The sequence below is a fragment of the Haemorhous mexicanus genome, chromosome 29, assembly GCF_027477595.1.
Source record: "Haemorhous mexicanus isolate bHaeMex1 chromosome 29, bHaeMex1.pri, whole genome shotgun sequence".
NCBI lineage: Eukaryota > Metazoa > Chordata > Aves > Passeriformes > Fringillidae > Haemorhous > Haemorhous mexicanus.
In genome coordinates, this window is record NC_082369.1 from 1,416,290 (window position 1) to 1,551,895 (window position 135,606).

At 43.4% G+C, this 135,606-nt stretch overlaps 3 protein-coding genes and 1 long non-coding RNA gene across 5 annotated transcripts; all 4 read right to left on the bottom strand.

Annotated features, from left to right (window-relative positions):
• Positions 1-5,883: 5,883 nt before the first annotated feature.
• KLHL33 (kelch like family member 33) lies at positions 5,884-10,811 on the bottom strand. Its single transcript, XM_059869929.1, has 4 exons — positions 9,086-10,811; positions 7,925-8,858; positions 7,332-7,502; positions 5,884-6,761 (listed from the first exon to the last, which is right to left on the bottom strand). Exons 1-4 carry the CDS (start codon positions 9,606-9,608, stop codon positions 6,185-6,187), a joined length of 2,205 nt encoding a protein of 734 aa, XP_059725912.1. The 5' UTR covers positions 9,609-10,811; the 3' UTR covers positions 5,884-6,184.
• A 1,161-nt stretch (positions 10,812-11,972) lies between these two features.
• Positions 11,973-15,356, bottom strand: NDUFA11 (NADH:ubiquinone oxidoreductase subunit A11). Its single transcript, XM_059869930.1, has 4 exons — positions 15,197-15,356; positions 15,019-15,111; positions 13,036-13,158; positions 11,973-12,177 (listed from the first exon to the last, which is right to left on the bottom strand). Exons 1-4 carry the CDS (start codon positions 15,276-15,278, stop codon positions 12,065-12,067), a joined length of 411 nt encoding a protein of 136 aa, XP_059725913.1. The 5' UTR covers positions 15,279-15,356; the 3' UTR covers positions 11,973-12,064.
• Positions 14,235-15,012, bottom strand: LOC132339591 (uncharacterized). The gene is made up of 2 exons (XR_009489690.1): positions 14,810-15,012; positions 14,235-14,587 (listed from the first exon to the last, which is right to left on the bottom strand). It is a non-coding gene; the product is annotated as an uncharacterized LOC132339591 (long non-coding RNA).
• Positions 15,357-31,960: 16,604 nt separating the features above from the next.
• On the bottom strand, positions 31,961-93,149 carry RANBP3 (RAN binding protein 3). 2 transcript variants are annotated; one of them, XM_059870183.1, is made up of 18 exons: positions 93,010-93,149; positions 77,885-77,940; positions 69,192-69,395; positions 63,805-63,841; positions 63,634-63,720; positions 61,062-61,133; positions 59,831-59,896; positions 58,387-58,479; positions 57,169-57,272; positions 44,972-45,091; positions 44,358-44,461; positions 42,006-42,084; positions 41,024-41,126; positions 40,031-40,155; positions 37,679-37,799; positions 35,974-36,116; positions 34,268-34,451; positions 31,961-33,398 (listed from the first exon to the last, which is right to left on the bottom strand). In XM_059870183.1, exons 1-18 carry the CDS (start codon positions 93,029-93,031, stop codon positions 33,352-33,354), a joined length of 1,767 nt encoding a protein of 588 aa, XP_059726166.1. In that variant the 5' UTR covers positions 93,032-93,149; the 3' UTR covers positions 31,961-33,351. The 2 variants fall into 2 exon arrangements, with proteins under 2 accessions (XP_059726166.1, XP_059726167.1); XM_059870184.1 differs by lacking the exon at positions 69,192-69,395.
• Positions 93,150-135,606: the final 42,457 nt, after the last annotated feature.

Below are 135,606 nucleotides of genomic sequence, written 5' to 3' on the forward strand. Positions count from 1 at the left end.
CTGGGGGGAAAAACTTTTTCCTAATATTGATCCATTTGGATGCCTCCATGAGGGCGGCACATGAGGGTCCTGCCCCAAGTCCCAGAGAGAAGAGATCAAAGCTGGTCTCTGCCTCCCCTCAGGGGAGGTCTCCACGATGAGGTCTCCCCTCGATGTCCTCCAGACTGAATATGTCAAGTGCCCTCAACTAGTACTCATACCCTTCCTCTCTAGACCTTTCCCCATTTCTGTTACCTCCTCTGAATACTCTTTAACATCTTTAGATGTTTTGTGTAATCTGGCATTCAAAACTGCACACTTACACTCCTATTCCTGACTTTGGCCCCAAACATGTGATTCTCCCTGTGGTACTGAATCATACAGTGTCATGGTTTGAGAGGAAATTAGTTTTTTTGGGATGGTGTGGTCACACCAATAGGTGTTCAGATTTTAATATTGGCACCTGGTTTGTCCACTGAGGGCATGGATACGCCTCTGAGAACACGGGGTTAAAAGCTGTGAACTCCCAGGGGAAACTCTCTTTGTGTTCCGGTCTTGGAAGAGAGCAGACCTCCCCCTGCCCGGCTCCGAGCTGGGTGGGGGGAAGGGAGCCATGTGGCCAGAGGGAGGTAGGCTAGGCCTGGGCCGAAGGGTGGAAGAGCACCGCGAGGCTTCGGGCAGCCATCCCCCATTCCCCCACCCCCCCCCCCCCCGGAGGGAGAGACAGAGAGCAGCCTGTGCCTGTTGTGATAGTGCGGCTGGGGTGAAGGAGAAGGGGGGGGGGGTGCCCAGCAGAGCAGCCAGCCGTGGGAGTTCATGAACCAAACCAGCAGAGCCTGGGACTTTTAACCCTTCGTGGGATGATGGAAACCTTGCAAATGCTGATTCCTCCTGAAGTTGATGAGATAGAGTGGGATAGCAGGAAATGGGCAAGTGAAAGACATTGAGAGAAGTTGAGAAGAATCTTAGGTGGGAGGAGATGATGGAGTGTCCTTTGGCTGGACTTTTCTTGTGTAGCCATGACAGAACCCTTGAGTTCCTGTGACACAGAGACTGCATCCTAGGGGGAGGCAAGGGCTCAGAGCCAGGAGAGTGCGGTGATGTGAAAGTGTGTGAACAGAGACGACGGGTGAGGAGGGTGGTGGTGGTGCCCTCCATCTTCGCAGAAGAAGAAGAGGAAGATGATCTCTGTTCAAGAGACCACTCAGCCCCAGGAGGTGAAATTTGGGGGGGACAGGTGTCCCAAAAGGAGAGAGACTGTGCTCTTTTTGGAACTGGACAAAGCATCCTTAAAGGGAAAAACCCTAGAAGCAGCTCTGGTCCATGTGCAGTGGTGAGAGCACTGGACATGGGCAAATGTTCTCCGGGCGGTGCCACATGTGACACGGAAACACGAGAAGTTTCGACTGTTTCCTGGGGAAGTCTGTGGTGCAAGAGGGACTCCTCTCTTCTCGAGGAATTGAGAATTGATTAACTAAAGGGTGGTGATGGACTGAGAGTGGGTGATTTAAGGGGTGGTAATGGAATTGGAAATTTGGTGGAGGGACAAGGAGGAAATTTGGAAGGTTTTCATCCTGTGTTCTGTGGTTTTGTTTTTTCTTTCTTGTAGTTTTAGGTTAATAAAGTTTTTTTTTCTTTCAATCTTAAGTTGGAGCCTGCTCTGCTCTGTCTCTGATCACATCTCAGAGTAGATACCAGGGAAAGAGGTATTCTCATGGGGGCACTGGCATTGGGCCAGGCTCAAACCATGACACACAGGAAAAAGCATTGCACTGGCAAGTAATAAGGAAAGTGCAAGTGTTGATGCTTCTGCATGACCCCTATATGGGATGGCCAGATATGGAGGAGTAGGGTGGGAGGCTTTGAAGGGAAACAAATATGACTTATAAGGGATTATACTGGGACAAAGCACTCTAGAGCTGGCCAAACTTTGTGACCACCTGTCTAGATGTCATTCAAACATTTTGGGAGGTGTGAGAACGAAGCAACAGTCACCATTGGTGGGGGTCGAATGGCTTGCTCCAAAACTCATGCACAAATGCAGCAGCTGGACCCTATGAATTGTTTTTCCAGCCTGAAATGCAGTTCCAGTTCTAATTGCCCCAAATATATTGTCAAACTGCTGTGAGTCAGCGTGGCCTTCTGCTAGATTAACTACTGGAGTGTCCACAGTTGGGAACATGTGCCTGTGCTGGGCCAGCATGAGTAGGTGTGCTAGTAAAGGTCTGGTGGGCAAGTGTGTCCGTGGACATACACATACTATGTTTGTAAGGAGGCACTTGTCTAACTGTTGTGCTGTCCTCTAACAACACCATACTCTCTATACCTGTTTCCTGAGAAAACAATGAGGCAAGCAGCTCCAGTGCTGGCACATTCTGAAGGCCCCAGCGGTGGGGCACAGACATCGGGGGAACAGAGGTGTGGAAAAAAATCTGTGTATCTTGGTGGACAGAAAGGTGAACAACGTCCAGCAGTGCACCTGGCAGCAAAGGGAGGGCAACAAAACTTGAACTGGGTTAACAGAGACAGGGCCAGTAGGCCAAAGGAAGTGATTATCCCCTTGTCACGGTCTGAGCTTGGCAAAATGCCAGTGCTTCTATGAGAAAACTTCTTTTCTTGGTATCTGCTGTGAGATGTGATCAGAGACAGAGAAGAGCAGGCTCTAATTTATGATTGAAAGGAAAAAAACTTTATTAACATAAAACTACAGGGACAAAACACACACAGAACACGGGATGAAAACTTTTTAAATTTCTTCTTCCTCCCCCTACCAAATTTCTTAATTCCGCTGTCACTCTTTGGATAATCAATTCTCAGTTTTTTGAGAAGAGAGGAGTCTCTCTTGCACTACAGACTTCACTCAGGAAACAGTCGAAACTTCTCGTGTCTCTGTGTCACGTGTGGCACCGCCCGGAGAACATTTTGCCATCGTGACTTCTTCTTTCTATGTCCAGTGCTCTCACCACTGCACATGGACCAGAGCTGCTTCTAGGGTTTTTCCCTTTAAGGATGCTTTGTCTAGTTCTAAAAAAAGAGCACAGTCCCTCTCCTTTTGGGACACCTGTCTCCCTCATGTTTCACCTCCTGGGGCTGAGGGTCTCTCAAACAGAGATCATCTTCTTCTTCTTCTTCATCAAAGACGGAGGGCACCACCACAACTCCCCTCCACCCTTCGTCTCTGTTCACACACTTTCACATCACCACACTCTCCTGGCTCTGAGCCATTGCCTCCCCCTAGGATGCAGTCTCTGTGTCACAGGAACTCAAGGGTTCTGTCTATAGCTATCTAAGAAAAGTCCAGCCAAAAGCCACTCTATCATCTCCTCTCACCTAGAAGTCTTCTCAACTTTTTCTCAATCTCACCAACTCCAGGAAGAATCAGCATTTGCAAGGTTTCCATCGTCTCAAGAAGGGTTAAAAGTCCCAGGCTCTGCCGGTTTGGTTCATGAACTCTCACGGCTGGCTGCCCTGCTGGGCACCCCCCCTTTCTCTTTCACTCCAGCCGCGCTATCACAGGCACAGGCTGCTCTCTGTCTCTCTCCCTCCGGGGGGGGAATGGGGAATGGCTGCCCGAAGCTCTCGCAGTGCAATGCTCCTCCACTCTTCGGCCCAGGGCTGGCTTACCTCCCTCCGGCCACATGGCTCCCCTCCCCCCTGCCCAGCTCAGAGCTGGACAGGGGAGAGGTCTCCTTTGGTCCAGAGCCGGAACTCAAAAAAAAAAAGGAACTTCCAGTGGGAGTTCACAGCTTTTAACCCCCTGTGTTCTCAGAGGCGTATCCATGCCCTCAGTGGACAAACCAGGTGTCAATATTAAAATCTGGACACCGATTGGCGTGACTACACCATCCCAAAAAAAACCATTTCCTCTCAAACCACGGCATTCCACCCTTCGCCTCTGAGAACACATATTTCTAAAAATATTATCAAAATTGCAATAAACAAACTTCTACTTAAACAATAAAACTTCTACTAATCTATTTTAACCTAATACAAGCTTTGCTCTTATTCTTCTTGCTCACATCTCACAGTTTACCTTATCACTCGCCCAAAAGTTGATTTCCCGGTCAGGGAACCAAAAAATGTCACGGTCTGAGCTTGGCAAAATGCCAGTGCTTCTATGAGAAAACTTCTTTTCTTGGTATCTGCTGTGAGATGTGATCAGAGACAGAGAAGAGCAGGCTCTAATTTATGATTGAAAGGAAAAAAACTTTATTAACATAAAACTACAGGGACAAAAAACACACAGAACACGGGATGAAAACTTTTTAAATTTCTTCTTCCTCCCCCTACCAAATTTCTTAATTCCGCTGTCACTCTTTGGATAATCAATTCTCAGTTTTTTGAGAAGAGAGGAGTCTCTCTTGCACTACAGACTTCACTCAGGAAACAGTCGAAACTTCTCGTGTCTCTGTGTCACGTGTGGCACCGCCCGGAGAACATTTTGCCATCGTGACTTCTTCTTTCTATGTCCAGTGCTCTCACCACTGCACATGGACCAGAGCTGCTTCTAGGGTTTTTCCCTTTAAGGATGCTTTGTCTAGTTCTAAAAAAAGAGCACAGTCCCTCTCCTTTTGGGACACCTGTCTCCCTCATGTTTCACCTCCTGGGGCTGAGAGTCTCTCAAACAGAGATCATCTTCTTCTTCTTCTTCTTCATCAAAGACGGAGGGCACCACCACAACTCCCCTCCACCCTTCGTCTCTGTTCACACACTTTCACATCACCACACTCTCCTGGCTCTGAGCCATTGCCTCCCCCTAGGATGCAGTCTCTGTGTCACAGGAACTCAAGGGTTCTGTCTATAGCTATCTAAGAAAAGTCCAGCCAAAAGCCACTCTATCATCTCCTCTCACCTAGAAGTCTTCTCAACTTTTTCTCAATCTCACCAACTCCAGGAAGAATCAGCATTTGCAAGGTTTCCATCGTCTCAAGAAGGGTTAAAAGTCCCAGGCTCTGCCGGTTTGGTTCATGAACTCTCACGGCTGGCTGCCCTGCTGGGCACCCCCCCTTTCTCTTTCACTCCAGCCGCGCTATCACAGGCACAAGCTGCTCTCTCTCTCTCTCCCTCGAGGTGGGGAATGGGAGATGGTTGCCGGAAGCTCTCGCAGTGCAATGCTCCTCCACTCTTCAGCCCAGGGCTAGCTTACCTCCCTCCGGCCACATGGCTCCCCTCCCCCCTGCCCAGCTCAGAGCTGGACAGGAGAGAAGTCTCCTTTGGTCCAGAGCCGGAACTCAAAAAAGAACTTCTAGTGAGAGTTCACAGCTTTTAACCCCCTGTGTTCTCAGAAGCGTATCCATGCCCTCAGTAGACAAACCAAGTGTCAATATTAAAATCTAGACACCGATTAGCGTGACTACACCATCCCAAAAAAACCCATTTCCTCTCAAACCACGACACCCCTTTTCCTCAGAACACTTTAGACTACAATTTTTTGTCTTCTACATATCTAAAGCCACCAGTTCTTTCCCCACAGGCACTACTGGTATCCCAGTATTTCTCAGAACCCCATTACCTTTGCCTCTCCTTGCAACTCCTCCCTGGAATTCTCCCACCTCTTCACACAACAAGCACTTCAGGTCACTCCAGGAATCCAAGACTTCTCAAAACCACCTAAGAACCCCAAAGCCCCCAGGACCCCCTATTCTACCCCACCATCAACCCCCACAAATCCTGGCACCCCCAGGACATAATTCCCTCAGGATCCCCTATGCACCCCAAGACCCTTCTCAGTCCTGAGACACACACATACACCCTTGTGGCCGGTGAACACAGGCACACAGAGTCCCAGTGCCCAGCATCACCCACCCAGGACACTCAGGTCACTGGTCTCCTGCTCTCCTCCTGTTCCTTGTGAGAAGCGCCTGGATGTCTGGGCTCCCCACCAGAAACAGCAAGACCCAGACAGACAGTTCAGGAAGCACTTTTATTCAACCCAGGTGTGGGGGGAAATTGAGGGATTCCTAGCTCCCAGTGAAAAGCTCAGACAAGGGGATTAAGTATTCCTGGAGGCAGAGGGCTACATGTGTGAAAGCTTTGGCTCCATGTTCCACAGGTTCACAACAGTCTAGGTCATGTATCCTGAGGGTGAAGGGTTGCTGGAAACCACAGCAGGAACCCACTCTAGGAGAGGGATCTGAACACTTTTGTCCCTTAGAGGTACCCATGGATGCTACCTGCGTAGCCCATGGGGTGCAGAGAGTATATCCTAAGCATTATTGAGAGTTTCAGTTGATCTCAAGGGATCCTTAAGGCAGCTGGGGGCACGCAAGGCAGGGGGTACAGTGAGAACACAGGCTTGTAGGTCAGTATAGGCATGGGGCAAGGTGCCTCGGGTGATCCAGCGACGGGTACCTGGCTGGTAGGCGTGGATCAAGTGTGTGTCCTGGTAGGTCTCATGACTGTACCCTCCCAGTACAAGCAGCTCCCCTCCCAGCACAGCTGCACCCCCAACTACATGGGCACGGGGGAGAGGGCTAAGGAGGACCCAGATGTTCTGCTTGGGGCTATAGACCTCAAAGGTCAGCTGGTCCCTGTAGCCAGTCTGCCCAGCCCGCTGACACAGGCCTCCGGCCACATAGAGCTGCCCACCTGCCTCCTCCATGACATGGCCAGCTCGGTGGCCATTCATGGGGGCCAGGAATGTGACAGGTGCACCTGGGACATAGCGGAGCAAGGATGCCTGACACTGGTATGCTTCATCACACCCACCCGACACGTAGAGCTCACCATCCAGGGCACACGCCGCATGCCCACACAGAGCCATTGGCAGGGGCTGGCACCTCCTGGGCAGGGAGAGAGGGAGAGATGAAGGACAGGTTAAGCAGGGCTGTCCTGCAGCGACTGATTATCTAGGGGTTCCCTGATGAGCCATGGCTTCATTGACCACTCAGCAGGCAACACTTGCCAACACCCAATGAGCCCCACTGCACATCAGCTGACACAGAACGGATGCCCTGCAGATGGGGCAATCACCGTTCAACACTTCGTAGTCGCCACACCATTGGTCAACCACAGTGGGCTCCATTAATGGACAACACTGGCAATCACCCTATGAACATTATGCCTATGAGAGGAATCAAACTAATTTTCTCATTGGCAGATGGCCAACAAGACCTGCAATGAACACACTGCTGGCCAAAAACTCATTTGTCACCCGCTAAACAACACTGGCCGACACCGAGTCCCCAAGGGACATGGCTGTTCAACACCCAGTAGACCTCTCTCAAATACCACTGCAGGTCCATTCTCCAGTGGAGGCTTAGTGACACAAAGCACTCAGTGGGCACCATGGCCAAGACAAGGGGCTTTGAGAGAAAAGGAAAACTAGGCATTGTCTGGAGCAGCAGCCTCACCTCCAGGTGTCATTGGCCAGGTCATAGCACTCCACAGTATCTGTGCAGTAGAGCTCCCCTGAGCTGCCCCCCAGGGCATAGATGAAATTACCAAGTGCCACAGCAGCAAAGTAGCTCCGTCCACATGTCATACTGGCCAGACGCTCCCAGGAATCATCCATTGGCTGGTACCTGGGTTTGAAAGGCAAAGGGGCAAGAGACTACCTGTTACCTACAACACCATGAGCTGATGTTGGCACCACTGAGGGCAACAACCCACCTACAACTTGCCAGTCCCATAATACCTTGGGGTCACATGGTCACCTTGCATGGGAATATCCCCTCCTTCTGGTCAATATCAAACCCATAATGTCCTGGGGCATCTCCAGATAGAAGCCTCCCTCTCCTACTCCCAAAAACCCTGTAACAGCCCAGAGTAGGAGGGCACCTCTGAGTCCTACAACCAACCCTTCCCAGGATGTCTTGGGGCTACTTGACCAGCTGCAATGCCACAATGTCTTGGATCCACGGGGCAGCTCTAACTCTAGCTCTAGCAATACGTCCCACAATGTCTGGGTGCCACATGCCAACTCCAACTCCTCTGTAGCTCTCACCTGTAGACACTGGCTAAGGTGTCATGGGCCCCGTAGTAGTGCTTTCCACCCAGGACGTAGAGGTTGTTGCCCACCACAGTTACAGCATGACGGAAGCGTGGGCCATCAGGAAAGTGTCCCAGTGCCCGCCACTCAACCTGCTTCACCAGCCCCACAGCACTGAGGTAGCGGTCTGCAAACCAGAGGCGCCTGCTGGGCTTCCGAGCAGTCAGGTTGCCCTTTACTTTGTCTCCGCCACAAACCACCAATACCTCTTGCAAGGAACGTACCCGGCACGGCAGCTGGGCCATGGGGGTGAAACTTGCTACCATGAGCTCACGAAGGACCTTTGGGTCAGCTACCCCTGCAGTCACAGATGGGACCTTCTTCAGCTCCAGGGTGGACATGAGGGCAAAGCGAACAGATGACAGGATCTCTTTGGCTAGATCCTCCTGGCCATCTCCATTGGCCATAAGCCACCGAGATGCTGCTTCCAAGGCTTCCAGTTCATGGAGGACGTTGAGACCATCAGAGCGGAGGAGGCGGATGAGAAGGTGTGCAGGAAGATCCAGGAAGGCTGGTGTAACCACCACACAGGGAAAGGTGGCCAAGATGTAGTTCTCTGCTACATGGACCACCTCATCCAACCCATAGGCCACAGCAAAGGCCAGCACATCAGGGACAGTTTCCGGGGTCAGGCCATGGGTGAAAACATCCAGGCAGAGACTGAGGAGCCCCCAGGCCTGGTAGCGCAGGGAGGTCTCAGCTGCCTCCAAGACCATGGGCCATGGCCCTGCTACAGCTCCTGTGTAGGCAAAGGAGAGGAGGAGACGTAGCTCGGCTGGGGACAGCCCCGTGACCAGTGGGTCGACAGGGTCATGGGTGGCTTCTCGCATGGGGCAGGTGAAAAGGGCCCGGAAGAAGTCACAGGAGCAGCTCAAGGCCAGTCGCTGAACTAGGAGGAAGGAGGAATAATGGTGGGAAGCAGCAGGGGAACCTCTGCAGTGTGCAGCCCCCAAAACTCAGGTGTCCTGGTCCCATGCCCATTAAAGTCCTAGCTCTGCCAAAGGGAACAGCCCTGCGGGCACCTCTGGAGCCTGATCCCCACCAGAGGACTTGGCTGTCCCAGAACACCCTGTCCCACTCCTCAACCCCTCATAGGGACCCCCACTTCCTGCCCACCTGGGATGACCTCGTTCCCTGCCTGGAGCTGGAGGTCACAGCCCACACCATTGGCATGGAGCTGCTCCATGGCTCTTAGTGTCTCCCACTGCTCCTCCAGGGGCTTAGGACCTTCTTCCTGATGGTCAATCTCCAGACGCAGGGCACAGGCAGCCACCAACCGGGGGGCACCCAGGGCCTGGGCAGCCTCCTCCACCTCTTTCACCTGGCCATGGGGCACAATTCCCCCATAGGCAAAGGTGAGCACAGCCCGCCAGCCCCACAGTGTGGCCCCAGGTGGCAGGGGGACATGGGGGAGAGGATCTTGGCAGAGTTGTCTGGTCCTGCCCTCCAGGAAACGGTGGAAGAAGGAGCTGATGGAGGCCAGGACCACAGCATGGGCCATGTCACCCTCTGGGCCCACGGCCACATCCACCAGCTGTCCTGTGGTGCGGAGATGGTCAGCCACAGCCAGGAAGTGTCCAGCATGAGCCCCATCCCGCAGGTTCCACTGGTCTGGGGCCGGCCCTTCTGCAACCCACATCTTGCCTGTGGAAACACACGGAGCACAGTGTCAGGAAGCTGTCTCCACAGCTGGAGCCTCCGGCCCATGGTAGGAGTACAGGCTGGGGACATGGGTCTTGCTACTGGCACTGCCACATGGCAAAGCCACTGGATCCACCACCAAAGCCTCCACCCCACTGCCAGGGCCACCATGCTCTGCTACTGTTCCATTACTGAATGTGACGCTTCTTGGCAAAACTGCAGCTCTGTATGTGAGAACAACAGCCACTTTCACTACCCCATAGCTGAGCCTGATCTCACCTGCCTCATCTCTGAACCCTTAGCATGAAGCTACTGACCCACAGCCAGTGCTGCTGCCCCACATAGCTCAGGCCACTGTCACCACTCAGACCTTCAGTCCTATAGTACACCCAACTACGCCCTTCCTCAGCCATTGCCCCATAGCTGAAACTACTGATGGTCCAACACGCAACCAAGCCGCTGACCCCCAGTGAAGCGCCTGACACACCTGCTTGGTGTGTGGCAGTGCCTGCTGTGCACTGCGTGTCATGTGTCACACTGCCTGTCACACATTGTGATGCGTTACCCTGTTAGTTGTCTGCAATGTTACATGTCATGCTCCCCTGCACTGCATACTGTAGAAATGTGCTGACTATCATCATATTACTGCCACCCCTTGCCCCTACGGTGTTGCTTGTCCTCGCTCAGGCCATGCACTGCAGCCCCATGAAGCGCTTGCTGTATCCCATGCCCCTGCACAGAATGTGGCCTGTTATGCTGTGCTGTGCATATGTCCCCCTTACCGTCTGCTGCTGCTGCTCTGCAGAACTTCTGTGACCCTCTAGGAATGTGCCTGGGTAATTATAGACTGGACAGAACACGTGGCCCCAGACAGGAGCTGGGAGAGGCTCAGGCAGAGGGAGGTCCAAGACCACAGAGTCCCCAGGCTGGGACAGTGGTCACTGAATTCTCTGAGGACAGGCAGTAGGGCCAGCTGAAGCTGATAGGAGCTCTGTAAACCCCATGCCACTGCTGGGGATCCCTGGCCCCTCAGGCCCCTCTCTAAACCTTGATCTTCTCCAGAGCACAGGGTGAAACAGAGCCCCCTCCCAAACCCTCAGGTAGGAAACAGACAATTGCCTACTCCCCCACCTCCATCGGGGGTAGATAGGTCCACCACCACTTGCTGTGCTCCTGAGAGCTGTGCTGTGCTACTGACTCCCAAAGAGCTGGGGGGGGGGGGGTCTCAGCTCCAGGATACCAGCCCCTTGGCTCAGCCTCAAGTGCCCCCAGGAGCACCCCACAAACACCCAGGACCCCAGCAGCCCACACAGAGCACATACAAGAGGAACACAGTCTGCCATGGCTGTGACTGTGTCACGGTATCACCATCCCTCCCTCTGCTGTCCTCTGGTGCTCCAATCTCCTCTTGTCCCCTCCCCGCGGACCCCATGTTCCCCTCTCCCACGCACCTGCATCTCCCATGCCCACATAGCCTCTGTAACTCATGCACCCATCCCCTGATGTCCCATCTCTGTACCACACTGCTCCCACATGTCCAGTTGAATTCTGTGTCCCCAAAAATGTTCTCACATCCTCTTGGACAAACAAGTCCATTTTTTGGCACTTACCTATCCTGCTTGTGAATTTTTTTTTTTCTATCTACTCAGAATTTCCCTACCTTGTTATTTCCCATCCTTCCGTGCACACCTGAGCCTCCATTTTCTGTAGCCACTAAGTAGTGAAAAAGTGCTGTCACGTCAAATCTTGACCATTTCACCAGGCAAAATGATCTAGGTCTCACCTTTCTTTGTGCATCCTGTGCCTCCACGCTCTCCATCTCTGTAGTGGGTTTGCAGGACACACTTGTTTGTTCATAGAAAAGTCAACCAGATATAGCTATAAGCAACCTGATCCAGTTCTCAGCTGGCATTCAGGGGTCCCTTCCAGCCTCAAATATTCCTCACTTTCAACCCTTAAGCACTTAGCTCTAGACCTCCTGAAATGCTTTTTGGAGAAAGACCCCAGGCTCCCAAAGACATTGTGAGCAACCCACGACTTCTTCCCTACCCCACCTTCCCTATCTTCAGCTCAGAGCCAAGCACTTCTTCAGAAGCTATGGCTCTGAAGACCCCCACCGATGGGCTCAGTGCAGTGTAATCCCACACCTTGTCAAGAAGCCCCACAGGGCCCACTCAACTACAAGAATCTCACTGAAGCTACAGCGTAGAGCTCACACTTGAGCACACAATATTGAGACATGGAGGCAAAGTAACTTGTGCACAGAAATCACACAACCAGAACATGCTGCTTCCTGTTCAGCAGCTCCAGCTTTCTGCACCTCAGCCCAAATGCCAGGAAACAGCCGCATGACACCACCATGTTGTGGCAATTGCTGATTGGACCAAATCTTTATTACATGACATCCTAAGTACATACAGTGTTTGGAAGCCAGCTCACAGGGAGAAAGGTGATTTACAGCTTGGGAGGTCCTGTCAGCCTCCAGCCCTCCTTGTTACCGATCTTCATGAGAGCTGCAGTGATTCCGAACCCCAGACATGCTGTGGTGCCAGTGAGGTAACTGTGAGCTGAAGAAAACACATCAAACCAGAAAAGATCCATTAAGGTGCAAGTCCTTTGCAATAGATCTTGATAGACTGCCATTTTTTCATAACTCCTTTGACCATCAGCAACATTGTCTGGCCAGAGGAATTGGAAAAGTGACCTTTTTATAAAATTGAGTTCTCATGCTTATGGCTGGCAATTCGAAATAGCAATTTCAGTAATCCACTGGACAATCCCCTTAAGTGGGCAACCTTAACTGGCTCATTTGAGTGACAAAAATAACAATCACTGCTTTGAAATCTCATCAGCTCAGCAACTAGGATAAGTAAAGATTATTACAACTTCAAAATAATTCCCTCACTTCTTTAGGTTCGAGGATGAATGTCTGCAGAAAACAGAGTTGTGTCAGTATCTGCAGGAGTTGTTTAAGCCTTACAAAGGGCTACAGGAGCAACAGCAGCAGGACACAGCTTGTCCCTCAGACTATGCAACGAATTCACAAGGCAGATACTACATTGTACTTGCTGTCTAAAATAAATCACACTTGTTGCCAAGAAAACATGGATTTCCACAACTATATTTTTCCCATCCTGCAATTTTAAGGTATAACTGCAATTTTAAGGTAACTCCAACTGGCAGTACTGAGTGAGCTCTCCTTTCATTCTGTATATCACTTGACGTCCCGTTTGGTATCCTTCCCTCCCGCAGCCATATTTATTTTAGCAGGCCCACACAATGCCAATGAAACTGGTATGAACAGAGGCTAAGATGAATCATTACCAAAGAAGCCTGACATCAACATTCTTTAACATTTTTCCCCAACTGAAAAGTTTCTAAAACCAGAAAGGGCACACTTCAATGCAGGCATTGTCCACAGTTACCTCTCACTCCCAAGACAGCTCCTGCTGCACAGCCGCCTATGAAATAGTTCAAAGGATCCTCTGGTTCTTCCCGGACTTGGGCACTGAGACAAGTACTTAAGCCAAACACAGCTCCCAGTGTAGCTGTAAAGAAGTAAAAACACAAAACCAAAATCCTCAAGGACCAGAGAATTCACACTGAGCATGACTTCAATATTCACAGTGACTACAAATGAAGATCCGTTTCCCATTTCCCAGGGACATCGTATCCCAGCTGCTACAGCGAGACTCAACATTCACTGAGTCCCTCCCAGCTTCCCTGGGTTGCTCCCCCTGCACCACTGTGAGCTGGAGCCTCAGAGCACCCCATACCCACTGCCACCAAATAGCACCGCATGCTGACAGGGTATCACCTAACAGCCCTTCCCGACAAGGCATGGGGCACCCCTGACAGTTGGGGTAGTGGAGAGGAGCAGTGGTGTCTGTGCAGCCACCTCCCCAGCTTTGCCTGGACTCTGCCCTCAAATCCCTGTGAAGCCACCTCACAGCACCAGACAGAGTAACCCCAAGGGCTCTGCTCTCCCTATATACTGCTAGTCCTGGCACTTTCCTCCTCTGCCTGCGTGGGGCTCACAATGATTACCGGATAGCAGGAAAATGAATTGAGTTTGTAAATTATTCTTGTTTGTAAACTGACTTTGAAATGAAAAATTTTGAATTGAACTAAGAAACTGCAAAGTAGAAGCACCCTGTCCACTGAATTACACACTTTGTCCTATTAGACCCTACACTGATATAATTGCAAGCTTTGGCAAAGAGCTGTGTCAAGAAAAGCTGGGTTTGTAACTAATACAAACTATTGATCATGAAACATGAACCTGCCTACCACGCAGCATCTGCAGATTTCAATTCATCTTTCTTGGGAACAACAAAAATGTCCAGGTTAAAAATTTTCAATCCCTATATAAAACCAGCAGCTCCTGTTACAAATCTATGCAAAAAATGAATTATGCTGATGCCAAAATCAACTGAAAAGAGCACTGCAGAAACAAAACCCCCAGACCTAGGACTGCATTTCAACTTTCCTGCTCTCCCTGCTTTGGACCAAGGCATCTTTAGGCAAAATGTACAGCTTGAGGCCATGAGGTGTGGCTCCTGAACAGCAGCCAGGACAAACTCTTCCTCAGGTATGAAACTAGTAAGAGGACCCAATACGCCTGTTTAGGATTAAGGGATTTATTGAAATCTCAGTTGATTACATGATCCAGTGCCTTCATAACAACCTCAGCTCATTAGAGGAGATGCCAAATCCTGGTTTAGAGTCAAATTAAGCAAAAACGCAAACCTGGACTGACTGTGCCCCATCTCAGAGCACCAGCACTTGGGGAGAGGCAGAGGTGGCACAAACCATTGAATTAGACTGAAAAGCAAAAGTCTGCTAAGAAGAAAACTGCACTTGACAAGGGACAGAATGAGTTTCAACCATGCAGCTCCTTCAGCTTCCTGCTCCTCTCTTCAGCATCCGCTTTCTCTTCCAAAGACAATTCAAGACAACTGCATAGTTTCTCCTTATCTATAGAACATGACGGGGAAAACTTCAGGTTTATTTTCCTTTTGCCACCAAAAATATTGCATTGTTCTTGAGCAAATGCACTTTATTAAACACAATGCCTAAATATATTAAGCAAAAACCTAAATTTGCTTATACTATGTTGTTGCCCACAGAGCATTCTAGAAATACAAAAAACCACAACGTACCCTTTTACTGTAGATTGCAAAAAATATGTTACCTCACCTGCAAATCAAGGATATGTCTTTCCATTTCACTGCTCTGTCTCTTGGCTAAACAACGACCCAAGACCGGTGGAAGAGAGAACCACCGAAACCGTGCAGGGGCAGAGGCAAGGGCAAAAGTGAGGGGGCAGCCACACCGGACAAAGGCGAGACTGGCGTCCCTGCGGAGTTCCACCCTACAGTTCCAGTGCTGAGGGGCCCGGCCCTTACCCATCGTGACACTGTCCGCCGCCGCCGTCTGCAGTGCGGCCAGAGCCGAACCGGGCCGCAGCAGGATGATGCGATACGCCGCCCCGACCAGGCCTGCAATACAGCACTGCGCGTCACTGCCCGGGCCCAGGCCCCGACTGGCCGCCCCCCCGTGCGCCTCCCTTCCCCCGGTGCCCACCCGCAGCCGCGCCCACGCGCGTGGCGAGCCAGGTGCGCTGCGGGCACTGCTCGCCCTCGGGCCCGTCCCAGTAGCCCGCCATGGCGGCAAGGGCACGACCGAGCTATCGCTCGAGAGGACGGCGCGGCCCCGCCCCGCGATGAGATCGTCCCGCCTCGCGCGTGTCGAGTGCGGCGGCCCCGCCCCGTCCCGCCCCGCGGCGAGCCGGGACCCCGCCCGGACCGGGACTGTGCGCTCCGCGCCAGCCGCTGCCCGAGCGCACCCGCGGCGTCACTGGTCTAAGGGGTTTCTGCCTCGTGCTCCCGGGTGCCCCACCCGCGGCTCCCGGTCTGTTTGCCTAATCCCGGCGCTGTGACTCTACCGTTTGTCTTTGTTGGCTGCTTGCGGGATGGGGAGATCAGTGTGGTTTTGTTTTATTGTGGGTGTTTTGCATTTTTGTGGGTCAGGGGTTGTTTTTTGTTTGTGGTTCGGTTTTGGTTTTGGTAGGGTCTACAACTCTTACTTACTGGAGCTTGAAATATTTTTAAGGAATTTTCAATGATTCTGATTTAATTCTCTGTCTGTGTCTATACTGCTGTATGGTTCCTATTTCCTTCTGAAATAATAAAGATGCTTTGACACAGGTTATAGAGATGCTGTATATATTAATTTTCTAGTTGTTCATCGTACACTAATAAAAAGACAACTCTCTACTGTGCCTTCTTGGTGATGTATGGAAAATCACGCAATGAAAAGCCAATGTCCATAAAGGAGACTGAGGAGTCCTGCAATTTTATTTGAATAAAGGTGAGAATCCACTGGGACACACGTCCATGGCGTTTTTTCTCTCGAGGTTTCAGAGGACACAGCTTCCTTTTATGACAAATTCCTGGCCCCACGTTGCCCTCTTCCTTTTTCCCATTGGCTGAGGTACTAGGAAGGTAGAGTCTTCCTGAACCTCCTTACCACATATTCTCCCTTGAACCTGTGATTTTACCCCAAAGTTCTGAAGTTCAGGCTTGTCCCCCGCTTGTCTGTTTCAGGAATTGGGCTATCTGGGCTTGATAACAAACCTGCTTGAAGTTAGTAGACACTTTAAGACCCATTTCAAAGACGTTAATACCCAAACCCATAGAATGAGTTTGTAAAGACATTAGCATGCATCTCCTCTGTCAGTGACATGCCTCTAAGCAAAGCTGTTGCAGTTGTTTTCCCGACTCTTGAAATTAGTCCAAGATCTGAGTGAAGTCTACAACTGTATCCTTGTTGTATCAAGCTTTCTCACCACTCTCCCTCTTTTCCCTGTATGTGAAAAGCATATTAAATACTTGATTTCTGCATTTTCCAGTATGCTGAGTCCCCCACAGCATCTCTTTCCGAAGGGAGCTCAAAACAGCTGGAGTGGATGCTACTGCTTAATTATCCAAAGGAATTTTTTGTAGTGCTCTATCCTGCTGGCAGTGAAGTCGGGGCTTCATGAGCCCGGCAGCAGGAAAAGGAGTAGGGGCATGGCCAGGGTTTGGTAGCTGCACTGTGCTGTATCACACTGGAGATGTGCTGGGGTGCACTCACAACGCAGCAGGCAAACCACCTCTGTTCCAGTCTCAGGGTCAGCAGGAGTGGGTGTGGAGTGCATTCACAACACAGGCCCTTCCACTGACCCTTGGCTTGGGCACTGCTTCCTCTGCATGCCGGAGAGCTGGCTGTTATTACACACAGAACCAATGCCACCATCAAGCACTAACTGGTTCTTTAATAAAGGACGCATTTTTTAGAACAGCTTTACCCTTTCTCCAAAGCTCTTCCTAAGCACACCACATAAAGGGCTGTGTGACCCTTCCAGACATCAGAACAGGGAAAACGCCTGCAGGGCATGTTTTTATTGGGGAGAGAACATTTGCAGCATGTTTCACATGCTGCAAATGTTCTCTCCCCAATAAAAACCATACAGAAGCCACTGAATCTTGCACAGGGCAAGACTCTGTACCATTAAGTAACAAATAGTTTTCTGGGATCCAAGCAACTGTTAAAAGGTCTTCTGAGACCATATCTCATGCAGCAGATTAGTAATGTGTCTTCCACTGACAAGGGAGGTGGGACAGAAAATTCACATATCTCCTGCTTTGCAGCAGGTACAATGCCTGTAGCTGCAAGACTTAGCACACTGCTGTCTACAGCTCTCCACTTGCCTCGTGGATAGACTACAGCTCACCTGCTGCACACTGCTGGTAGTGGTTTATTCAGCAGATACATATCCTTGGGCTGCAGACCCTTCCCAGGCAGTCAATGCTGTTAAGAGAGCTACAATAAGAGAGAACAGTTACCTTACTATAAACAGGCAAGTTCCAGGGAAAGCAATGCATGGTTAATGTAACATTACTCCTAAAACACTAACTTGGTTCCAAATGGTTTTACTACTGATAAATAAATTTGCTGATACAGAATATTCATTCCCTTAAACAGGGAGAGGGGGTTCCCATCATACTACAAGCTGCAGATAACTGTGTTATAGATGAGTAATGTGATGGTTGACTCTCACAACTAAAAAGCAAATATGATGTATATGTTAAGAGAAGTTTTGTAGATGTATAGTTATGTTTCTCCCCCCTTGCGTTGTTATCACAGAATGGCCTGGGTAGTTGGGACATTTGGGAGGGTCAGCTTCCTACTATTTGTGAAAAATGTATATTGTAGGATTGGCTCTTCTCAAATATTAAAAGGAATACTATATGTGTTATGTTGGAAAGTTATGTTGTATTAATTTTGTAGTACTGTATTAACCCTTGTTAAGTAGTGTGTTGTCACCGACATGTTCTATGAAAAATCCTTTCCTTAGGATTTTTCCCTCCTGAGAAGCTGAGAGGCCTCAAGAACAAAATGCAAACAATTCTTATCTGCTGCTGTGGAATGCAATAGGTGGATCTGTGATTGGTCTCATGCAGTTGTTTCTAATTAATGGCCAATCACAGTCCACGTGTCCAGACAGTCTCGGTCAGAGACAAGCCTTTGTTATTCATTCCTTTTCTATTCTTAGCTTAGCCTTCTGATGAAATCCTTTCTTCTATTCTTTTAGTATAGTTTTAATATATTACATATCATAAAATAATAAACCAAGCCTTCTGAACATGGAGTCAACTTTCTCGTCTCTTCCCTCATCCTAAGACCCCTGTGAACAATGCATCAGTGTGTAAATATAGTTTTAGGCTATAACATAATATTAAAATAGAAACTATGCGATGTAAGATACTTTTTGTAACTAGCTCAAGGAATGGATAAGATAATCAGGAAATTCTTCACACAGAGATAACAAGACACCAAAATTCTAAAAGAATTATTGCCTCCTTATTAAGAAAAACCAGACTCCTCCCACCTCCTTCCAGACTCTGAGGAGCCAAACTATGATTTACAAGATGAAGGGAGGGGAAGTTGACAATAAACAGAAAAATCCCTAGTTTGAAAGGAATGTTTGCATCATGTATGAGATATATGAATATGCAACAGGCTATTGGTTTTAAGGGTTAATCCTTTGTTAGTGGTTATGCTTTTTGGGAGCTTAATACCCAGGAAGCATCCAAACATCTGTAACTCTTTGCTTTTTTATTGTCCTAACTCTGATTGTCCAAATTCTTATTGCTTTAATTGTTATTATTATTTTTATAACCATTTTATTACTATTAAACTTTTAAAATTTTAAAACAAGTGATTGGTGTTTTTCACACTATGGGAGTACCTGACCTCCAATCAAGATATAAGAAAATGATCTCCACCACTGGACAGTGAAGAAGGAGTTGATTGACAAAACTTTGGGAGCAGCTAAAGGGTTAAAAGATGGAACATCCCTTGTGTGGATGAGCAGATGGTGATAGAATCCTTTGCTCCTGGCGCACTGTATTATTTTCTCTACTCAGTCTTCTGTTGTATTTTTTATTAAGGTTTTAATAAACTTCCTAAATTTTTTGAAAGTATAATTTCCCACAAACAGGGATTGGTCCGGGATATATGCCTTGCCCTGGTGGCCCTAGGACCTTTCAAAAGAGGCACGACCCTGCCACGAGTTTGGCAGATTCTATCAGGCTTTCCCAGGACTACCAGTGGTCACAGGTTGGAACCCCAAAGACAGCAGGAGACTGAATAAAGAAAAAAGGGGAAGGGGAGATGAGTATCATCCTCATAAGTATTTTTGCCCAGATTGTAATTCTGTAATTCCAATGTATAAAAGTCAGCTTCAAACAAGTAATACACGGGACCTGTCCTGGTCTGTTGAAGCTTCAGGATATTGGACAGTCAGAAGGAAAAAACAGTAGGACACATGGGGGGAGGAAAAAACAGCAGGACACATGGGGGGACCCCATGGAGAAGGACCCTGTGGCTGGCGGGACACGAGATTGAAGGTTTTTGGGGACTTGGGAGTGGGGCAGCCACTGAAGGATTTGCAGCGAGGGTTGCCCATCAGGGAAGACTGTGCTCATGTCGGGACAGGGCTGCAGCTGAGTGGAGCCAGACAGGGTAGGGAGCAGAGTGCGACTGTGGGACCAGAGCATTGAACCGAGGAGGAGAGAAAAGGCAGGGACCAATCCGGTGATACAGAAGTCCCTGGATCGTAGGTGTTTTTTTTTTACTTTTTGGAAGAGAGGTTAAGTTTTTTCTCTCTTGCCTTTCCTTCTCTTTCCTCCTTCCCTTGTTTCCTTTTTTTTTTCCTCCTTACCTTTTCCTTTCTTAGGAAGGCAGGCCTTGCTGGGAGGGCCTGTGGTTACCTGTTGAGATGGGATTGGGAACAAGCAGGGAATTCCCCAAGGAGGAAGGAAGAAGTGAGAAAGTACCAATAGGGACACCCCCAGACAGCCCACTGGGAAGGAAACTAGCCCAGTGGAAATATGACCCCAATACCAGAGATAAGGACAAGCTCAGAATGATTCAGTACTGCATGGTAGAATGGACTAAAAGGGAAATTAGGAGCGATCACGCACACTGGCTGGGCTATGGATCAGACAAAGGAAGGATATGTTGAGCATAAAACATCTATGTAAGAGCTAAGAAACCATTCAATCAGGAAGAGAGTGACTACGCTGCCTGCTGGGAGGGGGAGACTTCAACTCAAAGGTAAGCTTGTTTAAGGTATCAGAAAATAATGAATGGGACCCATTAGAAAACTTGCCCTCTCCACCTCCAGTAGCCCCAACTGCACCTCCCTTGCACACTAGGAATAGAATGGCCAATGAGAGGAAAGCAGATCGGGGCATGGGAACAAAGTAATAGTATTATATCCTCTGAGAAAAGTACCACTGGGTGGGGTGCAGGGAAGAATTGGATTTGTAATCATACCTCTCAATTCCTCTGATGTGAGAATGTTCAAGAAAGAATTAAAAGGATTATTAGATGTCCTAGGTTGACTGTATGACGCTTTTATCCCCAATCACCTTGTTCCATTTATGCTGAATAGTAAGTTTTGCACCTTTAAGACTTGCTCCAAGGATTGAGGGGAGGAGAGGAGGCGCGCAGTTTGTTGTCAGACACTGAACTCACTCCTACATATTCCTGCTCCTGGACTGCGTTGTCTGCAGATGAACAGACGGCGGGACAGGGCTCTCTTTTTTTTTTTTTTTTTTTGCTTTTAGTTAGTTTAGCTAGCTGAGGCAAAGAAGTTCCCTGGACTGTGTTGTTTTTTTTTTTTTTTCCTTTTTTCCCCCTTTCTTTGGACCTGTTCACACCTGCTCTGGACTGAACAACCATAAGAGCACCAGCAGCTCGCATTGGTGGCCACCGGGCCGGGCCTGGGCCACGGCATTTCCAGCGCCGGAGGGACTGATAAGGGACTGAGTGAGCTGAACTGGAATCTGGGGAGGGGACTTTCTGGGTTTGTCATCTCTTTTGGAGCAGCAAGGGGTTTTATTGTTTAATATTGTTTAGGGTTTTCTTGTTTAATAAACAGTTTTTTTCCACTTTTCTCCATGGAGGTATTCTCCACGGTTGGGGGAGGGGTGGTAGAATCCGATTTCCTAGAGGAGCCCTTTGGGGGTTCTCTCCCAAATTTGCCCTGAACCAGGACACTAGAGGACCCTATTGGATTAGTGGAACAGTTAGGCCAGTTTCTGCGGCCCAATATTTATACATGGGAAGAGATGCAATCAATAATGACCATTTTATTCACACCAGAGGAAAGACAGATGATCTGGGCGGCTGGGATATGGATATGAGAAAGGGAGCACATGCAAGGACCTCCTGGGGACCTGAAAATGCCTGTAGTGTGCCCCAGTTGGGACAAAAACAGCACTGGGGGAAGACAAGATGTGGAGGAGTACACAGAGCATTAATTATAGGAGGTTTCAAAGAAGTAGCTCCATGAAATCAAAATGCTTGTAAAGCTTTCGATGAGCAGCAAAAGAGGGAAGAAACACCAACAGAGTAGCTAGAAAGACTGAGGGAAAATATGAGGCAAAATTCAGGGGCTGACCTGTGGGAATCCTTAAAATTAGAGGGTTATGGGAAAGCTGCAAAAGACAGGCCTCAGAGATAAGAGATCTGCAATTAGAGCTAAGCAGTAGCCATAAGATTTGTCAGCAGAAAAATTATATAAGTAGTAGAAAAGTAAGGACAAATAGAACAATGGTCTGTGTATTAACACTTGTCTAGAATAACTCCCTAAGCTGCAGAAAAGTATATCTAGCAAGATATTAGGAAGTTCTAAGCTTAATAATAGAGCTCTATGCATTGTGTTTTAAGGCTTACAAGCAGTCATTGTATGCAAAATAAGCAGGCATTGTTTTAACAAAAGGTACGTGTGCTTATAGTGATTGGATAGAACTACTGTCAATATGTTTTTGCTTTGTGCGGTTGGTCAAAAAATTTTGAAGTAAGTTGTAACATTAAGTTCTTTGTCTGCTGCTGGGGACGTGAGCTGTTGGCATCTTCCCATTGTCATAATCATGTAATGAGAGTGATGCTAGAAAATAAACAACTTGAGACACGTTCCCCAGCAGTTCCGTCCCATTCATGATTTGTACACAGACCTCTGGCCAGAAATAGGACCCTGATACAATGGCCAGACAGATCTTACTAAAGATAAATTTTGTCACTCATGCTTGGCCAGATTTACGGAGGAAGTTAGAAAAGTTGGATGGTTGGCAAGAAAGGAGATTAGAAGATCTTTTAAGAGAGACACAGAAGGTGTATGTAAAGAGGGATGAAGAGAAGGCCAAGGCGAAAGCCAAGGTAATGGTAACTGCCATTAGGGAAGGACACCAGCATGTAATGAACAACCCATGTAAGGGAGGGGGACCCCAAATGTGAGAAGACAGATGGAGAGGGGATACAGTGCCTTGGGACTGGACACAAAAAAGAGAATTTGGGAGATGGGGAAATCTAGGACCAGTTTGCTTTTACTGTAAAGAGAATGGGCATATCAGAAAGAATTGCCTCCAAAGGGAAAAGGACCTGAGGGTCTATGAGACTGAGCAAAAAGGAGAAGCAGAAGACTAGGGGTGCCAGGGGCTCTACCTCCTAGGGACAGAATATCATCAGGAACCCTTGATAACTTTAAAAATGGGTTCCCAGGAGGAAGAATTTGAATTCTTAATAGACACAGGGGCTGAAAGAACTTGTGTTTGTAGAATTCCAAAGGGGTGCAAAAAGGGTCAAGATCCCATGCAAGTAGTAGGTGCAAAAGGGGAAGGGTTCCAAGTCTCATTTATAAAGCAAGTAAAGTTTGAAGGGGCAAATAAAATAGGGATTTGGAATGTCCTATTAGTTCCAGAAGCTGGGTGCAATTTATTAGGATGGGATTTACAGGTGCAGTTGGACATTGGAATACTCCCAGAGGAAGCAAAAATGGTAGTTCAGCTTCTCCAACTAAGGGAAGAAGATAAGAAAAAAATTCATAAAATGGTATGTGCAAAACTGAAAAATCGAATTAAATAAGCATGAAACCTACCGTAATAAATATAGTTAATGAAAACCATCCGGTTCAGAAATGACAATATCCACTCTCCCTGGAAGGGAGATGAGGACAACAGCCAGTGATCCAGGGCCTACTCAAGGAGGGGACCTTAGAACCATGTATGTCCCCCCATAATACACCCATATTACCAGTAAAGAAGTCAGATGAGAATTACAGGCTTGTCCAAGACTTAAGAGAAGTGAATATAAGAACAGTGAATCGATACCCAGTAGTGCCTAAACCCTATACTGTGCAAGAGTGGCTACGTGACAAAGGCCACGTAGACATGCTCTGGTTAGCTGACCAAGAATTGGAAAAGTACCGGACCCAGCTAATCTGCAGCCCTGCACCTGCAAGGATGCTGTGGCCTTGAGCATAGCTCTATTATGATAACAAGATGATGTAGTTGAGAAAGAGAGAGATGAGAAAAAAAAAGATGTAAGTCGTAAGGAATGAGGAAGTAAGAGGGGAACGGATATCTATAGTATAACCAATTGATTGCTTAGCTTACAGAATATGTATGACCTTATTAGTTGTTGTGCATAAATGTCTGATGCTCTAATCAATAAACAAAGCTTGCTGATTCTCATATTGAGCATCCTAAGTCTCCCTCACTGCAACACTATACACTACTGACATCACACTAGTGGTTTAGTGTGACAGACCTAAAAAATGTTTTTTGGGCTTGCCCACTAGCAGAAGAAGGTAGAGATAGATACATTTGCCTTTGAATAGAAGGACCCTGATTCAGGGAGGAAGCAATAGCTTTGGTGGACTAGGTTACCCCAAAGGTTTTCCGAATCCTCAAACCTATTCAGTGGTCAAGCACTAGGAGAAGTACTACAACTTTTCTCCATCAAACCTGAGATAAAACTTATCCAATATGTAGATGATTTGTTTCTCTCAGGACAGGCAGAAAAAGAAGTTTGGGAATGCACCATGGCAATTAATTTTCTGGGGGACCAAGGACTTCAGGTATCAAAAGGGAAACTCCAATTTGTAGAATGTGAAGTAAAATACCTAGGACATGTGATTTGTCAAGGGAGCCAGCAACTGAACCCTGAGACAATTATAGGCATAGTCTCATTTCCATGGCCTAAAACTAAGATGGAAGTTAGAAGGTTTCTAGGCTTGTTGGGATATTGTAGGCTATGGCTTGAAAGATACTCACAGACCATCAAGTTCTTGTATGAAAAGTTAGTAGATTAGGTGGGAAAAAGAAGATCAGCAAAAGTTTGAAGCTTTAAAGCAAAAGTTAGTCAGTGCACCAGCACTCAGTCTTTCTGCGTTAGACAAACCCCTTTATCTGTAGATATAGAAAGAAAAGGTAGCTTATGGAGTACTAGCCCAAGACTGGGGAGGATCCAGGAAACCAGTGGCCTATTTATCAAAATTACTAGACCTTGTCAGCTGGGGTTGGCCAACCGGCATTCAGGCAGTGGCAGTGACTGCCCTACTTGTAGAAGAAAGCAAAAAATTAACCTTTGGGGGAAAATTGAAGATATATACCCCACACTCAGTAAAGTGTATCCTGAGCCAAAAGGCTGAGAAATGGTTCACTATTTCCTGAGTGGTAAAGTATGAAGCCATCTTAATAGATAATGATTTAGAGCTAATCGTGAGTCACCAACTCAACCCTGCCCAGTTTTTGTATAGAGAACCAGATGAGGAACTAATACATAATTGCCTAGAGGTTATAAACTATCAAACTAAAGTAAGAGAGGACCTAACAGATCAACCACTCCAAGGAGGGAAATGATTGTACATTATTGGATCTTCAGGGGTAATCCAGGGGCACTGGGTATCGGGGTACAGTAAAGTGGATGAATGTAGGAAAGACATTCTGAGCTGTTCTTGTGAGCCAGCAAAGGCTTCCTGAAGATAAAGGAAAGCCCCATATCTCTCCTGAGGAAGACACCAAGGTTGTCACCATGGCGACGTGATGAAGGAGAGAAAGTTAAGAGATACGGACTCTAGCTGGCTTACAGAATGACATGGCTCCTTGATCACCTACTGAGAACTTTGTTTCTTTCTTATAACCAATGGACAGTGAATGTGTAGGTTAGGTAGATGTAAATATCTTGAAAAAGTATAAAAGCAACATGTTGCTATAATAAATTTCTTTCTTGCACCCTTCTGATGGAGTCATGGTACTTTGTGCTGTGTCACGCTTTATAACGACAGATGAAGGGTTGGCAGCCATAGAAAAGGGAAAGTTACCTTCCAACTAGTGAGCCCAAGCATGTGAGTTATATGCCCTAAAATGAGCTCTAAAAATATTACAACAGAAAAGAGGAACAACATATACAGACTCAAAATACGGTTTTAGAGTAGTGCATACCGTTGTAAAAATTTGGGAAGGGGGCTATTTAATTCAAAGAGAAAGGGACTGATTCACAAGAAACTTATTTAAGAAGCATTAGAAACCTTACAATTACTAGGGGAAGTGGCAGTAGTATATGTTAATAGATGTGGCGTTACATTTTCGTTCAATGGTATGCTCTGTCTCACTCCTTGAAAAGTTTATTCCAAGCCTGTGCTCCTCCCCTGCAGTATCATGGATCTGTAATCCCATTGGCCCAAATCTGATTCCACGCCCACCTTGAATCTCCCTGTTAAGCTGTGGGGAGAGACCACAGAGTCTCTCTTGGCCCTTTTCTCCCTAGGCTCTCCCTCTCTCCGCCTCCCTCCCCCTTGCCCCCTTCTCCCTCAAAAACCATGCTGCTCCTGGGGGTGGGACCCCCAATAAAACCCCTCATCTAATTAGCACTTCAGAAGCCATATGGAGTCTCCTTACCTGCCTGCTGCTACCAGTGATCATACAGCTTAGGGGGCCCCCCAGGGACTCTTGGGGGATCTCCCAAACAAACTGCAACAAAAAGACATCAAAAAGGGGTGACTCAAGAGGCACGAGGGAACAATTTAGCAGATTTAGAAGCTAAAAACGCAGCCGAATCAGGGACAGAAAAACTAATTATGGTATTAGCCCCCATGAGAGAAATGCAAGACCCTGTATTCAGTGGGACAGAAGAGGAAGAACTCCTTAAAATAGGAGCCAAGAAAGATAATGAAGGGAAGTGGAGATTAACAGATGGGAGGCAAATGTTGAATAAACCCCTTGCCAAGAAAATGCTGGAAGGCATACATGGTACAACACATTGGGGTACTCAAGCGCTAAGTGATCAATTTCTCAGGGACTGGGACTGCATAGGAATTTTCAGAATAGCCAAGCAAGGAACTGAACGGTCTGTGATATGTCAACAAGTGAATAAGAAAGTCATGAGGAAAACACCCAGAGGAGGGTGAGAACTAGCCTTACAGTCCTTTCAAAACATCAAAGTAGACTTTACCGAGCTTCCCCAGGTACACCGGTGGAAGCTTTTGCTAGTGATAGTAGGTCACTTGACTCATTGGGTAGAGGCAGTACCAACTGTTAAAGCCAATACCAGAGTTGTGAGTAAAACACTTCTAGAATCAATCATCCCCTGACAGGGGATGCTAAACAGGATTGATTCAGACCAATGAACTCATTTCACATGTAAAATATTGCAGAAAGTTGTTCAAACCTTGGGAGTAAAATGGGAATTACACGCCCCATGGCATCCACAGAGTTCTGGTTGTGTTGAGAGGATGAATCAAACTCTTAAAAGAACTCTGGTTAAGCTGATGTTTGAAACCCAGATGTCATGGATAAAACATCTCCCTTTAGCCTTGTTAAGAATTAGAACCCAGCCCTGGTCAGATCTGGGGGTCTCAGCTGATGAAATGATGTTTGGGTTACCCTTTTTGACCTTCTCCCAGGAGGGTTCCACCTATGAGGAAGGGGAAGCCAATGCCAATAAATTTGTCTATAGCACAAACCTTAGAAGGGCTAAGACACAAAGGGGCAACTCTTCAGAATCCTTAATATTAATCCTGGAGACTGGGAAATGATCAAGTCATGGAGAGATCAGCCCCTAACTCCTCGGTGTATCAGCTGTGCAAACTGCAGAGCAGGGATGAACTCATGCCAACAGAGTTAAAGGCCCAATAGAAGAACCCAAAGAATGGACTTTAACATCCAGACTGGGTGAAATGAGATTGACTTTCAAGCAGAGACCAAGAGATAACCAGAAAAACAACAAGATACCCAAAAAGTAGAGTCAAGTTTCCACCAGCCAGCTTGAGAAATCTTTTCCTGTTTTAATGGGTGAGAATTACAAGGATCTGTTACGGGGAAGAAAACAAGGGACCATAAGAGGTAATGAGACAGCCTCCTTAAGAACCACAAGTAAAGCAAGACAAGGAATGGAGGGCAAGACCAGGTTGGTCCTTTTGTTCACTACCAAGAAGATTCCATAGCCCTGCTGTAAATAGCAATCCCATAGGCATGGTAAGGTAGGGGCAAAAAAGGCCATACTGGACCTCTATTATTCCTCAATTGTCTTTTAATACAAAAGGAATTAGAGGGCAAGACCGTTCTCACCAATAAGATTCACCTACTATGGGTAGGAGCCCCATAGGCAAGGTAGATGGGACTCAAAGCCATACTGGACCTCTGTGATGTCCTTTTGTCCATTCCAAATAAGTGTGCCTAGGGAAAACCTGAATTTTTTCTCTGGTTCCCACTGTCCTTGCCCACATCAACAGATGTTAGTATGACTCATTCAAGGGAGAAAAATTTTTTAAGTTAATTGCTCAAGCCAAATGACTTATAGAAAATGAAAAGAGGGGTTTGTTATAGATGAGTTATGTGACGATTGACTCTCACAATTAAAGAGCAAATATTAAGTACATGTTAAGAGAAGTTTTGTAGATGTATAGTTATGTTTCTGCCCCCTTGAGTTGTTATCACAGAACGACCTGGGTAGTCCAGACACTTGGGAGGACTGACTTGTTACTATGGCAACACCTGACCTCCAATCAAGATGCAAGAAAATTCTCTATGGAAAATTACCACTGGACAGTGAAGGAGTTGATTGACAAAACTTTGGGAGTGGCTAAAGGGTTGAAAGACAGAACATTTATTGTGTGGATGAGCAGATGGTGATAGAATCCTTTGCTCCTGGTGCGCTGTATTATTTTCTCTATTCAGTCTTCTGTTGTACTTTTTGATAAGGTTTTAATAAACCTTCTAAATTTTTAAGTGACTGTCATTTCTCACAATTGGATCTCCTTCTCAAAAAACTTTTCAAAAATGGCAGAACCATCCATCAGCAAATTGTATTCAAAACATTACCCCATCCTTCCCTCTTGGGAGCTTTTTGTAGGGCCTTGTCCAATAGATCTCCTGGCTGCAGCAGAATTTGTGCTCTGAATTCTCTGAAACAGGAATTTATCTTGTCTGCTACATGGACTACAGACAGCAGGCTGCTTTCAGAGGACAGTGTACAGTCAGCACATGGATGTTCAGTTACCACCAGCAGACACCCTGCAGTGGGGCTCAATGATACCTCCTAGTTTCTGGAACAGAGGAAATCAAACATAACATCACCACTTGGCTTTTCCAGTTCCATTAGAAGCTGAAGGTAAGCTACCAGAATTTGATGAGGAGTGGTTCATTTAAAACAACCCCACATTTAATTCACAGATAACTCTGGAAAAAAGACATTCACTGCACACCCATGCAACAAAATTACCAGTGACAAACTCAGCTTTTGTATCTTTACAAAAGGACAAGTTTTGAAAAGGAGTCCTTGAAAGAAGGTAGCCAAAAGGGAGCTCTGAATACTACCTTCAAATGAGACTTTTATTTACAGAAATTATCTGTAAGCATTTCTTAATGAGATACCTGTACTTTCACCTAGCAGAAAAGAATCAAGGCTGTCTGATTTAGCAATTCTCTCTTGCACTGTGTTGGCCTGTGATGATTTCACAGGAGGGAAAAAAAAAGAAATCCTTGAAAAAAAATTAAACCATCTTTGTAACATCCTGTGTGAAAATTTGCTACCCACAGAATGGACCAGAGTTCAATTTAAGCCAGTCAGTGGACAGAAAGACCAAGTAACACCGGGAGAAAAAGCACACAGTGAAAAGTCAGTTTAATAAAATATTGTATGACAAACTATAGCAATTATCATAACTAGGAATTCCTAAATCTAGAGAAGATTATGGGAAACGTGGTAAATTTTGAAATATGTAACATGTTTCTAGAAAGAAAATAAACCATTTTCTACACTCACTGGGAGAGCAAGAGACCAGCTGAACTGCAGAATGGGATGTGTTAGGAGCAGTCATATAATGGCAGTAATACCCAAGCAATGGCATCAATTGATACATCAGGGAACAAAGAGGAGCCATTACAAAGTTGGACGGTTTTTATTTCCGCAGGCTTTTAACAATCTGGTCACCTCCCACCCTAGTTCTAGTGCCGGATGGCTGAGGACTCATTTATTGAGATAATTTCCTGCCCTGTCTTTTCTAAAGCAATGAACTGGGAACTGGACTACAGAAAGATGTTGTAATGACAACATTACCTTAATGGTTGTGTTTCTTGTGGGTGTCTTTTTTTTTTTTCTTTTTTTTTTTCTTCTTTTTTTTTTTTTTTTTGGCCATTTTATGGCTAAGAGGCTTAGTTCTGGTTTCAGTGACATCACCATTCTATCATTTTCATGGAATCACAGAGCACGATGAGTTGGAAGGGACAGATCAGGATCATCAAATTCAGCTCCTGGCCCTGCACAGGGCACCCCACCCTATGACTGAGAGCACTGTCCAAATCCGTCTTGAATTCAGGCTTGGTGCTGTGACCACTGCCCTGAGGAGCCCATTCCACTTCTAAAATCACCCTCTGGGTGAAAAACTTCCTGACATCCAAGCTGAACGTCCCCGGACTCAGCTTCATGCTGTTCCCTCAAGCTCTGTTATTGGTCATCAGTGTACAGACTGGTACCTTCCCCTAACCTCCTCTCATGAGGAGGTTGAAGACTGCATTGAGATCTTCCCTTAGTCTCCCCTTCTGCAAGCTGAACAAACCAAGTGCCCTCAGCAGCTCCTCCTACAGCTTCCCCTCTAGACCCTTCCCCATCCTTGTGGCCCTTCTTTGGACACTTCTCTACTAGCTTAATGTCTTTTTTATACTGTGGTGCCCAAAACTGCCCCCAGAACTCAAGGTGAGGCTGCCCCAGTGCAGAGCTCGCTCAGTTGGTCTGATGCCCCCCATGGACATGGCTGGCCCTCCTGGTTGCCAGAGTAGTTCACTGTTGAGTCATCAGCAAGCTTGTTCAACTTTACTACGGTCTTCAGCATTTTTTTTCCACTTGGAAATCTGAAAGGCTGTACCTGTGTGGGTCAGCAGCCAACAGGCTATACAGGAACTGTCAACACCACAAAAAAGTTAACAAGAGGCCTAAGGGGACAGACAGAGCACAAACATGATCAAGGGGAAGATTGCTGTAAGGCAGCAGAGCTGGTCACTAATCCTTCCCTCGGACAGCCGCTGCTTGGTACAGGAAACACAACGCAGGGCTCAGGGTGTTTTGTTTGCTTGCTTGCTGACACAGGTTTTAATGCAATTCCCATGTACATTTTGATATGACAGTCTTACATAGATCTTTTGAGACATATGGGCATTATCCAGTTTTGCCTGTCACTGGCTTACTAAGGCTTAAAGCAGAGAGTTAAGTCAGGGTTTTACTTTGGCTAACTGTATCTTGCTGGGCAGGGCCTGAACTCAATCCACTGCCAATTCTGTTGGGATGCACAGCAACATTTCTGCCTTCACTATAAACATTTATGCAAAGCTTCTAGCTAAAAATAAAATCTGCATCAGTAAATGGTTGCCGAAATTTTTAGAAAGCTGTAGGTGATTGTGTACCATCAAACCCCAAAGCAAGCATGCTTATTCAATATTTCTGAATCTTCATGCACCATTAATTGCATTTTAGGTAAAACACTTCAATGTAAGACTCAGCATGGACGCCATAGAGCCTGGGACCAGGAAATAATGCCTGTTTTCACAGAAGTAGGCCGTGCGGGTCAAGACACCTTATTAATTTTTCTTAAGAACAAGCTGCTGACAAGAAACAGCTTTACAGTGCAAGGGTTTTTGAAAAGAGTGGTTTAAATCTGAGTACCTCAACAATGTAAAATATCCCAGATCCAAAATGCAGATCACTTACTCTAAAGTCCCCAGACCTTGTGATGCAGAAACAACTGTGTGGTGGGTACTAAGAAATCTGCTATGTTCCTGCTGAAGTATGCCAAGTGTAGGGGGTGCAGCAACAGGTCTGTGCATTGGTAAAAACCCCTATAACCCTAAGGAGGAAAAAAGAAAACCAAAATGCAAGAAAGCATGAGCAGACAATCCAGAGAGCTGAAGATGCAGTGGCACAGCTTATCATTAGCCCTTTTCAATTGCCAGAAAAGTAATCACAGATGTTACTTCAACTGGCTATCAGGAAAAGGGAAACAGCATCAGTCTTCAGTGATGATTAACAACAGAAAACAGGGGAAGAGTTCTTGACTGCCAGTGAAAAGTGTGTTTCATTAAAATAGAGGCAATATGGACTGTTTTGCTTTTTGAATGCTAAATTTCAAAGTTGATTTTGTGCTATAACCTGGGTTTCTGTTTTCAATTCATGCTATATCAAATGCTTCTTTTCCTTTCATTTTCTTTTAGGTGAAGCATTTTAGATTGTTAACCTAAAAAAAGAGCAAGCATGCAAGTCAGAAATTATCTATCAGCAAACTATTTATAAAGGAAATAGAACAATTTGGGGAATTTAAAGTGAAAGTGACCTGGTGACTACCAAATTCCAACCTTGCTGGACAAGAACATACTATAGGTTTCAATAAGAAAATGAAACTCAACTTAAAAAACACCCAAAGAAAAATAAAAAAGGAGTTATTGTTACAGTAGGAGTACTTCAGAATTGGACACAGAAAACCACATTTTTGCTTTTATTTGTGGTGGAACAGAATACAATAACCTTCAGCCCAAACTACTCAAGGCTGGCAGTATTACCTTTTTCTTCATGCTGCAAGACTTCAGGAAATGGGACAGGGACAGGAAGAGTTTAGAAGTTAAATTTTCTATTTAAGGCCATTAATTCAGCAAGATTTTAAAAATGTCCTCAACTTTAAGCATGAAGAGTTGCATTGACTTCAGTAAGATTATTCACATACAGTTAAGTTAGGCAAGTGCTTAAATGGCTTGTTGAATCAAGCCATTAAATGAGAGCTGCTTTATTATACAGATTTATTTTAATGGCTGGCAGAGCTCATTACATGAGCCTATTTTATTCTTCCAAGGGCTAACAGCTGTTTTGTCATTAACTTTTCTGAAGGTGTAACCTGTATGCCTCCTGCACTTTACTATAGCCACAGAAACAAAATTTTCCAAGAAAAATTGTATGCAACATCTATTATATATAGTGGCATAGCTCTCCCTTAAATAGTAACAGAAAAGAACAGTACAAAACAATAGTTTCACTTTTTCAACACACAAGAGCATCTTATTGAAAAACTAAAATAAAAAAGTCTCACCACAATATAAATCCCCAAAAAATAATAATGAAATGGGAAGAAAAAAGGAGTTAGCAAAACGTCCTGCAGACTTTAAAGTCATCGCATTAAAAAAGCTTTTCTGATGAACCACAATGTTTTGTTTCTTTCTGTTTACAAACCCACTAGACAGCAAACAATGGTGTCCACATCCACAACCTATGTTGGGATTAAAAGGTAAAAACATAACCTGCCCCATCTACAGTCCGAAAAAAAAAAAAGGAACCCAAAAGGGCAGCCAGTGAGCATAGGAGTTATTAAGGACCGGGTTTCCCTGCGTAAAGGGGAGTAGGGGTTATAAAAAGCAGAATTCGAGTTGGAACCGTGTCAAAAAGTTCTATCTTGGAGACCTGCAAGACATGAACTATTGAAGAAACAGCCAAAAGGTCCCAATGAAAAGCTGTGACAAGCTGTAATATGCCATTTTAATTACAAGGAAGAGGGGAAATGGTTGGGGGTGGTTGCATTTTGTGTTTTTGTTGTTTTGGGGTTGGATTTTTTTTTTTTTTTTTTTTTTTTGCTCATCAATATGATGAGCTTTCAACATCCCAAACCACATTCAGGTAGTTTCCAAGTCTGCTATTTTTTGTGTGGAATCTACTGATCCAGATCAAAAACCCAAACAAAAAGAACAGAGATGCACAGTTCTTAAGTCCTGGAGCTTTCAAAACTGCCTGAAATAATCGCTGGCCTGGGGTATCCAGAGATGCCTGCAAGATGGTGTTCATAGCAGCCTTGCAAGCAGATCAGCTCACATCTGCTATGTGCTGCCAACGTTCTGCCCATCATCACCTTCATCATTAGGACCTGAAACAATGAAAGTAGTTATTGGTCATAAGAAATATCTTTTGTTTCTTGCCTTGCAGTAAGAGACCCATCCCAAGTAGCCTATATAAGTCTCAGAATCAGGTGTTCAATGAGAGATGAAAACTGTAGAATTCCTCCTCCTCCACCTTGCATATGGCCTTCTCCAGACTAAGATGTGTCTACTGTAGAATTTTATGTTCTTGACTAATCTAGTTCAGGAATCCCAGCAGCACCCCAAAACCTAAAAGCTCAGTTTCCAAGCTCTTCAATCTTCCCACTGCTTTTACTCATACTCATTCCTCCTTTTTTCCCCTTCTGTGAATCAGGATGGAGGACTGTCAAAGGCTGTATGTTCTCAGCCACAAGAAAGCAAAGCACAGATGACTTCCAAGTTGAGACTACAAAAGGAAGCCTTCCTCAAACTGAAGACTAGTATTTTTCTTAAATTATGATCTCCTCATGCACAATAAAAAACATTACACTACTTCTTCTTTGTAAACCTTCTGCTTTCCAAACAGCTCCCTACTGAAAGGTCAGTCTGGATGCTATCTACTGATCCTGAGTCATCTCAGGTTTTATGTGCATCTCCTGGCCATGATGAAGGCAAAAATGAAACTGAGAACCACCCTTAGAAATCCTGTAAATGACAAAAAGCACAGAAAACCTCTGCTAAACTGTGGCATGTAACTCACAGGCAGCACAGGGGCCTTTTACCAGTTTGGAGAAGAAGCAAGGAGTATTTCTGTTCAAAAAGGAAAGCCATGCAATAGTCCTACTCTGCAGACATACACAAAGAGCACAGACTGCTTTAAGAAATGACAAAGAAGAATGCATGGAAAACGGGAAACACCACTGTCTTTCTTACTTACCACTTCCAACTGATCCTGAAGGTACAATGACATCATCATCATCACTGTCTTCCTCATTTGACTGCGTTACCTCTGGCTCAGGTGCTACATTCTTGACTTCTTGCTCTTGTTCCACTCTACTGCGCAAGGCCAAGATCCGATGGTGCAGTGCAGCATACAACTGCCCTGTATCTTTAGAGCTTGCCTGCATTTTTTAATATTCAGAAATAAGAAAAGGTGCATGGAATCATAACACAATAAAACACTGCTGACATAATACACACCAGTCATACCAAATTTCACAATATACTTTTTAGTTTTCTCATAAAGTGTTTTTGAAACCAGTCAGAATGGGCTGTGGTACACACAGTAGGACAGTAGATATACAGAACTCTGGTGGTGAGAGTATATTCCTCTGCTTAGTTCCAACTTTCTCTGGCTAACATACCCAGTATTTGCTGATCTCATATAACCTTCTTCACACAGAAATCACATAGCTTTCCTGACACCTCCCAAAAGCTCATATTAAAAGGACCTTCAATTAAAATCTTGCAGATTTTTGCTGGCCCGTCAGTAATTCAATTTCACACATTAGTTAATCATAATCAAGCCTCAATTTCATGAGGCACTGGCAAAAAATTTCAATATGAGATATAATTAGAAAACTCAATGAACAGACAGGCAATTATTCAAAATTATTTTGAACACTCTCTGTTTCAGAGGGAAGCATTTTTGACAACCTGTCAAATTCTTTCATAAGAAATAGTTTCCCCAAATTCTTTCATAAAAAATAGTTTCCATCCACCCCATCTGACACCTGAATGTGTCAACTCTGTATCTGCAAAATTCCCCTGCAATAAACTGAAATGAAAAATAATTCCAAACAAGATATTTTTATCAATACTAAAATCAAGAGTGAATAACCTGATGACAGATTAACTCAAAACTTTCAAAACTAGAAAAATATGGAGAAAAACTTACCCAATAATTTCACTTATTTTTCTTCATCAATGCATATTTGGTATCATTAAGTTCAATTCTGGGACTCCAGATCCCAGCCCCAGAAACCTAATGTCACAGGGAAAGCTGACCATTTGCTGATGCTCTCAATTTCTGATCCCTAGGAACACTAATTCTTTTGCAAGATGCTTGTTCTTTCGCATCTTGTGTAAATCAGTCTAAATCAAAAGAATGTTCTCAGACCTCTCCAAATCTGTTAGTGCTTTAGCAGGCATTAGAGAATGACCTTTCTCCCTTGCTGACTGTATGATCAGATCCCAAGTGTTTTAGTAATTCTGATTGCGATTGCTGTTCCCCATTTAGTAAGCTCAAAAATCACTATTCATCCTCCCACACTGCAGTTTTCCTGTGCTGAAAGTTCCACTAGATCTAATTTTGGTTAAACTACTGCATAAAATTTATTAAATAATGCCAGGTTTTTTTTTTAAATCAGAAAATAATCTGCATGAAACACTGTAGTTAGAGTCTGTGTGGAACAGATCCCATGACTCCATGGGCAATGCTTTGAACAACGTGGCTTCCTAGGGTGGCATTTATTCACAACTAGCAAGACTTTTTAGACAAGCAAATCTGCCAAGTGTCTTGTCTTTGGGGCAGAGGTGATGTTAAAACAGTGAAGGGTGCAAATAAAAATGGAATGGTACCTCAGCTACAGTTTAAGTATGCACCAACTTTAGTAGGATGGTTAAGACATAAACAGTACTCACTGATATAAGAAAAACTTTAACTCCTTGGTCCTCTGTATCCATGGCAGTGATCCGGATACTCTTCTCACTGGCTTTATCAATCTGCATCTGAGCCCAGAGCTTGGTATTTAAGATTAACCTGAGACTCCCCTGAGTCCTCATCACTAAATCCAAGTTACAAGATCAGTTAGGTGGAAAAAGACACATCAGGAAGCTCAAAACAGTCAAGACACTTGTTACTGTACAAAGTTTTCAGTCCTTTTACAAATAAGCCCTCTTGGGATTTCGTCACAACTGTAAATGAGGAGAATGTAGACTTGTGCGGGTTTTGGCTGGGGTAGAGTTAACTTTCTTCCCAGTCACTGGCATGGAGCTGTATTTTGGGTTTGTGCTGGACATACAGTTGATATAGTATAGAGATGTTTTTGTTATTGCTGAGCAGCGCTTGCACAGAGCGAAGGTCTTTTCTGCTTTTCATTCTACTACACTGATGAGGAGGATGGGAGTATGTAATACATTATGGTCACAGGTTGGAGACAGGTATGACAGAAATTACTGATGATCATTTGACAAACAGCTTGGGTTTGGTGTCCCCTTTTACAGGGGGTTCCCATGCTTGGACAACTGATTGGTTGGGGTCTCTGCACTGCCTAGCTCCCTGACAAATGATATGTTTGCATTCAGGATTGAATGGAATTGGCTGGGGTTCTTTGTTTGAGTTCAAATCTATCCTATCATTGCTCACCTAGGGACTTTACTTCTTTTCTCTAACAAACTACTCAAGCCGAATTGGATCTAGATGGCCAGCTACATACCAGCTGTGCTGTGACAAATATGTGGGAGGTTAGGGGCAGACACAGCTGGGACAGGTGACTCAAACTGACTAAAGGGATATTCCAGACCACAGAACACTATGCTCAGGATATAAAGCAGGGGGAAGAGGAGGAAGGGAGGATATTTGGAGTGATGGCGTTTGTCCTCCCAAGTCACGATTACACATGATGGGGTCCTGCTGTCTTGAAGATGGATGAACACCTGCTTGCCCACAGGAAGCAGTGAATTAATTTGTTTTGCTTTGTTTGCAATTTGCATGCACCGCTTTTGCTTTCTTTATTGAACTGCCTTTATCTCAACCCAGAAGTTTTCTAACTTTTATACACTTCCAATTTTCTCTCCCTAATCCTGCTGGAGGGAGAGCGAGCACAAGCAGCTGCAAGGGGCTTGGCTGCTGACTAGGCTTAAACTGCAACAAGGCTATTGAAGATTATGAGTCATATCTAAAGCTATTTAGTTTGAAGCCTTATATGTTAATTCATTGAAGTTCAGCAGTGGTATCTGAGCAGATAATTTCAGGCTAATGCACACTCCTGCCAGCCTGAACAATTGTGCACTATTCAAACAGACTTCCCTCATCACAAGCAACCCATCCAAAACAGCCAGATCTGAATGATGCTACCATAAATTTCTAGGCAAATATTCTAGTTAATAAACATGGCTTGCTTTTATTGGGGGAAAAAGTAACTGGAACATCTGCTGTAATAGAAGGGTATGAAGATACTCTCTTTGGAGGCACTATTCACTACCTGAAGCAAAACAAAGGTCCAAACTGCTTCTGAGTTGCTGGAGCTAATACAAACTTAAGTGAATGTTGCTGTGTGTCAAGGAAGAACCTTATGAAAATAGCATGACTGTCATCCAGTATCTCATTTCCACTGGTTCCACTTACCCAGTCGAGACTGTAATGTTCCATCATCTGTTGAGGCCATATCATTGAGTCTCAGGAGCCCTCGACCTCTTTCCACCCAAGACTGAGAGCTTTTATCAAATACAAACAGCTTGCACTGAATCTGTAACAGAAAATATCGCTATAGCATAGTGGTTGATTGAAGTAAGAATATATTAGTCACCTACAGTTGACTAAAAAAATACTCAGATTTCATACTGGAATTTTTAATTGTTTATAGCTGTGGAAATCAAAACAGTCATCCTCTCTTTTGCAATAAATTTCTCAAAATATGCTGTCTGTTTTCATCAAGTTTTATTAAAAGAAGCTATATATTCTTAAAGAATAAGAGGGTTTGAGATCAAAACACCAAGTAATTTTCAGGTAAGATATAAATTTTCACAGAGGAAACTTAAATGTCATAAGAGACTGCCTTATATCAGTCAATTCTTTTAAAAGCCTTAGGTATGCACTGCACCACTGAATATGTTATTTGTTGCTGGGAAGACCCAGCAAATATAATGAAGCAAAATTCTTCCTGTAAGGAAGCAAAACATGAATAAACATGCTAGCTCATTATCAATTCATTATCAAAGCCTGAACAACACAAAGTCATTAATAACTCAGGTTATTAACTGAGGGTTCAGAGGTTATAAAATTCAAAAGGCATATGTATTTTTTCCAACAGTAGGAATACTGAAGGATCTTGACCTACAAGCACCCTTTTTCTTCAAGGCCAAACATCTTTATATTGCCCCCTCTAATCCAACTTCACTGTTACTGCTGAGGTTTTATACCTCAAACCATCACCCCTTAAGTTCCCCAAAGATGAGCATGCTCTAAGTGGAAAAGATACTTCCATTTTCATTCCCTCCATTTCTCATCTTCTTCACGCCAAAACATCTAGCTCTGTATGTTTCTGCAGCATTAACATAGTTCTGTCTGTAAAAGTCCCATTTGGAATTTTAATGCATTACATTTTACAAGAAAAAAAGAATTAAAGCTAGGCAAGAGGTCTGTTAAATTACAATATATTCAGGCAAGTTAGTCCTCTATTAAGTATACAACTGCCAAAGTTGTGGTTTTCCTAAGTGAAACAGGACTCTTATCTCTTCAGTGTCTTGTTCAATTATGTGAAGCACCCAGACATTTCTGAATTACATAGAAACAGAGACGTACCAGAAGAACCATTTAAACACCATTTATGTCTGGTAAAAAGAAGTCCAAGAAGATAAACATTATAGAGTATAATTTTGTAAGGTAATACAAAATTACAAAACTTATTTTGTAATAAGTGTAACTGGTAGGCATTGGATACTGATAGTGCAACTGTTTGGTGTCAGGAGAACAGTGCATTGTGTCTGTAAGAATAAAAAAGTTATCCTTGAAAATAACACAATTCAAATGCTGAGAAACAAAATATCTCAAGGAAAAAAACAAACTATAACTGGAGTATAAAGAGAGATGGGAAAAAATGCATACACCACTTCATTTTATATGAAAACCCTGCATACCAGGATACACTGGAGTTAGTAAGTACATTTAAGTTAATGAATAACTACAATGTTAAATATATCACTATTAAAATCAGCAGTCCAAGTCATGACCAAATATCCTTCTACAACATCACTAATTCAATTAAGTATCTCAAACCAAATTCCTGAGTGTTTGTGATACAGTTTTTCTATTTTGCAAGAAACTACACTACTGGCACAAATAGTCCATTCCAAATTTTAGAAAATCTTCAGTAGTACAACAATTAAAGAACTTTAAAATATTTAATTAATTTAAATTTTCTTCAAATAATTGTCTCACAGAAAATAAAAGCTTCCATGTGATGGATTCAGGAAAGTATGCTTAAGATACACCTGGAGGGCTTATACACTAAAATTTATTCAGAAAGAGGAAATTAAAAAACAATGGATAACAAGTTAATAAATAAGGATCTGATATAAATATCTAAAGTTTGTATTTTAACACAAGAAAATACATTAGAGATATAGAGGAAGGCTGAATTGTAGGGAATCAGATGGTGTTCATTCACTGGACATCTGTTATGTGGGCTCAGAGACAGGGACGACACAAACTCTCCGAGATCCAGGCAACAACACCAATGGTTTATTATGGAGGCCTGCTTATATTGGGAGTTTGAAACTTCCTGGTTTAAACAGCTGATTGGTTGGGATCTCTCTTTGCCCAGATCTCTGGCCAGTGGTGTGCTTGCATCTAAGCTTGAACAGGGTTGGCTGAGGATCCCCTGTGTAGATTTAAATCCAACCTATCTGTGCACTTGTTACTGTGACAGACATCCATATGAATCCCCACAAACTCAAAGCTCCTCTATCCGTTTCTTACCTGTAACACGTTACTTTCAGCTTCCTCCCCAGTAATCACTTCTACCTTCGCTAATAAACACTTCCTTGCTGTTGCTTTAGTATAGGCTGCTGCAGACTCTGCCAGTGATTCTGAAATATTATTAGCTGAACAACATTTTGAGAGTCTGAGAATGATTAGCATAAAATTTTCTAAGATATATAAAAGTCTCACACAAGTACACCAGAATTTTGAGGCCTTTTGAAATGTACAGAAAACAGACTTTAATAGAACACATAAAAAAGGACTGAAATTTAAAGCAGAAGTTACAGCTTGTCTTTTAATACTTGTTTTACAATCATAAGGAACAAAATAGATAAATTCTCAAGAAGTTGTGTCCATACACGCAATAGTTCCAAACCTTTGCATGGACACCTGCTTATCTGCAGATGCTCTAGCAGTACTGATACTCTTGCCAGCCATACAGTTGTACCTACACATGGACAGTGCATTTGATTTTCTACTTCCATTTGGGCTTGCAAGCAGTTTACTGAAGAAAAACCATGGTTCCCAGAATTTCTGTAATATCTTGACAATTTGAAGTCATATAATCCAGCAACGAGCTCTGAGTTCAGGCAACATGTGGGGCACCCACTCAATGCAATACACATTTGACTAAGAAATTCAGTCACTTGAAATAAAATAGAATTGCTAAAAAAAAGTTTGTCACATTTCTCCTATGTTCTCTACCAAGTCCTACTACCAGTTCTGTTAATTCCCTCTAATTTTATTCCATTGAAGATACTCCCACAACCACAGACTGACAATGAAAAAGAAAGTGCAGCCTGCACATGTTTACTATTAGAGGATTTACAACATCCAGCAACTTCCACACCCAGCCTGTATCTTTGGTTACAGGAGATGGTAAAGGCTACATAAAAATCTTATGTTTTTGAAAAGTAACACGATATTGAAAAATACAGTAATTTAAAAAAGAATTAACTACCATTCCTAATATAATATTTTTTTTTTCACCTTTTTCTGGCGTGGCCTCCTGAGAAGACGATTCAGACCCAGACTCTGTAGCAGTATTCTCCTTATGACTCTCTGCACTACCTTCATTTGATTTTGGTGGACTCTATCACAGAAATAAGAGGAGGTAAACAGAAGGGAGAAAACATACACTAATTCTGCTAAACAGGACTAGTGACCAAGTACTGAGGGTAGCTCCAGTACTTATAAACCATATGGCAAAAATTAATCTCATGGACAACATGCTTTCACAGTTAAAACTATCCTACTACCTTAGCCAAGGAACTGAATGGAGTGTGACCTAAAAAATAGTTTGAATTATTTTCCCTTGAACTGATACCCAATTTCAATCCTTATTTTGCTCAACACAGCAAGTCAATTTCACCTACATCTACTCATGTCATAATTGACTGCTTGCTAGTTAGACAGGTCTGAACACTCAGCATTAAACATTTCCATTTTGTTGCAGCACAGGAATAAAAAACAACAGCAGGAAACAGTGAGGTACTAGAAGTTATTCCCTAGGTTGGTACATCATAAACAGCATTTCCAGAATCACATCTCAGTCCTGAGGCAGCTGCTTTACTGCTGGGCTTCAAATCCCATCTGGGGGGAGTCACATTCCTGAACTGCTCGCAATTTTGAGGACAAACATAAAAATACCCTCTAATACTTATACTCCAACAGCCATTTAAAGCAACAAGCTGTGCCATAAAATGCTTGGGCACAAGAACCACATACACTACAGAGAGGGCACTGAATCTCCTTACACTGAGAGTTTGAAAGGGAAATCTGGGAAAGTACTGCTGGGCAGACAATAACTTATAATGAACTTCCCATGCTGCTGTAAGTTACCTTCAAAGGAAATGACTGAAGAAACCCCATACTCAAGTGAGAAGTATAATTAAAGGCTCTCAAAATTCCTGAGTGAGAATCCATAACAAACTGCTGGCAAAATTACAACATATACATAGTGGATACTCACTAAGACTCGCTCACTCATGTTCTGTCCAAAAACAAACTTGTTGCTAGACGTATCAGCACTGTTCGTAGAGTTCTCTACACTGAAAAAAACCCAAGAAATAAGCCAGGTTTTTCAAGACAGAAAATAACACCTCTTTTATTTTCTACTAATAAAATTTCTCAGAAAGTGAGTGATTGTCACTGGCTTTAAGACTGGTTGACACAAACCTAGGGAAAAATGAATCCAACTTAACACGAGAGCACATTCTAGTTTTACACAACGAGAATTCTCTCAGAATGACAACCAATTATTTTTTCTCTGTCAAAATATAACTATTAAAATACAAAGCATTGCTGAATGCTGAGGGCTTATTGTCTAATCATATACTTTTTTTTAAACAGTGTTCTACATGTACAGACTTGAATTACTACACATCTTTAGGTCAATTCTCTCAGAAATTGAAAGAATGGAAACAAAAGCACTTGCAAGACTGTAACTGAAGCAAAGGCAGCAGGGATAAGTAATGCCTTTTATTAGGCTAGCTGCAATACCACAGACTCTCCAAGAAGTTTCACAACAGAATATCAGCCTTTACTTCTTCCTTACAGAATAAACATCTTCCTCCCATTAGTATTTTTATTAAGAGATTTTTAATCCTATTTAGGAAGGACAGGAGTTTAATTCTTTTACAGACTCAAAAGACTTAAAAAGTCATTGCTCTTCTCCTTTCCCATCAGGCATACCTTCCTAATACACCAGCTTGCTCACAAAGTGAACATACAAAAGCAGACCATTCTCAATGAAGCCTACGGCATTTCACCAAGTTTGGAAAATGGGGACTCGCATCTACATGAGCCAAGTGAAACCAAACAAACCTTTAAATTGCTCATGTAGAGTTGCTACTTCTGATTAAGGAGATTTCTAGAACAAAGGAGATCCTCAGTGGAAGACAACTTTACCGCCTAAGGGAATTAAATACCACAGTTCTGAGCTCCAAATGTTGACAGGGAATTCAATGTGGCCTACCAATATCTGCCACGCCACCTAGCATATTTACAGTTTTTAAAGAATTAACAGGGTTCCACAAAGCAGTGAGTATCCTTTTACAAGTTGATTACCATAATGCTTTGCCATCTCAGCAGAAAACCAGAGCCAACTCCCCTTAGAGACACTAATTTTTATGACAAGTTCAAACCTAGGTTTCTTGCAATTGACCCACCATGAATAAATCTTCCCAAAGTAAAGACTCAAATAAAATGATAGGTGTCATATGAGTTGAAAAATATGAAAAAATTTTCCAGTATTTGAAGAGCACATGTTAGTAGTTATTGTCTGCCGAATCTGATTGAATAAGACTAACTGTGTCTATTGGAAAGACACTGATCTGGCACCAAGAGGGCAAAGGTGTTCTCTACCTCTCCAGTGCAACATCTGAAAGTTCAGCATCAAAAGTTCATTGACTGCAAAACTGCCTACTGCCTCCTTCATGGTGAACAACAGGATCTTAAAAATGCCAAATATTAAGACAAAGAAAGCATGTATTGGTGCTTTTCCTACAATTATTTTCTTGCCTCAATCTGAATTTCAGCTTATGCCGGGAACAGAGATGTTGCTCTGCTTCATCACTCTTGGTGGGATTTCCCCTCACATTTTTCCATAAATTCACAGCTCTGTATCTCCTGTTTCTTATTTTTTACACTACTTAATTTTTTTGACCACTACTAAGCTAGCATCTTCACAGAGATACAGATTTCATGTATCACTACCTTAGCCTCAAGTGAACACTGTCAGCTCAGAGCTCATTACTACATAAAACAGGATTAGCAGGTCTCTCCTGGCTGCCTCACTTTACATGTACATCACATTTCTTCTAATGTTACTGATGTTATTGTTATTCTTTAGAAGTTCTCTCAAAAACCTCCCACAATTAGGCTCCTACTTATTCATACAGGCCACTATGAAAAGCTTACTATCATGAAAAAATTTTAACTATTCCTTTTATCTTTTTAACTATTCCTTTTATCTTCATTATATATGAATCCTACTGAACAACACAAATACAGTGCAGATCTCCACAAGATTCTACTGGCAGCTCAAATTTAGTCGATCACTGTTTCTGATCATTCCTGAGAAGATGTTATGCTTTTTGGTTTTCGGAAGAGGCTTTGGTGAGGATGTGGTCAAATAAATAGTATCAAATGCATCTCCACTGAAGAGATGATTGAGTATTCCCCCAGATCTGAAGACTGCCATCTCATTCTTCAGAAGTCTGGGTCCCCACTGACCCAGTCTAAGCCCTGGATCCTATAAACAGTAGAATCATAAAGAAAATAAAGAGTAAGAACTGTTATATTGGTTTTCCTGTAGTCTCACCTGGAACTGATGTACTGTAGAAAATAGTTTGTTGCAGAAGGTATATCTGATGTCAGAAGGCCAGCATTCTGCACATCAGCAGTTTCATTGCTTTCATCTCCTAGCTAGAAAAAGAGCAAGTATACATCAATAATTTTAATTACAAAATTTTCACCTCATTCTATCCAAAGACAAAGTTTCATCCATAAATACTTTCTACAATAAAACAAGATATCTCCCAATATTACACTTTCTTAAATCATCCTGGGAAACCTGAGCAAACCTGTCTTCAACAATTCTAACAATCCAACTCAGTTATTCTATGCACAAGTTTAAGCCCAGGCTCAGCCTATTTTTCCATATTTTCTGTGAAGTCTTGGTAGCATGGAAGCAGCTTAGGACCACATTTCAACTTCATTCTAACCCAAAAAGTAAGAGAAAACACTACATTCTACTAAGCTTTAGCTGTAACTCATGATTACAGTAGATGCATTTTTTTTTTAAAAGCTTCTTGTGTTACTTAACAGAATTAATTTATTAAATGTCCAAAAGACTAGTTTTACTAAACAGACAACTCTGCTGTGTTCTTACATATATTCATAAACTCTTAGTCAAGGGAACAAACATGTGTTTACCTTAACTCTATCTCGTAAATTTTGCCCAAAAACAAATGCTTGCTGTGCATTTAGTTCAGCCTTCTCAGAGCTGTCATCATCTGAAGCATTGTTGGACTCCTTTTTCTGACATTCTGCTGCCTAAAGAAATGGAAAAAGGTAGCCGAAGAAGTTGAGTTTCTTTAAATAAAAACACCTTATGATGAGGTGTGTCACACATTCATTTACAATGACAAGCCAATAACACTTTCAGATCTACAAGGCATGTTTTGCATTTAAATAATATCTCTGTTGTAAAGTGTTTTTCTTAGTAAATGACAGAATAGTTAAGGATCAAAGGAATTTCTAACAATCACTTGGTCCAAACTCTGTTCAAAGCAGCACCAACTTCAAACTTATATTAGGCTGCCCAAGATCTCATATCAACTTTCAAAAAAATCCATGTGACAGTTTTACATTTCGGTAGCCTGGTTCTGAATCATGATTTTAAAGGGTTAAGATTTTAGCTGAGGGTTAGAGCCAATTCATATTCAGATACACCAATGATAGGTTAGTGATTATTAGATGCTTAAGCTAATTGTTATATTACAAATAAGCTCACTTGTAGAAGGAAGTGGAGCAAGTGAACCATTATAGGAACACACTGAAACCAGTAGAACAGTGCCTGGGCTCTATGTCAATCCATCATGAAGCAGGGGGCCTTAGATTGTGCCAGAGGGGCACAGAGATCTGACAAAGACCTTCCTGACTTCATGCCTGGGACTACCGACCCACTTCAGTAAAATAACCTCATATGGATACGAAGCGGGGATGGGAGGTGCTGGGGTTATGCATATGTATTATTTTGGGAAATAAACAGAAGGCAAAAATTCTTGTGTGATGTGGTCACACATGTCAGGGACGACCCCCCCCCCGTGCCCCCTGCCGATGTAATAAACGTACTACTTTCTAACTAAAATTAGTTAGAGAGTCTTTGCCCATGATTTTTGGTTTTAACAACTCAGTTGGTGATCCAGCCAGGAGGAGACTCTGCTCGGCTGTGAGACCACCTTGGGACGTGGACCTCCTTGGGGAGCCCTCAATATATTCCTAGAAGCCTGGGCTCTGTTGCCTGGACTGTTCATCCAGCTGCAGACAAGGACCCCTGACTACTAAAAAAACAGTATGTTTAAAACTTGAAACAGTTTTAATAGTGACCTGTAAGGTGTACATATGGTCAAAAAAGCCCATTGGTAAGTCACTCGTGGGAGAGGTCCCATGTGCAACTTGTGCCTATGTGGTATGTTTGCAAGCTGAAGTTGCAGTTGAAATCTGGTTGTCAGCAGAAAGAGTTGTTGAACTGTCATACTAAGCTCAGGCTTTTGTTGCTGACAGAATGGGATTTTTGCCATTTGTTTCACTGTAGAAGGCTCAGTTTGCTACCAAATGGGGCTAGCAGTCATAAGGGCAAATCCTAGTCTAAAGCTGTTATGCCGTTGTGTGAATGTGTCCTGACTGCGAGAATGATTGTGAGAGCATTTTTTGACAGGGGCTGTTAGCACGACAAGTAAGAGTTTGGACCCACAGCTCCATTTCCAGGCGACTGAAACAGCTAGGGAAAAACAAGGCGAACGGGGTGCATGATCCTTAATAAAATCCCCTCCTCACTGTGACTCTATGTGTGTGTTTTGGTTACGGGGGAGGGAATTTACTATAATACCTGGTGTTAACATTAAAAGGGTTCAGACTCTGAGAAATTATAGGGGCAGTGCTTTGCTGTTCAGGTGTTTATGTTTGTGGAATTTGAAATATAGAAGTCTGAGTGCTTTAGTGTAGTGTGTCTGTGTATTGTTAGACTGCACAATGTGTTTCCCATGGGCATAAGATTGTGATGTTGTAATCACGTTTGCAGCTGTGGTGCTTTTTTAGGCAACACTGCCGTCTTGTGTCAAAAGTTCTAACTTTAACACGTTGAGCGTAAAGTAGTAAAACTGGTTTGTTTGAAGCCTTTGATAAGAGTTTACTTGTGGCTTTGGGTGGAGATTTATTGGAACAATTAGAAGCAAGAATAATATTAAAAAATTGAGAGATTACTTTGGAGGTTAAGGACCAACAATATGTGGAATTGTTACGCCTGATGTTAATAACCAATGAGGCTAAAGTTGAAAATGAAGATGAGATTCACTGGAAAATACTGGATCCAGTATTTCCTAGGGTGTGGGTTTCTAACATACCAGAGAGAGCAAAGTATGCACCCCCAGCGCAAATTAGGCTTAAAGAAGGAAAACAACAAGTTAGGGTCAAGCAGTACCCTTTGAGAAAGGAAGACAGAGAAGGGATTAGCCCAGTAATCAAACACTTTTTACAGATAGGGCTATTAAAAGAGTGACAGTCTGAGTTCAATACTCCTATTTAACCTGTTAAAAAGCCTGATGGATCATGCTGAATAGTACAAGAGCTGTTAATAAGATAACTGAGGGTATATACCCCATAGTTGTCAAATCCTAGACTCTGTTAACTCATTTAACATCTGAACTAACATGGTTTACTGTTTTAGAGTTGACAGATGCTTTTTTTTGCCTTCCTCTCCATGAGGCCAGCCAGAAAATTTTTGCATTTGAATGGGAAAACCCCAAAACTGGATGCAAAACCCAGCTCACATGGTCAGCTCTGCCTCAAGGGTTCAAGATATTTGGAGAACAAGTAGCAAAAGATCTAGAACCCTAGGAAGCTCCATCAGAAGACAGCTGTTACAGTATGTGGATGACCTCCTGGTAGCTACCAAAACTCAAGAGGCATGTGTGGAGTGGACAGTAAGCCTCTTAAACTTTTTGGGCCTACAGAGGTATCGAGTAACCCAGAAGAAAGCCCAGATGGTGAAGCAAACAGTTGTTTATTTGGGCTATGAGGTTAGTGCTGGACAAAGAACTTTAGGATGAGATCTCAAGGAAGCAATATACCAGACCCCAAAGCCCCAGACAGTAAAAGAACTGAGAACCTTTTTGAGCATGACTGGGTGGTGCAGGCTGTGGGTTTATAATTACGGACAGTTAGTCAAACCCCTATATGCCTTGATTACAGAAGAGAACAGAGATCTCCAATGGACGAAAGAAGCAACATGAGCCTTCAGCCAACTGAAGAAGGCTCTCATGTCAGCACCAGCCCTGGGACCTCCAGATGTGAGTAAACCATTCTTTTTGTTTTCTCATGAAAAGGAGGGAATTGCTTTGGGAATACTGGTACAAGATCTGGGCCTGTACCGCAGGGCAGTTGCCTACTCTCTAAGCAGCTGGATGCAGCAGCTAAGGGATGGCCAGGGTGCCTCAGAGCGGTTGCGGCAGTGGCAGTGAACATCCAGGAAGCACATAAGTTCACCCTGGGCCAGAAGATGACTGTGCTAGTGGTCCCAACACAGTGTCTGCAGTGTTGGAAGGGGAACACTGGCTCAACCCACAGAGATTCCTGAAATACCAAGCCATAATGGTGGAACAAGATGTAGAAATTGTGGTAACTAACATTGTGAACTCAGCTTCTTTCCTCTGTGGTAGTGTGGGAGAACCAGTGATCCATGACTGCCTGGAGACTATGGAAGCTACCTACTCCAGTCGCCCAGATCTGAAGGACACCCCTCTCGAGGACACTGAGACCTGGTTTACTGATGGAAGCAGCTACATCATCAGCGGAAAAAAGCATGCTGGGAATGCGGTTACCATAAGATGAGAGGTAATAGAGTTTGGATCATTACCAACCAACACTTCAGCACAGAAGGCTGAAATAATTGCCTTGACCCGGGCTTTAGAGCTGGAAAAAGCAAAGAAAATTAATATTTACACAGACTCAAGGTATGCATTTGGGGTAGTCCATGCGCATGGAGCCATCTGGAAGGAAAAAGGACTGCTGAACTCACAAGGAAAAAGCATTTAACACGCACAAGAGATAATGATACTGTTAGAGGCAGTCCAGCTCCCTGAAAAGGTACCTATCATGCACATCAAGGCACACCAAAAAGTGAGCTCTGAATTGCAAGAAGGAAATGAGCTGGCAGACAGAAAGGCAAAAGAAGCAGCTAAAGGTGAGGTAATTGTTGAGACAGTTGAGGCAGCCTTAATCCCAGATGGACAAATTTCTATTGAAGGTAAACCAAAGAACAGTAAAAAAGAAAAAAGGCTTATTGAGAAAGAAAATGGAAGTTATAATCAAGAGGGGTGGGCTGTTACAGATGAAGGGAAAGGAAGGCTTGTGATCCCCTCTTACATGCTATGGTAATTAGTGAAAGATGAACTTGAGAAAACACACTGGGGAATAGACACCTCGTATAATTACTTGAAAGACAGAATCCTAGGCAGAAACTTGCCAAGTACAATGATTCAGGTGACTTGACAATGTAGTTTTTGCCTCCAAACTAATCTCAAAAATATTTCTAAACCAAACTTGGGCTAATTGGAAAAGGATATGGACCTGGGCAACAATGGCAAATTGATTTTTCAGAACTACCCAGGAAAGGGGGGGTACCGATACCTACTGGTGTTAATAGATATCTTTTCAGGGTGGCCAGAAGCTTTCCCTCTGAGAACTGCCAAAGCACGTGAGGTAACCAAAGCATTGTTACAAGAAATAATACCGTATTTTGGAGTCCTAGCCACAATGTCTTCAGATGGAGAGCCAAATTTTATTTCAAAAATTGTGCAGCAAATTAGATAGCATTTAGGCATAGACTGGGAACTTCATACTCCATATCATCCTCAGTCAAGCGATCCAATGGATAAAATGAATCACTTGATTAAGCAGCAAATAATAACACTGGGACAAGGGGTAAAGTTACCTGGGCCTCAGGCTCTTCCATTAGCATTATTACGAATCTGGACCAAACCAAGAGGAAAGGAAAAATTGAGTCCCTTTGAAATACGGTATGGAAGACCATATGGAATTCAAGAAGGGACAACACCCACTCAAGTAGGGGAAGAAACCCTACACAAATATGTGGTGGCCCTAAACAAACAACTTAGAGAAATTGAGAAACATGTGGCTGGGGCTTGAAGCAACTAATTAGATGGACCAGTACAGGACGTACAGCCTGGGGATTATGTATATGTTAAGTCTTTTGCAGAGAAGACTCTGGAACCGCAGTGGGAAGGACCATTCCAAGTGCTCCTCACCACTTTTACTGCAATCAAGTATAAGTAGCAAAGCACTGGATCCATCATTCCCAAGTGAAGAAGGCTCTCAAGGGACTCTGGAAAGTTATACTGGGTGACAACGAACTGAAATTAAAACTTTCTCAGGAAAATAAATAGGGTGTGGGTGAAATGATAAGCATAGTTTAAGAATTAAAGTTTGTAGTTATAATGGATAATCAAGTAGATGTAGCCTGGAGAGTTGCAGCATTTGTGATTATCACTACAGCCACAGCTAATGCAGTACCGCTTGCATATTATGTGACTGGTATATACAAGTGCCAAGGGAAAGCCTACGACTCTGACTCCTGTAAGTCTCTGAATCAGATGCTAAAAGTTACAAATGCAACTGTGTGGGAAAGGAAAGATATTTGGTGATGTGAATATGCATTTGTCCAGGATGAGTTTCATAAATTTCATCAAAAACCCATTAAACCTATTCAAATTGGTCCTGAATGCTGTGACACTTAACCAATTGTCCAGAGTTTAGACTCAAAATAGAAGGTTGTGCAGTCAAAGATTCTAATATTGATTGGAGTATAACTCAATTTTGTACTCATTGCTTCCCGAATGGACAGGGTTAAAATAACTCAAAAAGTACCAACACTGAGAGAAACCACAACTACTCAAATTACTCTAGAATCCATGGTTCCCATAGTTACCAAAATGTATGCTGTTAAGAAGACCAGAATTCAAAAATTGCTAATTAATCCAAAGTGGTCATTAAAACAGGTAGAGATGGCAATGCAAATGAATGCCTCTGCCATTTGGCCCAAGTGTGCTCCATTTTTAAGGACCTCCTTTAGGGACTGGACCACCTGGCTGCAGAAGCATATGCCTTTTATGTCTAGACAGAAGAAAGACCCTACTGAATTATTGGGAATGGGACTAGGGGTTCTAGTCTGGATTCAGAAGTATTAATGAACAAATTGACAGCACTTGGTGGTGATATGGTTAAATTGCAACAACCCTTACAATCTTCCTTATTGCCATTAGGTACCAACCAGTGGAAATTGTCCAAAATATTACAAGAATGGGAAAATATAGAAGAACGAGATCATCAATTGATAATTGATACTTTAGGCACAACTAGTGGGAACATTTCTTTGGGTTGGGGGTGTACACAGGCACAATATGGATGCAATGAGTGGCGGCCTCAATCATTAGGGACAGGGAAGACAGCATATTCCCTGCTGGAATTCGTAAAGTTGTTTGGGATAATGTCTCAGATTTAGAAAAGGAGCTTCAACCCTGGTGGATTTTAGTTAATTATACTTATGATCCCATGATGAGTATGGTAACAGCTTTTGTTTGAACCACATATGATGCATCAGTGAGCTTAATATATGCAGTTGTTCCTTTAGGGCTAAATCATGAGGGGACCATACTATATCCATTTGAACACAGAATCTGGGTACTAAAGGTTGAAGGAATGTAGCGAACTATTAACCAGTATTGCTGAGTGGAGCGTGTCTGGGCTTGTCCGGCCTTAGAGCTCAGAGATAGCAGCTGTGGTTTTTTACCTCAGAGACACCCTTGGCTGGCTGGCAGTTAGGCACTCAGAATGAGTCCAAGCAAAGTAGAAATTCAGTTTACCTCTAGTGGAAAAAGTTCAGGTGATGGTGAAAAGAGCGGATTATGCCGGAGGGTTAAATCCAGAGTTTATTCACAAGAGTTCTGAATCTTTGCAAAAGCTCCAACAGAATTCCAACCGCATGGTTCCAGTGCCTTTTAAACGCACAGGGAGGGGGGAGGGAGAGGATAGGTGAGCCACCAACCAGGTGGGAGGGGGAAGTCTCAGGGGACAATGACACCTGGACAGGCCAATGACCCCAAGTCACTGAGAAGCATCTTTTGAACTTCTGCCATTTACATGATACCCTTGCTGGAATGTGGAACTTGACAGACAGCACTCAGAAAGAGGGCAAGGGGACAGGGGGAAGGGAAGGAAAAAGTTGGCACAATATCCTATCCCTATATCCAGAGGGACAGGATATAGCTTCACACCACAACAATTAACTTAGAACCTTGTTCAATGAGAGAACAACTGAGGTTCATATGTGAAGGCAATGTAAAGATATTTGTTTAGATAGAGAGCAAAGCATTTGTCACTTTGAAATGCATCCCATTAACCAGACAACATTGCTTGTGTATAGAGGACACGGTTGTGTCTGCCTCAGAACAGCATGCCCCACTATAACGGTGGATGAAATCACTGTGAATGAAACTCAATTTATCTTGTGCATTTGTAACTTTATCAAAACTGAGGGATGTGATTTTTCCTATCAGGCACCTGTCATATCATAGCAACATATAAAGGCAAATTTGATTGCTGTGCAAGAAATATCACCCGTACCCATAGGGATGAACTTAGCTTTGATTACCCAATTGTTGAAGCATCATGAATTAAAGAGAATTCTTAAAGAAACTAAAGATGAAGGAAGGAAAACTTTGATTACAATACACCATGACGCAGAGACTATACAGAAAGTATTTAAAAGATTGGAAGAAGGTCCCATCATTGGGATCTTCATTCCATCATCCCATCATTGGTGGGAGGTACTTTTTGGGTGGTCTCCAATGGCAACTGGCTTGCTCAATACCTTGGTTCATCCAATTGTTTTACTTATCTTAGTATAAGTTTGATTTTGTCTATTATAGTAAAGTTTAGAATTTAGAACTTGTTTAGAATTGGAGACAGTTGTGGTGAGTAGCAGTTTTAACTTCAATATTGAGAGCACCTGGTACAGTTCTAAGAGACCGCTACTGCGCAGCTTTGCTAGATGAAGAAGAATCTGTAGATCAGTAAAAGAATTTACTAACTTTGAAGAAGGAGTGGACAATGAATCATGATTTTAAAGGGTTAAGATTTTAGCTGAGGGTTAGAGCCAATTCATATTGAAGTCAGATACAGCAATGATAGGCTAGTGATTATTAGATGCTTAAGCTAATTGTTATATTACAAATAAGCTCACTTGTAGAAGGAAGTGGAGCAAGTGAACCATTATAGGAACATACTGAAACCAGTAGAACAGTGCCTGGGCTCTATGTCAATCCATCATGAAGCAGGGGGCCTTAGATTGTGTCAGAGGGTCACAGAGACCTGACAAAGACCTTCCTGACTTCATCCCTGGGACTACCGACCCACTTCAAGAACACCGACCCAATTCAAGAGAAGAACTGAGCACGCGTGAAGGACTAATAACCTCATTTGGATATGAAGCGGGGATGGGAGGTGCTGGGGTTATGCATATGTATTATTTTGGGAAATAAACAGAAGGCAAAAATTCTTGTGTGATGTGGTCACGCATCTCAGGGATGATCCCCCACCCCGTGCCACCTGCCGGCATAATAAACATAATACTTTCTAACTTAAATTAGTTAGAGAGTCTTTGTCCGTGATTTTTGGTTTTAACGATTCAGTTCAATGTTCCACTACACTAAGTATGATAGTTATGTCCTAAAACCCATCTGGAATCCCCTTCAGACCACAACCTGCAGCTTCTCACCTGCTTGACAGACACTTCCTAATTTTATTCTCATCTTGCTACTGCCTATCATTTGAGAGCTGAGAGCTCTCTCCAATTCCCCTGTCCTAGTCCAAGCAGAACATACTCAGCCTTTTCATTCTCTCATCACTCTTCTTGTGCTCCAGCCACTAGTCACCTTGGTGATTTTTTAAGTGTCTTTCATGTAGTGTCAAGCCCCAAACTATATATGGTATTCCTGATGTCATCCACCAGTGGCACAAAAAAAGAAAGATCACTTCTTAAACTTAATGCCTGCAGTTTCAGTAAAGCAGCCCATAAGTCCTCTTAAATCAATAAAAGGATACAGTACTTATTCATGTTCAATCTATTGTTCATCACTGCTGCACAGCGCCTGAAGGTTCTTGAGCTTTTTGTTCTCCTAAGGACTTTCTATTCTGCACCTCTGCTTTCCACAAGTGGCTTTGTGACCTCTCCCTGCACACAGCGTGGTGGCACATTTCCTGATTATTCCCATACTATAGTTCTTTTTCCACTATACTACTCAGAGCCTTGCACTTACAAAACCCTAAAGTAGTGTTGGAAAGCAATTGCAACCCACATGGGAATTAATCCCTCCTGCTTCTGTCCTAACTTCCTACTCCATAGCTTTTAACACTGATGGAATGACCCAACACTATGCACGCACAAAGCCACAGAAGTGACCCGCATACAACAGTTGCCTTTCAGCATAGCACACTTCCATCAGCATCAACAGCACCATAAGCAGAAAACACCCAAAACCACTGAAAGTCTGAACATACTATGAAGAAAACTATATATTTCCTATGGGAACTTAGTTATTAGGGGGTACCACCTGCTTCACTGGAGAGGACACTCAGGGGGAAGATTCCTGCTAGGGAACCCATTACTAGTCTTTATGGCTGGCCAATGTGAGGTTTTCCCTTTTCTTACCCTTTTTGATCTTTGTTCCTCCAAAATAAAATAACTGTCACCCTTAGAAGCAATACTATCAGCTATAGATCTGCTAATAAATTCTGTACACGAGAACTTGTCTCAACATTTTTCATGCAGTATCAGGATCTGCAAGACTTGTCTGCACAGCTGCTTTCTAGCCAGTCCCTCTTCAGTCCTTGTGACACAGGGGTTCTTTCACCCCAGATACAGAACTTTGCATTTGCTAACCATCAGCTAGTTTTTCTCAGCTTGTTTTTCCAACCTGCTGAGATCCTGCTGAAGAGCCCCTGCCTTCCAACATATTGACCATTTCCCCTTCCCACAGTATACTAGTATTCACAAACATAACAAGATTTATTCCACCTTGCCAGGTTGCTTGTGTATATGTTGAACAGTCCTAAGGAATGCCTCCAGTGATTGACAGTTGTCAGACTTCCAATCACTCCCTGCTACCCTCAAAGCTCACTGCTTCAGCCAATTTATCACCCACTTTAAATTCCACCCAACCAGTACACCTCTCTCCATTTTGGCTATGACAATGATACTTCAGACCATAAAAAAATCTTGCCTAAAGTCAAAATCAACAAGTAGGGCTCTCTGCAAAGCAAATAATCTCAGAGGATAAAAAATCCATCAGATTGGTCTCTGTTTTATCTATGCTGTCTGTTCTCAATCCCTTTAAGGTGCCTCATATCCTAAGACTCCACCACAAATGGAGAGGAAGGAGCTGAGCCATTTCTACTTTCCTGGAACCTCTTTTTTGCCATTTGTGGAAACATGTGCCATACTTTCTTCTTTCCCAGTAACTGGGACCCACCACAGTACCAAAACTCTCTGAGGACAGGTAGTGGTCTCACACAAGTACCCCCCACCTCCCTGTCCTGAGTTTATTTTCTTCCCAGTACAACACTGGCACAACACTGCATTTTGTATCCAGGACGAGAAGAACCTTTATCACATACTGGTATTTTGGTTGTGGTTCAGTTGTGCTCACCCCAAGGCAAGGACCTCTCAGTGTCTCATGCTCTGCAAGCAAGGAGTTGCACAAGAACCTGGGGGGGAGCACAGCCAGGACAGCTGACCCAAACTGGCCAGGGAAATATTCCACACCATAAAACATCCTGCTCAGTGTGTAAAATGGGGGAACTGCTGGTGAGGGGCTGATGGCTGCTGGGAGGCAAGCTGGGCACAGATTAGCAGGTGCTGAGCACCTATACCAGGCATCACTTCTTTTCTTTGTGTTTTATCTGTCTCTCTCCCCTTTTCATTACAATTATTATTATTATACTTAACTCTGCTTCAACACTTAAATAACTGTTTTTATCTCAATCCACTAGCTTTACTTTTTTCCTGATTCTTCTCCCCATCCCAACTGAGTGGAGAGAGTGAAAAAGTGGTTCCATGGTACTTAGCTGCCAGCTGGGGTTAAACCACGCCTCTCCCTCTGCACCCATGGATACATCCTGTCTGGTCCTATGGACGTGTGTACGTCAAACTGTCTAAAACAGTCCTTAATTAAATTTATTGTAATAATTTGCTCCCTCAAGCTTTCCCTAAATAAAGAATTTGGTAGACCTGACAGGAGACCTCTTCAGTAGAAAACAAGAAAAAGGCAGTGAGCACATCAGATTTTTTTTTCATTTTTTTCACCACTAGGCTCCCTTTAACATTTTGCAGAAGGCCTACAATTTTCTTTCATTTTACCTTTGCTGCCAGTACCAGTGGAAGCCTTGCTTGCAGCTTTTCATTCCCTGTAATTTACAACTCCAGCCAAATTTAGGCTTTCCCAGTTCCTTCACACATCCAGGCAATCCTTCTGTTTACTTCTCAGGTGTCCTGACTGCTTTCACGAGATAAATCCAGAAAGAGTGTGTGCATATAAGGAGCTCCCAAGCCCACACGCACTGGCCTCCTCCCAAACTTGCACAGTTTCATGCGCTTTGGGATAAATTATACATTCTCTGAGGTGTTTGTCCATGGAGGTGATGAGCTCTCATAAGCTCTGCCATCCTTCAGAATCCTACCAACCAGCTCAATGAACAACCTGAAGCCTTCTCTCCTCAAGTCTCGATCTTTATTCTACTACTTATTAGCTCCCTCAGGATCTCAAACTCAATCTCATTGATGTTGCAATGACAGCTACTCTCAACCTTTGTATTTCTAGCCAGTTCTTTGCTGTGAATACCAGGTACAGTTAAATACCTCCCATGTCAACTTACCCAGCATATGCAAATACGCTAATCAACTTATTTCTAAAATCTCCAGGAGTATTCTGAAGGATTTCTATCAGGACATGTTTCCATTTTATCAGGTGACCAAGTACTAAAGTTCTCCTTCAGACCCAAGGCCTGTAATTGTGAAGCTTCTAGTTCTTCAAGGGCGTTAGTTACTTTCTCTACTTTATCAGTCTAAGTCTGGTGAAGGCTCACTTTGATCTCCCTCTTGTTGACTTCCCCTCTGATCTTAATCTATAAAGCCCTGACCAATTCAGTGCCTTCCCAAAACAAAGTCTCTGCATTCATACAGCTTCTTTTAGCATAGTGGAACCCATCCCTCTCTTTCCAGCTGTATTTCCTAAAATATTTATGTCTGTCACCTTGAGTCTCCTTCTCCAACTTACCTTGTCTTCAGAGTCTGAACTTTTCAATATTGCATCACTTGGTGATTCTGATGTGGCTGCAGAATCTGGAGGAATATTTACACCATTGGTGCCACTGCTGAGAACTGCAACACAGAAACAAAAAAAATATGCAAACTCTCTAGATATTTAGACTGTCATAAAAGTTTTCTTATGCAAATTGCACGCAGTTTTCTTGTTTAAGTTCATTAAACATTGTAATGTAAACAAAAAATTTCCCATAGTATTTTGCAAGAGACATGAGGACCGCAATTCAGCAATTCTTAGCAGAATCAAAACTCCAAATGCAGAAAACCAAGTCAGCAAATTAATCTATACAAATGTTGTAAGGACTTCAATACATACAACTTCCAGCAGCCATCCTTCTCCAACCTAATACTGTTCATACCCAGCAGCGTTTGTCTTCAGATTGATCTACCTGCTCACATACTGAACTCTCACTGAAAATTTTACCCCAATCCTAAATCTTCTGTAGAGTCCAATCTGTGTCAGGAGGCATGTCAAAAAAATCAAGCTAGAAATATTAGGTTCTATGCCAGATTCTGCATTAACTGAAGTTACTCCTGTTTCTGTTCAACTAAACTTCCACATAACAAATGGCATCAGGATTGAGAAACATGGGGTTTAGGAGATAGGGACTTCAACCAGTTTTTTTAATTAGCTTCCACATTTTTATAATGTCTATTTCCATCAGCTACATCAAATTCCATAATTCCATAATACAATAAACATTATATGAATGACCAGACTTAAAAATTAAAATTCTATGTTCGGAATTAAACTTGTACTTCAAAGCCCCAACTGCAAAATAGTCCCCAAGTCCAGAGGCACCTCTCACTGATTTCGGTACTTTACTGTTGATCAATTACCAGTAACAGCTTATTACACCATGGTCAATGCTGTCATTTGAGATTGATTGCTATACCACACTCTTGAAAGTCTTTATTTCAAAACTCAAGTATGGATTACACCACAGTTAGAGAGGCCTGGCAACATCAGACAGCCACCCTACACAATATCTGAAGGTTCCACTATGTTATCCTTCATGTAATATAGACACACTATTTAAGATGTTTCTTTTCTGAAAGGAGAAAACTAGAAAAACTAAGGTGGGTGTTGAGTAAAAGCAAGCCAGCATATTAAACAAATTCAATGTTTTTGTTCTCTTTCCACTATTTAGAAAGCAAAAGCATTATTTACCCATCTGTGAGAAAGCTTTTGGCTGCGGTGCCTGTAGTACTGCTGGACGGAGCACACTTCGCTGCTGTTCCTTTGGTTTCTGGCTAGGGAGACCTGCAAGTGCGAAGTTTTGTCAAGAAGTATGAAGTTTTAAAGTTGGAAAATTCAGCTACATCTAAACTTCTCTAACTACTTCCAACAGAACACACAATTAAAAAACAGACACCAGAAAAGCTTCTACTTCTTTTCCATCCCTCCTTACTCAGCCTCAAAAGAGAGTTAGTCCCAAATAGGGAAGACTATTTCCTAGCCTAAAAAGACACTTTAAAATACACTGTCTACCTTATCCAGGAAAGCACACAAACAAAGTGATCCAGAAATAAAAGAAATAAAAATCAGACATATCAGTACTGTAATAGTTGTATTGTGTCATTTAACAACCTTTTGGCTTTTTGAATTAACCTGGCCTCTTTGGTTGCTATAATAAGATGCACAGCACTACAACTCTAATTCTGCTATGATTCAAAAAGCTAACTGATCTTAAACAAACTAATTAAAAACCCCCCAAACATTGTAACATCAACTGCAGAAGGTTATGGCAAGCCCAGAAAATTCAGGTTTTTTTACTGAAAAAGGTCAAGATGAACTTTTGATCCAATAAAATACTGCAACAGAACTCACTATTAGCAATTAGCTCCATTTCAGGTCACCCATCTTAAAAGGGCATGACATCGGATTATAAAGCTATCCAAAGTTCAAACACTCACAAGCTCAAAACAGCTTGTTCCTTTCTTAAATTTACCACTCTTCCTTCAAGTGAAATGAAGTTTCCATTTAGTTATGCAATAATAGCTTTCATCGCCTATATAGTTTTGGGTTTATTTTTTTCCCCCTCAAATTCCCAAGGAGCTGTAATACTAACATCTTTCTGACAGTGGCTGGGTCTACATCAGTAAACAGGAAACCAACTCGGTCATAGCCAACCTGTAGTACAGAACAGGTATGATCACGGACCTGCCACTTACACTGCCACCAAAAGCCAGGGAGAGCAGAAGTGGGCACTCTCTTAACACTTGCAACTGCCCTGGCCTGGTCACAGACTAAACACTCAGTAATGGCCAGAACTTGCTCAAGGCACTCGCTGAACACCCTTTTTCTTATGGCTTGCTACCAAAGGAACGAAATTCACTGTCTGTAGGATAACTCCAAGCACAACCAGAAGCTTGCTAAGCAGCGACAGCTGGGAAATGCACTTCAGACATGCACAGCTGAGCCAATGCAAAACATAGATGCATCCATACGCGTTACACAGTGGATATGGGCCCAACATTCCCAGAGAAGACAAGATTTTTTTTCTGCAGACACACAGGTATTGCCACCTTCTACAGCTGATTGACGAAACTACTAACTGAATAAAATGCTTGAGCTGGTTTCTTTGTAATGTTGCAGTAAACAGTGAACTCACCTGCACTAGGTGCCTGACCATGGATAAGTATTGGTGGCTTCAGCCGGAATCCACCGCTCTTTTCCTCTGGAAGTAAAATACAAAATTACAAGGACAAAGCTGTAACATATTAGAAATAGCCATTCAGTCATAAAATTGTTCAGGTTTTCCCCACTGTAACAACCCACAAGTTCTATAAATATGCAAAGTTATTAGGAGCTTTCCAAATAACAAATTCTCTTCTTCTGAAAGAAACCTGAATTTCCAGTGATCATCACAGCAAATATACATCTCAGACAAACACATGGCATCACAAGTAAGATGTTCAAAATTTTTTTCAGAAGAAACAGGAAAAAGACTGTGTTTACCAGAGAAATGGGGCTTCTTCTGCAAAGGACTTAATATAGATAATAAAGGTTTTAAGTGAGAATCAAACTAAAGAAAGAACAATCAAAGTTATGACTGAATGTGACAGCTGCTAACAAGTATCTAACTACCAATGATCATAAACTAAGTTAAGTTTAATTGCTTAATGTTAGTTTCTTGTAATAATAAGTTTTTACTCTAGCTTTTGTAGTATGAAGATAAAAAACTTTGCTCCCACTCACCACGGTTACGGTTTTTTAATAAATACCAAAATCTCAAAAAAATTTATAAATCTTCAGCTCTTAAAAACTGAGTTCCTTATAACTTACAAAGAATAATTATACTTTTTTCCTTTCAGGGACTTAATAGCTGTACACAGAATAAGACAACTCAGCATCTTACAGTCTCACTGTGCTTGGTTATAAGCATATGATATTGATGTGCATTACAGTGATACCAACACAATCGAACCAGAACTATGGAGACTAACAAAATCAGCAGTTCTATCAACACAGGGTTCACAGGCCATAAGTGAACACAATCATGACCATACCTTATGGTTGTTTTGCTTTCAATATAAAAGAACATTTTTCTGAAGCAGACATATGAGACTTTCCCAAAGGTTTTATTGTGAGGCTAGCAGGAAAGGGTCATACTGCAGTATTCTACCATCACTCCCAAAGCATTAACAACTTTGATATTATTTTAATTACCTCCAGCAATGGTGATGTTGAACAATGAAGTGAGCAAGAGAACAGCTCTAAGATGAGAACCATCATCACTTCCGTTCTCACAGATAGGGTCTTACTTCTGAAGTATCAGAGTACTTTAGATCATGACAAATTAACAACAGAAACATTTTTTCAAGAAAAATGAGGACGCTCACCTGGTTCTGAGTCAGAATTGCCTGTAGAGGGTTCACAAAAGCTTGACGGCATAAAGACATTGTTCTTTGTTACTGCAGTCAAGGAAAAAGAAAAAAGGGAAGTTGTGCATGTTGTTCTTTATTATAAACCAGTTACCAGACTTCAAACTGAAGAAATTTTTCTAGTAATTTGTTTTATTTTGGTTTTATTTCTTCTAAATTAAAACAGCATTACATCTGAAGTACCAAACAAGCCATTGCCCATAAAATCCTCTCAGTGTCTCCTGAAATAGAGAAAGAACAAATTTCATTTTTTCTGAATCCTGTATAAATACAGGATTCCCAATCTGAATCGTATCTGAATTAGGAATTAAAAGTGGTGCTATAGTATATATAATAGCATTGCAAAATGTATAATACCACTTCAAAACGCCCCTGCAGTGAGAGAGAGCAGAAAGGTGTGTAATGCCTGCTAGAGAATAAGAGTGAACATCTGGGCTCTGATGGACCACACTGTTTTCACCAAGAGGCAACTTAGGTTGGAACTACTCTGCAGAGACAAAACTCCTACAGAAACAGAGGAGAGCAGCACATCAGAGTACTGTCAGATGTCACCTCAGCAGCGGTCAACCATAGGGAAAAAATGTTTGAAAAAACAGGCAAAGGACAGCACTTCTTTTCCACACTTTGCTGGGTCCTAAAGAAGCAAACAATAGGGAGTTTGGTTGACACCCTGTCCAGCAGTTCTAGTACTTTTGGTGTTATACAAAAATCACAATCCAGTTTATAAAATAAGACAAACAGAAGGAGACAGATTTCTCAAACAGATAATTTTGCATGAAGAAAAGCATAACAGTATTTATTGGCTCTTTTAGTTTTTATAAGGCTGTAGAAAAAGTTCAATTATGTTGAAAAGAGAAATGAAGCTCATCTCTGAACATCACTGTACTAAAAAATGTGACATTTTCCTTTTATAATTAAGTCTGAAAATTTTTTCTTATTTACTTTAATTCCACCTTCTCTCTTTCTATTATTGTCTGCCGTAAGCTTAAACATGACAAAGTTCTCATGTAAGTAAAATTACCCTATTCTTGAGAGAAACAACCCCACCAAAAAAAAAAAAAAAAAAAAAAAAAAAAAAAAAAAAGAAGGTGGGAAAGTAAAAGCTTTTCTGGAAACCAAAGCCATTGAATAATGTCAACAATATTCAAACAGGTCTTCATGAAACTTGCAATTCCAATCAAAGATGTCACTGCTTGAGAACAACACGCATCAGAAGAGAAGAAAGGCGTCAAGGAAGAAATCACCACATCCTCTCAAAATTCATTAGCTAAGCAGAGGCTTGAGAAAGTTAAATACTGGATATCCCAGGAGTCCAGTATCCTAAGGAAGAGCTGAGTAAACTGTTTTCCTCCACTTCGTAAGAGATGTTAGCATAGAGATTCTAATCTTATACGACAAAGACATTGCGAAATGCAAGGGTTAAGAGATTATGGGGAATCTGGGTATACACGTACAGTTATTCTAAGAGAAAATCTACAAAACCCCATATTCATAATTTTTGTGCATTTCTTTACTTAACAGACAGCAGCAACACTGATCATCCAATTCATAGGATGACATCTGGAGACCCACTGAGCTGCACACCAGAAAATTGGGATCTGAAAGAAAAGAGCTTCATCCCCTGACTAGCACTGGTGCATGAATTTAAAATGCTATGCCCATGAAGTATCAGCAACTACATTTTGGATTTCACAGTAATTTATTTCTTTCAAATTAAAATCAAAACAACTAGGCTTTCACCTTTTAGTCACATCTCCAGAATGCGCAGCATAGGAGAGGAACATTTTTTTTACTTCTTTCCTTCAAGGTTTTTCATCTTCTTTGTTTCAACTTAAGACAGCAGAAATAAAGTAGCAGTCACAAAATCTGCCTCAAACACTGACATATCTAAACTAAAATAACCGTAGACCAAAGCTAAAACCTTCATATGATCTGTGAGGAGAGATGGCACAAATCAAAACTGTTCCTGTGAGTGAACAGATATCAAACGTGACCATTCCCATGCAAGTGAACTGCACGAGTTTACCCCAGTGAATTCACTGCCCTGACTGTCCACACACACAGGCTGTGGTCATTCTCTCTTGAATATGTCAGGTGCTTAAGAAATGTACTGAATCCCCCCCATTCAAAAAGTAACAGGAGAAGAGAAAAGAAGACTAAAACACAAAGTTGAGACTTGAAAAACTTCCCTGGCAGCAGAGTAACTAAGAAAAAGGTAGCACTTATATAAATTTGGAAAGAAGTGACCTGATCACAACAAATCAAGAAGATTTCTGGTTAATTCTGCAATTTAACAGCACAAGAATAAAAGGTGAAACTACAAGTACACATAAACTTACAGATAGAAAACATTTTTTAAAACTATCTATAAGCTCCTTTGGGCTTCACCAAATTTGTTAACGTGAGAACATGGCTGCTGTGGTCTTAACCCAAAGCACAACAGACAGTAATAAGATTGCTTACAAGACTGGAAAAAGAATGCTTAGGTAGGAAAACCATCCCTCATATATAATATCGTAGCAACATTTACCTGATTGAGAAGGAGGGAAATGAGTCAAAGATGAAGTTCTCTCTCGTTTTACAGGTGGACAGTAGCTTCCATCCTCTCGATCAGATTCTGTAGAAAAAAATTATTAGAGAAAATGCAAAACACCCAAGCAAGACACACATTCGCAGCTTTTAATTTTATAAAATCTCTTACCATCTCCATCTTCTGGACTTGATCCATCTGCAGATCTCTGAAATCAGATTACACTGATCAAAGAAAGATCACATACTGAACATTTCAGTCTCTTCAATTTGATCCAAATGTTTTAAACATCAATTAGGAGAATTTTTCTTTAATGTAAATTATACACACAAAGCAATAACCTTCTGGGACTTATATGTGGGCATAGAGTTTCACACAGATACTATCAAATGCAATTAATTCAAAATATTTCATTTACAATTAAGATTCTGGAAGATTCCCAAGCACTAACGTCTTTAGGGACTGTGTAACAGTTACTGCAGTTACATTTTCTATATACTGAAAATTTGAAAATGACAGTTTTCAAAATTGGTTTCATTGTTAAAATATGAAGTTTCAAGCTCAACATAAACATACCCATTATGTGGGAGTTCATTTCAAAGCACTTTACCTAATTACTAAGTGACATTAGTTCCTTCAACAAAATTATAGCATTAGAGGAATGCCTTTCAAAGCATGTTCTATAAACCATTATGACAGTACTGGAATTGTATTGGAATTAGCAATGGATAGTCCCCTAACATCTTCCACAGTACTAGAACAAAAAAGGAAGCACCACAGGCTACCAACTATCATAGATATTAAAAAAGTCTTTGAACAAAGGATTTATGTATTTTCTGAGGATTTCTATGGCTCCTTCCTCCTATCTCTCTGCCAGTTCTTCAACTAATATAATCTCCTTTGCTCGTCCAAAAAAAAAAAACCCCAGATTCCTTTCACTATGGAAGGTGATCACAGCTGCAACATCTTCATCTCACTACAAAACATCTTAGAATAATCGAATCGCTTAGGTAAGCAAGAACCTTTAAGATCATCAAGTCTAAGTGATCCTTCAGAACTGCCATGCCCAATGCTAAAACATGTCCACAAGTGCCACATCCATACATCTTACAAATCCCTGAAGGGAAGATGGCTCCACCACTGCCACGGGCAGCCTTTTCCATGGCTGCACAAACCTTTTGTGGAACATGCTTTTCCCAATATCCAATCTAAATGTTCAACTTGAGGCCATATCCTTTTGTCCTGTAACTTGTTACCTGGAGGAACAGACCAACCTTGGCTACACCATCCTTTTAGACAGCTCTGACATACTGGACTGTCTACCAAGTCCAACACTACTCTTTCATCCCACTCCTGCCCCAGGACATGCAGATGGACACCTTTCCTTGACTCAGTCTTACTTCAGAGATTGGCTCATAAATGGAAGAATGGCAGCTTATGGGCAGAGCCCAGTGATGCCCCAAAACTCCTTCTCCGCCATGATTCAGCCCACTTGGGCACCTGAGAACAGGCAGACATACAAAAAGACTGCACAAATCTGCACAGGACTGACATCTGAGGCATACCTTGGCTGTAAGAATACCAGAAAGTAAAAAACTTTCTATTTAGCATTGCATACATTTAGAACCCAGAAAATAATGTCCAATCAGTACTCCACTAAACGCTAATTAAAAACACTTACACTACACTTTGCCTATTTAACTACCTTTAAGGGCCTTTCTGCTTTGTTTTACATTCATTAAAAAAAATAGCTATCTCACTAGCACCCTAGTTGAGTACTTTTGGAACCTTTAGCATTGGGAATAAGAAGCTACTGACAGTTCTGGAATGCAACTCCCTGCATTCACACACACCTATCAGCCCAGCCATGTTAATACTGCACTTGATGATCAGTGGTTCTTTCCACATAATTAGTCAAGTAGTCCATGGTACTACCAGAAGGTGGTCTTATTAATCATTGACCTTGCCAACACACAATACTTTCCCAAAAGATGAGGCTAAAATGGAAAACCATGATATCATGTATTTCAGCAACCAGCACCTGAACTCAAAATTATTCCATTTTGCACATAAAGTGTTGTCACATATAAAAGCAATTTTTTTCCACTTTTATCAAAAATCCTGAAAGCAAAAAGAAAACACTTGATAAAAAATTTGCATGAGTGGAACTGCAGATCTCTACATGCAAAAAAATCCTTAAAAATAAACAAATTATTTCCACCTGAATGTCAAAAACTTAAAAATGCTTCATTCTCAATGCTCAAGTAACACATCCAAAAGTCAAACCTATACGATTTGAGGCCTCAAATTATCTTATCATTGTAATTTTGTAACTGACAAGCACAACTAATGTACCATCACCGTGATTAGTGGGTAACAGGCATCAATATCCAAAACCTACTCTGTACTCTACGGAGGGCAAAGCAAAACAGAGAATCTGCTCCAAGTTATTTCCATGCTTCCTAGCCCAGGTTTTGGGAGATTAAAACTGTGTACCTGTGGATAAATAGATGCCAGGTAGATTCCGTGGAGGTACACAGATTGACTGTATTAGCATAAGCTTCACTTTTCTATGAAGCCACAGATAAATTAAGTCACCGCTGCAGCCAGAATTGCATACCAGTGCTGCTTCAGAGGAAGCTGGGTACACTAGACAAAAAGCAGGGGTATATATGCATGACAAACCTGACAGACTGGAAAAGCAGCAAATTACATTTAGTGACAACGAACAGCAGTCCAGCCTCTCCATTTTACACTTCTCAACCTACTCAGTCTATACTTTACAGTAACACATGCTTTAAATAAGTACTCCGCAAAATGGAAACAAAAGCAAGGACCAGCTCATCCTGTAAGAAACCACCAAGGTAATTAAGTTTATCTCTATTCAGTTCTTTGGACTTAGATGCTGATGAGACACAAACTGGTAACAGCAAAATCCAACCTAGAATTTTCTCATTGAAGAGCAGAAGCCACTTTTCACTTATTCCCTCTGTCCCCGGCTTTCAGAAATCCAGCTAGAGAAAAGTTACATATATGCCTTTATTTATAGAGGCTCCTACAATTAAGACACATTTCTAGTTAAGGAAATTAGCTTCATAAACGCTACCGACTGCTTTTTTAAAGCATACGACACAGTAGTTAACTAAATACAAACATTGATTCGACACATTGATTCGACAATTGTTACATCAAGCTAAGAGAAGAACTCCAAAACTTGAACTAAATTGTCAGGTTTTGTTTATTTACACTAGCGAGGAGAAACAGGGAGAGGAAGGGAGAATTTGGGAAAAGCAGAAAAGGTCAAAGCCATTCAGGGAAAGTGTTTATCTTTGAAAATGCATTTTAAGATGCAAAAATCATACAAAAAGGGCTTCAGAGCACAGTAATGCAAGTCTTCAGTCCAGACACTCTGCACATACACAGGCATTACTGAACTGCCATGATTTGCTTAAAAGCTATTCCAGAACCTCTTAATCAGCAGAGTCTTTCTGGGATGGCCATGTGCTGCGGGAGGCTGGTGTGGGTTAGCAAAGACTTAGGACATAACCATCAGCTCTGCAAGGGGCTGTACCTATGGCCACACTAGATTCATGCCATACCAGAAATATGTGTGAGTGGGTGTACAAACAACTAAAAAAGAAATATGCAGTGTCTCTTCTTCTGTCTTAACTCATCCATCTTCCCAGGCCCTGGGAAGACTGGCTGCAATGAGCCAGTACAAGCACTCTTAAGATGCATCAACCTTCTCCAGATTTCAAGGTAAGGGATGGTTTTGCTGTAAGACACTGGGATAATTTGAAGAGTACTTGCCAGTGGTGCCTGCCAGTTACATGCCCAAACTGAGCACCATACAATTCAGTAAATTTAACTGAATGGAATCAAGAAGAATGCTGAAACAGATGTTCTGTACAGCCACTAATTTCTGCATATGATCCCCAACAGCATTTGTGGGTTTTAAATTTCTTTCAGAACACAGTTAACTGGGATATGATTTTCTGCTCTCTTAAGAACAAGATAAAGATAACCACTTCTTGCTGTGTTCCTGAAAGTCTGGTTAACACCATTCTCTTGGACAGTTCTAGTAACACTGCAATTTCAAATGACAGAAAACTGAGATAAAAGTCCATGACTATGTTTGGTAGGAAAGATGTGTGATAACATCTTTACAAAGAATCCATGGGTGAGGGTATGGGTGTTAACATCTTTGAAATGGGTCTTAATTCTCCCCTAACTTCAAGAAGCAGGTTTGTTATGGAGCCCAGACAGCCCAACTCCTGAAACAGACAAGTGGGGGACTCAGCACAAGCCTGAACTTAGGAACTTTGGGGTAAAATGACACTTTGAAGGGGGAATATGCGATAGGCAGTTTGGGAAGGCTATACCTTCCTAGTACTTCAGACAATGGGGAAAGGAAGAGGGCAACATGCGGCCGGGAGTTTGGGATAAAAAGAGAAGGCTGCACCCTCCAGAACCTCAAGAAAGAAAACCCAGTGGGGACATGTGGCCCAGCAGACTCACTCCTTTTTTATTCAAATAAAGTTGCAGGACTCCCATTTGCTTTTCAGAGCTCCACACATGCTTACCACCCATATTTTAAAATATTAACCCTTGAAAACTTTAACCTTCAGAAAAGAAACTGGAAGAGTTCTGCAGTTAATCAAGCAACAGTCTGAACACTGAGAGGTGCTTAACCTACAGCTATTAGCACCTTATCATGACAATCCATTCTGTACTGGGGTTACTTGAAGTGGCCAATTCTTGGACAAAAAAAACCCAAACCAACGAGTGCAAGAAAAGGGTTCAGGTATTGGGTGAAGCAGCCTTAACAAAGCTTGAGCAAAGAGTACATGCCTAGGGTGTGATGCCAGAATGAACAGCGACACTCATCTGCACCAAGAAAACAGAGTGCACCAACCAGAAAGATTAGAAACACTTAAAGTTGCTCTGAAAGACTGTATGGTAGGAGTCATTTAGTCATCCAATCTTTCAGAAAAGATTTTGCCACATCACCAGAGGAAAAATCAAATTATGAGCACTGACAGCTTTTCCACAAGACACTGATTTCCTCCCCACTCCAAGCACCCAAATCCAAAACTCTGCTATGACGCTTGGTGCTTTTAATCTGTTAAATACCTTACAGGTTGGCATGACATATCCAGTGGAAGCAGTATTACCTGCTCACTTTGTCAAGCTGCAGCATTATGGCCCATAGAGGGAACAAAGAGTCCTCCTCTAACTGCTTGAAGCAAATCCATCAAATATAGACCCACTTTCTCATTTATTTAGGAGTGCTCTTGCCCTTAGCAAACACACAGCTTACACTTCAAATTTTAAAATACTGGAGGTGTCTTCTACAGGGACACTACTAGGGAGACTCACAAATTTCACTTCTTCTAATTGGAACCAGGGTTTAGAGAAGACTAACACTCGAGATCAAAGAACCAGATAGACTGTGATTTGCACTACCTACAGTGAACAGCAACGGATTCCACCTAATGGAAGGGACTTTTTCCTCTAATCCCCTCAGCAGCAGAAGTACTTGGTAGATCAACACTTACCCCTGCCAGTTCTTGTTGAATAGGAGCAAGCTGGGCTTCAGAAGCAGGACTCAGGGTAGCACTGACTGAGGCCACAGCAGGAGCAGGGTGCTCAGAGTCGCACTCACCAGCTGGTTCTGTGTGACCCAGACCATGGTAGGGGGGCTCAACCTCTCCCTGGGGGTCCTCGCCTGAATCCGACAAAGCTTTTTGCTCTGCAGGGGACTGTGAGCAGAAAAGACAACGTCCCTTCAATGCAAGGCTGCAACATGAGATTGGTCGTCCTAGTGAGAGGATCCATTTGTTTAATTTTCACTGCTTTCACAGTAGGACAGAAGGAGCTGCTTCTGAGTTCCTGAGACACCAATTAAGATACATAAAAACTCTGTAACAGAACGTGCCGACAGAATTAGTTCCCACCCTTGAGAAAAGCCTTAGTTGGAGCAAATGCACTCTTTTGAAAGCTACCAAAATCATCTGTGTCCCCAGCAAGGAGGATTTTGCCAGCTACACGCTCATTGGGGTTTAACCCCTCCCCTCTCTCAAGGACTAAAGGACAGTTGATAGATAGCTTTTACCTTCAGATTCAGATATAAAAAGTAGACAATTACTCTAAATAAGTGGCCTCCATTGCCTCTTCAGCCCTGTTTTGAGGGAGGTGAGGTTGGTTATAAAACTCTTACAGAAATTAATTATTTTAACATGCACACAAGACACAGGATCCTTTCATATTTACATGATGGTGAATTATCTGAAAAGCAACACCAATGTTTTTTTCATAAATTAGCAAGTTTCAATCTATTTCAAGGAGGGAGGTGACTGGATAACTAGTGCACCCTAATGGGATTTGGTATTTGCTGAACTTCTGCCACAGACTTTTCACTCCTTCACATCATTTAATGCTGCACATCCCTGCCTGTACAAGAAAAGTTAACATTATCATATCCTGTATACATTTGAAGAATGAACAAGCTATAAAAAGGTTTTAAGCACGAACAACTGTATTGTGATTAAGGACTGAATTATAGTCCAGGGATAACATGCAGACGAAGGATGTGCACTTGCAATCTGTGGCCTGAGCTTCCCTGCATCTTATGGCGAAGTATCTGAAGAATTAAGCAGTAAGAAAAAGATGACATTCAAAAGGACACAACTTGAGCTTGCTCCCAGAAAACACTTGGTAGAACGAAGAGACTAAAAATGCTCATCATTGCCCAGGTCTGTGCAAGAAAGTAAGCAAAAGCCTGAAAAATAAACAGCATGACTTAAGAGCCAAGTTCTTCAAGTAACACTTGCCCTGTCATGGTAACAAAAGCCAGCAATACATAAAATTTTATTACGCAACAAATCACTATAATTATGGGTCAAAATAGTAAAAATATATTTATGGGGATATTACTATGGGTATCAGGTAAAAGTTCAGGGTGCTGGGTTTTTGTACTGTCAAAGTTATCTAACATTTTAATATTTAGTTGTTAATAACAGACCCAAACACTAACTTAAAACCCCAAACAATGAGAAGAGATAAAGAAACATTTTTTCACCAAACATTTAATAAAATCTAGCAGTCTAGCCACCTATCCTTACCTTTTCATCTGGGGAGAACAGCAGGAAAAGGCTACCTGGAACTGGCCATAGCACTTCCAACATACATAAAAAAAAGAGCCTTACCAGAAATTTATACTGACTTCTAGGTACAGTTTAGAAAATTGCGTGTAATGAAGAACAGGCAAGAACATGCAATGCACACTTGTGCTAAGACCTTAAAATTGGAATTGGCAAAATATTTTGCAAGTAATTGATATCGCCACAGTTTAGAATATCCTAAAGTAGGCTAAGTAAACATCCAACAGATTTCAATAACTCCTGTAATACTTGAAATACTTGCTGTCAAGCATTTTAAAAATTGGAAATAAGTATAAATCTGACCTCTATCCTAAACAAGACTGGAATATCTGCTTCAAGACCCACAAAAGAAACAAACAAAAATAACTATTGCAAATCACCACTTCTATGAAGAAAAATCTGAATCCAAGATGAGAATTTCATGGCTAATAAATAAATATATTTTTAAAATAAAATTATTAGAAAAAGTATATTAATCAAAAACCACTACAAGTTTTAGAATTTTGTGAATAGTATATGGTTTAAGTCATGGAAAACAAGACCAACAAAGGACTCAAGGATTTATTTATCAAACCAGAACTGCTCCAGGCAGATGTTTGTACAGCTGCTTTTTTGCTCTCAAAAAAGCATATCCAAAGGAAACTGTGAAGTCAATTTTAAAATTAATTTTAATCCTTAGTCATGCATACTATTCAAAGTGTTTCCTAGTCTCTTAGCTTCATGAATTCTGATCTAAGCTCGTTCTGGGTGTTCTTTGGAGCTGGTGAACAGTTCACTCTCTTCCTTTTTGCTGGAATATTTTGTCTGAGAAACGTGTCCCTCCTTGAGCCTCCTCTCTCTAGAGAAAACATTCATTATAAAATACAGTTCTAGGGAGAACTTGATAGAAACCTGTTCCTGCCTCTTAAACACTATGGCAAAGACCAAGGGAGAGTTGATAATATCGGGAAGCAAACTACACAAATTCACCTTGCTCAGCCAGATCAAACAACTTCTATTTTTTTAAAACTAAAAATAACACACCCAGACTAAATACATCTACTTGGAGATTTGGTTTCCTCTATATTGCAGAAAATAAGGAGAGACATGAAGGAATAAATAAAAGCTAAGACGCACATGATACTACAGTCACCAAATATAGGCAAGGAAATAGTATTATTTTTCAATAACTGGAACTGGAACAAGCACTCTTGGACCAGCTTTTCCTCCCAATTCTAAGTTGAGTCATTTGCAACCTCTTTCTTCATATTCCTCACTCCAGCACCTCTATCCAATGGCCTAAAAAGACTACTCTCAGAATATCGTTTCATATTTTTTACCTGCTTAGAGCCAAGGACAACTCTTGCCTATACGCCTAATAACCTTTATCAGCCTCTCTATATTCCTCCAAGATTTTTCTGCACAACTGTCTCTCCAAATACCTTCTCATGATTGTTCTTTTAAGTACAGCAACGTATTCACAATTATGACCTCTTAAGCACAAATTTTAACTCCTTAAGTATACTATGGACTTACAGTACAGTTCCACTGGGTATTCATGCTAACAATGCTGAAACAGACTGGGAAAGGGAATGCTCTGCCTCTCCATACACAAATTACTTCATTCACAGTTCTCTCTCTGTCACTATCCTAAACCTGTAAGCCATGGCCACAGCATAAAGAATCTTTTCTAGCCATTCGTCTCCCCAAACCACCAAAACCCAAGCATTTCCAAATAACATTGCATCAAAGAAGGACTTCAACTAACCCCTACTTTACATATCTTTAAAAAAAAATTTAAAAATTAACTCATGATTTTGCTCTTCAGGCTACCTGGGAATGCCATCTTACAATCACCTACATCACTTTTACAACTCTATACCTATTTTTAAAACTCCACAGTTAAGACCATGATGATGGCTAGAACAATTTAACAACATAAACCCTTACTCAATCCAGAGCCTTTGCATTTAGAACCCCCAGTTACCCGATAAACTCTTTGTACCACTTTGGTATGGAACATGACCTAAGTATCACATAACTTACCTTCTTTCAGAGTCAATCTTAAAAGGCCACCATTATCAATTCACATATGGAAAGCAGTACACTGATCAAAACTAGTTATACAACAAACTAGAAATGAAGTGCTCTTTTCTATATTCTACCAATACCCCAACACAGGCTGGTGGAGGGAGGAGGACAAGGCACAAGCTACATCATAAACAATGGTGTTTTCAAGTGCAAAATATTTTAAATCTTACCTTTTCCTATACTTGTAACTAGGGAGGTCATAATGATCCTATGCGATGACAATCAATAATGACCAGTTTACCAACAGTTCATACTAACAGAACAAATAACACTACTTTAAAAACATTTTTGGACAAAGTGTTTCTTTATGTTACTACCGATTAAATTTGTTTAAGCTAATATACTTGCTTAAAAATGTGTCAATCCAAAAATGACAGAATACTTTCACCTCAGAAATGCACGTTAAAAGCGAACTTCAGAAAACTACTTAAAGTAACCTATGGCAAAAAACTTGTCATGAAATGGTTTTATGGCAGAAGCTAAAATCAGTTTCAGAGCAGAAACATCAAAGTGTCTAATATTAAACACAGATACAACTTTTATCCATCAATTTAAATATTTACTTCAGAAAGTGCTATGAAAAGCATAGCTTAGCTCATAAAGAAGTTACTTGGAGTAAGAGAAATACTCCATGCCTAACATAGTGAGGTTCAGACTTCATACTGCTTTCAGATCTCAGCAGTTTGAGCTTTAAGCTGATGCAATTTTCCAACTGGTGTCAGGCCTAGGAATTCTGCTTGTCAGAAACACGAATAGCAGTGCTACTATTCAGATATTTGCAAGTAAAAAACAGTAGTCAAATAGTTAAGGAGACACAAAAATCATGAAAATGCAGACTCACTCATATTTAGTAACTACAAACTTGACATCCACCATTAACTGACATCTAAATTGAAAACCAGGACAGACTAATCGTATCTTTTCACAGAATTCATAGAATTACCAGGTTGGAAGAGACCTTCAAGATCATCGAGTCCGAACCATGCCCTAACACCTCAACTAAACCATAGCACCAAGTGCCATAACCAGTCTTTTTTTAAACACATCCAGGGATGGCCACTCCACCACCTCCCCGGGCAGGCCATTCCAGAATTTCATCAGCCTTTCCATAAAAAACTTTTTCCTAATATCCATCCTATATTTTCCCTTGGTGCAGCTTGAGACTGTGTCCGCTGGTTCCAGCAGTTGCTGCCTGGTGAAAGAGACCAACCCCCACCTAACTACCACCTCCTTTCAGGAAGTTGTAGAGAGTGATAAGGTCACCTTTGAGTCTCCTTTTCTCCAGGCTAAACCCCAGTTCCCTCAGTCATTCCTTGTAGGGCTTGTGTTCCAAGCCCCTCACCAGCCTCACTGCCCTTCTCTGGACGTGCTCAAGCGTCTTTAACTGCAAAAGAAAATTCAAACCTCCTTATGTAAGGTAACATTAAGGGGCAGCATTATAAACACTATGCATTTTTTGTCCCCTCTAAATAAACATGTCAAATTGCAAGGTCTGATGTTTTATTCAAGTGTATACATCCTTAGCTGGAAGATGCAGTTAAAAAATTAGTTTCCAGACTAGTATGAATTTTGTCCTAGAACATCCTGAATATTTTCCAGTTTCTAGTGGAGAAAAAGATCATAAAACCATAGAATTGTTCAGGTTAGAAAACTTCTCCAAGATCAGAGTCGAGCCATTCCCTCAGCACTACAAAGTCTACCAGAAGTCCACATCCCCAAGTGCCACATCCACACAACTTTTAATTCCCCATAGAGATGGAGACTCCGCCACTGTCCTGGGCCACTGTGACAGGACTGGACAGCCCTTTCAGTGAAGAAATTCCCAATATCCAACCTAAAACACCCTAGCCTAAAACACCTGAGGTCATTTCCTCTCATCCTGTCCCTTGTTCCCTGCTAACAGAGCCTGAGCCCCACCTGGCTCCACCCTCCTGTCAGGGAGTTGTAGAGATCCAGAAAGTTTCCTCTGAGCCTCCCTTTCTCCAGGCTGAGGCCCCCCAGCTGTTCCTTATCAGCCTCGTGCTCCAGACCCTTCCCCAGCTCTGTTCCCTTCTCTAAATGTGCTCCAGCCCTTCAGTGACTTTCTTATCCTGAGGGGCCTAAAACTGAACCCAGGATTTGAAATGCCTCAGCAGTGCCCAGTCACTGCCCTGGTCCTGCAGGCCACACTGTGGCTGGTACAGGCCAGGCACCATTGGGCCTCTTGGCTACCTGGGCACACCTAGGCTCGTGTTCAGCCACTGTTGACCAGGACCACCAGGTCCTTCTCCACCAGCCAGCATTCCAGCCACTCTGCTCCAAGCCTCAAGTGTTCCATGGTGTTGGTATGACCCAAATGTCCGACACCTTCCAAGCACAAACTTAAGTCAGGATTTCTGGAAAAAGAACAGTTTAACTTAATAGTAGACACTACTGTTAGTTCCAGAAAAATCAGTAAGACCACTGAATTATATCAACCCAGCTGTAATATTGAGAGGATGTGTAGATGCTGCAATGAAATAATTCTGCTCAGGACATCCAGGTTCATGTGGAAAAATAGTAGACAAACATATAAACAACCATCACAGACAGTTAACTGAATACACAATGCAGTGCTTTTTCTTCCCCTCAGCTTATTGTCAGACTGCTGTGTCAGCACTAAAAAGCCTCCAGTAACACTTTTGCTTACAGAAAAAAGTGACTTGACTAGACAGACATTTTGCTAAATTAAAATTATAATTTACATTGAGAAATTACACATTCAAGTAGCGTGCTGTTTGACAACTATTTTGAAGTTACTTTTGCATTTTCTTCAAAACATTGCTCAAGGAAAAATTCCTCTGTTTACAGGATTTCCCTGATAACTTTAAGGAGGACAGTCTTTTGTGGTAGGCAATGCACTTAACCAAGCACCTTTACAGAAGCAGTAACGGAGTTTACCCTTCTTGGGAACACTTAGCTATTAAGTCTTTCTGAAAATACAGTGAAAAATCTCAACCAGTAGGTAACCTGATGCACTTTTCCTTAATTAAATTGATTAAAAGTGGCCTGAATGCTAGGTTCTGACATATATAGCATAGTATATATGCTGTTACTTTGGGCTCACAGCATCATGTTCTGACTATAGTACTACTGTATCTATACTACAAAAAACAACTACTGGCACCAGCAACAAGTTCTTAATTCAATCAAACTGCAAGAAGCACAGCACTGATGCTTCTACAAGTCCTTCTCTGCAGTGTCAAATACACTACAATAAAAGCTACTAAAATTATTAACCACTCCCCCTTCCCCTTTAAAAACCCTACATCTCCATACAACACACAGTGCAGCATCAGCATTTATGTCTGTTATTACTCTGAAAATTGGCAACTAACTGACAGATGCTACCACTAGACTCTCTGATCTGTTTCAAGGAACAGGCCCTACTTCCCACCCAAGCCAGACTTATTCCATGCCCAAAGCAACAGTGGCTAGCCCCAATGACAGCACCACCACCACTTGGCATTTAAATAAATGTATAACTTATCTCCAACTCCTGTGCCTTCAAGATGCTCAGGAACCCACAGACACTCTACCCAACAAAGCCAGACTTTCTGTCTGTGCTGAGGCAGAGGCAGTCCTGAATACAGCTATGTGCTCAGCACCACCTCAGCATCCTCAGAGGCAGCTGGGCAGATTAAAATCGCAGATGTCCCTCCCTAGATCATCTCTGCTAGCCCTAAAACACATTATCCCTTTAATTAATATATTTTTACAAATATTTTATTGAGACCTATCAGAGTGCAACAGAACTGTCACACAGCCCAATGCAGGAGTCTGCACAGCTTAATGCTGAAGGCATACAGTATGGAGGCCGCTGAAGGGGTGCAGAAGCAAAGGTGCATCATAAAAGAACTTGAGAGTACAAGAACTGCTATCTGGCCATGTGAGGACCAGGCCAGACAAAAAGGACACAGGACCATGTCACTTTACCTGGATTGCACACTGCTATGATCACCACCAGGGTAAAGGACACCTGCAGAGAACATTCACCATGATGCAATTCATAAGGGACTTCAGAACAGTCTAAGCAACAGTGGGTAACTGGGAGCTGTTTCCTAAAAGGAAACATGATCAAAATTGGTAGTGCAAACACTACCACTCCCTTCATTCCACAGTATTTGTAAACAGTAACTGTAAAAAACGTCATAAAAGAATGTCTTGAAAGTACTTACACTCTAGCAGACTTAATTTGATTAGCTAATATTAGGAGGACAGCAGACTTAAATCCTTTCCAAACTGAGAAACTATTTCAGGCTCCTGCTGAGGAATATACCTACTGCACCCCGTGATAAAGCTTGAGTCTGGTACTTGTTCTAAGAAACTAAAGAAAACCTATCAACTGAAAAATGAGTCAGTATTTAAATTTAAACATTTCTGACTCCACAGGCAACAATCCAGTGATCCAACAGAAAGTGTATCACATACTTCTCTTGGTTCCTACCATCTTCAACAGAAACAAGAGTAACCTTGATTTTTTTCCCACATAAATCTTACTAGCTTTTACTACTAACCAGACAGAATTAAATACCATATTGAGATGAGGGAACAAAATTAGCATTTCCCAAGGTAACTAGACACTTCACAGCATACAAACCAAAGATATGAGAGACATTTAAGTACACTGAGGTGAAAAGCAACAATCTGGACCAGTTTTCTTTGCTTTATCTTAACCCTATTATCAGAAAAACAAATTTTGTAGCTTTGTCATGATGAGTGTGTCAGCACTCCTCTGACACGTGTTCAAGATACACCTTCACCATACTTTTTCTTCCACATTGGTCCATCTTCTGTCTGAAAAGCTACCTGTATTGTGAAACCACCATACTATCTTCCCACATTTAGCCCTTCAGTAGCTGCTTGCCCTATGCCCATTAATGATGCTAATGCTCTATTAGCCACCTTCAGCTTCACAACAATACAAAGGGCTGATCACCATGGAAGGAAGGAGTCATGGCTAAGAACAAAACCAAAAAAAAACATCAATATCTCCTTACCTTCTGTGCTTTATCCTTCTGAAATACAAAGACAGGTGGGGCAATAGCAGGTTTTTCTGTAAAAAGAGAAATCATTGGAGCTTTTTCCAACCACATTCATATTGACTATTATGAAAATGTTATGTTCTATGATGCTTTTAGCATCAATGAATCCCTAAGCCAGTTAAATCTCAGTTACACATACTGTTTCTACCAGTTCCTGGTAATAGATGTTTATAAGGACTTGATCTTCAAAAGTAAAAAGGGGGAGTGTGTGTGATAAAGCAGAGGTGAGAATTCCAGGGAGTTCAACAAACTGATGCATCTTGTCTGTGAGTTATATTTGAAGAGAAGCTGCAAACACACTATGCAGACAGCAGCCCTCCTGTATGTTTGTATAGAAAGACGAGTACAATATTTCAGTCTGTCTTTAGGTCTGGAAATGGGATTTCCCCTCTCTCTGGGAGAGCGAGACTTGCAAAGAAATTAAATTTAAAAGTTCCACCTCAGCAATTATCCAGTCTTATAAATAAGTCTAGACATCTAAGAAAACTAAAAATTTTAAAACTTTAAAACTTTTAGAGCTTGAAAGGCTAGCATAAAAGAAAAAGGAAATATAAAGCTATCAAGAGCTACCTTGCACCAAAAAAAAGAACAGTAGCACAAAATCTTGCAGAATCAGTAAAGTACTTCAATCACCATATAAGGAAAAAGGGATGAAACTGACAATTTGGGAACTGCTATATTAGATCAGTTTGGTGGAAAAAGTGAAACTTTAGTTGACAAACACAAAATTATGAAAATCATTACCAGAACTGTGCATTTAATTGTGAGGATAGAAGAGCCTCCTTCTATTTTCTAGATGGATCTAACTCAAAGGGATAACCCAGCAAAATCAAAAAACACTACACTGCAAGACTGATCTAGCAAGACTGGCATAATTTGTTCCACAAAAGGTAAAATAATCAAAATTAAAAGAAACTAAGCTACTTATGACATCATTTTGCCTGATCTCTTTTTCCCTTTATTTTTTAAGTTCATCTATCCATCAAATACTGCTGCATCTTAAAAATGCTTATTAATAAGAGCAATGTGCAGACAATCCATTTCAGAAGTGAAAACAATATAGACCGTTACATGTAATACCTGTCCCAAAACCCAGAGTGTGTTGAAACAAGCCAGGGATCCGTTTTCATTCCCTCGGCCTGAGTATAACCTGCCTCTGGGAGGCTTCACTGAGGCAACAGCCAAGCTTTTAAACCTTGACTTCAAAGTGACAGTTATTTCTTAATACCATGGGGTATACTTGTCTTAGGTTGGAAATGGGGGCGTGTATTCTATTCCTATGTGTTAGAAGTGGGGCAGTTAACTTTTGTTAACTGGGCAGTTTTCTTTATCTTTTCCACAACTAATCCTCCCTCGGGGGAGATATCTTCTGTTAATGGGCCACTGAGTCTCACTGCATGACTGATAAAAATTACATCATCCCATTGTGAGGTGTGCCACCCAGAGCAAGGAGCCAAGCATTCCTACCTGGATACAATCAGAGATTTGGAAGACCACAGTCAGCCTTTTCCACCAGATTCCCAGAGGAAGACCAGGCCCATCTACACCATCACTGGATCTTCAGAGGAAAATGCCACCTTTCTACAGGATCACAGCTTCAACAGAACCACACCTGTCACTGCAGGAGGACTGCAGCCACCATTTAATGGGACTGCTACCAACACCCTGACCCACAGGGTTTCAGGTAATATCCTGACTCTGACAGTGTTGTTTGGCATTACTGCATTGTTTCTTTTATTTTATTTTTTAAACTTTCTTTCCTAATAAAGAACTGTTATTCCTGCTCTCATATTTTTGCCTGAGAGCCCCTAATTTCAAAATTATAACAATGCAGAGGGAGGGGGTTTACAGTTTCCATTTCAGGGGAGGCTCCTGCCTTCCTCATCAGACATCTGTCTTTTCAGACCAAGACAATACTTCAGTGCTCATTAATGCTACTGCTACAGCAGCATGCCCTCTGCCAAACCAATCAGTAGGGAGATCTACCAGAATGTGGGACTTGATTGTCATGCACACCTTACAAGAGACTCCTGCACCAAATTCCACAAATACCAAGGAGAACTGAACAAAATCTATTTGTCTCTCAAGCGCATAACAAAGGATTGAAGTAATGAGAGAGAGGAAAGCTAAGAAAAACAGATCCAACAACAATGCAGAGTGCAGAGAAAAGCATGGGACAGCTGGCAAAAGATGAAATGAGAGAAATTGATGCAAAGTAACACAAAATACAAAATGGAGTCCAGTGATTGAAAACTAAGCAGTCAGGAAAAAAGAAGACAGATGTCAGAAACAGCAGAAAGCTCAAAGGAAAAGAATAAATTGATGAAAGAACAAAAGAGAGAGAAAAACCTCCAACTATTTGAGATTGTGTCCAGCTATGACAAATGAGAATGGCAAAAGGATCTAATAAAGCAAACTGCGGCCAGGCTTATCAGTCAACCTGAAAAAGGGAACACTGGTACAACATCTGGTAGTCTTTGTCCACTAAAGGAACAGAGTCATCCAGTATTCAAGGTCCAAGAATCTCACTACTGCTCTACTGCTCTTGCTGACTGTGAGACTAACTGACAGGGTCATGAGAGATGACGAGACAACAGGCACTCACAGCTAACAACTGTACCAGTGCTTACTGAGGAACAGACACAGTGAACACTTGTTCATTTGTGTCCTTTCTGAAGTCTGCAACAATACCACAGCGCTGAAAACAACTCTCTAATTCTAGCCCAAGGCAAGAAGGGAACACTAGATTGCCTAATCAGATCACCTTCATTAAATACTGTCTATTTTTCTAAGGCCTTATTTAAATTTTGGGTAAAAATTTTCATTGAAGACATCAAAAGCAAAGTAATACTGCCCTCAATCATCCATTTCTGCACTTGGTAAAAAAATTCTAGTGCCAAATTTCCCATTCAAATGTCCAGCTCCAGATTTTGGTTCCTATTTCTAGTCACATTTTCAAATGCATTTACATAGAACTCTCTAGCATTTAATGTTTTTCGTACAAAAGCACTTCACATACCCTGTTTCCATCGACTGAAGAACCCCCATACCAGGTTTTATTTTTGCAGATCAGAAATGCAGATGTTAGGTAGTTCTTTGGTTTTTCCAGTCAAGTGCTGGTTCAAAACAAGAATTCCACTGTTATTTGTACTAGCCAACATCTGGGCCAGACGGTCACGTTCTCAAGCTTTTGTTATACCAGGGTGTCTGAAGGATGACCTACAATAAAACAGATCTGCCAGGTCCACTAAACTGTCAGCAACTTAAAAAGAAAATGAAGGAATGGACGGATACATATATATACATATGAAGGAAAAACCCTCTACCTTCAAACTTCAGGTAGGAATAAATGCAAGAGAACATGAGGTCTCCTTCACTAAGAGATGAGCAGTCAGAGCACACAGTTCTTAAAAACTGAGGATTAGACTTGTCTTATTTCTTCAGAGAAGCAGATAGAAACATGGCAAAACAAAAATCTGGAGAAATGTCAATTTTCTAACCAAGTCAGTCTTGAAAAAGGTATTCAGATGAAGTCCAAGCATCTAAGAAGGAAAGCAAAACTTCAGTAATTAGCATCAGAGATAGTACCTCTCCAACCTCCAGATCTCGAACCATACAAACCTGAATGGTTTTAGGCTGTCAAATCAAATTGAATCCCCAACTGAAAACCAACTGAATCCACAAAACTCCTTTCTGCAGTTTATTCATTTTACAGATATTTTAACCTGCACGAATAACTACAAAAACCTCAAGAGCTGGATTTCACAGGCTAAATTTATTTAACACATTTTACCATCAAGTCATTAACTATCAATAAATGCCCTATGTGCTGTGAGAAAAACATGTACTATTAAATCTGTTGAGCTTCCTTCACAAGCTGTGGAAATCAAAATGCAGAAACAGAAAATACTACTTCCATAGCTCATGCAGAGATATCATCTTCTAGTCATATATATTATTTACTATGAGATTTTTAACCTAGATGTGTGACCAGTAGTAGCTGCAGCAAACTCTCTCTTGTCAACCATATTTCCTACAGCTAAACAAAAGATTCACTCACATAATGCAACTCTAGCAGCCACAAAGTGTCAGACCTTTATTGCAGCATGTAATGACTCATTGTGAAAAATCCAAGGGGTCAAGGGCAACAAGAAAAGCTTCTGTAGGTACACTGGTGATAAGAGAAGGGCTGGGGAAAATGTGGGCCCTCTCTAACAGGAAACATGAGACCTGGTTTCCATGGATATGGAGAGCTGAGGTACTGAATGATGTTTCTGACTCCGTCTTCACCAAGAAGTGCTCCAAACCAAGTTATAAAAGGGGAAAGCAGCAGGGACTGGCAGAATGAAGGACCACCTACTATAGGAAAACAGGCTTGAGACCATTTCAGGAAGGTGAAGGTGCACAAGTCCATGGGAACTGATGAAATGCATCCATGAGTGCTAAGGGAACTGTCAGAGGAAGTGGTTAAGCCACTCTCCACGCATTGAGAATTTGTGGCCATCTGAGGAAGTTCCCAGTGACTGGAAAAGGGGAAACATAACCCCATTTACAAAAAAGGAAGAAAAGGCAGACTTGGGGCGCTACAGGCTGGAGAGCTGCACTTCTGCACCTGGCAAGACCATGGAGCAGACCCTCCATGACCCTCCACCCTGGGAACTCTGCTAAGGCACATAGAAAATAAGGCAGTGATTGGTGAGAGCCAACATGGCTTCACTTAGAGCAAACCACACCTGACAAATTTGGTTCTATGATTGTCTTACAGTGTTGGTGGACAAGGGAAGAACAACTGACAGTCTACCTAGACTTGTGCAAAACATTTGACACTGTCCTGAAGGAGATGCCTTGTCTCTAAATTGGACAGATGGACCTCTCCCTGGCTAAGGAATTTGCTGGCAGCTGCACTCAGAGTTGCAGTCAACAGCTCAATGTTCAAGTGGAGACCAAGTCTGAGACCAGCACTGCTTAATATCAATTTTGGTGACATGAACAGTGGGATGGAGGGCACTCACAGGAAGTCTGTCAATGACACCAAGCTGTGTGGTTCAGCTGATATGCTGGAGGGAAGGGATGCCATCTGGATAAGCTGGAGAGGTGGGACTATGCAAACCGTATGAACTTCTGCAAGGCCAAGTGCAACTCCTGCACATGTGTCAGGGCAATCCCAAGAACAAACACAGGCTGAGGGGAGAAAGGATTGAGAAAAGACCTGGGGAGAAGGACTTGTGGGTGCAGGTGGATAAGAAGCTAAACGTGCCCCGACCACAGGCACTGGCACACAGAAACCCACCCTGTGCTGGGCTCATTGCCCAGCATGGGCAGCAGGGGATTCTGCCCTCTGCCCCAGTCAGGTGAGATCCCATCTGAAGAGCTGCTTCCAGCCCTGGGAAACAACAACAGGAGGATGTGGAGCTGCTGAAGCAAGTCCAGAGGAGGCCACAGAGATGCTCCAAGGGCTGGAGCCCCTCTACTCTGGGGACAGGCTGGGAGAACTGGGGGTGCTTAGCCTGGAGAAGAGAAGGCTCTGGAGAGACCTTAGAGCCTGGTCCAGTACCTAAAGGGGCTCCACAGGAGAGGGACTTTGGAAAAGGAGGAATGGCTTCAAACTGACAGAAGGTAAATTTAGATGAGATATTAGGAAGAAATTCTTCCCTGCAGTGGTGGTGAGGCCCTGGCACAAGTTACTTCATGGACCTGTGGATGGCATCCCTGGCAACAAGGCCAGATTGGATGAGGTTTGGAGCAACCTGGTGTAGTGGAAGGTGTCCCTGAACAATGGGGATGGGCGGGAGGAGGGGTAGATGTCTTCAAAGGTCTCTTCCAACCCAAACTATGGATTCTTATGAAAATACAAATAAACACCTGCAGGAGTGTGTATCTCTGTAGAGTTCTCAGGGCCACAGAGTATATCTCATGGCACAACAGTGACAAGGGCCAAAAAAGCAGTCACCTTCTTCACTGCTCAGCCCATTTTGCCTCTGCCATAAGGACACAGCATAAATCAAGTTGGAGGTCTCTAGTCCAATCTCCTGCTTCAAGCAGGTCAATTATGATGTCAGGCCAGGTTAAACAGGTTATTCAGTCTGGTCTTAACATCCAAGGACAGAGGCTGAGCAGCCTCCCAGGGTAATCTCTTCTCTACTGCTTGACTGTACTTATGGTGAAAAAACCTACCACCACCACAAAAATCCAACCTTTCCCCTTTTTCCAGTCCAAACATCTTATTCCACCTCTCACCTTTTGTCTTTGTCCTTTCAACATACACCACTCAGATGGGCCTGGGCCTGTCTCTCCAACAACATCCTCAAAGACCCTGATAAGCTCCAGATGTGCCTCTTTGAAGACTTCTTTCCTCTAGGCTGAACACACCCAGTCTCCTCACAGGTCATGCAACCCAGATCACCAAATGTCTTGACAATTCAGGTTAATCTTTAAATTTTAGAAGGAACCATGGCATGAAAACAACTTTCAAGACCTCACCAGATCTGCTGTAGTCACGTTATTAAGATAAGAATTTATTTTGATAGCTAAGAATTAAAATGTTTCAAACACCTTTTCTTTTTAAATTTACTCCAAATTACATTTAGAGATGGAATAGTGCCTGATGACACGGAAAACTACATGAGGCAGGGGAAAAAAAGAAATCTACAGTGCAAATCCTTGGCAAGCAAGTCCTTGCTTCAATTTCAAGAAGCACTCTTCAACACCAGAAGCATACAAGTTGGGAATAGCTACTCCAACTGTAACTCTTTGGAATACATCACCTGAGAGAAAAAGTGTACCTGTGAATCACAAATGAGTGTTAAAAAGAACAGCAATTAGGCTGTTAAGTGACTTAAAATACTCAGAGTGGTAATCTGTCATTTGTGAAACACTTATCTAAGAGTCAAGAAAATAAAAGTTCAAAGTTAGGTTTAATTATGCTTATTGAAACATTGCAGGCCACAAAAAAATGTTCTTGGGGATTTTTTTTCTCCATTTACATTACGAAGAGCAGAATAATCATGCTAAATTTAACATATGAAGAGATACAGATGACTTGTAGCATTATAAAATTCAAAAGATGTTGATAACACAAGATTCTCTTCCAATAGCTGAAAATAGACTCAAAGCAAAGAGCAAGCTGCCACTAAGAGCTTATCTGCAGAAAGACCTCCACAAGCACAATCTAGCCATATCTCATGTCATAAACAACAAGAAACACAACTGGAAAATTTATGGCCAATCTTCTGAAGAAATGTCATGATAAATAAAACTGACATGGTGAAAAGAGATACTTCTGCAAATGTTACAAGTCAGAAAAGAAAAAAGTACCTTATTTTCATATCAGAGGGAAAAGCCATGAGACAGGGCAACTATTTGGTAATGTAAATAAAATATATATAAAGAATTCAAAAAAGTGTTCACAAGAAGTATTAAACATTTAGATAACCCTGTCTAGTCAGTTAAATAGCTCTTTATGGTATCTGGGTGTGAATTATTTGGGCAGGTCATTCAGCCTAACTTTGCACCCACTAATCCATCTGAAGTCACCAAAGGGAAAAAAAATCTTGTTTCTAGAGTCTGCAGACAGTCAATGGTGAATGACATATTTTCTCTCAAAAGTAACAGCAGACCTTCATCTGTCCAAAAGCTACCATGAGACAAGTAGCATAAAGAATGAGGGCAACCTCCAACCCCTCGCCCCTGCCACCAAAACAGCACAGAAGCAATGTCAGCATCCTGCAAGTCTGGTAAAGAAATGACACTGATTAGTCTAAAAGAAACTGCTTCAGTTTGCTCACCTTCTGTGTATTTCATAAAATATGCCAAGCTGCAAGGGACCCATTAGGAACACTGAGTCCAACTCCTGGCCCTGCACAGGTGTCCTGGGGTGACTGAACACTGGAAAAAGGGTGAGGCTCCAGAACAGCTGCAGTACATCAATGACATCATTGTGTGGGGGAACCCAGCAGCAGAAATGCTTGAGAAAGGAGAGAAAATCATCCAGATTCTCCTAAAAGCTGGTTTTGCCATCAAGAAGAGCAAAGTTAAGGGACCTGCTCAAGAGATCCAGTTCCTGGGGATAAAGTGGCAAGCCAGATGGTGTCAGATTCCCACTGAGGTCATCAACAAGATCACCACGATGTCTCCACTAACCAGCAAGAAGGAAACACAAGCTTTCCTAGGCGCCATACGCTTTTGGAGAATGCACATTCCTGAGTAAGGCCAGATTGTGACCCTCTCTACCTGGTCAACCACAAGAAAAACACATTCCAGTGGAGCCCTGAGCAGCAACAAGCCTTTGCCCAAATAAAGCAGAACATCGCTCATGTGGTAGCCCTTGGCCAAGTCAGGAGAGGACCAGAAGTGAATAATGTGCTCTACTCTGCAGCCAGGGGCCATGGTCTGTCCTGAAGCCTTTGGCAGAAGGTGCCTGGGGAGACTCAAGGCCAACCATTAGGATTTTGCAGTCAAAGCTACAGAGGGTCTGAAGCTAACAGAGAAAAATTTTAGCAGCCGATGAAGGAGTCCAAGCTGCCTCAGAGGTGACTGGTACTGAAACACAACTCTTCCTGGCATCCTGACTACCAGTGTTGGGTTGGATGTTCATAGCAAAGGTTCCCTCTACCCACCATGCCACATGGAGCAAGTGAATTGCTCTCATCACACAGCACACCCATACTGGAAAACTGAATTGCCCTGAGATTTTGTAGATAATTACAAATTGGTCTGAAGGTGAAAACTCTGATGTCACTGACAAAGAACAAGAGCAAGTGACACGTGCTGAAGAAGCTCCACCATACAATCAACTGCCAGCAGAAGAAACACGTTACGATCTTTTTACGGATGGTTCTTGTTGCATTGTAGGGATGAAACAAAAGCGGAAAGCAGCTGGATGGAACCCAACACAACAGGCTGCAGAAGCTGCTGAAGTAAAAGGTTAATCAAGTCAACTTGCTGAACTCAAAACTGTTCAACTGACCCTGGACATTGCTGAAAGTTGAGAAGTGGCCAAAGCTCTATCCTCTACACTGGATGGTAACCAATGCTCTGTGGGGTTGGCTGGAAAGGTGGAAAAAGGCTAATTGACAGCATAGGCAGAAACCAATTTGGGTGGCTGAAGAGTGGAAAGACATTGCTACCAGGGCAGAGAAACTACCAGTGAAAATCAGTCATATAGATGCCCATATCCCCAAGAGTAGAGCTAATGTGGAGCACCAAAACAAGCAGCAGATAGACCAGGCTGCAAAGATAAGAGGTGTTAAAGACTTAGATTGGCAGCACAAGGGGGAGTTGTTCTCAGCTCAATAGGCTCATGATGCCTCAGGTCATCAGGGCAGAGATGCCACCTATAAGTGGGCACAAGGCTGAGGGGTGGATTTAACTGTAGACAGTATTTCTCAGGTTATCCACGACTTTGAGACGTGTGCTGGCATCAAGCAGGCCAAGCGAGTGAAGCCCCTATGGTATGGCGGGCAGTGGTCCAAGTACAAGTATGGGGAGGCCTGGCAGATTGACTACATCACACTGCCCCAGACATACCAAGGCAAGCGCTACGTGCTCGCAATGATAGAAGCCACCACAAGATGGCTGTGGTGCAAACCTACACTGTGTCTCACGCTACTGCCTTTAACACCATCCTGGGCCTTGAAAAGCAGGTCCTTTGAAGGCATGGTACCCCTGAGAAGATTAAGTCAAACAACGGAACTCATTTCAACAATAGCCTTATAAACACCTGGGCTAGGGAACTTGGCACTGAGAGGGTGTACCACATCCCCTACTATGCACCAGCTGGAGGCAAAGCAGAGAGGTACAATGGACTGTTAAAAACCACCTTGAAAGCAGTGGTTGTGGGATCTTTCAAAAACTGGGAGCAGCATCTAGCAAAGGCCACCTCATTAGTTAACACCGGAGGCTTCATTAACCAAGCAGGCCCTGCCCAGTCTGAACCCCTGCCCCTGCATACAGTAGAGAAAATCCCACTGGCACATGTCAGAGGTTTATTAGGAAAGACCGTTTGGATCAATTCTGCCTTGAGTACAGACAAACTCATTTGTGGGATTATCTTTGCTCAGGGACCAAGTTACACATGGCAGATAACACAGAAAGATGGAACAACACAACATATACCTCAGGGAGATCTGATTGTTGGGTGAGAACTATATGTAAATACCACTGTCTGCTGAATGTCGCTGTCATTGTCTGTATATAGCTGTATACTGTGTATATGTGTATATAAATGTATGTGTGTGTGTTGAGTCAGAATATCCACTAGTGCCGGTAGTAAGCTGACAGTATGGGGATAAGGGGTGAAATGTCCTGAGGTAACTTTATGATGCTTGTATCCCTATTAGTCTGTTTAGCCCCAAAATAAACTCTGCACCATTAAGACTGGTTCCAAGAGTGAAGGGGGGAAAGAAGAAGCACAGAGTTTGTTATCAGAAATTGCACTTGCTCCCCCACATCCTTCTCCCAGACTGTGTTGTTTGCAGCACAGACAGAGCTTTCCTTTGCTTCCAGCTAGTTTTTAGCTCACTGAGGCAGACAAGTTCCCTGGACTGTGGTTTTTCTTTTTCCTGTAACTATTTAAACCTGCTCTGGACTGAACCCCCAAGTTCGCACCTGTGTCCTACCAGGCCAAGCCTGGGTCACGGCATTTCCAGCACTGGAGGGACTGATAAAAGACTGAGTGAGCCGAGCTACAGCCCACAGAGGGACTTTCTGAGTTTGTCACCTCTTCAGAACAGCAAGAGGTTTTATTGTTTAATATTGTTCATTTTTTGTGCTGGTGAGTGCTTTGCCTGTGAAATAAATAAGGTTTTTTCTACTTTTCTCCAAGGAAATATTTTCATGAACCAGTTGGGGGAGGGGCCGCTTGAATCTGCTTTCCAGAGGAACCCCTTCAGAGGTTTTCTCCCAAATTTGCCCTAAACCAGGACAACAGGGCATCCCAAAAAAGGCTACCATGGGACAGAGCACTGTCTAAACATTTCTTGAACTCAGGCTTGGTGCTGTGACCACTGCCATAAGAAGCCTTACGCGCTCAGCCTCCTTCTGGGTGGAAAACCTTTTCCTGGTATCCAACCTAAACCTCCCCTGACTCAGCTCCATGCTGTTTCCTCAAGCTCTCTCATTGTAATGAGAGTGTACAGACTGATATCTGCCTCTCATGAGGAGGTTGAAGACTGCATTGAGGTCTCCCCTCAGTATCCTCCAGGCTGAACAAACCCAGTGCCCTCAGCAGCTCCTCCTACAGCTTCCCTTCTAGACCCTTCCCCATCCTTGTGGCCCTTCTTTGGACACTTCTCTACTAGCTTAATGTCTTTTTTATACTGAGGTGTCCAAAACTGCCCCCAGAACTCAAGGTGAGACTGCCCCAGTTCAGAGCAGACACACACAATCCCCTCCCTCACCCAGTTGGCCTGATGCCCCTGAGGACAAGGTTGGCCATCCTGGCTCCAAGGCACTGCTGACTCAGATCCATCTTGCCATCAACCAGAACCCCCAGGTCCCTTCCTTCACCACTGCTCTCTAGCCTCTAATTAATTTAAGGCAGTTACATACAGTAAACATGTTATGATTGTGAACTGTATGCTCAGCAATTTCATAAAGCCAAGCAAGTTGCAGACACCCCCGAAAGGAAAATGTGAACACATCCATCAAAATTTAGCCCTGAGAAAAATTTGTATCACTTTGCAGCCATTGAAAAGATTAATTTATTCCCCACACAAGGGGAGCCTGTTGTCTTAAAAATGCAGCTTCAGCAGTAAGTTATAGACAAGGAAATGACTAGTTGTGTTTTAGCCAAAAGTTAATGAGAAAAGCATTCTGGTTCCCATAAATATACAGGGGAAACAGGAAGGTTCTAGTTCTCTTTGGTATTCTAGCTGGATTGTCTTAAAACTGACACTTCACACATGTGGCAGTGAAATACCGAAGACTCCAAAGAAAGTTCTAAGAACATTCAGTAACTACTTTATACATTCATACCAATAACAATTGTGCTTACCAATCTAAACCTCTGCTTTTCAGTAATCACCCTCATAATGACAGTCCCCAAAACCTTTATTACAATATCACTAAATCTTTGCAGCAAAGTCAACCAAACTTCAGACAGCTAGGGAGAAGTTACTCTCTCTTCCTCTTCATTAGCTCCACACTTATCAACTAATCTCCCACCATGACAGGCAATGACAAGGCCAGGATCTGTTCCTAGGAGACTTCACACTACAAACTTCTTCAGAAAGTAACACTTGGACTATGTCATCTTTTAGCCTCCTTCCAGGCAGTAGAGGACCCCCTTAAACTAACAACCTTCTCTTGTCAAGATACAGTTGGTCATCACTCCAATATAAAGAGGTAGGGGAGCAGTTTCACCAACTCACTAGAAACAAAGGAAAGACAAGTGGATGAAAAATATCTGAGGAACAATAAGAATGAAAAAAAAATGAAGTAATTATTAGAGGGAATGCTTGTAGCTTTGAAGAAATGCATCAGAAAGATCATCCATTAAAATAGTTCGAAATTGCAAAAGACATTGGTAGAATGGTTACTTGGAGGCAGTACTGACAGCTCAGCAATGATTTAAGACATTCAATAGTTTAAGACATACATCAGAACCTAGAAGGTAAAGATACCTAATATACTGTTGGAAACAGAAACACCAATCAATGAATTTAAAGATGGGTGTCATGGTAAAAGTTACAGGTTAAAAGAGCTTTATATCAGTAAGATGAGAGGACACAAGCCACACAAATCTCAGCTCAACTTTTCAAGGCCAAGAAAAGGTTTGTTGCAGTAATCAAACAGGTAAAAAAAATCTTGAGTTTCACCTGCACGAAAAGACATTAAAAGCTGTCTGTCCACTGGACTGTTTAAACACACCAAACAAAAACAGTCTTGAAAGAATGACTGAAACCTCATTCTAGGTACTTGTGTCAACTATGTGTCAAAGAATAATTAGCTCCACACCTAAGAATAAAGTATGATTGAGACAGCAATGTTGTACAGATCAATCAAGATTCAGGACCGTTAAGAACTTCGTTGTAATCACACTTTTTTGTGAACATGAACATTAAGCTATCAAATGCTATAAACAATAGAAGACCAATATGAAGCAGAAGGTCAAAGAACTATTGGTACCAAAATATTTACTTCACATATTTAGATGAAAATACCTGAGCACAATGAAGTAAAGGATTCACCTAAACAATGGAAAAATAAAACTAACCGATGTGTTTAAGCATGAGGATAAAACAGCCACCTGAGAAGATCCTTGCCATGCCAGAGACTGCAAATGAGCCAAATAGAAAGACTACAGAATTCTCTGATTTTCAGCAGAAAGATGCGAATTCCAGGAAGTGCATGTATTTCCACTGTTATACAAAGAACATACACCTCAAAAATGGCACTGAAAGGACCAAACTAGCAACTGTCAATAATATTAGAAAGGGAAGACGACAGTTCCAAAGCAAGCTTATCTTACTTCATCTGAGGAAAGATTGTATCACATTCTTATTGCAAGAAGAAACAGAACAGCAACAGATGAAGGTGACAACTCTGGAAAAACAGGTGAGTATAAACTAAAGAGATTTACAGGTGAGATAAGTCCCTGGAGGCAGGAAAGGATCATAAGGATGAGATCACACTCCCCCTTGCCATCCCAAACAGTCTACAAGACCCTGCAGAAAAAGAGAAGTAGAGATAGAAACACACAACAAGTCATCATCAAAAGATGTAATAAATATTGGTAAACTGTTGAGCTTAATGCTCTCCAGCAGAAAGGGGAGGTAAAGTGAGGGGCTTGCATGACTTAAGATAGCTACTGCCAAGCTTCTGGTTCTAAGAGAACAAAATAACCCATTAAAATTTATTATAAGGGTCATTATAATGGCAGTATATAAATTAAGTGCTAAAGTTAAGTTTCTCACAAATGGTCATTACAGATTTGGCTGCTGCTATTCTTGAGACCACTTATCACGCCTCCTCAGGCAGTGACAACTCACCTTGAGTCTGGGAGTCAACAGCTCAAGCCAATGCCACATCACAGGATTTGTTAACTTAAGTGTAATTATATTTTTAGCTGTTTGGAGGCTTCATCTTCAAAGGCTGCACCTACAACATTTATTTGCTTCCTGTTGTTTAACATTAATATCAGAACAGTAATTGCTACTGACACAGAGTTCCAAAGTAAGAAACGGTCCTGAAAGAAGGGGCCTCACATACACTTTCATTCACCTCCCTCTGGGCCCTTCTTTTCCTCTTCCATTAGCTGAGAGGAATGATGAGAGACAACAGCCAGGCAAACTGGCTTTTGCCAAAACACTGAGAGACATATGTCATTCCCAAAGGCAGAATATAGATACCCACTACGACTTAAAACACTACTGTACACACCTTGGGGCAGAATACCCAAATAACTGCAGAATTTCAGCCCAGGTTCTTCTAATGCTCTTCGGAAAAAAAATGAAGCCACTTTACTAGCCCACCTCTGATGTTTACAGCTCAAAAAAAATACAGTGCATCTACTACGATACCCTGCCTTGTTTTTACGTAGGCCTTCAATCAATCCCCGAACTAAAGAAAGGATTAACATGAGTATAAGCAAAAGAAAGATTTACAGTAGTACGAAAGCTGCGGACAATAACTCCAAAAAGCAACTGCACAAGGCGGGGCACAAAGAGGCTCAGAGCCGGGGCCAAGACAGCGCTCGCCACCGTGCTCAGCGCCGGGCCCGCTGTCCGCGTCCAGAGAGCACCGGCCCCCGGGCCCCGACTCCGGGAGTCGCCGCATCGCGAGCCCAGAGCCACCAACCCGCGGGAGGCACCTAAGGACGAAGGCCCCAGCTTGGCTTCGTCCGTCCGCGCCTCCCGGATAGCGCGGTGGCCCGGCCAAGGCGCTCCCTTTGTCCCGCCGCTCGCCCCACTAGGACCGGGACGGCCGCGGGGAGGTGGCGCTACCGGACCGGACCCTGAACGCGGATCGCAGAGCCGAGCCGAGCCGAGCCGAGCCAAGCCGAGCCGAGCCAGCTACACTAGGCTCACGGCAGCGCAGGGCCGCTGTAGGCCAGAACAGCGACGCCTGCAACTCCCACCTACCTTCGTTCGCCAAGTCCGCCATTTTACTTCCTCAGCCGCGCCCACAATGCATCGCGCGGCCGGACGACACCGCTCACGGCGGACCCCGCGCGGCGCGCACGCCCCGATATACAGCCGCGCCGGGACGGCGCTGCGCGTGCGCGGAGGGCGGGGCCGTCCCTAGAGGAGTTTGGGGATCAGTGGGGTTTCGGGCCGCGTTCTTGTTGGTTGTGCACCTCCGGACGTCTGTTCTGGGCACCTTCCCCGTGGGCCGACTCCCTATGGGGCCCCCGTTGGCCCGATCGCTGCCTGTGGCCCGCGCACCGTGTGTGCCGCGGCGGCCACGGTAGTCGGAGCGGGGCCAATTGCCCGCGCGTTTCCGTCCCGTGCGCGGCCTTGCCCTCTGCGCGTCTTCCCGTGGCTGCGGAGCCCAGGCGGGCAGGCTCTGAGCTGCTGCTGGTGCCACGTCCTGCGCTCAACAGCAGCTGGCACAGCGGGTAGAAACTGAGCAATTAAAGATTCTCATCTTACCCCTAGTTATTGCTTCGAGGTTCGTTTAACAACAGCATGCACAGTGCCCTTCATTTTACTACATCACTCACAAGCTATCACACTAGCCTAAGGCAGAATCCAGGCTCATGATTCCTTTTGTAAGTACCATGCATTGAAACCATCTAGTTTGCCTGCTAGGAGAATCGTCCATCAGGAATATAACAGCAAAACTGACAAAACTTGTTAGAAATAAACTAATGGCACTAATTCAAAGAAAATAAATAAAAACGGTATCATCAGAGAATGGTTTGGGTTCCAAGGAACCTGAAAAGCCCATCTCATTACTCTCCATAGACAGGGACACCTTTCTCTAGACCAGGTAGCTCCACGCCACATCCAACCTGGCCTGGAACACCCAGGGGTGGGTAAACCACATCTCTGGGCAAGCTGTGCCAGGGCTTCACTTACCAGCCAGGAATTTCTTGGCAATATCCCATCTAACCCTGCCCTCTTGCAGTGGGAAGCCATTCGCCCTTGTCCTGTCATTCTAGACTCCTGTCCAAAGTCTCTCCAGCTTTCTTGAAGCCCCTATAGGTACTGGACCAGGCTCTAAGGTCTCTCCAGAGCCTTCTCTTCTCCAGGCTAAGCACCCCCAGTTCTCCCAGCCTGTCCCCAGAGTAGAGGGGCTCCAGCCCTTGGAGCATCTCTGTGGCCTCCTCTGGACTTGCTTCAGCAGCTCCACATCCTCCTGTTGTTGTTTCCCAGGGCTGGAAGCAGCTCTTCAGATGGGATCTCACCTGACTGGGGCAGAGGGCAGAATCCCCTGCTGCCCATGCTGGGCAATGAGCCCAGCACAGGGTGGGTTTCTGTGTGCCAGTGCCTGTGGTCGGGGCACGTTTAGCTTCTTATCCACCTGCACCCACAAGTCCTTCTCCCCAGGTCTTTTCTCAATCCTTTCTCCCCTCAGCCTGTGTTTGTTCTTGGGATTGCCCTGACACATGTGCAGGAGTTGCACTTGGCCTTGCAGAAGTTCGGAAGTTCTATCTCTCCAGCCTGTCCAGGTCTTTTTGCATGCTATCCCTTCCTTCCAGCATGTTGACCACACCACACAGGATACCTATTTTTAAATACAAAATACCTATCTGTAAGTAAATGTCCATCTTCAGGATATTATGGAAAATTTCCATAGATCAGGCAATGTTCTTTGGAGTGTTATGATTGCTAGTGCAAGCGGCGTTATCAGTTGAATTTGCAAGACACTGGGCACAGGAAATCCACGTGTTTTATAAAGCGTGTTAGGGACAAATTCTTACCACACTTGCTAGTGTGAATAGACAGGCCATCTAGTTCAACTGGACACCCAGCTGTATCTGGTACTCATGACCAAGAGAGGAGTGTCTGAGGACATGATAATCAATGGTCATGTTCATTGTAACAACCATGAAATTGTGGCATTCAAGGTTCTGAGAGGAGTGACAATGATAAATGGCAGACTGCAGCCCCTTCAAGAGAATGACTTTGGGTTATTCAAGTGAAGTGAGATTCTGTGAGTTAGTTCTGAAGGACAAAGGAGCTCAAAAGAGCTGGCAGTTTGTTAAGGACTTCCTCCAAGCACAAGAACAGTCTGTCCCAGCAATCGGAGGAGTAAGTAAATGTGTTGGGAGACAAACTTGGTAAACATAGAACTTGTGAATGAGCCCAAAAAGCTATACATGGGGATGGAAACAAGGACAGGCTAATGAAGTGGAACATAGGAATACTTCTTCAGTGTGCAGAGATGGTATGAGGAAATCCAAAGGTCAACTAGAGTTGACACTGCCAAGGGACTTCAAAAGCTTTCCTGATCTTACTTTCCACCAAGGAAGTCCTTTCTTTCCACCAAGTCAGTTGCACCAAGCTCAGGTCTCTGAGCTTTGAGACAGGATTCAGACACAAGATCAAGTCAAAAATCTCTTGAGAACTCTCAGCCCACCTGAGTTCATGGGATCCAGTGGGCTGTGTGGCAGGGGGCTGAAAGCTGGCTGATATTACTGAACAGACACTTTCCATCAGCTTTAAAAGGTCCTGGAGATCAGTGAAGACCATGTCTGCATTCCAGGGGCACTTTAAGCTGCAGGAGGCTCTTTTTAACCTCTCACTCTCCAGTTACCAAGGCAGAAGAAAAATACCATTAAGAGTCTTGCTTTTCACCTGAGATGGGTCCTGTCATGCTTCCCTGGCTTAAATAAACTTACCACTAGTCAATAAGCTACATGGTCCTGAACAAGTCATTCTGTTTTCCCTGAGGGTAGAGCTCCAGCTATGGAATCCACAGATATCTGGGGCTGCAGCATTTTTCATTTGATCCCAGATGACTTAAAGCCGATTTTAGCATATCTTCTGATCATGACCTGAGACTTTGAATAGCTTTGCAAGATTTTTTTATTTTATGTATGTCCACTGGGAGCTTACAGGGCTGGACATTAGTGCTGGAAACTGCATGATGTCTGCATGGCAGCCTGAGTCTGTGTGTGGTTCTAGACCTTGTGTGTGCCTTTTCCCTGGAGAACATTTGGTGCAGACAATTTGCAGAGAATGTAGCCAAAAGAATTAGCATGTTTCTATTCACACAAGAACTGTAATTTTCAGGGATATACAGCGTGGCTGACTTAGCTCCAGTCTTTATGGAATTAAGTTCCTTTCCCAAAGCAGACAGTTCCTACAAACTGAGCCAAACACTAGTATTGAAAAGTGAGTCAGAGTAATTACTTATTATGTGTCTAAAAAACAATAATTACTTAAGTACTTATTCTGATACAAATATCCATAACAAAAAATTTCATTTTAGAACATTAAAACCTATTAAGCCTAAAAGAAACTGTGAACATGCTTTTATAATGAAAATGTTGGGCAACTTTAATTATAGGAATTGCTGTCTTGTGCTTCTCTAATGAATGTGTGGTACCAGCATAGTGAGTGATGTGACCTATTTAAGGGGAGTGTTTTAGAAATAATGTACCTCAGAAAGTTGCATACACTGAAGAACCAGCAGGTCACAGTGTGTTCTCTATTCATGTTCTAATTAGAGCCCATACTTCTCAGAATCATTAGCATAAGAGAGGAAAATTAACAGTTTTATCCTAACAGTGTTGGGAGGTTTCTGATTGTGATTTCATTTACTTTCAAGTAAATCTGTAGTAATACCAGGATAAATGTGATTCTAGCAATTTATTATTTCAATAAAAAGTAAACTCCACCTACACCAACTACACAGTTCTTGTGACTTTTAGAAATTAATTACAAGAGTTATCTGTACCCTATGAGCTTGTCAACTTGCTGATATAACTAGAATCTATTTTGGGTGCATGCCATTAAGATACTATAAATGCCATACTTTCTGATTAGTACTATTGTTAGGTCAGTATTTCTAAGGGGACATGGCCTAAAAGTCACTATGACTTTGACAAATTAAATATTTTTCCATAGCTGAGCTCTCAAAAAAAAAAATTAAAAAAAAAACCACCAAAAAACCCCAAAACCCCACCAGAAAAACCCCCACCACACAAAAAACTGAACAAAAGAAAAACAAATGAACAAACAACAAACAAACACAAAAACCCCACAGAGGCAAAAAGCCACCACATCACAAAGAAAACCTCAGCCAAAACCAACCCACTGTATTTGAAGGCTTTCTACTTCTACGAGTGCCATTTGGAAGGACTCAGTCTCTGGAGCATTCACAGTTGTTCCATAGCATGACAGTGGCATTTTGATCCATCATAAGCATTCATCAGCAAAAAAAGAAACAGATGCTCTGAGCGAAGACAGCACCACAGGTAATTGCTGTCTCATTTCTAGCTTTATCACTCTATCGGTGTCCTGGACAAGAAGGCACTTTCTAGATGCTCACACCATGTAGGTCAGTTAATATACTATCTTGTCTGCTTCTGGTAGCAGACCTGGGTCAAGCAGAAAGTTGTACCTGAGGACTCCAGAGGTCCATTCTACCAACATCTCTATGATTTTCAGCAGTACAGTTATTCTTATTATTTGGGAAATATATCCAGGACTCTGTGTAAGTTAGGTTCTGCTGGAGTTGATTCAGTTGAAACCTATTTTTTAACTTGTTTCTGAACTGATGAACTATTTCTCAGATAACTCATTCCTTACAGCATGGGAGAGCTGGCAAGGGCAAGCAACCTTAAAAGGAATAGGGCTTTCTTTTTCAACAGCAGCGTGGATTTATGTCACACTCAACTAACCAATGTCACATGCTTTCCCAGTTGCCATACCATTTCTGTGGGTCTTACAGATCCACTTCTGAATATTTTGTTAAGGTCCTGCTCTCTCTTGTGGCAGCTCACACCTCCTCTGACATCATGACCCTGAGTCAGAAACTGCTAAATTAAAGCTACTGAGTGACTGAACAGTGGCCAAGCCATGTATTTTCAAGCACTTGTTTGCTGGAAATTACAATAAATAAAATACGTCTGTTAACCTGCTTTCAGGCAATATGCAATGTGAAGCCAGTGGTTCATCCCTGGAAACTAATAGTTGCATGCAATCCTCACCCAAAATTAATCAGGGTGGGGTTGCCATGCACCCTATGTCTGAGGGTCTTTAACAACATGACAGTGATGTTGGTTACCACCATTGTTTTCAGAGGTTCTAACTCAGCAGGGAGTTTATTATGAAGCATTTGTTTCCTCCTTTGTGAGGACTGAATCATAAATTTTTCTCTGAGAAAAGAGAGCCATCAATCTTCCTCCAACTGTAAGGAAAGACATCATCTCATGACAGTTTTGAGGAACGAACCATCTACACAGCCTAGACCTTGTCTTTACTCTGGCATCTAGTGCAGTTTCAGAAAGTTTTCACATTGTTATTAAATTCAGTTCCTTCTAGTGTCCTCATCTGCAAGGATTTACAATAATTTCAATGTGAAAATTCACAAGATAAAATACTTGCTAAAGTGGAATGATCAATATGTCCTATGAGTTGATTCATGAGTGAAGCTACTCACATGCTCAGCACACTCTAGAACTCAATCTGGCTTTATAAAAATAAGGGGATATTTGGGGGCTTACTCAGCTTTTCCAGGAACTGTAGGCAATTTCAACTGCAGATCTTATAATAGCATGGGCCAAGGCACCACTGATAAAAGGGAAGGTTTTTTCTGTTAAAACCTTTGTATGTAACCAAGAGCCAAGCTGACTGAAACTTCAAAATTCCAATGATGTCCTGCTGGCACACAGCTCTGCTCATCCAGGCATCACTTAAAGGCTGCTCAGAAAAGCAGCCTTGTGTCCTTAGGCCATGGCATAGCCGTCCTCCCTGGCTGTGGTGGGATCTCCAGCATCCACTAGATGGTGATCTGGGATAACAAGAAGGAAGCCTCTGAGGCCCTAAGAGCAAAGGATTGTTCGACATGAGGAACGGAAGGGATTTGTCAAAACACAAGAATTAGGGGCAAAGGGCTAAAAACACTACAAGAGATCATTAAATCGACCTTCCTGATTTTTTTTCTCAGGGGAAGCAAGCTGGGTTTTTACAAGTTGTGGCTTGCTTCTAGTAAAGTGCATCTGTGCAAGGTCAACTAAGTCCACTCACAAATACAAAGAAATGCCTTAGAAGCATTCATAGTCTAAGGGTCACTTTTCTAATTAACTTGCCATGTCAGTGCTGCTCCTGAGCTGTGACTCTCCAGGCACACTGGCCTAGGACTCTAGAGCCTGAAAGCATGAGCAAGGCTGTCACTAATTAGGGCTATTCAGGGTCTGAACTAACAAGCTGAGAAATCTCTCTCACCACCCTGCATTGCTGGGAAACCCTGGCAGTTTGAGCCTGTTCTTGGCACAACCTAAGAGCTGAAATACAAACAGCATCTTCCTCTGCAGACATCACAGTGTGCAAGAAAAAGGGGACCTGCACTCCCATTGCCTGGCAGGACTTGGGACCATTTTTTTTTTGCTAGGACTTTGTTTTCTTCAAGTGATTTCCCAGGATGGTGGAACAGTACTGGTTTATCGACTGAGGTGGTATATTCACTGAGGTGATGAATCTCTATCCTTGGAGAGTTTCAAATTTAACTGGATCAAGTTCAACTGAATAACCTGATCTAACTTTGCAGACAGCTTTGTTTCAAGCACCAAAGTACCAAGTGTCTTGCCCTACCTATACCTTTCTATGATTTTGTGACATATTTGATTTCTTTCACTCTAAAAAGATTCTTTGAAAAGAGCTGTGCAAGTAGAAGGGGAAGAGGAGATGGACAGTTATAACTGCAACTCTTTGTCCATCTAAATAGGATCAATGTGCAAAAACACGTGAGAGCATATTTGTGGTGTCTGATCTTAGTGCATGCACACAGCCCCAGCCTCCAGAGACTGGCAGCTTATATGTACTGGAACATTCTTCCTTCTGAATATAACCACTAGATGGGGAAGCAAGCACTTGATTTTTCACAATTTCTTACTGAAAAATTGTACTTCCATGGTTTTAGCTATGCTTATACAATTCACTGTGTTCTCACCTCTCTGTTTAGCATCTCTGACTGGGTACCTGCTTGAGCACCTTGTGTGGTAGCACCCGACCTCAGGACTTCGGCCTGTCAACATTTAAAGAAGGCTCTACACAAGACCACAGAAGAAAGACCCTTAATCTGGAGGTGTATAGTCATAGAATCACAGACAGGTTAGAGTTAGTAGGGACCTTAAACCCCATTTCATTCCATCCCATGCCACAGGCAGAGAGTTTCAATTAGACCAGGTTTCTCCAAGCTCTGTCCCACTTGGACCTGAATGCTTCCAGAGATGGGGCAGCCACAAATTCTCTGGGCAACTTGTGAGAGGGCATCATTACTCTCACATGAAAGAATTTCCTCCTAATGACTCAGCATTATCTAAATCTCTCTTTTTTTAGTTTAAAACCATTCTCCCTTGTCCTATCACTATCTGCCTGTGTAAAAAAATCTCTCCCTCTTCTTACAAGCTCCCTTTAAGCACTGAAAGGCTTCAGTTGAGGTCACCCCAGGGACTTCTCTTCTGAGAAGGTTATGAGGCAGCCAGTTTATTTCAGCTTGAGCTGGTGCCTCCGAAGAGGGACCCTGAACAGCACAACTCTTGGGCTTTTATCTGCTCACAGTCTGTGCACCTGACCTTCACAGGCTCTTCACATGCTCTGTACATGCCTCTTGGTCCAATGGCAATTTATGATCTGGAGTCTTCTAACACCTCATTGGATTCTTTCTTCTTGTCCTCATGAGCAGATCATTAACTGCTCTTCTCTTTCAGCTTGGGGTAACCTTGGGCCCTCCAGGGTCTCAGCTCTTATCTGAAGATCTCCAGATCTGTGTCTCCTCCTCTGCTCAGCTGTTTATGTTCACGGAGTTCATTTACAGCTCACCTCAAAGTCAAGCTTTGAGCAGGGCCTACTCATGCTAAACTGTAAGCAAGTTACAATTAAATTTCAACCTACACAATTAATTTCTAATATTCTACAAGTAAATTTTACTTCTCAACAGACCACATACCTCTGGCTGTGGACTCCAGCCAGTTTCTTAGCCACCTATCCTGGTTTCAGTTGGCACAGGGTTAATTTTTTGCAGTAGCCAAGAGAGGGTGCAGCTAAGGTCCAGATGTTACTTGACACAAAAGGGAAATTTTCTCAGTCTTGTCCCGGAAGAAGGGGTTCCTTCCAGCCAAGAAAACATGGTGGACAGAATGGTCTGGTATGTGGTTTGTTTTTTTTTTTTTTTGGGGGGGGAGAGTGGGGGGCAGGGAGGGTTCCATGTAAATGAAATTTAAAAATGGGCAGGAGATCTTTCTCTTTAACAATGCCTTTATTAAAAGGGATCAGCTCAGGCAGAAAGGCGTGACAGACCCCTCATCCCCCTACCACCTTTCCCAGGAGCAGTTAACAGAAGAAAAAAAAAGACAACTCTTTTCACCGGGAGACAGTAAGCAATAATCCTATCCTCACAACAACAACAGGAACATCCTCCTGCCGAACTTTTATGGTTGGCCGTCCAGGGTCCTGGCTCCAACTGACATCTTCTTAGGTTATGGTGAGGGGTAACAAAGGTTTTCAGCGTCTCTGCCAGCTCCGGACCCCGCCCCTGATGTCCAGACACCACTTCAATCTCTTAATTCCGTATTGGCTTGTTGTTTTAGGGGTTCCTTCTTGGGTTTGGTGGGGGCCCTGTCTCATTGCATTCTGGGTCCAAGGTTACTTTGCATGTCCTCTGATGTCTCCCCCTCTCACCATCCGAGCAGAGCCATCTACCTGGCCCAGGCAGGGTGGTACTGATACAAAAAGGGGAATTCTCAGCAATAGGGAGTTGACGACCTAACATTTGCGTGTCAATCTCGTCTTTTCACCGTCGGGGTGCCATCTCCCCGGAAACAGCAAGGCTACGCCCAGCAGCTGCCCCTGCGAGACTCTGGCCGGTCCCCACTCCTGGGACCACCGGTGCCACCCCCGCGGGCACCCTCCCTCCCCTCCCCCCGGCCCTGCCGTGACCCGTGCTCGAGGGGGGCAGCACCCCCACTGCTCCTGGGTCACCAGGCAGCGGTGGGATGGCTCAGGGCACTATTAAGAACAGGTAATTAGAAGGAAACTGTTAACAGGAGATTACAATATGAAATTATTAACAATAAATAGATAGAACTCCAACTTGGCAGCCATTGGTTTAAGTTGTGAACTCTGCAACTTTTTTTAAAAAATGGGCAGCTTTTTTTATTCATAACATAAATAATTTATTTTTCTTGTACCTGTTGTAATGATCAAATTGGCAGCCAAATTTATAAAAAAATTTTATAAATTTATTAGATCGACAACCAGATAGAATATTATAAAACCGCCACAGCCAAGACAGTGTCAATCCCGGACTTTGACACTGGGTGAACCTGGATCAGACGGACGTAGTGTCAGCATCTCCCCAGTGGTTCACCCCGACTACTTCAAGTAGCCAGTTTATATACAGTTTATTCTGCCTGAAGCAGAAATGACATAAGATTTCTGTATGTCCCTTCATATGTATAACGGGGACTGTACAGATTTAGACTCATACAAAAGTTAGTCCATAGGTTCGGATGGCTGTCTGAGCTTCTTGAAATTGTCTTCTTTCACTTGTAACCAGAATGTTGCCAGTCTTCGATGTAATCTCCTCCAGGTGCGGCACCGTGAGTGTTTCAGACATTCCAGGGAAATGGCTACTCATTGCAGGAGAAGGGCTCATTCATTTGTTAACAGGCTTGATTTTATCTGGACAAGTCCGGGAAATCTTGAATAGAAAGAAGGCCCTACTTCTGGCCATGGGGGTCAGAGGCATGGTTGGATCTTATAATTTTTATACAGTTACAAAGCATGAATTATCTCTATCATATACTACATACCTTTTGTTAGTAATATTGTTGCTGTTAATGTTCTTATCTCACTGCTGTTTCCAGTAAATTGTTCTTATGTCAACCCATGATCTTTGTCTTTTGAGCCTCCTGCTGGAGGGGGGTGGAGGGGAAGCAACGCATAGTGTCAGCAGGTGTACTAAACTGGACAATACCATTCTTAAACCACAACACCGCCAAATAGTCCACTCTTCAAATCTATGTCTCCCCAGTTTGGAGATAAGGATGCCATGTGGGACCATGTCACAAGCTTTACAGAAGTCTAGGTGGATAAAATTGGTCATCTTCCCTTGTCAATTGTTGCAGTAGCTCAATCGTAGAAGGCCACTAAACGATTTGCCCTTGGTGAAGCTGTGCTGGGTGTCTCGGGTCAGCTCCTTGTCTTGTATGTGCCTTAATATTGCTTCCATGAAGATCTGCTCCAGTCCCTTCTGTAACAGGGGCCGAAAGATGTGTCTAAGCCTGCCATATTTGGTCTGCTGCTAGGTACCTTGACCAGATAATGTGGAAGAAGACCTTATTGTTAGTTAGTAAGACTTTACTCTTCAGAAATGAAACTATGTATCTGTCACCTGTTAGGGGATTCCTGTGAAAGGGGAATAGTATACAATAAAGCCATTTTTGGCATGTTATCATGGGTTCTTGTCACCTCATCTCACACACTAGTCCTGTGTGAGATGATGTTGAAACTGGCCACTCCTGAGGAAGAGGTATAAGCTATGGCTCTGGGCTGGAGGGGAGAGGAAGACATGATGCATTCTGGTTTCATCCAGGGGTTGCCCTGAAGGTGCGCTGCCTCTTTACCCCTCTCACTCAGGAGCCATACTCCATCTCCGTCTCCTGTTTGGCAGCGTCTCTAGAATCCAGGGGCTGGCATGTATTAATTGCTAGTGCGACTAACAAAATTAATTTGCTTTGCAATTCTGAGTGCATCTTGAGTTTTTTGTGCACAGGCATCCTCCCAAACTTGTAACACCTTCCCAGGCACAGAGGTGACAGTCACTGGTGCGTAGTTCCATGGGTCAGGACGGAGTTAATGTTCTTGCAGTAGCTATGAGGGGGCAGAATCTGGAGCTGTGTGGGTGTGCCCAGGTTGTCATTCTGTACCATTCACTTCACATCAGAGGAGGTGGGGCGAAGTGGGGGATTCTAATTTCTGAGAAAGAAGGGATCAAAAGGTGGTAGGATCAGGGGCCATTTTCTTCATTGTCTCAGAACCGTGCTGGGTTGGTTGGTTGGTCAGTGAGCACTTTTTAAAATGTAAATCACCCTCTTTTTGTATACTTTTGTTGTTTAAATTGTTGCTTTTACTGTTCATTTTCTCATCACATTACTGTTTCCAGTAAATTGCTGTCTCTGACTTTTGTTTCTCTCATATGGGAGGGGATGCAAGGAGGTTGTAAGGCTGTATAAGGCTGACTTTCCAGCTGGGCTTAAAAGCCTGACACCTTTTTAAAAATAGGATTGATGTTCTCCTTTTTCCAATCACTGGGACTTCACCTGACCACCATTTTCAAATAGGATGGAGAATGGCTTGGACACTACATCAACCCTCAGGACCTTGGGATACATCTAATCAGGCTCTATAGATTTGTGCGTATTTAGTTCCATCAGGTGGCCAGCTCTTTGCTGATGGTGGGAGGGACGTTGTCCCCCAACCTTCACCCAGAGGTTAAGCAACCTGGGAGAGGCAGGAAGTCCAATGGCCAACAGAGTCTGAGGCAAGGTTGTGCATGGATTCAGGTCTCTGCAGGTTGTGCAGCAGGAGAATGACTTACAGGGAAATTATTAAGCAGACAGGCTTGCTGATAATACCTTTGTTGGAAATGATCAAATCGGCAGCCAAATTTATAAAAAAAATGTTTATAAATTTAATAGATTGACAACCAAAAATAGAATATTATAAAACCGCCACAGCCAAGACAGTGTCAACCCCGGACTTTGACGATGGGTGAACCTGGTTCAAACTGATGTAGTGTCAGCGTCTCCCCAGAGTGTCACACCAACTGCTCCAGGTAGCCAGCTTATATACAGTTTATTCTGCCTGAAGCAGAAATTACCTCAGATTTCTGTAAGTCCCTACATGTCTATAACGGGGACTATACAGATTCAGTCCTGTACAAAAGTTAGTCCATAGGTTTGGATGGCTGTCTGAGTTCCTCAAAATGGTGTTCTTTTTGGTTGTAGCCAAGACGTCACCGTTCCTTGATGTAATCTCTTCCAGGTGCCATTCTGTGAGTGTTCTGGACATTCCTGGGAAATGGTCGATGATTGCCCGGGAAGGACTCATTCATTCGTTAATAGCCATGATTTTATCTGGGTGAGTCCGGGAAATCTTTTGAATAGAGAAGAAAGCCCTGCTTCTGGCCATGGGGGTCAGAGGCACGGTTGGATCTTTATGATTTTTATACAGTTACAAAGCATAAATTATTTCTATCATATATTACACCTTCAAACAATCAATACCTTGGGTCTCTTCAATCTTTACCTTCATTATGTTTTTAAAGATCCTTCAGCAGCCTGGAACATAACAAAAGCAGTTGAGGCCTGTCTTAGCTTCAATCTAGTACTTGAAAAATACCATCAACTACAATTTGGAAAATTGGAATTACAGACTCTGGACATTTAAAATTGTGGTGCATATATTTTATAAATGATCACCCAGAAATCCAAATTAATAAATGCGAAAGAATTTTTTTTTTCGCGACTAAAGTACGGTCCTCAGAAACCACAGTCAAAGGGACAGCGTCAAGCCCGGGATCCGCGCTGGGTGAACCCTGATCCGACCTCTATCGCATCAGGGGATCTCCCTCCATTTCCAGCTGTTTTATACAGATTTTTATACCTGAGGCAGAGGTGCCCCGATTTCTTTTGTAACCCCGCATATGTCTGAAAGTTTCTTTCACTGTGCAGGGCTGGACAATTGCTGTTTCCTGAGTAGTGGCAGGCACTGATCATGTCAGGGGAAGTCGAGTATTCAGGAGTATGTTCCTTGAGGACTTCAGTTATCATGATTGATGATATCTACCAAGTGATGATCACCCTTGGGTGTTCCCTGATGGCTCTGGAGGAAGCCACATTCTTTTATTAGTAAACGAGGCATTGTTCTCCTGCTGTCACCAGGAGTTTCATAATTCCAGTGTAGTCATCTGTCTCCCGGTTGCTTGTGGTCAGAGGCTCCTTGGACGTTAGAATCTTTTTATAATTTTTATTTTATACATTCTCCCCTTAAGGATGAATTACTTTATAACATATATTACAATATTAAGGAGGAAATAAAAGTTTTGGGGTTTGGTTGTCATGTGCCTCATGATCAGTGTCTGTCCCAAAGGGTGTTGCTAGTTTGGGTTATCCAGTGTGACTTTTGCCACAAGTTTGTGATTAGGCAGTTAAAATATTTTCTTGGGAAATCACTGAGTGTTGAATTCCATCTTTTATTCTAAATGGCATCTTTTTAGACTTGAGATGTCAGAGAAACATCTGAAGCAAGGAGAACATGATGTACACAAATGAAGCCATCTGACTAAGATTGGGGATCTGCACATTCAGCTATGGCTCCATCTCAGAAACACCGTTTCTTCTTCTGGCCGTGCTGAGCAGGGCACTCACTACACCTTTGTCAACAAGGGCACTAGACCTATGTTAGCCATGAACTAGAGCAACCCTGACCCCTCTCAGGACCCTCCCTGAGCAGCTGCAATTCAGCAGGCTTCCCATGTGTTTCCCATGCTTTTCCAGTATGAATTCAAACACACTCTTCCTTGGTTAACACCATGGCAGGCTTAGCCTCTGGGGGCATTAGGCATGGACACAGCAGCTTTCTGCTCAGCCAAAGTGGACAGGCTATGCACCTGCTCTCACACCAGGAAGCATGAAGGGTCAGGGTGCTGGAAATGCTGAGATCAGGGTGTGGGGGAAGATCCCAAGGTACCAGGATGGCAGCATGCCCACCCTAATTTCTCAAATCAATTTTCTTTATGGCCACTGGAGAAGGCAAGTGCAGAGAGCCCAGATAACTTTTCAGAAGTCTACCTGGACACTGCTCTTGCCACCACTTACACCACTGCAGTATATGGTAGAGATAATTCATGCTATATATATGTATAAAATATTGTAAAATCCAAGTTATGTCTTTGACCACCCTGGCTGGGAGCAGAGTCTTATTTCTATTCAATTAGTTCCCGGACAACGTTAATATAATATCAAGTCTGTTAACGTATGAATGAAACCTTCCTGGGCCATGATTGCTGACTTCCCTGGAATGTCTAAGCCACTCACCAGGACCTGCACCTGGGAAGATTGCATCTACCATACTCAAGCACCAGGCGCCACTCTGCTACATGTGAATGCAGGCTCTTCCGAAGAGTCCAGACAACCATCCAGACACCTGGACTGACTTTTGTATATTTCTGCACATGTATGGCCCCAGTTCTACATGTGAAGGGACACAAAGGAACATTGGGTCATTTCTGCCTCAGGCAGAATAAACTGTATATAAGCTAGCTGCATGAAGCAGTAGGGGTGAACCACTGGGGAGACGCTGACACTTTGTCGGTCGGATCTCGGTTCACCCAGCGCCGACACCCGGGGTTGACGCTGCCTTGGCTGTGGGTTTTTCAAAATTCTATTTTTGTTAATGATCTAATAAATCTTTGTTAAATTTTATTATAAATTTGGCTGCCAATTTGATCATTTATAACAACCAGCACATCTTATCTTCAGGAAGATTACACAGTAGGCACTGTGCAAGAGATGTCATGCTGGAGATGCAATGGGGGGATATCAGCATGTCGGAGCTGTACAGGAAAGGAATATGGTCGGTAATGAAAATCCTGCAGTGATACAGACAAGCAACAACACCAGCCTCACTGACAAATTGGGACCAGCTCCTGCTCCCTGCCTCTAAAACTTTACTCTGCGGCCAAGCAGAGGCATAGCAGCAACAAACCACCTGGAATAATGCAGCACCTTGCACCACTCAGAGTAGATGGCACCAAATATTCCTGGCCAATTTATACCCTGTATTCCTGTACTGGAAACTTAAGAAACCAGCAATGCTGCATTTGCCTCCTCTGCCAGAAAACAGAACATTACAGGGAGCTGAACTGGACAGTCCCCTGCAACTTGCCCTTGAAGAGGGGTCTGCCAGTGTAAGCAGACGAGTCATTGCATGGAATACCCTCCGCACCAAAAGCCCCTTAGCTCCACTGAAGCTTCCAAAAGGCTCTAAAAGATGGAATAGGCTTCCCTAAGGGAGAAGATGCGGAGTTAGACAGCACAGCTTTTTGCATTCCTGTCTGGGACTAAGAGTTGGGGGAATGTTTGTAACCATAATGACTGATTCTCCAGCAAAAATACCTTGATCTCTGCAGTTCAGTAAATATCACAAATACCCACATTGTTACATGCATATCCATGCCCATAGCAGCCATACTCCTTGCTCCCATTGCCACACATGGATGGGGGTCACTTCCCATGCTGGATGTGAACTATGGTCTGTTTCCTTCTGCATCATGTTTGCTGGGTGCCATCTCAGATTAAAGGAAAGTGGGTTACCTTTTTTCCAAGATAAGTGCTCATATGCAAACTAGAAATGAGAAAGTGCTAGGGGGGACAACAGAAATTTTCAGATGTGAGATTTATGCAGAGAAGGCAACTGTCTCTGTACAACAAAAAGTTTCCTGAAACATGAAAACATGAATTTTGATGTAAACAAAACCCAAAGGAAACACTTTTGCTGCTCATTTTTAATTAAAAAAAAAAAAAGCTTTCAAGACTTTTAAAGTTTGATGTAAACACACTCAAAATGTACTATCAGCCTCCTTCCTCAGCTTTGCTAAACAACTGTACACAGACTTTCATAGCATCAGTGTACAAATCCAGTATCAGTATCCAGCAGTAAAACTTTTCATGTTTTAAAGAAGATTTTCTATAAAGATTATTCTAATTATTGTTGCTATTCTGCTGATGAGATCCATCAGCTTCCAGCAGATCAGAGCCACAACAAGTGTGTTTATGACAGCCGGCCCATGCTATTGATACTTGTATATTTGCAGAGCCAGAAAAGAAATGTTTCAAGTGGAAAATTAGGCATCTAAGATCCAGGGCAGTGGTGGACCTTCCTCAGGTATTGTACTCTGCAAAGCAGCATTACTGACTGCCTTGTACCTCACTTACCTAAAATAATTAGAAATACAAAACCGCTGAATTGAGCCATTGAGCCATTCCTTCCTTACTAATAGTGTGATCCTGATGGAGGTAGGAAGGCTGCAAATGATATGGCTGTAATAGTGAAGGCAGGCTATGAAAAGTGCAGAGTAACGTGGCAGATTCACTGGCTTTCACCTACAGTCAGTTCTGTGGAAACTGGTTCCTCCAAATTGGCAAAGAAGCAATTGTGTGTAAAATCTCACTATGAGAAGCCGGTGTTCACAAAGGAGACAGAGGAGTCCTGCAACTTTATTCAAAGAAAAAAAGGAAAGAGTCCACTGGGACATATCCCCGTGGGGTCTCTCTCGAAATTTTGGAGGGTGCAGCCTCTTTTTTTATCCCAAACTCCCGGCCTCATGTTGCCCTCTTCCTTTCCCCATTGTCTGAAGTACTAGGAAGATAGAGCCTTCCCAAACTGCCTATCGCATATCCCCTCTTCATTTTACCCCAAGGTTCCTAAGTTCAGGCTTGTGCTGAGTCCGCCACTTATCTGTTTCAGGAGTTGGGCTGTCTGGGCTCCATAACAAACCTGCTGCTTGAAGTTAGGGGAGATTTAACACCCATTTCAAAGACGTCAACCCATGGAATTGTTTGAAAAGACATTAGCACACATTTTCCCTATCAAGGCCTCCTGGCTCGTGTTTATGTCCTGCTGCTGCAGCCGGCAAAAGCCCAGACACTGTCCCGGTATTTCCCGAGCCCTCCGAGTGCCTGCTGCAGCTATAACGCCCTGCACAAAGCAGCGGGGGATAACCCGGCCTCCGCTGTCCGCAGCCTGCCCTGAGCCCGTCCGCCCGGCCCTGGGCAGCGGCCCCGTGCTGGGGGTGGAACAGGGCCTCGCTCGCTGGGGCCAGCGGAATCACGAGCACAAAGAAGGAATAAGGAACGAGCTGTGGATGTGATGCTTGTGGCCAACCCCTCCTCTCCAAAGGCTTTCTTTCCATCTTCAAAAGCTCGGTGCCTGGCGTTACCCTGCAGTTGGAAGCGGGCAGAGCCTGTCATTAGACCTGAGCTGGCAGAGCTTGGTTCCTGAAAGAGTCTGAACTACCCCCTCCCTCTGAGCCCTCCACAAGCTTTACTCCAGGTCTACAATTTGAAGGTATGGTGAGCACCCTGTAAAGGTAATACTCTGCTCAATTTTGCATGAAGACTTTGTTAATCATACAGAAGATCCCAAATGTGGGCGGGATTCCCGATCCAGGGAATCATTCAAGATGTTAGGGGACTTGAAAGAATCAAAAATATTCTTTTTTATTTCTGGTTTTCAGAGATCTCGTGCATTTCCCACCATCACAGGAAGAGGGGAAGAGGTATCACTAATATAATTTGTCCTTACAGATTTTACGTGAATCCAGGTTTTGTGAACAGACGTTCATACACTTCTGACCTTCAAGAAGCAGCTTTGCTCTTGGGCTGTAAAGGAGCTGAGCTGCCTAAGGCAATATATTGGCTGTGTCACTGCTCTTTATCAGTCTTTTACGTTTTCTCTGACAGCTATGCAAAATGTATATTTTAACCAGAACTCAGTATGTAATTTTTTTTTTTTTTTTTTTTTGTGCTCAATGCCTGGTTGGTTAGACGGAGCAAGCACTTCTTTAAATTTCATTCTCTTTTCTGACACCACTTTTTAAATTATTTGACTTGGAAAGTGCTAACAGACCTCCCCATCAAGTGGTTTTTGAGACAATGTTTTAAACATGTAGATGAAACGTATATGCATATAAAACCTCATCCAAGGGAAGCATATAATGGAATTGAAGTCTTACTAAATAACCTTGTAACTGCATACCTAAATAAGATCCCTCAGAGAACACGTCTTTCCTAAGGCTTGATCCCCTTCTTGGCAGTGCCTAATCATGTTTCTGCTACAAGGTGGACGACTGGCCTCCCCCCACCTCCGCCGGGATCGGGATCGTTTGTGGAGGCACTTGCTCTGCATTTTCTCTTCCCTGCTGTCGTCAGGGGCAGCGGGTGCCTTGTGGCCATTAGCAAGTGAGACGCTCCATGGTATAAGAGTGTTAGAGGAAACAGTCTAAATAATGTTATAAGTTAATAATGAATACTTTATTTGCTGGTTTTGTATCATTTAATTGCATAGCGTTGCAAGGGAACCAGCAATGGTACATTCACAGTGTGTAGCATAGTTGCCAGGATTTACAGCTGTGTAATTCCCATGGGGTCTATTCCCCTTGGTTAGCACTGGCTGTACACTGGTGACCTGAGTGACATTGTAGCACATGGCTTTTCTGCCCAGGCACTCGCACGCTTTTCTCACCTCTTCACAGGGAACTAAAGGAACCTGCTGTGAGCACAGCTGCAGATTAGAGAGGTAAGAGTGTGTTTGTGTGTGGAAAAGCACCGGAAAGAGGAGCAAATAAGTCAAAGGGAGAGCACACAAAGGTTTTCAGACCTTCAGCCGGGATTCCTGAATTCTTGAAAGGCTGGCATTCATTAGTCACTTTATCATTCATGTCTTTAAGTAAGAAGAGTCTGTAAATTTGACCAATTTCACACGAGGTAGCAGGGTGTGAGTTAACCTGGGATGAGGAGATGTCCAGAGCTGATCACTTAGCAGCGGTGCAAGGAGTGCAGCATCAGGGAACAGGTTTCTTGTGCTCAGCATGGCCAGAACTGAAGGAGAGGTCTGTTCTGTTGGTCCCCATGCTGGAGCCTCACCCTTCATGTTCCACTGCATTGACTGTCAGCAGTGCTAAAAAAATATTTCAAAGCAGAGCGAAGTGTGCAAGATACTGTTCCAGAGGCACTTCTTATCACAGTGCTAAAAGAGGGCTGAGCAGATAGTGCAGGTATCCTGACAAATATACACAATTCATGGGGCCAAAGCAGAGCAGCAGCCTGGCAAGCAGATAAACACACTGCTGGTTTGCTTCTCAAGCTCTTCGGCACGGTGTGCTGTGATGAAGAAGAGTGGAATTTTCCATCTGGTTAATCAGACTTTGCGTGCCATCCTGCTGTCTCCCCACCATCGATGCTTGCAGATGCCCGTTTAGCTGCAGGCTATGAACGGTGAGATTTCTCAGGGGCTTCTCCTAGGTCAGGAACAATCACTGGAAAAGTAGATCAGAGAGCTCACAGAGGAGGTGGCCTGATAAGCTGGGAACGTGCCTTCCCTTTGGCTCAGTTTCTGTAATGAGCTGTGAGATAGCTTGTGTTGCCTCTGTTGACAGCTTGCAGACAGCACAGCATCACTCCAAGCTTTTCTCAGCAAGGACTTGAGACTCACATGCCTGCCTGAGCTCAGCTTAACACCTACAGGTATCTGGAGCCACCTCATGACCCATGTGCTTTATGACCCATGAGAGGGGATGGGGAGAAAACTCCCTGTGTGGGAATTTGGAAAGGATGCTTGGTTGGAGGCAGGAGTGATCCCATATACTGTGACTGCCTGTACATGACTGTGCTGTGTGCTGGCACAGAACAGCCAGCTTGGAGCACCCTTCCCATCTATGGAGACCTTCCGAATCACAGCCCAGTACTATCTGTGCATGCTGCCTGCATGGGCCAGGGAGATCCAGGCACCAGATCTGTGCAGTCTCAGTGGGAGAAGTGTGCTCAACAAATCCTTCTGTAACACCAAAGGGGGCAAACCAATCCATGAGACACCAGCCCTGGAGAACTGTTTGAAGAGATGGCCATGCTTCCCCCTGTAATACTTCAAAGATGTATCAGAAAGGGCAAAGCTTATAAAGCTGAACCTGTTCAACTGTTAATTTGAAAGCTGGTTTATTGACTTCAGACTGCATTAATATGTTAATATATTGATATATAAAAGAGTGATTTGTCAGAAATCTTGCTGACAGGACAAGATTCAAAGACAGACAGCTATATATGCCTTTGGTATAAGATACCATTTGACAACAAAAGCAGTTTGGCAAGGAGATGCATGTAGAGTCACCTGTGGTCTGAAAGAGGAGATCCTGTATCTTTCTGATACAGCTTCCAGGAGATACAGCCTTCCACAGGGGGTTTTACTTGGAGATTCCTGCTGGATCTGGGAAGCTTTAAGTTCTCCTCTTGGGGTCTTATGGCAAGGCTCTACCCCAAGGTAAACACATGTTTTGTCAAAATTAGGAGCCTAAGAAACATGACAGAAGTGTGTCATTAATGGAGTGAAATAAAGTCTCTGAAGAAGAGGAAGATAGAGTGTGGTTTTTCTAGACAAAACTTCAGAGAATGAAATACAAAGTCCACAAGGAATGGTTGAAAGCAGATGGTTTTAGGGGATTCTGCAATTCGGTGAAAGAAAGCAGATGGGGTAGATTTCCTCTAGAGCTGTCTGCGTTCTCTGAAGCCTTGTGGATTTTAATTCTTCTCCTTCCAAAAAGCCATTCAATAACAGGGTAGACTCCCTGTTATTGAATGGAAACCAAACTGCAAAATCAAACCCCAGAAGTCAACATAATGCTTCAGTCTGTAGTTTAAGATCTCACTTGGAAGGAGACGAAGAGGAACCATGTGAATCCATGCTGAGGGAAGTGGTGATTTGAGGGAGCGTCTGGAAAAAACTTGGAGGTGCTGGTGTCCCAGTGACAGCTGCAGGATCATCCACCTTGATTAAGACTTTCATACCACAGATCTCATTTGCATTGTGTCTAAGACTGCCTGCAGATGCTGTATGCATGAGTGTTTGCCTATCCGTGGTGATTAAGCTACAGCCTCTTGGTGTGTCAATGTCAGCTTCCCCCTGACCATTAGCGTTACCATTAGCTTCAGTTCAGCTCCTCCACAGCAGCAGTTGACTGCTTGTTCATAGAAATTATGCATCGTTTCCAGGGTCAGGTAGACCCAGGCTTATATAATTTGCCTGAAACTGTGGTGAATTCATGACCACCAGAAGACAGTAATGCAGGTTCTAAAATTTCTTTAAAATAGTATATTCTACTTAAAAGAAAATTAATTAACACAGGGCTATTCCTGTCCTGAAAAAGGAGGTCAGATTAGATGATCACACATGGTCCCTTTTGTCCTTGTAATACATATACAAATACACAGCATTGGGTGCTGTTGGAGAAGAGCACAATGCCAATGGTAATACAATATGGAGAATGGCAAAGAAAATGGGCCAAGTTAAATCTGGACAAATAGATTATCAGAGCAGCAGAAGTGAAGCCTTTCCATCCTGTTTTCCCAGCTCAGAGAAGGCAGACACCCCATAGCAGTATCAGACCAAGCTACTTGAAGCAACAGAAAGGCTTTGTGACATGGTCTGGTTTGTGCAATTTATCAATAGAGGAAGCCCAAATGAAAGTCACATGCTGTAGTTGCAAAATCATGCAAGTTATTCCTCTGAAATAATTAATTGCTAGTTCAGACATTTCAGTCTATTGGCATGGAACAGTGTGTATATGAAGGTGCTCTATTGCAGAGTCTTAGCCACAGAAACAAACCATGCTCAGAACAAATAATAATTGTGTTCACTACTGTTCAGAAGTGTTTCTGCTACTGCCAGTGATTGTGATTGTTTGCTTTTTTTTTTTTTTTTAATTGCTTAGCTACATAAAAAATGCCTTCAAACAATACAGTGTAACCTAAATGTAGCTCCTCTCAATACAGCAGCTCTTCCAGTTTTGGCCTTCCTACTACCATGGTGCCCTATGGGATAACATCACTCTATACTGAAGATTCTTGGGTTACCAGGGGCCTTCTAACATCACACAAGCCAGAAACTGTTTTGAGTGATTGCTTCCAACACAATAACCTTTGCTTCTTAAGAACCCAACTCTTATTCTTGGGTGGGATTCCCTTCTCTCTAACCATTCTTTGTTACCTAATTATCACCCACCTGTTGTGGCAAGGAGGCTGGGGAGTTAGGGAAGTGCAGCAAGAGAGTGCTGCTGAGGAGGGAACAGAGCAATGAAAAGACAAATTGAGAAAAACTACAAAGGTAAATAACCCAAGCTCACTAGAGATAAGTCTGGGTGCACTGTGCTCATGTCACAGAGATGGTGTGCTAGTGAGATCCTTCAGACTGTAATCTCCATTCTTGGGAAGGGATGGAGAATGAGGTGGCAGCAAAGAAGCAAGGGTTATTGATGGGTTAGAAACCATGGAATCATCTGAGAATGGTCACATAGAAATTAGGGCTTCTCCATGCAAAAAGATGGTTGGATCAATAGGCCAACTGATGTGTACACTGGTACCCACAACATGGACAACAAACAGGAGGAGCTGGAAGCTATGGTGCAGCTGAAAAACTATGCAATAGTTGCCATCAGAAAGGCATAGTGGGATAACTCACATGACTGGAGTGCTGCAGCGGGTGGCTGTAGACTTCTCAGAAGGGACATTCAAGAAAGGGGAACTGTGGTGGTAAACCTGTGTGTGAGCGAGTGGTTTGACTGCCTCAAGCTTAATGATGGCAATTGATGCCACAAGACTTTTGCTTTTTATATAGATTTCATATATTCATAGCTTTGTAGACTATTGTTGTGTTGTACAGTTATATAGTTTCATAGTTTACTTCAGTACTTTCCCAGTACTCTGTTAAAACAAACACATTCCTGGAATCCTATTCTAATGTTACTTCTTCAGTGAACCAAGGCCATTCTTCTGCTTTCCTATGTATGTAGACTTCAACAATGTGGGCGTAGAACCAAGAAGGGAAGCTTCAGTAGGAGGCTAAACCAAGGGGGGAATTATTTCATTAACTGTACTTCTAATTAGAGATTCTTGTCAACTATGCTAATATGCTAAACTTATAAAAGTGTCATAGCGCTATATCATGTGTGCATTTCAGTGTGCATTCAGCTGTACGTTTTGGGCTGATAAAGGCATCTCAATGATAAGACTGAATGCTTATGTTTATAGTTAAGGGGGAATGTCAATGACCATCATAGACTGACCAACCAGGAAGAGGCAGACAAAATATTCTATAAGCAGCTGGAAAAACCCCCACAATCATTAGTTCTTGTTCTTGTGTGGGACTTCAGCTTCTCTCCACTGTGTTGTATTTCCAGATGTCTGCTGCAAATACAACACAGTGGAGAGAAAGGAGTCTATGAGGTTCCTGGAGTGCCTGGAAGAGAACTGCCTGACACAGCTGGAAAGTGAGACAACCAGGGAAGCTGCCCTGCTGGACTTGCTGCTTGTGAGCAGAGAGGGCTCGGGGGGGTGTGACAGCTGAGGCCATCTGGACACAGCGATGATGAAGTGACAGAGTTTTTGATATTGGAGAAATAAGGAAGGAGGACAGCAGAACTGCCACCCTGGACTTCTGGAGAGCAGACTTGGGTCTGTTTAGGAGACTGATTGAGAGGCCCTTGGGAAGCAGCCCTGAGGGGCAGAGGGGTCCAGGAAGGCTGGACACTTTTCAAGAAGGAACTATTCAAGGCAGAAGAACAGGCTGTCCCCATGTGCTGAAAGACAAGCTGGTGAGGAAGAGACTGGCCTGGCTGAACAGAGAAATTTGGCTGGAACTCAGGGAGGAATAGAGGGCCTCTGGAAAAAGGGGCAGGGAACTCAGGAGGACTATGAGGATGTTGGGAGGTTAGGCAGGGAGAAAGTTAGAAGGGGCAAAGCCCAGCTAGAAATTAATCTGTCCCATGCTGTAAAAGATAACAAAAAGTGTTTCTATAGATCCATCAGCAACAGGAAGGCCAAGGAGAATCTCCATCCCTTATTGGATGTGGTAAGAAGCATTGCCACAAAGGATGAGGAAGAAGCTGAAGTACTTAATGCCTTCTGTCATGGTCTGAGCCTGGCAAAATGCCAGTGCTTCCATGAGAAAACCTCTTTTCCTGGTATCTGCTGTGAGATGTGATCAGAGACAGAGAAGAGCAGGCTCTAACTTATGATTGAAAGGAAAAAAACTTTATTAACATAAAACTACAGGGAAAAAACACACAGAACACAGGATGAAAACCTTCCAAATTTCCTCCTCCTCCCCCCACTAAATTTCTTAATTCTGTTACCACCCTTTGGATAATCAATTCTCAGTTCTTTGAGAAGAGAGGAGTCCCTCTTGCACTACAGACTTCACCCAAGAAACAGTCGAAACTTCTCGTGTCTCTGTGTCACGTGTGGCACCGCCCGGAGAACATTTTGCCATCGTGACCTCTTCCTTCCATGTCCAGTGCTCTCACCACTGCACATGGACCAGAGCTGCTTCTAGGGTTTTTTCCCTTTAAGGATGCTTTGTCCAGTTCCAAAAAAAGAGCACAGTCCCTCTCCTTTTGGGACACCTGTCCCCCCCATGTTTCACCCCCTGGGGCTGAGGGGTCTCTCGAACAGAGATCATCTTCCTCTTCTTCTTCATCGAAGACGGAGGGCACCACCACAACCCTCCTCCACCCTTCGTCTCTGTTCACACACCTTCACATCACCGCACTCTCCTGGCTCTGAGCCATTGCCTCCCCCTAGAATGCAGTCTCTGTGTCACAGGAACTCAAGGGTTCTGTCCATAGCTATCTAAGAAAAGTCCAGCCAAAAGCCACTCCATCATCTCCTCCCACCTAGAATTCTTCTCAACTTTTCTCAATCTCACCAACTCCAGGAGGAATCAGCATTTGCAAGGTTTCCATCGTCCCAAGAAGGGTTAAAAGTCCCAGGCTCTGCCGATTTGGTTCATGAACTCCCACGGCTGGCTGCCCTGCTGGGCACCCCCCCCTTCTCCTTCATTCCAGCCGCGCTATCACAAGCACAGGCTGCTCTCTCTCTCTCCCTCCGGGGGGGGGAATGGGGGATGGCTGCCCGAAGCCCTCGCAGTGCAGAGCTCCTCCACCCTTCGGCCCAGGCCTGGCCTACCTCCCTCCGGCCGCATGGCTCCCCTCCCCCCTGCCCAGCTAGGAGCTGGACAGGGGAGAGGTCTCCTTTGGTCCAGGGCCGGAACTCAAAAGGAACTTCCAGTGGGAGTTCACAGCTTTTAACCCCTGTGTTCTCAGAGGCGTATCCATGCCCTCAGTGGACAAACCAGGTGCCAATATTAAAATCTGGACACCGATTGGCGTGACCACACCATCCCAAAAAAAACCATTTCCTCTCAAACCACGACACCTTCTTTGCCTGAGTCTTTTAATAGCAAGAACAGTTGTCCTCAGGGTAGCCTGAACTAGAAGACAAAAAAGGGGAGCAGAATGAAGACCCTATAATCCAAGAGTGAATGGTCTGTAACCAGCTGTGCCACTTAGACCAGCACAAGTCCAAGGGTACAGCAGGAGGTGGCGAAAGAGCTCACCAAGCCACATGTTTTACCAGCAGTTCCCAGTCAGCCAGAGAGGTCCTAGGTCACAGGAAGTCAGCAAATATGAGGCACACGTATAAGAAGGTGGATCCAGTGAACTACAGGCCAGTCAGTGCCAGAGAAGGTCATGAAGCAGATCATCTTAAGCTGTCACATGGCATGTATAGGACAACCAGAGGATCAGGCTCAGCCAGCATGGGTTTATGAAAGGCAGGTCCTGCTTGACCTCCTTCAATGAGAAGGTGACTTGTTTAGTGGATAGGGGAAAAGCTGTGCATATTGTACACCTCAAGCTTTATAAAGCTTTTGACACTGTTTCTCACTGTATTCTGGAGAAACTGCTCATGGCTTGGACAGGTGTGCTCTTTATGGGTAAAAGCTTTATGGGTAAAAGAGAGTAGTGGTGAATGGAGTCACATCCAGCTGGGACCAGTGGTGTTCCCATGGCTTAGTTTTAGGCTCAATCCTGTTTAAGGTTTTCATCAATGACCTGGATGAGGGGATCAAGGACACCCTCAGTCATTTCAGAGGTGACACCAAGCTGGGTGGGATGTTGATTGGCTGGAGGGCAGGAATGCTCTGCAGAGGCAATTTGGCAGGCCGGATCAATGAGCCAAGGCCAACAAGGCAAAAGGCTGGGCCCTGCCCTTGGGTCACAAGAACCCCATGGGACAATCCAGGTTTGGGAGTGGCCGGAAAGCTGGCTGGTGGAGAAGGACCTGGGGGTGCTGGTCAATAGTGGCTGAACATGAGGCCAAGTGTGCCCAGGTGGCCAAGAAGGCCGGTGGCACCTGGCCTGTACCAGCCACTGTGCAGGATGAGGACAGTGACTGTCCCTCTGTGTTAGGCACTGGTGAGACCCCATCTCGAGTCCTGGAGTCAGTTTTTGGCCCTTCACTCTAAGAAAGTCACAGAAGGGCTGGAGCATGTCCAGAGAAGGGAACAGAGCTGGGGAAGGGTCTGGAGCACAGGGCTGATACGGAGCAGCTGAGGGAGCTGGGGGGGACTCAGCCTGGAGAAAAGGAGGCTCAGGGTGATCTTACCACTCTCTACATCACCCTCTCAGGAAAGTGGTGCCAGGTAGGGGTTGGGAACAAGGGACAGGACAGTAGCAAATGGCCTCAAGCAACACCAGATGAGGTTTAGGCTGGAAAAATTTCTTCACTGAAAGGGCTGTCCAGCCCTGGCCCAGCTACCCAGGGCAGTGGTGGAGTCTCCATACCTGCAGGGATTTAAAAGCCATGTGGATGTGGCACTTGGGGGCATGGGTTAGTAGTAGGCTTGGCAATGCTGGGAGAATGACTGAACTTGATGATCTCAGAAGGCTTTTTCAAACTGAGCGATATTGTGGACACCATGGGAAAAAAACCACCTGAGGTTTGATCCTCACTATTTGAAAGCATGACTCAGAAGGAATGGAGTGAGATCAGACAAGGCAGGAGATGAAGGGATAAAGTCAGATGGCATTCATGTCACTCTATTGTGGGTATTCAGGTAACACGATGATCTGAAATGCCTCTTCCTGGGCAGATTGCAGTTTTCAGAAATAATGGTCTGGAGAAAGGGACAGTCTTCATATGTTCACTGCTTTCTTCTGCCTCTGTGGCAAGGCGCATCCAACTTGTGCTGTATTGAAGTCTATTCTTCTCCATAGCAGGAAATTCTCTTATTGGGAGATTTTGCCCGAGTTTCAAGAAGAAATAATATATCTGTAAGGGCAATCCGTAGGAGTCGTGCCACCTGTCATTCTGGCAGAGTGTACTTCATAGCGCTTCAAAGGGTGTACAAATGGGCCCTGATAAATGCTTCTAACCACTATGAATTTGCTTGTGAGATTGCATTGCATGTCATTCTTTAGAGCAGCCCAAGCAATTGGGCACATGTAGAATTCAGCTGTCCAAACTTATAAGTGAGTGCAAGAAAACTAACTAGAGTAATAAAGAAGAATCTCATATAGGTATAAAGAGTTATGTAATAGTTAAAACTGCCAAAAACACATAAAGAAGGCACCTCTGGCATGTTGCCGAAACAGACAGTGACTTTCCAGCCACTGTGACAAAGAACATAAATCTTGTGCTGATATTCAGCCAGACAGCTGATAACTGTTGGCATTTTCAGTGAAACTCCATTCTGCACAGAAACTGCAACAGTGCAGTGGAGAAAGCTGCTAAACCTGGGGGAGGCAATTGTGTAGTAGAAAGCACAGCCAACCACAGGCTGCAAGAGGCAGAGCAGAGGTGGGAAGGAAGGAGAGATGCAGCCTGATCATGGAAAGGAAGAAAGGAAAAGACAGTACCACATTGGCATTGGAATTGTCTCCGTGCAGCATAAGCAGTGGAAGAAAGCTGCATTCCCAAGTCATGGGTAAAACACAAAACATAGTAGAATAAATGTACAAATACAATAAGGCAAGTGATAATAAAAATGTTTTAAGAAAGAACTTGTTTGTGACATCAAACCTGAATCAAGTCTCAAGTAGCTCAGGGAGAACAACTGCTAGTTTATAGTGCAGCAGACAAGCATTGGGCTGGGAGGAAGAGTTAGAGGTGGATAATCAAAATGACTCCTCACCCCTCTTGTGGGAATCAGGTGAGTTTCCACCAGGGAACCTCTCAGGATGAGAGCAGAGGGTTTATTTTACAGTGGCAGTGGCAGTGCAGTTTCTCAAAATGTTTGAAGAAAATGGTGTTTTTGAAAAGTCAGGCATCAGAGTAACCACTGTAAGAATCTGCAGTTTGCCTTGGCTGTGCCTGTATAGGGATTTACAGGGATTGCTAAAAAAAAAAAAAAGTACATAACAAATCACACAAACTCCCAATGCAGAACTCCTAGGGGTGTGCAGCACAAGTTCCCAGTTTCCCAGTGTACCTGAAAGAAGCAGGGAGCCTGAGCTGGGATTCAAAATAGCTAAAATGCCTCAGTCACACATACTCTCAGCAGAGCCAAGATGAAAATGAGGGCACTTTAGAATGACAGAAACTTCAGAAATTCACAAAACTTTCTCTCACTCATCAATTGAAACTACCAAGACCAAATTTGGGGGTTATAATTTTTGTCACTGGATATACAATTTTTTAGCTTCACCGTGTTTGTTTTGTTGTCCCATCAGAAATTCTAACCAAATGTCTTGGCAGGTGCTGTCAGTGAGAACAACATCACATGCTCTTTCTCTATTAGCTCTCTTGGCCCTGTTCTCCTTGGCCTTTGCTCCTCCCTCCAGCCTGCATCCAGGAAAACGCACCATAGCAGCTTGGCTACATAGGGACACTGCAAAGCACCATGAGACCTTGAAGTCTATAAAAAATGAGGTTAAAAAATTATAAGAGGCACTCACATGAAGAAAAACTACAGCTCAGGTAGAAGTAGATTTACATCAGTCTGACCCAAACCAAAATATTTCTTTACATTTATGAATTTTCATAAGCTTCATGTATGGTAAGAGTTGAAATTTTGACTTTTTGTTAAAAAAATAGGGCAAAAATAGATGTTGAGAGATTGGCATTTCCCATAGGAAGGAAATTCCATTATTTGAGTAGCTCTGTGAAACATGAAGGAAGTTCATTTGCAGAAAGTCTGCTAACTTGTAATGAAGGTCACAGCTGCATAATTGGACTCCGTTCCCAGGGCCAGTAAGCAATGCAGGAGAAAGAATTAACACCAACCCCCAAATTAAGGTTACTGTAACAAGGAGAACAAGACTATAGAATTGCAAAATCGAGGGAGGGGAGGGCTGAAGGATTGCTTAACACAAAATGAAATCACATCTTTCCCCACGACAATTAGCAGCAGGGAATATCCCAGTGGCTTTTTACACTCCAGCAGAAAGTATCCATGTCCTAGGACAGGTCTAAGTATGGATGATCCATATCCATCCTCCCAGTCACCACATGTTCAGTTGACAGGGCTGTGACAGTTACCTGCCATTCATTACATCATGGTCCTGAAGTTTTTTTTTCCAGCAGTTCAGAAAACTCAAGCACTTTCAAAAGACTGATAGGCAAAGTGCTTGCTGGAAGCCAGGAAAACCATGGGACAGTGGATGCAACCATCTACTTGCGGTTTTGTATCCCAGCCCCACAGCCTCAATGCCTCCTGCATATTGTGTGTCCAAACTGGACATTCTAGCTGCATTCTAACAGAGACTCACATGGGAGATTTACCTTCTTATGAGTCAACTCTTAGCCCATTTATAGGTGTTCTGCTTTTTAAAGATACAACAGAAATCAGTCTTTCTTAAAAAGTAGAGGCAATAAAGAAGGAGTTGTTCTGTTGGACCTGCAAACCTCTCCTTTAGACACAAAAGCCCTCTGTCAAAATTTGTCTCAAGAGTAATTTGTCCAGAACTTCACTTGTTTAGGATCTGGGTCTTTCCATTTTGGGCAGAGAGACTGATGCTGTCTGGATTTATTCCTTTCTTTCTTTTACATATTTTCTGTATTCTTTACACATTTATTTGTAGCTTTGTAATCTATTATTGTAACTTAGTTTCAATATTTTCCTAGGCAGAAAGACAAATTCCAGGACCTTTATGCTGTCTTGGTTCTCCTTAGAAACCAAGGTTTAAACCAGCTCTTCGAGACATATTGTTATAAACAGGGCCTGGTCCTTATCTGAGGGAGGAATATTTAGATGGTGCTAGAGCTAGGGGGCATTACTTAATGGAGTGCACTTCTAATTGGGGGGTCTAGTCAGATATATTAATTTGCAGGGGTCTACTTAGATATATTAATTTGCAGAATCTATAAAAATGTTACGTGGATTACACGGGGCAAGCATCTTCAGCGCTTTTCACCTAACAGACTGTACACCTAAGGATCCTTATATAAAGGTACCCCTTTTTATCATCCTGTGGTTTCTGTTTCTAGGACTAGAGAAAAAGGCATCAATACAGATCAAGGACATATCTAAGGATGGAAAGGGTGCAAAACTGCCCTGTCCCTATGTAATATTTTTTGTCTACTTGTGGAATTAGCAGAAATAATTTTGAAAGGTGCATAGTGGAGGACATTTCCAGGAGGCTGATTTTGGAAAACTGTTTCCCGTGAAGCCTTTCCTTTATCTTCAAGCAGCTGTTCAAGGATAGCATCAGAATACCCTCCTGAAGGTGACTCCATGACAAGAGGTGCAGTTGCCATGTCTTTTCTCATTGCCTCTCACAAGGTGACATTGTGAGTTTCCTTTTTACCCGTTGTTGAAACTTAGAGTATCATGTGGCCTCTGATGTGGATGATCAAGTGTGCCTGGCACTCCTAGAATGAGGAGAGACTTGGGAGAGTTAGCTGACCATGGGATTTGTACCCAAGGTTTACTCTACCCTGGAAAGACTGCCTGGGCATCAGGCACCTCCATCCTGAGGGAGCAAAGCTCTTTTCCTCCTCCATAGCTTCAGGCTGCTGCTCTGTGTCCTATTTAAGATCTCAAAGTTGCCTGGAAATTGCCACAGGTACAAGTCAAAATATGGATAAAGTTGCCAAAAGAGAAGGCTTAAGGTGCTTGTCACTGCAAGTTTATGGCTTAAAATGGCCTATGAGTGCTAACCAGGGAATTAAAAACCAGGGTAGGAATTAAGAGAGTTTCTAGGAGCCAAGCTGGACTTCAGGCATAGGAGGTGGAAAGGACAACCATTCACTGTTAGCTAAACACTGCTGCCTGAGGTGGAACCAGGCAATAGAACAGCATTTGAGGGGTGGCCAAGTGCATGGCTGCTCTGCCACTCTCTGGGTAGCACCAGAAATGCACTAGTCCTACATAGGAATGCTCTGCTACAGGTCATCAGCCCCCAGGAGTGCCAACAGTGCTGTCAGGGGCCCTTCTGCAAGAGCAGCTTCTGGCCAAGCTACGTGAGAAGCAGGGGCATGAGGAATAGGAGATGTCCGTTCTCTGGGACTGCCTCAGCAATGGCCGATGTGAACCATCAGAAGAAGCAAAGAAGATCAACCATGTACCAGGCTGGGCCACCACAGCCAGTGTCCCTGTACGTCTGTGGCTGGACTGCCTGTCAGCCACATTTCTGCAGGGTTTTGGTGTGTGGTACAGGCAGAGCACACCTATTCCCCAAAACCAGAAACATTATTTTTGAATAAAAATTTTTTCTTGGGTAGCTCATTCCAATATGTGTTTTTATGGAAAGATGACTGAAACCTTGCAGGGCACAGTACTTGAATATACAGTCCCCAGGCGACACTTGAATGACCTGAGATGTTGTTGAACCTTCAATAAGAAGATTAGGGTCATTAGTGCTATGTGAGCCATGGAATCATGTGAAGACCAAGCAATTTATTGGATTTGGAGAGTTTGTCCTTGTCTCCTAATGCAGCAATGGCTTGTGTCTGAAGCAAGTTTAAACAAGGGAGAATGACAGACACAGTCATGACTCCAAATGGCTCATTGAGCGAAGTCCCGTCTAATCACCATCCTGATTTATGGTTGCACTCAATGATTTTAAAGTTCTTTTCAAACCTAAACAATTCTATGATTAATGTCTGAAAAAGCCATTTGGTGCTGGGAGTTGCTCTCTGTAACCTGGGCTGAAGAGGTCCAGTTCTCCTCTTCCTACAGAGCTGATGAGGACACAGGATTTAGGGGGATTTAATTTCCAGCATCATCTATAAAATGAACATGATGCTTTGCCTTTGACCTATGCCTGACTAGATGAGTTTAAACTCTGTGGCAAGCTTCAGCTGCAAACACAACATATCAGCCTTGGTATGCCAAAGCCAGAGCACACAGCAAAACTCCTACACTGGGGCCACCTGAATTAAGGAGAAGGCTACTTTTGTTAAACAACTATGTTCATTGTGAGTCATGTATCTGGTAGGGCTAGAAAGAGAGATGCTCTTGTAACTTTAATGCTGTGGCTTGAGTTTTGGATATAATTTTTCACTCTGACACGTTCAGAGGCTAGAGTGGGGTGTGTGGTGTTCATACCTGTAACCTGACTTGTGGTTTTGACATAGTGCGTTGAAATTTTGAAATGTGTGACTTTTAGCTACAGGTCATCAGCCGCCAGGAGTGCCAACAGTGCTGTCAGGGGCCCTTCTGCAAGAGCAGCTTCTGGCCAAGCTACGTGAGAAGCTGCATAAGAAACTGCATCAGGAATCAATATTTAAGAAACCAGTGAGCAGTGGATGTTTCGCCTGCTTCCTTGGAAGCAGAGTCTGTTTCCCTGACAGACTGTACAGCTGCTGTATTTCCTTTGCATGCTCAGTGAACTGATTCCTCCATAAGATGTGCCTAATACATTGAAAAGAAGCTGCAGCAGTTTGGCTGCTGCACAGACACATGTCTATCCCCTAAGGCTGATCTGGACAAACCACAGGAGTGTCTGGATCTCAGAGGTCCTGTGCACACAGACTGGACCTGTGAAGGACCTGCCTGTCCAATACTCAGCTGTTGCTGCTTGATGCATGCAGCCTCCCTTGTGGAAGGAACCCTTGTAAGGGGCCGGAGTGGAACGGGGATGAGATTTGATTCTCATTTAACAGCTGCCCTGTTCTCTGTTACTGCTAGCTCTCCTTGCAGCTTGTGTGAGGAGGCAGAAGAAAGTGCAAACTCCCTGGTACTGTGAAACCCAATAAGGGGTCTATGCAACCTCCTGATGACAGGTGCTTTCTGTGCTCTGGTCTGGTGCAATCATCAAAGATTTTTTCTGTCTCCTCCTACATGCCACTCCCCCACCCCTTTCTGCCATGTATCCTGAGCATATACAGTCTTCCTTTCCTCTCTCAGGAGGTATTGCTCAGAGGTCTCTGCTAACACTGTACTTTTCTAGGGAGAAAATCCTGCTTCCTTCCTTTGAAAGAATTAAAGAACGAAACAACGCAGAATAATCCTCCAAGACGAAAACTACCTGCTTCCCTCTGTGCTTGGCAACCTGCACTGGTTCCAGGTGAGTGGTTTTATCAGTGAATCTGAATGCATGAATAAGAGTGGTGCCAGTACCAGGGGCTGAAGCAGGGCAGGAGATTTCCTTGGTCATATACATGAGAGTGGCAGAGATAGCTCTCATCTGCTTTAGGACAGGGAGTTGCCCAGTGGGGGGTGCTCTAAAAATGGGACTCAGTCTTGGGTTTGGGTTAAATGCCTGGTGGGAAACTTGAGCAAGACAGCCTTATCACAGGACCTTGGCACGAGTAGGGAGCATTGTGGAGAGTGGCACTTGTCCTTCCAGTATTGTACTTAGGCCCCAAAACCACTGCTCCACTGGTGATCACTGCCATTGTAGAGCTCAGCTGGGTTGAAATTCCTGCCTATTGCAGATTCCTCTCCCTTTAGCTGGTGCTCTCTCACAGAGATGGGTCAGTGGCTGGGCCCTGAACAGATCTGTTCTCCTCCTGGGTCCCTTGTTGTGGTAGGAGTTGTCTGGGAGGTAGCTTGCTGACAGGTATCAAGAAAGAGAAGTGCCCTACTGAGCAGAAAGCCCTTCCAGGGACTGCTATAGCAATGCAAAGATGGCTGAGTTGGGCTTGTGAGTGGAAATTTTCAACATAGGCTCTTTGGTTGCACTGCTTTCAGCTTGTATTTCTCTTCCCAAGGGCAGGCAATGGGCCAGGCTGCAAAGGATCTAATAGCATGAGGGGTGAGGATGCCTCCAGCCAAGGGGAGTCTATGAACCCTGTGAGGATAGAGATCCTGGTCCTCAGGACTGAAAAAAAGAGCCTAGGCAATAGCACAACGGCTGGATTTAATGCTCCTGATCACTGGCACTGAGCTGCTGATGAGGGGATGTCAGGTGAGAGTGGAGATATCTACTCCTCCTTTGCCATCCTTGAAAAGACAATCCCCACAAAGAACCACTTTTTACTCAGCTGGCAGTAGGGGGACTGTAGCTTCTCACTCTGGAGTGCCCATGGTCTGCCTAAAAGCCAGTAGAACTTGAGAGCTGCTAACAGCAACTTTCAGACCACTGAGCAGAGTGACATGCCCCTTCCTCATAAGCACTGAGCCTCCCCTCCCACCATGTGAGGATGGGCTATTTAACTTCCCTCCCTTGGTGACCCAGCACCAGAAGTCCACTTCAGAAAGACTGGCACAGATTTTTGAGTGACTCCTTGCCTTGCCCTTCCATATCTGCCTAACTGTGCATAACTCTTTCCAACACCTCTCCTTCTGCGGAGATTTCTCCTTCTTCTCCCACTTTGGGTGCTTCCTTACTGCCACCTGCAGAGACTTCCCTCACTGAAAATTCTGTTGGTTTTGATGTTGAACATAAAGCAGAGTTTCCTTGGAGACAAGAGAAACAGTGGACTCCAAGTGCTGGTTATTTCAGAGTCTGTCTGGCTTTCAGCAATGAAAACTAAACTGGGGTTGCATTAGCAGAGGGAAGAGGGAGCCTGGGGCAGCTGTCATTGAGGGGGACACCTGACATGCTTTTCCAGTGTCATCCTTTCAGCAGCATGGCTTGACTGAGTGCCATGTGCCATGCCCGTGGCAGGGTTTGATGGTACACACTGTACCAAACACTGCTGTCTTGGGATTATATTGCCTCTCTTCCACCAGCCCCTGGAGGCTGGTAAACCTGGGAGAGGGTTTGCAATGGGCATTTCTATTTTGGCTGACTTCTGCCAGTCCCAGGAGTAAAACTGGCTAATTAGATTAACCCCTTTTCGTGTTCTTCTACACAGACATTAGCAATAGTGGGACAATGTGTAAAGCAGACGCATTTTAGTCATTGTTTCCCATCTATTTTTTCTGAATACTGACAACTGAGCCTGTCCCAGCCAAGTGCCTTAACCCTCTGAAGAATGGAGCTCTCTGCTGTGCTGGACATGCAGATTTTTGCCTCTCTTGGGGCAGGTTATTTGATCATCAGCTAATACCCCTTGGACACATTAGTAATCAGAAAGCTGTGTCCGCATGTCTTATGAGGGCAGGGGAAGCAGGCATGAGATGGCAGTTGTGTTCTGCCTCATGAGATAGTGAAGCACAGGGCAAGAGGGCAGACACACTCTTCATCTGAAATTTTTGTTATTTTTTCCAATCCCACACAAGAGTGCCCTGTAATGCCATGTCCTGCCAGTGGTCAAGACCTTCCCCTTTCGCAGAGGAGTATCTCACAGTGGATCCCCTTGATTGATGGCTCCCCCTCTGCTGGGTCACCCCTGAGTCCTCACAATCTGTCCAACAGCCACAAATGGCATTTGGCTCTTTCAATGAAGCAGCATTTTCTTGTTTGTCTTCCAGTGTGGTGCAGAAATGCTGTGTAGGGGTAAGAGGGTGAGAGAAGAGTGGAGAACCAACCGTGTCCCTTTGCTAATTATAAATGTAAATCGCCTCCAGGACACTGCCATGGACAGGATGTGTCAGTGCTGTCTGAAGTCTCATAAAGCTTTGTCTCACAGCACATCAGCAGAAGGAAGGTCACAGCATTGCTGAGGTTGGCAGGGACCCCTAAACATCATCTAGTGGGATCCCTCTGCCCAAAACAGAGTCAGCCACAGTTGCTCAGGCCTGTGTACAGACAGCTTTAGAATGCCTCCAAGAATGGAGAACACCTCGCTAGCCTATTTGGGCAACCTGCCCCAGTGTTCAGTATGTCTTGCAGTGACAAAGACTCTTTATCCTTAAGAAGAATTTCCTGGTACTTCAGTTCATGTCTGCCACCTCTCATGGTCACTGTGCAACACTGAGAAAGGTCTGGCTCTGAATTCTTCACACCCTCCCTGCAGGTGTACGTTGATAAGACCTACCCCAAGCCCTCTCTCCTCCAGGCTGAGCAGTCCCAGATCTCCCAGTCTTTCCTCATGGGAGATGCCCCAGTCCCACCATCATCTCTGCAGTCCTTCAGTGGACTCTCTTCCCTGTAACCATACTGGGAAACCCAGACCTGGACACAGCACGCCAGCTGTGGCCTCACCAGTGCTGAGTCAGAGGGATCACCTCTCTCAACCTGCTGGCACAAGCACAGCAGAGTTTCTGGACTCTAGTGTGTGTCCCACCTGGGATGTCCTGGGAGTTCTGTCATGTACTAGATGCAGGCCTTAAGAAACTGTTATCAGGGGTTTGATGTTGAGTTCTGTCTGGATCTTTAAAGTAGTCAGATATATTTCTTCATCCACCACAGCGTTTCTCTGACCATTACCTGGAAAAAGCTAGGCCAGAGATCTCTGCAGCCCACCCCCATGCTCAGAACACTTGCTTCTTTGTGTCCCCTGAGCTGTAGCATGTCTCTGGAATGAGGGCAAAGCTGCATACAGGCATGAAGTAGATTTATTTCCCTACATGTAGTTTCTCTTCTTGAGAAACTACATGTAGGGAATGTAGTCATGAAGCGGTGTAAAGGCATGAAAAGCTCACGTGAAACAGAAAGTAGTCCCCTTTGGTTCCAGTCAGCCAGCTTCTCTGCAGGCAGCAGAACTGTCTATTCTCCCTGGCAGAAACTCAATGTATCACTGCTCCACAAAACTGACCTCCTCTGGCCAGCACCACTGCCCTGACCTCTCAAGAGATGTTTTCCATGTGGAACTGTGCCCTCTGCAGATCTACATGCTGTCTAGATCTGCATATGCAGATGCAACCTATCTCCTCCAGCTCTGCCTAGATCTTGCCTTCAGGTGCAGCCCTACTGCCACAGCACTGGGCTCTGCACTGTGCCCATATTGCCCAGAGGCAGGCACCACAGCCATGGCGCTCTGCAGGGCTACCCCAGCACCGTGGAACATGTAGACTGAGAGTCTACCTGCCTGCCCAGGGGACAAACTGGATTCATGACCAGTGCATTTCTGAGGAAAGTCTGCCCTTCACGTGTGCTGTTAGTCTGAAGCATGCACGGCTCAGGAGGGGCTTGCTTGTGAGCTCCCATGGATGCAAACTGTCTTAATACAGACAGTGAAAAACTTTGCAGCACATGAAGAAAAATTTATAAATACTTACAGCCTGCCTCTTGATGTTTGAATAACTGAATGTAGGAACATTTCAGTAATGACAGCTTTATAACAGTCAAACTTGGCTGGGTTTTTTCTGAAGCTGAGCCTGCACAATAAAGAAAGTAAGTAATTGAAGACTTGCACAGCAACTTTCCTAGAATCTGAGTTAAATGCAAAATTTCTTCAGCAAACAACTTGAAATTTGTCCAAATAATTTCATTTTTCTTCTGTTGTTGTGATGTAGCAATATTTAAGATGTGTGTATGGGTTTCTAAATACAAATTTCAGGCATTTAATGTTGCAATGTGAAAGCTGTATCATTCCCACAAGTGAGATTCATGTCTTGGTATTTTCTCTTTATCAGAAGACAAAGTCTGAGATTGCTCTCACTCTAAATTTCAAACACAGCACTGTACCAACTATTAGGAGGAAAATTAACTCCGTTCCAGCTACCACTCATCCTCTCAGGGATGGAATATTTTCTTCTTTGTCTCCTGATGTCTCCCAATGTTTCCCAAATAATTCCTAGTAGTTTGCTTTTCTGCTTTTCTGTTTCCAGTTTCTTTGTGAGTCAACTCACAAAAAAACTGGAATTTAAAGTTTTTCCTTCTGTGTTTACTGCTTTTCATTTATGCTTAGAGCAGATCATTCTTCCTGTCACTTGTGAGCAGATGAACAGCTCAGCCTTCTGCACACTTTTTTTTTGGACCTCACAACTGAAATCTCTGTTGGCATCCTGTCACCAAAAGTGATGATGAAAAGGGGATCGCCCCTTTCGTTCCCTTTCATATTCATTGCTTTAAAAACCTTTTATGCATGAGCCTTTACAAAAGTTTTTAAAAACCCTGACTGATCTGACACTGAATCTACATCCTTACTGATGTGGATTTTCCTTCAACTAGATGCATTTGAACATTGCTTTTTACTTCTGCTCCGCTAGTTCTTCATTTAAACAAGCTGGCCTTTTCTCTGGGAGAGGGGCATGGTCAAAATGTGGGAGGCTGTGTGTCTTTACGGAGCCTGTTGTCAAAGATTACATTCAAGATACTATTTCAAGAAATTTCTTTCCTGTGCACAATATTTTACTCTCAGATTTTGAATGTGGAACTCTGTGGGACCAAAATTATATAATTTGTGAGAAGGGGATGCAAATCTTCCCTGATGCTTCCACACTTGGCTCTCCAGCACTGTGAGTGTGCCATGGCTATCTCCAATCTCCCTTCAACCAGAATTTAATACCTTCTATCTTTAAAACATACTCACAGGAAGATGCTGCACACTGGATGCTTTTTGGATATCAGATTTTCTGATGTGGGCTGCTTTAATAGAGACAAATGATAAAGAGGACAGATGCTCTTCAATGTTCAGTACTAGCTGGAACAGATGCACCTCAGTTGATTCAGAGCTTCCTTGTTTTCTAGCTCTTTATAAGTGCTTAAGCTCTATTGCACTCCTCCCCCCATGTTGGAAATCTTCTTGGGTAGATGGGGAGATAAACACAGAAAAATCTGCAAACAGCAGGACAAAATGTAGTGCAGAAGCCTTCCTTCCCATTTTTCACTTTCACCAACATCTGACTGATACCTCTAAAATAACCAAAATTCCTCTGTTTATGTGAAACCTCACTGCCAGGAACTAGGTATTAGTTTAGCAACACTGATCTTTCTTGCAAAATATCTTGTGCTCCCTGCTCAAACCTTGAAGTTACCTCCAAAAATACTCTGTCAAATGTCTCGGTGTTTCTGGCAGAGTGGAGACTGGTGAAGCAGTCACAGGTAGAACAATCTTCACCGAGAGAGCAAAGCCACCTTCTTCCTCAGAAGAAGGCATATCCAAGCCATTGGCAAGAGAATTTTTGTGACTTTACTGCAACAGTGTGAGAACTTCCTGCTCACGCAATAGAGAACATTTACAAAATTCCAGACCAGTGTCACAGAGAGAATGTGCTGTGGAGAGGGCTGCTCTGTTGCAAAATACACAGATAGAGAAAGGGAGCAAGTCAGCAAGAGGGTGGGGACATCAGAGGAGCAAGATTTGCTGGTGAGTTCCTTCTGTGCAATAACTTTTGCTCTAAAAGGCTGCTGAACACATGGTGCAACATGGGATCTAATGATTAATCCTGTACTTTCTCATATGAAAATAGAAATTTCATTTTGTTTGGACAAAAATACATTTTGCAGATGGGGAGACATCTGAAGAAAAAATTGTGTGAGTCTTTTTATATCTGTGGGTTCTGCTCCCACCTTCCCTGTACAGGAAATTGTGCCATTGCTGTGGTATGGTCCAACTCTAAGAAAGGCAGCGTTTGCAGGAGGGGGAGCCCACTTTTCCCTACTCAACATGGGTCTTCTCTCAGGTCACCACAGCAAATGAAAAGTTTTGTTTGTGTATAGAAAGTTTGTGGTGGGTGATTTTAGAGTAATCAATGTGTCTTTTGACTTCACTAAACTGTTTGGAGCTTTCCATGTCAAAGTAAGGCAGTACTTCACATTACCAATGTGTGCTGGGTCATTTGATGAAGAGTGAGTGGTTTGGGAGTAAGAAGAAGAGTGTCAGGGGCTTGAAAGTTTTTCTGGTGGTTCTTCTTTTGGAAGTGATTGCCTCGGTTGCTCTACTGTAGGAAGCCACACGGCATCCCTGCTGACTGGGAAGCAAGCCAGTGTTATTCTAGTCCACCAGAAATGCGTAAGGGAAGACACAAAGAAGTACACAAAGACCAATGAGTCTAACCTTAGTTTTTAGAAAAATTATGGAGAAGGTCCTACTGAATACTACTGAAAAGCATTTGAAGAGTAATGCAATCTTCAACATGGGTTTACAGAGAAAAAGTCCTCTCTAACCAGTTTGATTTCCTTCTAGGATGAGGTCACACCCCAAGTTGATAAAAGGAAGGTGGTGCATGCAGTTTTCCTGGCTTTAGTGTGGCTTTTGATACTGTCCTTCATAGCATCCTTCTGGACAGTTGTCCAGCTGTGATGGTGTGCAGTGTAAAGAGCCGGCTGGACAGCAGGACTTGAATGGTTGTAGTGAATGGGGCAGTGTGTGGCTGGTGAGTGGTCACTGGAGGTGTCCTTGGGGCTTAACACTGGGGCCAGTACTGTTCAGTATTTTTATCCATGATCCAGATGCAAGAATTGAATATCCCATTAGCAAGCTTGCTGACAAAAATCAAACGGGGAGGTGCCATTGACTTTCTTGAGGAACAAGAGGCCTCAAAGGAGAATCTTGATGAATTGCAGCATTGGGCTATCTCAGGCATGAAATGGAAGGTAGTGCAAGTGCTATTTTTTGCAGCTGGGAGGGAGTAACACTGAGTATAAGTCTAAACTGGGAGAGGAGTGGCTGAAGAGCAGAGGGACCTGGCGGTGCAGATGGGCCGCAGGCTCAAGAGGAGTGAGCAGGGTGCCCCGGCAGCTGAGAGGGCAAATTGCATGCTGGAGACATCACATGTAGAGTGACCAGCAAGTCCAGAGAAGGGATTATCCCATAGTAGTCAGCATTGCTGCCGCCTCACATGGAGCACTGTGAGCACATTGAAGAAGGATGCGAAGGTCCTCAAACATGTCCAGAGGAAGGGAATGTAGGGTGAACTTTCTGGTGAAGAGCTGGAAGGCAAGGAGCAACTGAGTGGGCTTGTCTCCTTCAGAGAAATGGAGGCTGGGATGCATTGGTTTCTGCAGCTTCCTCAGGAGGGAATGTGGAGAGGGAGGTGTTGGACTGTTCTCCCTGAGATCCAGGGGCAGCACAACTGGGAATGGTCCAAAGTCATCCCCAGTCAGCCAGGGGATGATCAGATTGGACATTAGGAAGTCCTAATGCCCAAGTAACAGGACAAGGAGTAATGGCCTTAAACAAAACCACAAAAAGTTCCACATCAGCATGAGGTAGCACTTCCTGACATTGAAGGTGGCAGAGGACTGAAACAGCTGCCCAGGCTGCCCATGGAGTCTCCCTCTGGAGACATTCAAACCCACCTAGGTGTGTTCCAGTGTCAACTGTTCTGGGTCATTTGTTCAGCTCTATATCTGGCAGGCTGTAAATGATACAAGTTTATTGTGGGACACAAAGGGGATTGAATTCATAGTTTCTAAACCTACTGTCAGGTTCTGGTGGCACAATCTCAATGAACTGAAAGAATCTTGCAGTTTCTTTTTCTCAGGTGTAGTTGTGAAAAACAGGACAGGCAGTGAAAGGAAGGAAGACAGGCGGATTTTTCACACAGTCTGGTGTGTACTGTCTCCAACAGATAAAAGTGGGGTAATGGTAAGGTAATGGTAATAGTAAGGAATGGAATGCTTGGTCAAGCTAGAAAGAGTGGATCAAAATCCATGGAATGCTGTTTGCTGACCTAAAAGCTGGGGTGACCACAGCAGTACTGCTAGGTTCCTGCAGCAAATACACATCATCTTTGCCAGTGGCCTTTGTGCAGCTTAGCCTTGGGAGGGCTTAGAGTAACCTGGCTGGGCCACCTCAGGTGTGTCTGCTGTTCTGAACCTCATAAAGGCATTAGCATCTATGCAAACAAACCTTGTCTCAGAATGGAGGTTGATCTCCACCTTCTGTGTATGACCTTGCAGTCTTGTACCAAAAAGATGCTCCTTTTTGAGGCAATGTCTTCAGTTCATTATAGGCATTTATCTGAGTCCAAGTGGAAGATACTAGGTGTGTAATTTATGGAGAACATAGTCTCATTTGTGAGGGTTCCTTTGATTTAAATTTAGGATTACAAACGGACTAGCTCTTATTTGACTTGCAACACCAAAGAAGGTTTTCCAGCACTTGCTGATGTGCTAAGGTGACTTTGTTCTTTTTTGGTTTCATTTAGGTTTGTATTACCTTTGCAAATTCCTGGGAATAAGAATAATTTTCAGACCTTCCATCTGTCAAGACACAGTGACAGAAAGAAAATGACACCTGCATAGTCTGGCAATAATCTTCCTCACTATGTGAACTGTTGGGTGCCTGGTGCCTTCTAGCACTCTAGAGGGGACTGATTTGCCTCTGCAGCCTCCTTGTTCTTCTGTTCTGAGGAATATGGAAATAACAGTAAAAACGAAACAGATAAAGGACAGCAGACTTTCCAGGCCTTTCAGCCAATTGGTAATGGTGCAGAATTGGTTCTTTATTTATCTCTTTGGAGTAGGTTTGATATCAGTCTTAGTATTTATGAAGACAGAACATCAGCTTAATCCCATCAGTGGAGTTTGATAAGAGATACTACTTGAAAGTCCAGTTGTGTTTCAAAGGAAAGTCAGTAAATAAAGTCTTATCCTCAGGCTTCATGTAAGGCAAGGGTATAATGTTCCTTTCTACAGAAACAACCAGCATCAATTGCTGTCATGGGGAAAGTTGTTGTGGTAGGGACCTGTCCACCTTGGAGGTGCATCAGAAATGTTGTTTGCTGCCTGGTTTTGTTTGGAAGAGTGGTGTATGGGAAGGGGGTTTGTTGCCAGGTGATAAAAATTAATCC

What these genes read in the sequence shown, in the direction of transcription:
- KLHL33 (XM_059869929.1), bottom strand. Translation starts at nt 9,608, where the DNA reads ATGTGGGTTGCAGAAGGGCCGGCCCCAGACCAGTGGAACCTGCGGGAT. An exon ending in ACCTTAGCCAGTGTCTACAG is followed by an intron (nt 7,503 to 7,924) that starts GTGAGAGCTACA and finishes TTTCAAACCCAG; the next exon opens with GTACCAGCCAATGGATGATT. An exon ending in CTGGCCAATGACACCTGGAG is followed by an intron (nt 6,762 to 7,331) that starts GTGAGGCTGCTG and finishes CTCCCTGCCCAG; the next exon opens with GAGGTGCCAGCCCCTGCCAA.
- NDUFA11 (XM_059869930.1), bottom strand. Translation starts at nt 15,278, where the DNA reads ATGGCGGGCTACTGGGACGGGCCCGAGGGCGAGCAGTGCCCGCAGCGC. An exon ending in GGCGGACAGTGTCACGATGG is followed by an intron (nt 13,159 to 15,018) that starts GTAAGGGCCGGG and finishes ACTTCTTTACAG; the next exon opens with CTACACTGGGAGCTGTGTTT. An exon ending in AGCTGTCTTGGGAGTGAGAG is followed by an intron (nt 12,178 to 13,035) that starts GTAACTGTGGAC and finishes TGTTTTCTTCAG; the next exon opens with CTCACAGTTACCTCACTGGC.
- RANBP3 (XM_059870183.1), bottom strand. Translation starts at nt 93,031, where the DNA reads ATGGCGGACTTGGCGAACGAAG. An exon ending in CAATTCTGACTCAGAACCAG is followed by an intron (nt 59,897 to 61,061) that starts GTGAGCGTCCTC and finishes TTTTACTTCCAG; the next exon opens with AGGAAAAGAGCGGTGGATTC. An exon ending in GTTCAGACTCTGAAGACAAG is followed by an intron (nt 45,092 to 57,168) that starts GTAAGTTGGAGA and finishes CCATTTCTTTAG; the next exon opens with GCAGCAGAATGTCAGAAAAA.